We start from the raw sequence: 144,179 nt of genomic DNA, 5'->3' as shown, positions 1-144,179 counted from the left end.
GCTCATTCACTCTGGCTGGCTTATCTCCCTACACTGCAGAACAGTAGTTGGCAAGCTACCTACAGTCCACAGGCCAAACTGAGCCTGCTGTCCCCAAACTGAACTTGGGTTTGTTCACCCAGCCACACAGCAAAGCCAATCTACTGACACCGGGTTGTGGTGAAGGAGAGTACAGTGTTTATTTGCTGGGCACCAAGCAAGGAGAACTGGCAGCTAATGCTCAAAAGATTCAAACTCCCTGATGGCTTTAGGGAAAGGATTTTAAAAGGTCACATTAGGAGTGAAGGTCACAGGATGTGTAATCAGCTTGTAGACATACTTCTGATTGGTTGGTGGTGAGGTAACAGGGTGATATTTTGGGAATCCCAATCATTAGTCTTCTGGTTCCAACCAGTCTGGGGTCTACGTGCTTGTGGTCAGCAGTTTCCATTCAGTAGGGGTCCTGGTTTCAGAAAAACTACTCAAAGATTCTCATCAGATTTTTATCTGTATTCATTGAAGAGGAACTAGGAGTTCTGTGCCTCTGTTTTATTGCTGAACTATTATTCAATCTATTATTACTTTTCTTGCTTGGCTGCTTTTCCTTTATTCCTCTAGTCATTAACTGCTTGAGTCTGCTGTTTGGAACTCGGGGAAGGCCAAGGAGACTAAAGCTTCTTCTACAAATAAGAAGCAGGCACACGGAGGGGCTCGTACCTGGGAGGGCCCCATAGGGTCCTACTCAATTTTACTACTGCCTCTTTTTCTATACCCTGTGAACTAGAAATGGTTTTCATATTTTTTAAGTTGTGGTAAAAATCTGCATAACATAAAATTTATTATTTTAATCATTTTCAAGTATACACCTCGGTGGCATTAACTACATTCACATATTGTACATCATTCATCTTCATAAATCTTTTCATCTTACAAAACTGAAACTCTATACCTATTAAACAATAACTCTCCATTTCCACTTTCCCCCAACTCCTGGCAACCACCATTCTATTTTCTGTCTCTACGAATTTGACTACTCTAGGTACCTAAAGTGGTCTGATCCCCTAATTCCTGGCTTTCCCATACACATCCAAGCAATTCTCAGGCATCAGCTCAGTGTCCTGAAATTCAACTCAATTCTGACACTGTCTACCTGGAGACAGCATCAGATCCCACAAATTAAAGTTCAGTTGTACATGTCTGCCAACCTCCTTCAGACACTAGGCAGAAGCTCAGGTCGACACCTGTTATGCTTCTGACTGACCAGATATAGATGGGAGGTTCCAAAGACCCCTCCTTGGGTTCGATTAATTTGCCAAAGTGCCTCACAGAACTCAGAGAAGCACTTTATTTAGTAGAATACTGGTTTATTTTGAAAGAATATATAACTCAGGAAGAGCTAATAGAAGAGATGCATAAGGCAAGGTATGGAGAAAGGTAGGAGTTTCCATGCTTCTCAGAGTGCGCCAGTCTCCCTGAATCTCCATGTGTTCACTGATCAGGAAGCTCTCCAAACCCAGTTCTTCTGCGTTTTTACAAAGGCTTCATTGCATAGGCTCATTGATTACATCATTGGTTACTGGTAATTGATTCGACCTCCAGCACGTCTCCCTTCCCCAGAGGTGGGACTAAAAGTTCCAACCCTCTAATTACATGGTTCTCCTGGCAGCCAGCACCCCCTCCTAAGGAGTGTTCCAAAATTAGCCTCATTAATGTAACAAAAGACACCTTGACCATTCTCATTTAAGAAATTCCAAGGGTTTTAGGAGCCCTATGCCAGAAACAGAGATGAAGAACAGATACATATTTCTTATTACAACTGACAATAGTACAATATTGCATATAAGTGGAATCATACAGTTTTTATTCCTTGTGACTAACTTTATTAGAATAAAGTCCTCGAGGTCCATCCATGTTGTTGCATTTCTCAGAATTTCCTTCCTTTTTAAGGCTGAATAATATTCCATTGTATGTGTATACCACATTTTGCTTATCCATTCATCTGTCAATGAATACTTGGTTTGCCCCCACCTTTTGGCTATTGTAACTAATACTCTATAGATATGGATGTGCAAATATCTGTTTGAATCCTTGCTTTCAATTCTTTTGAGTATATACCCAGAAATAGGATTGCTAGATCATATATTAATTTTATTTTTAATTTTTTGAGGAACTGCCATACCATTTCCCATAGCAGCTGCATTGTTTTCCTTTCCTAGCAGTGCACAAGATTCTAATTTCTCCATATTCTCACCAATATTTGTTATTTTCTGGGTTTTGTTGGGTTTTTTGTTTGTCTGTTTGTTTGTTTTATACTAGCCATTTTGTTTCTTTTACTAGGTTTGAGGTGATATCTCATTGTGGTTTTGATTTGCATTTCCTTAATGGCTAGTGATGTTGAGCATCTTTTCATGTCCTTATTGGCTATTTATATATTTTCTTTGGAGACATGTCTATTCACATCTTTTGTCCATTTATGAACTGGATTGTTTGGTTTTTTGTTGTTGAATTTTAGGAATTATTTATATATCCTGGATATTAATTTCTTATGAGATCTGTGATTTGTAAATGTTTTCTACTATTCTGTGGGTTGCCCTTTTACTCTATGCAGTGTCCTTTTCCACAAAAATTCTTAATTTTGATGAAGTCCAATTCATATATTTTAACTTTTGTTGCTTGTGTTTCTGGTGTCATGTCCAATAAATCATTGCCAAGTCCAATGCATAAAGACTTTCCCTTATGATTTCTTCTAAGAGGTGTATAGTTTTAGCTCTTACATATACAATTTTTATTCATTTTGAGTTAATTTTTATATATGATGTAAGTTAAGGGTCCAAATTCATTCCTTTGCATGTGGATGTCTTTTTTCCCAGCACCATTTGTTGAAAAGACTATCCCTTCCCCACCAAATGGTCTTGGTACCCTTATTGAAAATCAAGTGATCATATATGTGAGGGTTTATTTCTAGGCTCTTCACATTTTTAAATGGTTGGAAAAAATCAAAAGAAAAATATTTTGTGACATGTGAAATTTTCATGAGATTCAAATTTCAGTGCCCACAAAAAATGTTTTATTGCGACACATCCTGGCTCATTTGTTTCTGTATCATCTATGGCTGCTTTTGCATTATAGCAGCAGAGTTGAATAATTGTGACAGAGACCGTATTCTTGAAAATCCTCAAATATTTACTATTTGGTCCTTTAAAGAAAATGTTTGCAAACCTCTGTTATAGATAGGGGATAAAAGGCTATAAAATGCCTTTCTCAGACTCTCACAGCTAGGAGGTAGGCAAAGGACCCAGTTTTCACAATCAGATTTATGCACACAAAGTTGACGTGAAAATGACTCCCTAGGAGCAGCCACAGTCAGGGAGATAAAATTTTCTGTTAAGTAAAGTAGTGGGGCATCCAGTTCTTCCAGTGAGGTTGTTGGAGGGTTCTGGCCCCTGGTTCTTTATATCATGAGTGATGAATGGCTGAAGATGGTACAGTGGTGTCCCATTAGAAATGTTCTGTGGTATGTTGAGGCATTTTTCTGACTATGCTTTTCCTGGTCTCTTTATTCCTGACTGCATAGCATCAAATCCTAGTTCTCTGTCCAATTTGGAGAATTGTGAGCTTCCTAATGTTGCTTTAATAAATCTCCACCTGATTCAACAGCTAGAGTGACCTCTGTTGTCTGCAGAAAAGAACCCTGACTGATGTATTCAGTGAAGACAATCATATTAGACTCAGTAGTATTTCCTCAAAAGGTACAGTAGTGTTTTGTGAGAAACTCTTAATTCTAATTATGACTTTTCTACCAATTTTTCTTGTCCATAACCTTCCAGTATCTGTAAAACTGGTTTAATGGAATTTATAAGTCACAAAGGGGATATAATGGAGATTATCCAAGGAACAGACACAAAATTTAGAAATCAGACTCTGAGTGAGAAACCATAATTGAAATAGCACATTTAATTGTAGGAACTTCACTCCCCAGACACTTTCATTTCACTACAACTGAAAAAAAAAAAGAGATATGTTTCTGAGAAGAAAGCAAATTGTTTCAGAACTCTAACTTAGTAGAGCAGAGATCCTAAGAGTATCTCAAAAAAAGGAAGATTGTTTATCATTGAAATGAACACACCTTGGAGGTGATGGAGTTGACTGATAGGGTAGGAGGGGATACTCTAGACCCAGGGGTAATAATTCAGAATTCTAATCTCAGTTACTCCACTTAGATACTGAGTAAATCTCCTCATTCAGAGCTGCTCCCATTTCTCCCAGCTGATGATCACATTCTTGAAAAAGCAAAATGCTCAAATTAGAATGCTTGTTTTATTGTTATTTATGCCTGTTCTCTGTTTTCCCACACAGTCGTGTGGGTGAGTAATAGTGACATCACCACAAACACAGAACTTCTTACATGAACTCTGCTTCAGGAATGCACATGGTTTTCAGACCCCTGCTTTTACCCCTATATGATTTATCTCTATTATTAGAGATTTTTCCTTTTTCTTTCTAATTAGAATATACTGGTCCTAATGAGACAGTGATAGTTCTCTCCCATGTTCACCTCTCCCATAAAAAAGAAAATTTTCCAATTCTACTCCATGTGAGAAAAGTCAAGAGAAACAAAGAAAGCAGTTTAAAATGGAATAAAGTAAAAAAAACACATACACATCCTAAAAGTTGGCAAGATGATTCTTGAAGAAATCAGAACAGATGAAGAAGCAAGACATAGAAAGTAGGTAAGCTAGTACCACATGAAAGGTTGATAGGGAAAACAAAAGATCTCTTCAGAGAAAAGCACGCTCAGGCAGAAATAAGAAGGGGATCTTGAAGGCCATGCTCAGTGGACGATGTCACTAGGCTCTCACCTTTTATGGGCAAAGAGCAGCCGAGACAATAGCTAGCGACCAGCAGCATCAGACATCTGGGAAATAATGAACTGCTTGCCCTTCATTTTCAGCCTACAATTAGACAATTGTGGGTGCAATTATTTGTGTGTGCAATTTTGTAACAACAGATAATTGTGGCTAAAGTTACCTGTGTTGTGAAAAGGAGATATAATTGGGGCCCCCTTTTAATAAGTCCGTGGTTTACATCTAAGCAAGTGTATAATTTGACTAGTGGAAAGACACCCATGACTTTTTTCTGATTACATCTTTATGTTTTCACAAGTGCTTTCTCTGGCCCATTGTGGGCCTCAATGCAGCATCATTGGCATAGAGCAATCATTAAATTACAAGGAAGAAAATGCCACATCACAGATGGGCCAGCCATTGATACTATCCAGACCACATAGGTATTCTATAGTTAACAGTAAAGGTACAAATAAAAGACCCAAAAGCTGAAGCCAGTAATTTGCATCATGCCTGAAATATAAAGAAATAGACCAAAGCATATCCAGCTCTGCGCAACACGTGGAAGTCACCCAGCGAGGATTTCCTGAATTGACGCTGTTAAAACTCCCCACCCTTTGTGTCCCACAGCATTTAAAACATGCCTCTACTTTGGCCCTTACGGTTTTGTATTTTTTTGTATGTCTATCTCTCCCCACATCTTGCAGGCTATTGCAAGAAAGTGTTTGTGTCTTTTTCATCTTTTATTTTTCTAAGCCTATTTCTGTCTCTGGTGGCAGAAAACAAACTTAAAAGTCAAGCAAAACAGAACAAAATGACTGGCCAACAGAGGTAGGCTCTCAGAAGGGTTCTCTTTCTTTCTTTCATCTCATGAGTTGGCCTCTTTTAATAAAGCGGCCTCATTCTCTCTACTGTGGGTAGGGAACCTTCATGTGGGAGGCAGGATAAGCTGATGGCTCTTCAGTAAGACTGCCAAGCTTTGGATACAGCGCCACCACTTACCTAAAAAAAGTTATTTAAACTGCTTTGAGCCATGGCTTCCATATCTGTAAAATGAGAGAAATAGTAACACCTACCTTATTAAGTTGTTGTAAAGATTAAACGAGATAACATATGTCTGACACATAGAGTGTACTCAATAAATGTAAGCTTTATTAGTCAGTTTTTGTTTTTAATGGAGGAAGCAGGGCGATAGATATGATTATAGACAATTCTAGGCTTATAATATCCTAACTTAGCAGCCCTAAAAGAAAGAGGGAACATTTATATCTCCGCATCTGTAACAATTTCTCAGCACACACAATTTCGGGGAAGGATTCTGATTAGCTAAGATTTACTGAGGGTTTACGATATGCCAGGCACTATAGTAAATGTTTGCATGCATCATCTCAATTAATTTTCACCACAACTCTATGATGTAAGTGCCATTTTTATCCTCATTTTACAGACAAGCAAACCAGGGCTTAGAAAAGTTTACGACAGAGGGCACACAGGTTGGCAAGCTTTTTTTTTTTTTTTTTGATAGAGAATCAGATGGTAAATATTTTAGGCTCTGCAGGCCACATAATCTTTGTCACAACTACTCAGCTGTGTATTGTAGCTGGGTTAAAAAACAAAATTCAACTGAGCAAATTTTAAAGATCAAATCAGCTTTATTGAACAATTCGTGAATTGGAAGCATCCCAGCTAGCAAGTAGAAGGGAACTCCGAAGGGCTACTGAAAGGCAGGACAAGGAAGTCATTAGTAAAAAGGATTATTTCAGATTAGGTCATTTCCCTTTGGGGAAAAAAGGGTCTTCTTAGGTGAGTTACCTCATCTTCCTTTGGAGGATGGAGAGGGCCCAAGTGACAGATTACCTCATTGGTGCTGATGAGAAAATTCCTGACTGACTGATTAAAACTGCATTTCTGGGGAAGAGTGAAGCTTCATAAAGTAGGTATTGAACCCTGATTTGGTGGCATGGTCTAGCAAAAGTGACTCCATTTTGGGCCTAGGATTTTTTTTTTTTAAAACAATGCCCTTCTCAGCTTAACTGAGAAATGTCATCAAAATTCAAGCTGTTAGGGCCATTCTCAGCCACCTCTCTGAAATTCACCCAGTTTTCGTTGTTGCTTCGTATGGTGTCCATAGATTATGATGCTTTTGCTTAATCCCTGCAACATTCACAGGTCACAGCTTCAGGCTCACAATCTTTAAGCTAGTCATCTTCATTTCTTTTCTGACAGCCCAGTTTTAGGGAGATCATTTGCTTAGTGGTTAAGTGGCTGCAGACTAGCATTTAAAGCTTTTGAGAAAAATACAGTGTACCAGGGAAACTATTATGATTATAACAAGCAGGATAATCCCCAGTGTCTGGAGACCCAAACTGATCAAAATCAAATAAGTCAAAGAAAAAGCCCATTGGAGGACTCACCTTTTTAAGCCAAATGGCTTGCTCACTAATCCTCTGCAATTGAGTTTCAACTTCCCCAGAAGCATAGCAGGTAGTGTTGACCACAGCACAGAATCCTTCTTGCTCAGCTAAAAGTTAATCAAGGGCCATTCTACTATGGAGAACAATTTTGGCCAGAGAGTATAAGGATCTTTTTTGGGCAGCTCTTGTCTCAGCAATGGAATCTGCAATATCTTCAAGAGTTAAGGAGGAAGGGAGATATAATTCAGTGGTAGAGCATGTGCTTAGCATGCATGAGGTCCTGGGTTCAATCCCCAGTATCTCCATTAAAATATAGATAGATAGAAAGATAGATAGAAAGATAGATAGATAGATAGATAGATAGATAGATAGATAGATAGATAGATAGACAGACAGACAGATAGACAGACAGATAGACAGACAGACAGACAAACCTAATTACCTCCCCCACAACAATAACAACAAAAAGAGTTAAGGAGTTACTCCTAACCAGGGAAGTATGGTTCTGCCAAAGGAGAAAGATCCTTAAGTGCCTCTCAGTAGGTTGTTTCTAACTCAATGATGTAAATCCAAGGGGATCAACCAATAAGTTGTCTTAGTTTGCTTGTGAAAAATTGGGAGCACTGTTGGATAACCCATTGCCCAGCTGTGAGCCAACCATCCAGGCATCCTTGGCTGAAGAAGAATGATAACCACCACAGATAACAGGGACACAAACCATTTCTGTTAAGGAGGTACTGTTAATGGATTCATTCCCAGGGATTGAGATCTCTTAGTGGGTGGGCAAATCTGATCCAGATAATCATGGGAATGTAGGGGTACAAATGTGCTAAGATTTATGTAGGTTACTGTGTCTAACTGAGTAAGATCAGAGAAAGAAAAAACAAAGCACAGTTTCTGGCCATAAAAGTTGAACTCGTTAAGAGGCTTCAGATGGAAGGGAGAGTTGATTGTAGTTTGCGCTGACATTGGGAATAGAAGAGAAATTGGTCACAGCGAACATCAGGGAATCTCTGGCATCATGGATAGATCGGAATCTTTGCAGTCTGAAATTTCAGATTGCAAATCCAGCAATCTGAAAGATTAACCCCCCTTAGCAATGAATAGACTTAGAGATGCAAATGAAGATGTTACATTTCCAGGCTAATATCAAAGTAAAGTGAAGAAAAAGAAGGAGGAGAATTTCATGTTTAGTTCAAGTATGAAGTCTCAATCCATCATCTTAGGTGGAAGAAATCTTTTCGAAGTTATCTACTTCTCTTCTTTTTCAGTTTGATTTGGAGTCTCCAGACTGTGACCAACAGAATCCTTTGTTTAGAGTTTTGTTTTTTTTTTTAATTAAGGGAGGTACTAGGGATTGAGCCCAGGACCTCATGCATGCTAAGCTGCCACTCAACCACTGAGCTATATCCCACCCAGCAAGAGCCTTTGAATTGGGACTAGGAAAGCTTCTTTAACCTGTTGATGATAGGTTTTAACATAAGACATTAAACACATACAGAGGCTGGTCATACTAGCATGAGACAGCAAGGGATCAGCAGAAAGTTGAATACTAATCGACAGTGGTCTACCAATAACTATCTCAGGTGGAGATATGAGTTTATGTCCTCCAAAGGGAATACTGCCTACAGTCAGCAAAGCCAGAGGCATTACCAAGGGAGTCTGGTGGTTTTCTCTTGACCTTGCCTGATGTTTAAGGGTGATAGAGACAGTGTAATCCCAAGAAATTTGCAGGGTTTTCATTAAGACTCATATGATTTGTCCTGTGAACTGGGTCCTCAGTCACTGGAGATAGTGGAAGGCATACCTCAGATGGACATTTTCTAACAGTTTCTCTGCACTGTGAGGGCATCAGCCTTGCGGCAGGGGAAGGCTTCAACCCATCTGAGAAACATACATACAATAACAACATATCAGTAACCCATGCTAAGTGGCAGTTGAATAAAGCCCAGCTGCAGGTCTCAAAAGGTCCAGAGGGAGGAGGTCTGAGGCCCAAATAGTTTTTTAAGATTATGGCTCTGACAGGTCAGATACTGCTATTTTTGCAATTTTATCAAAGTCTCCCCACCAATGTCTGTTTATAGTTTGAGTCATCTTAAATGCAGTATGATAGGTGAAGGAATGCGAAAGCTGAAAAATGGCGTCTGCCAGGAAACTGGGAAGAACCGGAGCCATCTTGGGTTTCCCATAGCCCTGACTTTTTACTACCACTGTTTGCCCATCTTAATTTCTCTGATTCAGGCAGACTGTTGCCATGTTACAAGGACATTAGGACGACAAAACTCTGGCAGTGAGGGGTGATTCTGCAGAAGTAGAATGGACTTCATCCACATGAGCCATAATATTTATAGACTTTGTTGCTGCTGTCCTCACAGGAAAGTCAGCTACTACAGTCCCTTGATACTGACTCGGCTTTAGTCCTTTAAGTGTGAGTCTCAATTGTGATGACAGCAATTTCAGAAGGTCAGAAAACAGCAGTAAGAAAGTTGTCTACTTGTTGCCCATTCGTTGATTGGGGTCCCAGAGGATGTAAGAAAACCTTTTTGTTTCCATAACATCCCCAAGTCACAGATGACCCCAAAGGCATACCAGCTGTCAGTATTAATATTAACAGTTTGTCCTCAGATAACTGCTGTGCTCTGGTAAGGGCATCTGATTATTGAGCTGATTTAGCTTATGGGAGGTTTTCTCTTTCAAGTAGTTCATGTTGGGTAGTAATAGCATAACCAGCTTGGAAATTTCTGTTGTCATTTCTACAGTATAAACCATCAACAAACAGGATTAACTCAGATTGGTTAAAGGGGTGTCTCGTAAATCAGGAAACATCTCACAGTCATGGGGCTCACCTTCATCAGGTAAAGGAAGTAATGTAGCAGGATTAAGAACGTTGCAATATTTAAGGTATAGAGGTGAAAGCAGAAGAATCTCATAGGAGGTTAGCCTGCTAGCAGAGAAATGTGGTCTCAATTCAGAGTTAAGCCAACTCTGGACTGCGTAAGGACTTTGTACATAAACATTATTTCCTGGAGTTAGGTCTGCTGAGGCTTCCACTAACTTCCACTAACATGCAGGAGCAATTGAATCAAGTTGCATGCCACAATAGGCAGCTGGTCTGTGTTTATTACCATGTCCTTGAATGAGCACTCCCAGAGCCTGGTTCTCTCTCCTGTACAAATAAGGTGAAACGTTTTGAATAGTCGGGTAGCCCTAGGGCAGTGGTTCTTGCAGAGCTTGTTTTAGTGTTATAAAAGCCTGCTCATGTTTATCCTCCCAAAGAAGGGATTAAGGGACTGAAAGTTTAGTAAGTTCCTAAAGTGGGAAAACTAAAAGAGGAAAATTAGGAACCCACAATCAGCAATAACCAGCCAAGCCTATAAATCCAGAAAGCTCTCATTTGTCATAGGTCTAGGAAATTATTGAATTAGCTTAATCCTTTTTTGAGATAGCTGGATTTCTCCAGTGCTTAGGTTATGAGCTAGGTAATGAACAGTATCTAAGGATAACTGTAATTTTTCCTTAGCAACTTTACGTCCCTCTTCAGCTCATCTTTTATGAAATGCCTCTTTGGTAACTGAACACAGTAAAAGGTCATCTACATATTGTAAAAGGATTGATTTCCAGGAACTGGAGGGAGCTTTCATCTTGGGGGAGTACTTGGAAGAAATAAGAAGGGGCCTCAGTGAACCCTTGAGGCACAACTGTCCAGGTAGATCACTGATTGTGAAACTGAGTCCCCCTAACACCGAGTTCCTCTGCTGAGTTTTTGATTAACCTCGCTGTCTTAAACTTTATTCCCTTTCTTGTCCTGCTCTGTTCCCCTCAGAATTGAGAAATACCAAAGAAAAGGGTGGGTTGAAATCAAACAGGACCCTCCAGGGCCCTCCAGTTACAAAAGCCCCTCTGTGTTGCCCTGTTTCTTATTTGTAGAAAAAGGCTTTCGTCTCTCAGGCCTTCCCTGAATTCCAAAGAGCAGACCCAAGCAGTTACTAATTAAGGAAGTGAGGGAATATGCAGAAACAAAGGGAAAGCAGTCAAGTGAGAAAAAAAGCAGTCAAGTCAAGCTTAGACAAGAGTTCAGTGATAAAACAGAGTCCTAGTTCCTTCTCAAGGGATATATATACCAGTCAGATGTATACCTTTGAGTTGTTTTGCAGAAACTAGTATTCCTTCCCAGGTGGAGGATGGTGACTCATACTGACCACAAGCACATAGACCCCAGATTTGTTGAAATCAGTAGGTTGATAATTAAGATTCCCAACACATCACCCTATTACTTCACCACCAACCAATCAGAAGAAACTCCATGAGCTGCAACCTTCATCACAAATGCTGCCTTTAAAAACACTTCCCTGAAAGCCATCAGGAAGTTAAGACTTTTGAACATGAGCTGCCCATTCTCCCTGCTTGGTGCCCTGCAGTAAAGGCTGAACTTTCCTTCACCACAACCTGGTGTCAGTAGGTTGGCTTTGCAGCTCATGAGTGAGTGGACTTGTCAGTAACAATTGTACCAAGTAAAGGCAAATAGACTTTGGCTGTTGGGGTCTAGGAATGCTGAAAAAGGCTGAACAAAGGTCTACAACAGTGAACCATGTTGAGTCTGGTGGGACTTGAGATAAAAGGATGTTTGGGTTTGAAACAACTGGGAAACTGGGAAAAACTGTCTTGTTAATATCTCTTAAACCCTAGACAAGTCACCATCCCCATCCATTAGGTTTCCTGACTGGCAGGATCTGCGTGTTGCTGGGGCTGGTGCAGGGAACGATCAGTCTCTGGGTGATAAGTTCTTCTGAGATGAGTGAGAAACCTTGTATGGCCTCAGGATTCAGTGGGTATTGAGACAATTTAGGAAGAGGTTTAGTAATATCTACCTAAATCTTTATAGACTCTGCACTTTTTATTCTCCCAAAGTCAGTACTAGAAATAACCCAGAGATTTTGGGGCATCTCGATTAATTTAAAGGACTTTTGTTGTAATTCTTCCTCTGCTGTATCAAGGGCTGAGTGCATGAGCATTCAAGGTCAGGTTCAGGTTAGGTAGGAAATTCTAAAGTGAGGTCTTCATTGAAGTAAAACATGTTAGCCCTTTTGAGTTAGAAAGGATTTCTACCTAATAGATTGACTAAAGCTGTGTCAAATAGAAAAAAAAAAAATCCTTTTCAGTGAAAGATCCCGGAGTTATTTGTACTGGCTGAGACAGAAATCCCTCTCTGAACTTTATTAGATGCTCCCACTATGGAAACTTCTTTTTTCACTCTGAGGTATTTGGTGGCCTATGAGAGTGGGTTTTAAAGTAGCAAGTGAAGCTTCTGTATCAACTAGAATTTGGCAAGGTTCCCCATTAATTTTAATTTCAGTTCCCCTTTGGCCATTTTAGGGAATTACTGGTAATGGTTTACTGGAGAATCCCTCAGAGTCCTGTCAGCTCTGGGAGAAAATCATATGGGAGTCCTCCCTTGGGAATAGATATGGGGGGCACTCAAGTTGAATACTGTGCATGGGTCCTTTGAGGACAATTTTTTTCCAGTGTCTCAGTTGATTACAAATGAGACAAAGGTCCTTGGGCCAGCATTTTGATGATGGACCCCTAGAAGGTTGTAATACAAGAGGCCGGGGTATTATTTTAAGTCTCTGGCCTTGGAGCTGTTATAGATGTAAGGCCAACAGCTTGGCAGATGTTTTTTGTGGTCTTATTCTAAGGCCTTTTCAAAATGCTCAGCTATGGTCATGAACTCAGTCAGACTAGTGGTCCCTCATCCTACTTTCTGTCTTTTTATCAATCCACTAATCTCAGGAGACAATCATTTATAAATAGAGCCGCTAGTGAGGTTGGGTGACCCTACTTATTATATGGAACGTGTAATGCCATAGGAAGAGGGCTTCTACATGGGCCTTAAAATCTGCCACAGATTCATCTTTCTTTTGTTCACATGACTGAATAATAGACCACTCAGTGAGGGCAGGGAAAATTCTAGGAATGGCTTATAAAAGGTCAGGTGCTATTTTGCAGGCTTTTTCTGGTCAAGGATCTAGAATATCATCTTCAGGTTTTTGCCATTTGCTTCCTGCATCCATTTTGGGGCTTCACCAGGACCTACGAACATGTGCACAAGCTGATAAAGGTCTGGAATCCTGGGAGCATAGGCCCCAAATAATGACTCTAAATTCTTCAAAAAAAAAAACTTTGGGGGATCCTCTGTAGGTTTAGGAAAATTCTTAACTATGACCAAGGGGTGAAAGTTACCTGAGGAGGTTTGTCTGCAACAGCTTGTATTTTTATTTTGAAAAGTAATGGTTTAACAGTCTCTTCAGAGTGGAAGGGCAGTTGAAACAGAGAATCCGTCAAACATGAGGTAAAGAAGGACGGAGAGGAGCAGTGTCATGTCTGTCCTATTGTCTTTTGTTTTAGGTACTTCTTGTGTTTTCAATTTTTTATTTAGCCTTTTATAACAAGTCTTCTAATGAAGCTATTTTGGAATCTTGATGCCTTTTGGAGGTTTCCACATACCCATTAAAGTAGGTATCCCATTCTGTTTAATTCAGGAGACCTTACCTTCAAATGCACTTCCAAAATGAATGATTTTTTTCTACTCGGAACATCCCTCATAATGGTCATTGTAATTCTAGGTTGTTTTAGTAATATTTTGCCATTTGTGTAGAATAGTCACAGCTTCCAGGATTATAGTTCTTGTACATAAAATAATCTTTAGAAATTAAAGATTCAATTTCTTTTAGCTAGCCTTTCTCTACACAAAATAAGACAAATAAATACATGTATCTTAATGCAGAAGTAGTCACCTCCTTGGACTTATCTAGAATTTTCAGATTCCTTTTTTGGCTTTTATCAGTGGGTTTAAAAGTGTGGTCCCTGGACCAGCAGCTTTGGCATTACCTGGAAACTTCTTCGAAATGCAAATTCTCAAGCCCACCACTATCCTACTGAATCAGAAACTCTAGGGGTGGACCCCAGCAATCTGTTTTAACAACCCCTCCAGGTAACCCTACTTTAGGCTCAAATTTGAGAATCAGTGGCCTACAGCATCTTCAGTAAGGGGTAATGAGGTCTAATTCTGCTCCTTGTACACACCTGAGCTGGTGTCTTGGGCCTCTGGTCACAGTGGTGATTGTGTGGTTGCTTGTCAGAAACCAATTATTGTCCTAAAACAATGAGACAGCCAGTTGTTTCAACAGCAAACTGCGTTTATTTGGGACACAGCAAAGAATTGCAATTTGGGACATACATTCTATGGTGAACCACAGGCAAGTCCAGAGAACAGAGTGTTACTGGGCCCTTTCCAGATTCTTGGACAGCAATGCCATAGAAATGAATATTGCTTCCACAAAAGCCTTAGGCAAGCAAAGCTCTTTATTAGAAGAGATAATTTGTGTATAAGGAAGAAGATGGAGGAAAATGCCAGCTCCCCAAGTAGAAGAGGCCATTGCTCTTCTAACAAAAGGGAAAGTTTGTCTCATGATTACTGATCATTTCCAGAAACTGTCAAACTTCTTTGATCAGCCATAGATGGCTCCCTGGTGATATGAGGAATAGGTAGTGCTTCCATGGGAGGAAAGGAATGCAGAAGGATTTTCTGCAAGAAAGCATGGGAACAGATGAGGTTAAAATTTCTAGTTCAGCTTCTTGTGGCAACTAGGTGTACTCTTTAGTGTTAACAGAGATAAAGTTAATCTTTTAAGTCTGGTTTTTGGGGTTTTTTTGTTTTGTTTTTGGTTTTGGTTTTTGGTTTTGAGTTTTTTTGTCTTTGGGACTCAGGTCCCCAGGGCTTTTGTTCTCTAGCTTGCAAGGCCTGTTTTCACAAGGCCATTCCCCTAGTCCTTTCCAAAATGGCTGTACCCTTTTGTCTTCCTATCTCACAAGGAGAGGGCCATTCTTTTATAGAGGAGAAAGGGGAGTTGGATGGGGCTGTTATAAACAAAGATTCCATTGGCAGAAACTGGGAGATTGATGTATAGTGGCTTTTCATTGGCTGAACTGTTGCTGCGCAAGGAGAAATTCTTCCTTCCTCCTGCTGGGTAATGAAATTGTAAACTTTCTATTGGAGTTGCAAGGTATATTGCTTCCTGTTGGGTCTGCAATTGAGGTCAAGTGATAAGGCATGAGAACTCCCCTTTCTGGCCTTCTGACTCCATTTTAAATGAAGAGTCTGTTCATTAATTTTCACACTACCATCTGAAGCCTGTTAGTCTCTCCTCTCCTCTCCTCTTGGCTGGATTTTCCATTTTTTTCTGTTTATGAGCAGTGTTCTGACTGGACTGCCCTCCAAGTTCCTCTTTCTTGTCTAAGGATGATCTCAACACTGGTAGAAAGCGGAGATGATGCACACACCCTGAGCGGAAGGAAGTCCTTCCTGAGCAAGCCCTCCAGCTCTGCATATCCCAAGAGACATCCCAGCCCAACTGTGCTCTTGTGATATTGTGATATAATAAGAAATGTATATTTGGTCTTCCTCCCCAGTTCCTGGCACAGAGCTCCTAAAACCATTGTAATTTCCTAAGTGATAAGAGGTGAAAGGAAGATCTTTTTTCATAGGATTTAGTTTTTGTTCCCAATTCCTGAAATAGTTCTGGAGCAATAAATGTGGAAGGTCCGTATGTTGTTCTTTATAATAAGCCCCTTCCAACCAGAAATGAGTTTACATTAATGAAGTGACTTTTGAGAAGCCCCTAAGGAAGGGAGCTTTTTGCCAGGGGAACCAACCATGTGATCAGAGAGTTAGAACTTTCAGCCCTACCTCCCCACCTTGAGGGAGGGCAGAGAGGCTGGAGACTGAGCTAATCACAAATGGTCCCTGATTTAGCCAATCACACCTACATAGTGAAACTTCCATAACAATCCTAAGCAAAGAGGTTTGGAGAGCTTCCAGGCTGGTGAACATATCCACATGCTGGGAGGATGGCATAACTGGAGAAGGCTTGGAAGCTCTGAGCCCCTTCCTGCATACCTTGCCCTATGCATCTCTTCCATTTGGCTGTTCCTAAATTGTATCTTTTATAATAAACTGGTAAATGTATTTCCCTAAGTTCTATAAACTGTTTAAGCAAATTATTGAACCCGAGGAGAGAGTCACAGAAACCTCTGACTTGTAGCCAAGCAGGACAGAAGTTGTGGATAACCTGGGGACCTACTGCTTGGGATTGGCATCTAAAGTGGGGACAGTCTTGTGGGACAGATCCCTTCTCCTGTGGGGTCTGATGCTATCTCCAGGCAGATAATGTCAGAATTGAATTGAATTATAAAACACCCAGTTGGTATCTGCAGAGAATTGGAGAATAGCTCAGTGTGGAAAACCCACATGTTTGGTATCGTAAGTATGAGTAGAAAGAGAAATGAAGTTTTCTCTTTCATCCCTTCTTCCCTCCCTCAGTCCTACAAAATAGGACAGTGCTTCAGAACCGTCTTTTTGGAGTCACAGACAAAACAGGAATACTTTCTTATTATACATTTCTATGTTTTCTGGTCTCCTTACAACATGCATAGATTTTATTTATAGTTGGGGGGGAATGGTATTTTTATTAAAAAATCAAAATGAGACAGTGATCCCAGTTTTGTTAAAATATAAAAAAAAAGAAAAATGAAAAAAACAGTGTGTGCGTGTGTTTGTGTATATAAGAATGCTACCCAACACTGTGAGGCCAAACAAACTGAAATGTCGGAGTTTGGAGCAGAGAAAGGTTTATTGCAGGGCCAAACAAGGAGAATGGGTGGCTTGTGCTCAAAAACCCGCAAACTCCCGGAAGGGTTTCAGCTGAGCATTTTTAAAGGCAAGGTGAGAGAGGGGCATCCCAGGGCATGCTATCAGTTCATGCACAATTCTCTGATTAGTTGATGGTGATCAATCCTTAGGCACCAGAAGGTCTGGGGGCTATATGTTCATGATCATTAAGTAGTTAATTTCTTCCATTTAGTGGTGGTTTTAGCATCTGAAAAACTCAGGAAATATGCATTAGATGCTATTATCTAGGTACTTCAGAGAGGAGCTAAAGCAGAAGATTATGGGGGAAGAGTCTGTCTGGGGAAGGCCCCATAGTGTCCTGCTCGGTTACAAGAAGACACTGGCATTCATGGTGGTCACTGCCCTTGATAGGATTACAGGTGATTTTAATGGTTCACTTGTCTTTTCATCATTTTCCAATTTATTACAAAAATAATACAGATACATCATGCATAACATCCTCATATTTTTTATTTTTTCATGATGTGTCAATGATCCACCAGATTTTAAGGAAATCATGAATGAGAGGCATTCAAGTCAGATTGCCTTGTCCAGGAACAAGAAACACATCAAATAATCCTAAAAACATTTATCAGAGCTGCACAACTAAAGCTAAAGAATGAAGGATCTGGACTCAAATCTAGGCCATACAACTGTATTCCTAGTGCATTGAATAACACCTGACACACAGATGGTGCTGAGTAAATGAACAGGCACTCCAAGCAGCCTCAATTATGCAGAAGTTATCCTCTGTTACACTGTGTAGATTTTATTCTCTTTTTAGTCCAATTTAGTGGGCCTCTAGAGAAAGAAACTACCACTTCTCTTTCCTCTACCATGCAGGACTAAGCACACTAAAGCAAAAGCAAAACAAAAAGTTCTCATTCTTGAAAAGAATGGTGGAAACTGTATACACTTTATGGTCAGATAGACCTGGCCCCAAATCTCAGCCTCCCCCTTTCAACTATGCAACATGGGCATACATCTACATACTAACACATTAGGAATACAGGGGAGCTTACCATCCAGCCTTGAGGCTCTCAGGGGTACTTTTTTCTCCTCTGTCAAATGGTGCTGGTAATTACCATGTAGGGTTGCCTGAAGCATTAAATGAGACAGTGCTCAGAAAGCACCTAGATACTTGGCAAACATTAGCTGTTATTATTATACTTTTTGTTGCTGTTGAGTTGGATTTAAAGATAAATGACTATCCTATAATGTTTTCTAAAATCTATTTTAAATCAACAAACATCTTAGCCCTTATTGTATACCAGGCACTGCAACAGGTAGGAACTTCTAGGATTAGGAAGGTAGGTACAAATCTGTTACTATGCTCATAGAAATCATTATCCATATCTTTACAAAGGTGATCATGTTTTCCTTGACAACACCAGTCCTAGGCATAAAAATTTTCAAAGGTACAATCCTAGAGTTGTATTTCTTAGGTTCTGCCCTCCCTAACCAACCATAGGGACCCCAGCTCTTCTCAGCCACATGTAAATCAATGAGGTTAGAACACCCCCTCACACCATACACAAAAATAAACTCAAAATGGCTTAAAGACTTAAACATAAGACAGGACATGAACCTCCTAGAAAAGAACATAGGCAAAACATTCTCTGACATAAATTGTAGCAATGTGTTCCTAGGTCAGTCTACCAAGACAATAGAAATAAAAGCAAAAATAAACAAATGGGATCTAGTTAAACTTATAAACTTTTGTACAGGAAAGGAAACCATAAACAAAATGAAAAGACAACCTACAGGCTATGAGAAAATATTTGCAAATGATGTGACTGATAAAGGCTTAACTTTCAGAATATACAAACAGCCCATACAACTCAATAAAAACAATCAAACAACCCAATGAAAAAATGGGCAGAAGACCTAAACAGACATATCTCCACTGAAGAATACGAACAGCCAATAGGCACATGAAAAGATGCTCGACGTTGCTAATTATCAAAGAAATGCAAATCAAAACTACAATGAGGTATCACCTCACACCAGTCAGAATGACTATTAAAAAACTTCACAAATGATAAATGCTGGAGAGGGTGTGGGGAAAGGGGACCCTCCTACACTGTTGGCAAGAATGTAATTTGGTGCAGCCACTATGGAAAACAGTATGGAGATTCCTTTAAAAACTAAAAATAGACTTACCGTATGATCCACAATTCCACTCCTGGGCATATATCCAGAGAATACTCTAGTTTGAAAAGACAGTGCCCAATGTTCACAGCAGCAGTATATACAATAGTCAAGACATGGAAACAACCTAAATGTCCATCACAGATGACTGGATAAAGAGGTTTGGTATACACACACACACACACACACACAAAAACGCAATGGAATACTATTCAGCCATAAAAAAGAACAAAATAATGCTATTTGCAGCAATATGGATGGACCTAGAGATTATCATACTAAGTGAGTAAGTCAGAGAAAGACAAATATCATATGATATCACTTATATGTGGAATCTTAAAAAAAGGAGACAAATGAACTTATTTATAAAACAGAAAGAGACTTACAAGCATAGAAAACAAACTTATGGTTACCAAAGGGGGAAGGATGTAGGGAGGGATAAATCAGGAGTTTGGGATTAGCAGATACAAACCACTATAAATAAAATAGACAAAAAACAAGAGCCTACTGTATAGCACAGAGAACTATATACAATAGCTTGTAATAACCTATAATAAAAAATGCCAGAATGCCAGCAAAAGAGTAGTACATGCCAGGATGAGAGGCTACTTTGGTCAGCAAAGGACACACTGAATTTAGATGGAACTTTTTAACTGAAGTATAGTTGATTTACAATGTTGTGTTAGATTCTAGTGTACAGCAAAGTGATTCAGTGAGACACCCTTACAAATGGAGATGTCCCTTGCAAATGTAAGTGTTTCTTACAAAAGGGTAACTCCTACTAGATTTTAGAGCTCTTCCCGGGTCAACTGTTTCTCAGAAAATAACCAGCTTTAAACAATATGTCAAAAGAGACATATTTTAATCTGGCAAATTCTGCTCCCTTATAGCTCCAAGTTGGGAAACAAGAACATGCCCAACCTTCACACCACGAAGGCCATTCACTCTCTCAAATGACGAGGCTATGTGAAAGAAGAGTTTGCCTGAAGACGTTTCTACTGGTGCCTTACCAAGGAGGGTATCCAGTATCTCTGTGATTACCTCCACCTGCCCCCTGAGCTACAGCTGTCCTGAGACTGGCAGGTCAAGGCCCAAAGGTCTGGAGGGAGAGTGACCTGCAAGACTCACGTAAGGGGAAGCCTACAGAGACACCTACAGATGTCTGTGCCCCACAGTGTGGACAAGAAAGCCGAGGCTGGGGCAGGGTCAGCAACCAAATTTCAATTTAGAGGTGGATTTGGTCATGGACATGGGCAGCCACCCCAGTAAAGTTGAAGGAGATTGTTTTGTGTTGAATAAATCTGTAGCCAGAAAAGTGTGCGTGTATGTGTGTGTCTCTGTGTGTGTATAAAACAATCAGGACTCTACAGGACCCTCCTTGGTACAACAGCCATTCTGTGTTCCCTGTTTCTTATTTGTAGAAAAAGATTTTGGTCCCCTAGGCATTCCCTGAGTTCCAAAGAGCAGAGTCAAGCAGTTACTAATTAGGGAAGTGAGGGAATGCGGAAACAAAGGAAAAGCAGTCAAGAAACAATAGTTCAGCAATAAAAACAGTTTTAGTTCCACCTCAAGGGATATACATAACAATCTGACGCATCTCTTTGAGTTGTTATGCAGAAACTAAGACACCCCCCCCACCCTTGTGGAGGATGATGACTACATGCTGACCATAAGCATGTAGACTGAGACTGGCTGGAATCAGGAGGTTGATGATAAAGATTCCTGAAATATCATTCTGTTACCACCAACCAGTCAGAAGAAAGTCCACAAACTACAATCCTGACCCTAAATGTTGCCTTTCGAAACCCTTCCCTGAAAGCCTTCAGGAAGTTTGGGTCTTTTAAGCATGACTTGCCCATTCTTCTTGCATTTCTTGCATGGTGTTGTCGCCTGAAATAAATGCGCAGCCTTAAAATTGAGAGTTATGTTTTATTTAGCGGGAGGACTCAAGCAGGGATGATAGCCTCTCACATTGCTCTGAGGGACTACTCCAAAGAGGTAGGGGAGGAGCTAGGATATATAGGAGCTTTACAACAAAGACCAGATAGTTGGAACAATAAAAGATTACTTGTTATCTGAAGAAGCCAGGCATCTCAAATTAAAGAATGTAGTACTTTTCTAAGTACGGGAGGAAGCAAACTTTTGGGCTCATTGAATTCATTCCTTTGACAAGCATTTAGCTATCTAGGGCCATTATCTTGTCCTTTATTATTCTGAGTCCACTCAGAGTGCACCATTGTGAGTGGCTGCAGAGGCTGGGCTGCAGGCTTGTCTTCCCTGGGGGGTGGCGGCAGCCGCTGATGACTTGATGGCTTCAGCATTCTTTGTTTACTGATACGGTTTGCAGTATTTTTCATTCACAGTGCGCTGCAGTAAAAACTGTACTTTCCTTCACCACAGACCGGTGTCAGTAAATTGGCTTTGATGTGCAGTGGGCAAACAGAACCAAGTTCGGTTTAGTAACAATGTCAACCTCCAGTTGTCTATCAGATAAAATCCATCCACTTTTAGTACAGCACCGTAAACTCACATAATGAGATCAATTAGTTTGAGTGAATTCTCTCATGTAGGGGAATAGGATTTGCCACTCCAAAATATGTCTCTTTGGCATATTAATTATTCTAAGCTGGTTATTTTCTGAGAAACAACAGACATGGGGAAAACTCTGAAAACTAAGAGTCACCCTTTTGTAAGAAATATTTACATATGTATAAGGGAAATCTCTATTTGTAAGGATGTCTCCCTCACTGTACCAGGAAAAGGAGGATGACCAATACTCTAGAAACTCAGCAGTGGAGAAGGCAAAGACTAAAGTCTGCATCACAATCTTACCCCTGTTTACTGTGCTTTTCCTGGTAACCTTCCACAACTTACCCTCCCCATCCTCCACATCCTCTTGTCTTTAGACAAAAATGGTATTTGAGACCATTTCGGTGAGTTCCTCAGTTCTTCTGGATCTCTCCCATGTATATGTGTTATTAAACTTTGTTTGATTTTCTCCTGTTAATCTGTCTCACATCAATTTAATTCTTAGGCCAACCAAAAGAACCCAGAAGGGTAAAGGAAAATATCTTCTTCCCCGACACCCATACTTGAGAATCTCAGGGTCAAATCCAAACCATCTGCCCTGCAGTGGAGACCTGTGAAGTTATATTACTCAGGATTCCCCAGAGAAACAGAACCAACAGTATGTATAGAAAGAAAGATGTAATAGGAGATTTATTGTAAGACCTGGCTTATGAGGTGATGGAGGCTGGGAAGTCCCCTGACCTGCTGTCTGCAAGCTGGGGACCCAAGAAAATGGTGATATAATTCAATCTGAGTCCAGAGACCTAAGAATTAGGGTGTTAGTGGTGTGAGCCCTGATCTGAGTTCAAAAGCCCAAAAAGCAGCAGCACCAATGTCCCAGGGCCGAGAATAGATGTCTCAGCTCAAGCAGAGAGAACTGATTTATTCTTTCTCCACCTTTTGTGTTCTGTTTGGCTCCCTCAATGGATTGGACGATGCCCACTCTCTTTGGGGAGAGCAATCTGCTTTACTATGTCTACCTCTTCAAATGCTAATCTCTTCCAGAAACACCCCTGCAGACACACCAGCTATCTGGGCATCCTTTAGCCCAATCAAGTTGACACGTAAGATTCAGCATCACAGGAGTGATGGAGGAGAACCCTACAGGGCCTTCCCAGGACAGACCTCATGCCTCTTGATTTCTAATACCTTGTATAGTCCTCTCCAAATAAGTTTTATGTTATATCCTTCAATTTTTCTCATGTTCTAATTCATTTCTTTGATAACTTGGTACAAAGTTTCCCAGACTTTCTCCATTTGTGGCATTCTTAGTGTCTTGGTAATTTTTCTAGGGTCACTAAGCCAAAAGAATTACCTAACAGGTCCATTTATTAATTTGCTCAAATAGTAAATATTTGTGTATGAACAACTTAATAGCTGTTTGGAAAAAAATTATACATGTAAATTGAAAGAAAAAATATTATAACTTCATTCTTAAATAACCAAAATTACTTCTGAATGGATATGTAGCCTGTTGGGCACCAGAGAGCTTCACAAACCTTGGGATCAGACTTGTTAAAAATGATTAAAGGAGACAATTTAGGTGATACAAACAACCTTTATTTAACACCTCACTGCAAAATAGGGCAGATGGCAAGAAATTTTTATAGGATAAAGAATAAGGAACAAGGAAAAGGAAAATAGAAAAGGAACAAGGAAATAAGTATAGAGCCCAGGGTTGGTCTGTTGTCTGGGGACTGGCTGGACGGATATCCTGCAGTTCTGGTCAAGCAGAACATTTACAGGGACATGACAGTTTTCTCAGTTTTGGTTTGCTGATGTGGCACCCAGGGTAGGAGCAGCTCCACTTTGGGTCTAGAAATTTATTTCAACAACCATACACCACCGTCCTCATTCCCTGTTTCTCATTGCTTTGCACAATACTTCACAAGTGTATGCCATGGTGAGAGAGGCTGCACAATGTAAAGCTGATCCTGTGAACTACCTTGAGCTTACAGTTAGTGCAACATCTGGACAGATGTTGTGCTTCTCTGGAAGTTTTCAAATGTCCTGGGGCATCCCTGTGAGTTTGCTGCAGCACCCCAGGGCTCCCTGGAGCACAGCTTGAGAACCATAGCCTTGGTAGGTATTTTAGCCCTTTTATACAAATATCTCTGTGGATGGGGCATGTTGGCTGCCATTCCCGTAAACAAAGAATATTGCCCACCATCCAGTTCTACAAAGATCAAGCATTTAGCCACTGCAGCTACCCTCCGATGGTGCACCCTGAGAGGAATTCAGGATGGAGAAAACAAGAAGCCTTCTGTGCTTTGGATACTGGCCCTCAATAGTTAAGATGCAAATCTAAGGAAAAAGTTCAAGGAACCCAGATTCTTGCATCTTCCCATACACAGAAAAGCACTAAAATTATTAACATGAAATGCCTGTTTTTTGTGATTAGCAGTAAACTTTTGATGTTCAACGACATGGTTTTTTTCCAGCCAAAAGAACTCCTATATATCCTGACTCCTCCATAACCTTTTCAGAGCAGAGCTTCAGAGCCACCTGAGAGGCTGTCTCCTGGCTATACTTCTCAGTAAGGTCCCCAAGTAAAACAACTTACAACCTTTAGGTTGTGCATTTTACCTCAGTTGACAACTCTGTTTCACTTACAAAAAATTGTTTTTCTCCATTTTCTTATCTGAAGTCTTATTGGCCTGAGTCATTCAACTACTGGCATACACTGAGTGTGAAGAGCACAAAAAGAATATTTTGGCTATCAGAAGAAAATGTTAATGAAAATGATGAAAAATGGGGAAAAAAGGAAGTCTTAGAAAATGAGACAAGAAACCATGATCTTACTAAATCATCCAACACATGTCAAAGTGCATCATAAATCAGGGCCAACTTTGGTGTTCGGCTTTGGTTGAGGGATAGACTAGCACAGAAGGGAAACTAAATCCCACAGCAAAATGTAGGGTTTTTTTGTGTTTTTCCAATATTTAAAAGCCAAGTGTTAAAAAGAAATAATAAGCCCTGAATGGAGTCTTTTGCCCCTTACTGCCGCAAGCCAGGATTTAATTATGGTTTCAACACCTCCCTGAAATGTGACCTTTAAAAGTCCACCTGAAATTTCCTGAACAACACCAGTGAGGTGATCTGTATGATAAAGATCTCTCCCTATCCCACCCCCCTCCCCTCAGAAAGAAAAGAAGGTGTCCTGGCCCAAAATGACTCTTTTTCCTTTTTTTTTTGCTAATGACTTCTTTGCCTCACCCTCTTTCTAGAAGAGCATTCCATCTTGTACCCTCTTCTGAGCGCCCTTTCAGTTCATAGATGGGATGCGGCTCTTTCATGAATCACCAAATAAAGCCAATTAGATCTTCAAATTTACTTGGATGACTTTTGTTTTTTTAGCACAAGGAGAAGAGAAAGAAGCACAAGGAGAGGAAGGGAAGAGGAAATTGTCGCTCCCCTCACATAATTTTTTTAAATTACTCTTTCGGCAATCATCGATATTCCCTCGCCTAGAGGCAGTCACGTTTGCACCAAATGGGTTAATGCAAGATGTGAAAGAAACTATGCCTGGTCAGAGCTCGGGCCAGAAAGGACTAAAGAAACTCTGACCTTGCACAGTGCTTCCCGCTGGCCCATTCTGTCCCAGCCTCGGTGAGGCGGTCTTGTCCAGGCCTATTCAACTCTTTCTTTTGTTCCATTTTAGGTATCTTTGTATTCTAGTCTCTGGGTCCATCTGGACCAGAACAAAGTGAACCAAAGCCCCACAGCGGGAAGACTTTGGTTGTGCTCACAGTTGCTCAGATCTTGTGGAGCTGTTAAATTCCCAGTCCTTCCGGAAGTGGGGACTGTAGTTCTTGCCCCAGGAGGAACTGTAATTATCCAAGTGAGCAGGCCCACATGGGTGGTTCCTTAAAAACTGTGAGTCATATAGTCAAAAAATGGAAAAAACAGACCCTGAAATCCATGTATAACAGAGAGCTCTGTTTCAGAATCAGGGGTACATTTTTGCTTTTGCTTCCAGATTCCTGAACTTAGGTTTCGCTTTATAGAAATCTGAGCTGGTGGTAAAAGGAGCAAAAATGAATATGTTATGAGCCCCTTGGTTCATAATCGGAGTTTTCTTGTAGCCCAGCCTTAGAACAAGGAGGAGCAGATAGATTTTGTTCTCATCTCACAAAGCAGCTGCGCTGACACTTCAAGCAGCCAGCTGTAATGTCAGCAATCGACTTGACGTTGGTAATTTCACAAGCTAAATTAAACACTCCAGGCTGGTTCTTAAGCGCTGGCAATAAGGGAAGTCAGTGAAAAGAACCAGCCCCTCAGTCCCTGGAGGAAAAAGTTTCCCTTGTTATAAACTAAGAGGGAAAAAAGGCAAGGCATCATATTTTAAATTACTAATTAGCTATTTCAGGCTGCAGCCAAAGCACTTATCTGTTGGACTGAATATATCACTGTAATGGTTTTGCTTAATGCTGTTTGGAAAGTTAAAAGTCGACAATGTGAAATATTCAACTCATTTGCACCATCATTAAGAAATGAATGAAAGCCATGGCATTTAAGAGTTGAATGTGGTGCTGTTAACACTAACAAGAAGCATCCTTTGAGCCTTTTCCCAGAGCCCAGGCAGGCCTCCAGATTTCATGAACCAGGAATGACTAAATAAGTGGGATTACAGAAGATATGGAAATCAAAACATCTGCCCACAACTGTCTCCTTTGACTTCAGGAGCTGTCAATTTCCAAAGCCAAACTGAAGAATAAACATTTTAAAAAAAGGCACAGAAGACAAATCGCTTGCCCTTAACCATGTCATTACACAAGTCCACCAATGAGATTCTTGGAAGAATCACAACTACACCATTAGAGAAAGTGGGAAGGTAGACCTGAGGCTTCAGGTGGCGTCTAGTTTAGACTGTGTAAGAAAGTTAATTTAGGAACAGGGAAAATGGAAAAATACAGGTGCCAGGGCTATGAAATCCACCAAAGAAGAGAAATAAGAAAGGAAAGTATGGTGCAATTATTGTCTAAACCACAAAGAACTCTGAGAGTTTGTGGAGGAAGCCAGCAACCACAGGTGTTTCCACTAAGTCAAATGGACAATGACCCTGAGTGTTACCCAGACACAGATCGGGGAAGAAAGAATGAGTAGAAACCTCAGATTTGGGATCTCAGGTGCAGGTTCTGCTAACAACACAATAATGGCAGCACACAAATTCTTTCCTCCCTCATGGTCTTTGAACTTGCTCTTTCTTCTACTCCAGACATGCCCCCCATTTTCACATGGATGGTAGCTGATAGTCATTTACCCCTCTGTGAGCTTTCTCCAATCCCCAGTCACTCTCCACCATATCACTCTGCTTTAACGCCTTCATAGTGCTGACCATCACCCGAATTCATCTTATTTATTATCTGAGTGTTTGTTCAGTCTGTCTCCCTCATGGCCATAAATATTTAACAACCAGCTGTTGGGGAGGAGAAATGATAGTAAATACATGTAGCACACAACTTCCAGATAATAATAAAACATGCAGTACTCTTTATTGTAAATTCCATATCGTCAATTGATTCTCACAGGATGTCTTTGAGGACTTTTGCCACACGATTGTATCTGTAGCCAAACTGTGGTTACAGGTCAACCATGATTTGACAAATAGAGTTGCAGCCCAATCTTCTCACTCTTTTCCCAGTAGAAATATTGTCATTAAATCTGATATGTCATCAGCTGTTGAACCATTTCTCACCCTCATACAAATTATATTCACTAAATGGGCACCTCTTTCAGCTTCCACATGGTTGGTTGCAACAGTGCTAACCATGGCTTTAGATTTTTGTGCAGTTACAAGGATTGGAACATTGTTTAATATAGCTGGCAAAATTCCTGACAATGTAATGAGGCACTCTCATGAGTCAACCCAAGCTCTATGCTCTCCAGCCTAAGGTAGTAGTGGTACAAGAGGGTGAAGGACACCTGGAACATATCACATGTACACAGATACTTTCCTAATACAAAACATAGTACTATGGGGGATGAGAATAGCTCAGTGGTAGAACATATGCTTAGCATGCACAAGGTCCTGGGTTCAATCCCCAGTATCACCATTAAAAAAAAAAGAAAGAAAAGAAAAAAAATTTTTAAATACTAGTATGTTGGTTTTGACTATCTTAAAATCTTTCTATACTGGATTCTTAGTCTTCCTGGGATGGAAAGACTGGGAAGAGTGCTCCCATCCCAACTCCCGATGGCCAGCTATTAAGGATGATAATTACAACCCTAAGTATTAGAAGATTCTAATCAGAGATTTTGGTCAGACAGAGAACCTGGAACTGCAGACATTCAAAGCAGTTCTTCTCACTGTCAGACCATCTTTTTATAGATGTTGTGTCATGGGTTTCAAAATCTTTAAAGAGTTTTGGTCTCCTGACTCACACTGTTTAATTCTGCCTACTCACTGAGGTCTGCAACTTCCCCCTAGGCTGGTCATGTGAGTGGATTTGGCATTTCTCCAGCTCTTAGGCTATGGAGATGTATTTGTTTGCTAAGATGTCATAACAAAATACCACAAACTGGGTTGCTTAAACCACAGAAATTTACTATCTCAGATGTCTGTAGGCTAGAGGTCTGAAATCAAGGTGTTGGTAGGGTTGGTTCCTTCTGAGAGCTGTGAAGGAGAATCTGTTCCAGGTCTCTCCTTGATTTTCTGGCTGTCTTTGACCTTCCTTGGCTTGTGGACACATCATCTTGATTCCTGCCATCACCTTCACGTGCTATTCTGCCCGTGTGCCTATGTCCAAATTTCTCCTTTTTATAAGGACACCAGGCATATTAAAGTAGAAGCACCCTACTCCAGTTTGACCTCATCTTAATTATATCTGCAATGATCTTATTTCCAAGGTTACATTCTTAGGTACTAGGTTTAGGACTTCACATGAATTTGTAGTGGAGCACAGTTCAAGCCATAATAATAGGTGCTTTTCTGGGGAGTCTAACTCTACATACCTTTAAACTAGATAGGATTCTAGTTTAAGTGTATTTTCTCTCTAATTAAAACATTTTAAACTTTATGGGATCTTTCATTCTTTTGTGGCTTTAGGACCTTACAACTTTTAGAGATATTTAAAGATACATCACACAGCTCTGCCTGTCTTGGGATCAAGAACTCAAGAGGTCATTCTTCTGACAACTTGATTTGAGTCAACAGTGTTCAGTGCTGGATAACATGCTATGAACGTACATTATATCTTTGAAGTTCACTCTGAAATCTCTACTCTGTTACTCCCATAATCTGTCTAGAAATTCAACAAAACAGTTCAGTGAGTACTTGGCTACAAATCAGTTCTAAGATGAGCATTTCCCCCAACATTTTAATGTCTCTGAAATCAGAATTTGTGTATGATCTCTGGCATGTGATAGTTAAATTAGCAGTATTTTTTCTTTTTGATAGACATAAAATAATGATATGATCTTAATTGTGGTATCTTAACAAAGTACAGTATTGAATATGTTCTATTTGCAGAAACTGCTGAGTATTTAGAATCTAAAGAATAGTAGAAGAAAGAAGAGATAGCTGCCTTTACAGTCTCTTAGGAGAGACAAATAAACAACAAACTTCAGTGTAGTGATTTGAGGGGATAATTTTTTTTGTGGACTCCTGATTCTCACTTACCCACTGCCCTTTTCATTCATACTGCATTGTAATTATTGGTTTCCTTGCCTATCTTCTCCTCTAGCATCTTGAGGGCAAGTGCCCCATCTTAATCACCCTTATATCCTCATTGTCCAGCACTGAGCATGGCCCATAGTCAAAGCTAAATGATTAAATGAATGAATGAATGTATCTCTAAGCCAACATTGTGCTGGAAAGTCACTAAAGAAAACTCAGAATTTATCCTTAATTATGGAAACCAAGTCAAGTTTATTTGTTTACTCCAACAAGACTTTCAAGCAGGACTGCCCAGAATGCATATCATTAAGTGAGTTTTTGCCATGGTGGTTCTTGGTGTTGGAAAACTAGGGCAAAGTGTAAGAATTGTTCTGTGGTTTGTACTGATTTCACAGACATGTGTCAACTGGGCTGTAATATAATTCAGAAACATGGGGGTGTGGAGTGAGGTCTTCCCTCTTTTCCAGGGAGGAGTTCTGCCACCTTCAGGGTCCTATTTTGCTCTACCTTGTTCTCAAGTTCAGACAAAATTGAGCTTAGGTGAGCTTCAACTGGCATTTTGAAGAAGTAAATAGGTGCAGAATCAAGGAACAGAGCAAGATTAAGACTTAATGATGCAAGTGCAAAATAAGGCATGGGTGTCAGTTTTCTATTGCTGCGTAGAAAATTGTCATAAATTTATCAGCTTAGCACAATAACTTTTATTATCCCTCAAGTTCTGTGGGTCAAGAGTCTGGGCATGGCTAGCTGGGTCCTTTGCTTAGGGTCTCACAAGGCTACAAGCAAGGTGTTAGCCAAGCTGTGTTTTCATCTGGAGGCTCAACTGGAGAAGGATCTGCTCCCAAGCCCCTTCAGGTTGTTGGCAGAACTCAATTCCTTGTGGTTACACAACTGAGGTTCCTGTTTACTTGCTGGTTATGGCTGGTGGCTGCTCTCAGTTCTGAAGGCACCTGCAGCTCCCTGCCATATGCCCTTTCCATAGACTCTCTCACAACATGGCCCTATATTTTAAAGCCAGCAATGGAGAGAGAATCTCTGACTGAAGGGAGAGCCCAGTCCTCTGTTAAAGACACGTATCTGATTAAATCAGGTCCACCCGAGATACTCTCCCTTTTGATTAACTCAAAGTCAACTGATTTGGGACGTTAATTACAAATGCAAAATCCCTTCCTCTTTGCCATATTCTGTTGACTAGAAGCAAGTCACCAGTCCCATCCAAACTCAAGGGGAGGTGATTACATAGAGTGGGAACATTAGGGAGGAAATCAAAAGACCCATCTTAGAATTCTGCCTATCTCTGCATAGATAACCCCTCACTTCAGCGCAAAGCCATGTAAAAATCATAAGTAGGAAGTTAACTTCATGGAATTCCAGGATTGAAAAGGACCTCTAGAGTCTTTAGTTATAACTAGACCTGGAAAATGAATACTTACCCCTTTATAGATCTCCACGGAAAGTGAGTCTGTTTATAATCAGTCCTTGTGGATAATAAAAGTTAGTGCTTCCAGAAGGGAGATATGTGTCTTATCCCACACCAGGTCCAGTTCCTTAGTAGTGGCTTTCTAGCTTTCTGGGGCATGGAGTTGGGAAGGTTATGAAGCTAAGAGCTCAGTGGAAAAGAATTCTGGGATCATTTACTGATGTCTGTCTAGGAAAGGATAGTGGGAACAAAGATATGATGTAGTTGCCAATGTTGTAATGAGAGGAGGACCAGAACAGAAGATCCCTGTTCTAGTCCCAGCTCAAAACAAGCAGGTGACTTTGAGTAAATCATTTTACTTCTCAGCCCTTGTTTCTTCACCCATTTAAAAAAAAAGGAGGAAAAAGCTGCCTCCTAGAGTTTTCTTGACAATTAAATGACATAGCTCAGATGAAGTTGTTCTATAATTGTAAATCACTAAACAGCTATAAGATGTTATTGCCATCTAACTTCTTGAAAGAAATTATTCCTGTACATCTTCTGATGCAGCCTTAGTCCACAGCACCTTATTTCTGCTTTCTTCAAATCTCAGGTAGGAAATAGCTTTCTCACACTTGCACTTGGCTCCCTGGAATAGATGTCTGCCTTGTCAAACTGACAAACAGAATGACAAGACCATCATGGCCAGCAAGTCAACCCTAGTGTCTTTTAACTCCTTTGAGTTTGATATGTTAAGATCATGGTTCACCTAAACAAACTACCAATGTTACTTTAAAATCATGGGTAAACCTTCAGATTGTTGAAAGTTTGGACCATACAGGTACATGGAGCAATCTTGGGATCAGAAAAACAAGTATTTATAAAGTCAATGCAGTGCAACTGCCCTGAACTCTTTCTACATGTAGGAAATGTCAGTTCAGGAGCTCATACCTACGGGCCCAGCTTGTGTCCCTCTTCAGTAACTGGTTTTTCTGGTATCAAGAAGAGTGTGCAAGAGAGGAAACAGTTACCACCCATCAAATCCTAGCTCCATCAAAATGTGGTCTGGGGACCAGCAGCACTGGCATCACCTGAGAGCTTTTTAGAAATGCAGACTCTCAGGCTGCAACTCAGACCTGTCAAATCAGAATTCGCATTTTAATGAGCTTTCCAGGTCATTCACTTGCATGTTAAAATTTAAGAAGCCTGTACTAAACTTTCCAGACTAGTGTACCTCAGACCTCTCCAGACAGTTTGGGATATCCAGCCTCTATCGATTGGTCTTTATTTTGCAGGAATTACTATCATTTTACTTTATTTTAAAAATTTTTCATCAGTTACAATGTGTTGATTTCTGGTGTACAGCACAATGTCCCAGTTATGCATATACATACATATATTCATTTTCACATTCTTTTTCATTAAAGGTTAGTATAAGATATTGAATATAGTTCCCTGTGCTATACGGAAGAAAAATTTAAATCTATTTTTATATATAGTGGCTAGCATTTGCAAATCTCAAACTCCCAAATTTATCCCTTCCCACTTCCTTTCCCCTGGTAACCACAAGATTGTTTACTATGTCTGTGAGTCTGTTTCTGTTTTGTAGATGAGTTCATTAGTGTCCCCTTTTTTTCTTTTTTTTAGATTCCACATATGAGTGATATCGTATGATATTTTTCTTTCTCTTTCTGGCTTACCTCACTTAGAATGACGATCACTAGGTCCATCCATGTTGCTGCAAATGGCATTATTTTATTCTTTTTTAAGATTGAGTAGTATTCCATTGTATAAATATACCACAATTTGTTTATCCAGTCATCTGTCAATGGACATTTAGGTTGTTTCCATGTCTTGGCTATTGTAAATGGTATAAATATTGTAAATAGTGCTGCTATGCACATTGGGGTGCATGTATCTTTTCAAATTAGAGTTCCCTCTGGATATATGCCCAGAAATGAGACTGTTAAATCATATGGTAAGTCTATTTTTAGTTCTTTGAGGAATCTCCATACCGTTTTCCTTAATGACTGCACCAAACTACATGCCCACCAACAGTTGGGGAGGGTTCCCTTTTCTCCACACCCTCTCCAGTATTTATCGTTTGTGGACTTTTTAATGATGGCCATTCTGACTGGTGTGAGGTGATACCTCATTGTAGTTTTGATTTACATTTCTCTGATAATTAGCAATATTGAGCATTTTTTCATGTGCCAGTGGCCATATGTATGTCTTCACTGGAGAATTGTTTAAGTCTTCTGCCCATTTTTGGATTGGTGTCATTTTATTAGTATTTGTTATTGTTGTGATTCTATTTTTAAAATTTATTTATTTACTTATTTTCCAGCTTTATTGAGATATGATGGACCTAACACTGTGAAGTTTAAGGTGCACAACATAATGATTTGATATATGTTTATATTGCAAAATGATCACTACAGTAAGGTTAGTTGACATATCCATTACCTCACATACTAACGTACTGTGTGTTTGTGCGTGGCAAGAACGTCTAAAATTGCTTTCTTAGCCATGTTCTAATGTACGATACTTTATTGTTAACTATGGTCACTATGTTGTGCATTAGATCCCCAGAACTTACTCATCTTATAATGAAGTTTGTACCCTTTGAGCACCCTCACCCATTTCTCTTCCCCGCACCCCGGCATTTTAAACATGACCCGCAGTCTGTGCTCTAGCTGCTCTTCCACTTCACACATAGCAGTGGGCAATCTGATCTATTAGCAGTTTCTATGTAAGATGAGAGAGCACATTATTAGGATTTTGCCAACTTATTTTTTAAAGATTGCACTTGTGACCTGTTTGTTAGAAAACAGTTCAATTAGGAACTGATTTGGACACACTCTGTGACAGTCCAACACAAATTTGGTGGTGTTACAATGACTGAAATGTCAATATCCTTATAGATCTAGTTATACAGAAAAATAGACACACATCTGACTCTGACTCTGACTCTTTGCTTCATCCAAAGGATATATGAGACCCCAGTGAACTCCCAGGGAGCCTTATCATGTTCACATCTAGATCCTCTCTAGGGGCTTTTAAAGTTTTTGTAGCGGAAGCTGAAGTAGTAACGGCACATGCCTGAAAGACAAGGCTGTAGATGTAGAAGAGAAGGAAAATGGTGGGAAAAGAAGACAGGAAAAGAAGATCTGGATCTCATTAATCTGTAACCCAGGTGTCCTGGGTCCTTGTGAACTGTCTCTTCTCCAGCTTTGAAAACAGGGCTCAGTTTACACAGAGCTTCAGAGAACATTATCAGTCTTAGTAGAGATGCTGTAGAAGACAAAAAGAAGGCAAATATTGTATCTTAAGCTGCAAACACCCTAGTAAAACTCCTCAGTAGAACTTTCTGTTATCCATCAGCTGTGGGCTGCCATACAACATCTCTCTCAATACATTTTCCTCCCAGACCCCTAAATTTTCCATCTTCTTGCCCTGAATAGACATCCTTTCCAATGGAACAACATGGCCCTGTGTCAGATCTTCCCATTTTGTATAACTGCGCATTGCTTACTACTCTCTTTAAGAAGGATGATTCCACTTTGTACTCAGGAAACAAATGTTTCTCCAGTGATGGGGTGCTAACTTCCTTATGGGGCTGCTGGGGATTATGAATAACAATCAACCTGCAGTCTAATCTGCTGTGTCAGGGTTTGGGTTTTGGAGTCAAAATTCTGCTCATGTAAATTACTCAACCCCTCTAAGCCTCACCTTCTTAATAAGTAAAATGAAGTGTGGATCCTGAACATTGCAGGCTGTATTACAAACAATCAAAACAATGCCTACCTTATATGTTTGGGGAGGGTCGTGTCAGATATTATATGAAAAGTACTTCCCCAATCCCAGTGCCTGACATCAAATGATAAATGGGTTATAATAGTAATGATTAAATCACCCCAAACCTCCATCACTCCAAGTATATGAACGTCTACCAAATTAAACTCTAAATACTCATTTTAAAAAACTTTTTTAAAATTGAAGTATAGTCAGTTTACAATGTTGTGTCAATTTCTGGTGTACAGCACAATGCTTTAGTCGTATATGAATATACATATATTCGTTTTCATATTCTTTTTCACCGTAACTACTCATTCAATAAGCCTATTTAATGACCAGTGGATGCATAGTACTGCAAAAACAAAATAAGGAAAAAGGAAGTAGGGGATACATAACCAGCTACCGAGACCCAGCTATGTGTCAGGTAAATCATCTTATTTATTCCTCCAAGTAATGTAATGAGAGAGATTAGGGACCTCGTGTCCATGGATAAGGAGACAAGAGCTCTGAGAGGTGTTGAAGGATGAAGGGAATGAAAAGTGCCCACGGTACTAAGAAAGTATCCTGAGACTGAAAAACGAGGCAGGCAGCTCAATATAATCAATGGATGAATTTATTATAGGGTCACTTACTCACATGCTGTGATGGGGCAACAGCCATCTGGAAGCATTTGCAGCTGCACTCAGCACCACTGAGGGGCCATTGGGACAATTTACAGTTAGCCCAGGGTATGGGGGTTGGTTCTTGGAAACGGCATGCATTCCTGAGTCAGGATTTATGAATAGGCAACTAGTCTCGTGGGTGCCAGGAATACACCAGTGAAAGTTTTCATCACTATTTGGGGACTAACAGAGCATAGAGGCTACCTGGTCCTAAAGATTATTAAACATTATCTATTAACTACAAAGCCCTGGATGGCAGAGAGGTGATTTACTACACAGTACAGCCCTGGGTAGGGTCAGCAGGAGGACAGGAGAAACTGTAAGGGCCCAAGATGGCATCAGTTATGCTAACAGCCATACAAGAGGTTATATAACTTGCCCAAAAGGCACAAGTCTACATTTGCACCCAGGTATGTGAGGCTCAGGAGCCCTTTCTCTTCTATGAATTTCAGACCTCAAAAGTAGAATATGTGATCAAATCTTAAATTCTAAGGAAAAAAGGAGAAGAGCAGTGTTAGATACTAGGAGAGAAGAAACAGAAAGGTAGAAAGGGGAAGACAGGAAAGAGAATCAGCTGTTGAAGGAGGGATAAGAGGGCAGCAGAATAAGAATATAGAAATGAATATATGTATATTTATGTATGACTGAAGCATTGTGCTATACATTAGAAATTGACACAACATTATAAACTGAATTTAAAAAACTCGATAAAACTCAATTTAAAAAAAAAAGAGAGGGCAGCAAAAGGAAGTTGGAGGCTGACTCCTCTGGTCTGGTCTACGACAGTGGCTGGTGATGAGCCAGCGCCTGAGGCTCACTTTGTCACCTTCAGTGATGTGTGAACTAGCACCAAGAGGAACTGCATCACTTCTGTAGTTTACCAACAACTGCAGCCAACAAAAAACGACCTTGCTCTCTCTGTGGAGAGGCTCAGACAGAAGTATTTTTACCTTATATTATAACTTAATTCTCTGTCTTATAATTTATTTTTGTACTACCCAATAATTGTCCCATGTGGTTTCGTCTCATGCCCATAACAAGACTATAAAACATTCAGTGCATGTACCTTGACTTACCTTTCTGAAAGAAAGTAGTCACTGATGAGAACACATTCAATTAAAGTTTTTCAAGGAGAAACTGAAAAGCAGAGCTGGGCAGAGAGTCATTTTAAGAGTAAATAACAGAGAACAGAATAGAGAGTCCAGATACAAACCCATGCTTATATGCTATAGTAATTTTTGACAAGGGTGCCAAGAATACACAAGGGGAAAAGACAGTCTTCAATAAATGGTGCTGGGAAAACTGGATATCCACATACAAAAGAATAAAACCGGGACACCTATCTTACACCACTCACAAAAATTAACTCAAAATGGATCAAAGACTTAAATGTAAGACCTGAAACCTATAAAACTCTTAGAAGGAAATAGAGGGGAAAAGATCCTTGACATTGGTCTTGGCAATGATTTATTGGAGAAGACAACAAAAGCACAGACAACAAAAGAGAAAACAAGTGGGACTACATTAAACTAAGGAACTTCTGCACAGCAAAGGAAACAATCAATACATTGAAAAGGCAACCTACAGAATGGGCAAAAATATTCACAAACCATGTATCTGATAAGGAGTTAATATCCAAAACACATAAAAAACTCATACAACCCGATAGCAAAAAAGCAAATAATCCCATTAAAAATGAGCAAAGGACCTGAATGGACATTTTTTTCACAGAAGACATATAAATGGCCAATAGGTATATGAAAAGACACTCAACATCACTAATCATCAGGGAAGAGATAACAAACGTTGGCAAGGATGTGGAGGAAAGGGAACCCTTATACACTCTTGGTGGGAATGTAAAATGGTACAGCCATAATGGAAAGCTGTATGGAGGTTCCTCAAAATATTAAATATTGAATGACCCCATGATTCAACAATCCCACTCCTAGGTATGGCTGGATACCCAGCAATTGAATTGAAATCAGTATCTAAAAGTGAAAGTAGAGACAAAGCAATTGAAACCAGTATCTTAAACAGGTATCTGCACATCCATGTTCATTGTAGTCTTATTCACAATAGCCAAGATATGGAAACAATCTAAGTGTTCATTAGTAGATGAATGTATAAAGAAGATGTGGTGTATACATACACAATGGAATAGTATTCAGCCATGAAAAAGAAGGAATTCCTGCCATTTGCAACAACATGGGTGGATCTTGGAGGCATTATGCTAAATGGAATAAGTCAGACACAGAAAGACAAATATGGTAGGATCTCACTTATATGTGGAAACTAAAAAAGCCATAAAAACAGAGTACAATGGTGGTTGCCAGGAGCTAGGGGGTGGAAGTGTTGGGGAAATATTATTTAAGAACACAAACTGGCAACTAGGAGATCAGTAAGTTCAGGAGATCTAATACACAGTATAGTGATTATAGTCAATAATATTGCATAATAAAATTCAAAGATGCTAAGAGACTAGAACAATCTTAATTGTCCTCACCACAGAAAAAAATGGGATGGTAATTATGTGGTGTGAGAGGTGTGAGGTAAGGCTACCGTGGTCATCATACAACAATATAAAAATTTATCAAACTAATACGTTGTACACCTTAATCTTATAGTGTTGTATGTCAATTATATCTCAATTTCAAAGTTCCAGAATGACAAAGAGTAAGAAACGTAGATTTTGGAAATATACTTCCAGATGTTATAAACTTAACTTTTTGATCCCAGGGAAGTGAGGGTGTCCGGAAGGGAGAGACCACTCATCAGCTATCCTGGGAAGAGGTCGGTTTGAGAGGAGGGAACAGACTGGGGGAGGATCATGTATGGTAGGGGTAGCAGGGCAACAGGTGGCCCAGTCTCAGGTTATGGAATTGCCTGGAGGACTTCTGTTGATGAGGGGTGGCTGCCCCTCATCACTGGGATAACCCAGGAGGGCAGCAGGATTGGGCAGAGGAAAGAGCTCAGGTTGGGTCCTGACTGTGCAGTGTCTCTGAATCATTCACTGTGCCACCTGCCCCTGCATCATGCACACAGCCTGTTCTGCACTGGATCAGGGAGGGCCCACGCCCACGCCCAGGGCAGAGTGATGCAGGGAAATGCTGGGTCCCCTCCCTGGAGGCCAGAGGGCTCAGCCAATGCACTCCTCAAGGGTGTTACTTTGACGAAGACACTTAACCAAAGCGCTGTCTCAACTTCCCATGTGTAATAGGAAAAGAAAACAAGGTCTACCTCAGGGTTGTCATGAGGATTGAGAAAATATGTGCGGAGTGACTGAAATTTCTATATTCATTCTTTGTTTCTTCATCTCACCCCCTGTTCTTGTAATGACTAAACACCACCAGGCCATAGGGGTAGGCGGCAAGCAGACAGATCAAGTTCCTGTTCTCTTGACTTTAGATTCTAGTGAGGAAAGGAGACAGATCATCAGCAGACCTGAGGCTGAGATTTGGGTGCACATGATTTATTCAGGAAAAAGTCCATAAAGGCTGAGGGAACCAGGATGGAGATGGGGAGGAAACTGAGCAGGGGAGTGCTCAGGTCAAAGCCCACCTCGGTCTGATCACCAGGTGCCTGGCATGCATCCCCCCATCTGATCACTGCATCATCCAGTTTCACTCTGAGGCTCTGATGAAGCTTATCTAGCCCTGTCTCCATCAGTCCTTGGCCACCTCAGGTGAAAGGGCCCTGCAGTCAAAGATGAGTCGGCCGAGATGGTCACAGGTGTAGGCTGTCAGCTGCGCCGTTCACAGGAGGTGGGCTGCAGGCTCACCCACTGGTAAAGGGGCTCTGGACAGGGCATCTACACCTGCTATGTATATTCACAAGGGAAAGCATCAGATGGTGTAAGGGCCAGGAGAGAATGAACCTGCAGTGTCATAAGAGGAATCCGTGTGATTACTTTAGATCCAGAGGCCATGAAACAGGGGGTATGTTCAGATTATGTGGAACCTGAAACTGACAATGTAGGGGGACTCTTCTAAAGTAAAAGAATATAAAGTCATAAATATAAAACTAGTACAAACATGTAGATTTATTCAAAAGAAGAAATCACAACAAACTACAATAACAATTGCAACAAATAATGAAAGGTAATAAATACCTCAAACATGACAAAATCCAGGAAAAAATAACATGATATTTATATTAACTGCCTGACATACCTCTATAATACCTTTTCCTACATAATTTGACTGCATATTTTTGGATTACCTCCCCATGTGATAATATTTGGTAGTACCCTCTTTATTAAGAGCATAAAGGCATTTTGATCTTTCCCCTAAAATGATAAATCAAAAATAATTTTTTATTGATATTATGTTAAAGTTTCTTTCAGCTTCAGAACTTGTTATTTGGTAAAATCACAGGATTGAGGGTTATTGTCAAGTTGGGAAAGCCTGTATTAAGTTTCTTTCATAGATGAGCTCTAAGCTTTGGAAAGATGTACCGCAGACTGGCTTCCAACTCCACTCATTTCAAACTCACTCTCCTCCCATGCTCCCCATCTTCTGGTCACTGGGTGTTGTGGGCATAGTCATAATGAGATGCCTGCATATGGCAACAATAAGCAGTCCGCAGCAAGTGACAGGAGTATTCCAGGAAATCCCTACTGTGCGGAAGGACACCTAGCAATAACGTACCTACACAAGGAAATGATTGCAAATCACTTAGATATCTTCCCTAAACTCAAATGAAATGAATCCTGAAATCAACTTCCTCTTAGTCAGGTCCCCAAAATGCCCATACCCACTCCAATGCCACCTGACAAGAGGTAGCATGAGGGTAGGACAATTGAAGTGTAAGAGAGAGTAGCCTTCTGTTTTACTGACTGTGCATAAAAGATTTCACATTTGCAACATTTATAAAAACACATAAGCATGTGAATAGATGGCCAGAGTCCCTCCCAGCACTCAGAAAGGGCCCGTGTAAATGAGAAGCTCTGAAATGTTAAGTAAGCCTCTCTAGCATCAGCTTAAGTCTGCCTTTGTCAGTGAGGGCCTCTCGGAAGAGGTGACACAGAAGCCAAAAACACTTAGCTGACACTCAATAAATTATTATTAACTGGAGACGTGGAGTGAATTCACTGTGGTCTTTGAAGACAGGGATGCTTGGCTGTATCCTGAGCCTCAGACCAAATGACAAAATGACAGGAACTTCCTTTAGCACTTCAGTCCAATAGCACTTCCCCAGGAAGGCCTCTTTTAAAATAGAAGTGGCCTGCATTAGAAGTCCTCTCTAAATTATACCGTTTATGGTCTTTAGCCACCCAGACATACAGTCATTGAGTGGTGGCCGTCTAGATGTCTCTGCAGTGTTGGTTGGATTCAGTAAGGGTTTAAAAATCAGTGCATTATTTTGCTGTGATTTGCATCTTTCTTCCCTTGCTGGGTTTGAGTTTCTGAGAGGGATGGGGAGTGGAGTGGGGCCGTCCCTTGTGCCTGCCAGGTATTCCTGACTAGGGCATGAGTCTCCCCACCTTGGAATTATTTGTTACCTGCCTACCTCCCTTCCAAAACGGAGCTGTGCCAGGGCAGGGGCTGTGTCTTATTTTCTGTGTCCAGCCGACAGTCCAAAGACACTTGATCCATGTTGCGTAGTGAATACACTATTGCCCACTCAGGAATGTATGAAGGAGAATCATTCCATCAGTGTCTCTCTTTTATTTCAAATTCCTGAGGACAAGTAAGTTAATACTTTGTTCAGTTTGCTCAGTAATGTAATTCTTGACCCTGAGCGACCTAAGAATATTTCCGTTTCTCAGGTCATTTGCAGAAAGCATGAGGTAGTTTACATAAATAATTTTCACTGTTGGCTAGAACACATTCACAAAATAAAGGAGAAATAACACACAATATGCGGTTTTCATTCTGGTGACTCTGCACAGAAATACGGAACAGATTCTCTTTCTTATTTTTGAGAAGACAAGGGAGCTGCTTGTCTAGAATCACTGTTCTCTTTGTCAGTGAATAAAAGGTTCTTCTGTTTGCAAAGATTTCACATGATGTACTAAAAAAAAAAACGGCATGTAAAGTTTTCGATAGCAAGTGTGCTTACCAAATTTGCATGAACTACTTTAATTCCAGAGAATTCAGAGGGATAAACCACACTTCTGGGCAGTGCTAACAGAAAGGCTACGGGATGTGGGGGGTTTCCCATTTGGTTTCCCCTTTCTTCTCTAGCTTTCAAAGATCCAGAAACAACAAGAGTGGTAGCAACAACATCAACAAACCCACAAATTAGTTTTTAATGAAAGCTGAAATTTTGAAGCTTATTTCCAAGGGACCTAATGATATCTGACACCAGGCCAAATTAATAGCAGGAAAAAAAATTTTTTCCTGTACTTAAACTACTAACAGTGTTTAATAGAAGCAACTTCTATAAACTTTCTAGAGTTCTCAAATAAACCCTGGATTAAGATAAAAGCCTACTTAACTCCAAAGATTTCAAAGGAGTTAAATAATATAACTATTTTTATAGAAAATTAAAATCCAGGTGAATTCTGGAACTAGTAAATGAAGATTAACTCTGGGTATTTAGAAAAGATCTAGATCCATCAAATGTCTACATTTGTAAAGCAAGAAGAGCATTAGTTTCATTAATAAAGGAACAGACTGGTAAATGGAATTTTATTAAGTTAAAGTTAATTGATGGTTAAAAATTAATAATTTAATCTTTGTAGCTTCAGGTGGTAGCCCTGTAAACCAACTGCCCTATTTCTAAGGGTAATTGTGAATGATACTGAAAGTGTTTTGCCTAACTCCACACAACTATTTCTCTGTACACTGGTCAACTATGTATGTGACAATCTGGTATCAGCCTCATTATTGGGCTCTGCTGAAATAAGTTAGCTTTCTATCAATCATTAATATCTTAGTTTGTATTGGCATTTGAGCTAGCAAGGATGTGAAAGCAAGAACTCTGCGTAGGTAGGTGGGCTGCAGGCATCAGGAAAGATGAACACATAAAATGGTGTGAAAAAGAAGAAGAAGAAGAAGAACCAACTATCTCTAGGAGAAGATACCCCTCCTTGGGTGGAACCTGTAGAATGAGATCACACCCGGACTGTTGTCAGCTCACCCAAATCATGCTGTCCTCCGAGGCTTTTCAGGAGATGGCAGCTCACCTTCTCCTACATTCTCTACCCTCTCCATGTGGCATAGTGTAGAGGTCAAGCCCACAGGCTCTGCAGCCAGACTTACAATTCAGCTGCATGACCTTGGACAAGGTAATTTTGTTTATACATGTCTGCCCCATTAAAATGTAACTTTCCTGAAGGTGAGAACTCTCATTTGTTCATGGCCATAGAAGGAAGCCTAGTGCATAGTAGGTGCTCAATACTTTTTTTTTTTGCAGCTTAATTGCTCTATGCCTTTATTAGTTAATACTAATGCAGCAAAGAAGGGACAAAAGCTCTCAATACTTCACATTTTCACAAGATGCATTGCAGGGAAAAAAGGGACTAGGAAGGACTAGTAGTATCCTAGGGTCTCGGTCGATGCATCCTGGGGGAGGTGGACTTCTAAATCCTGGTAGAGTGGGTCTTATTCCAGTGGTGGGGGGCATATCTACTGGGGAAGCCCAATGGGTGGGTGATGGGTGGTCTCATACCAGGTGGAGGAGCCGTAATGTCACATAAGCCATTCCCAACTCGAAAGAGTCCATAGCCTTTCATAAAAAACCAGTATCCAAAAGTGGGAAACATATTCCAAGTGTCTACTTAGAGATTTAGACTGAGTCTTAATTCAGGATATTCTCTGTGAGAACTATTTTAGTCATCACTTTCTCAAAATAAGAGTCTCTTCACAGACCAATATTTAATATTTGAAGGAGTGGATGAAGTGAAGTGGATGAAGTTTTCTCACTTGTAAAATGAGGGTAATAGTACAATATGACATACACACACATGTAACAACCTTCACAAAACACAGGAGCAGAGTTGACCCGACTGAGGGGTCTTTTCTGCTTTTCCTGTTCGGAGAGAACACAGTTTCAGGATGTGCAGCTGCTGACAAAGGGGGACAGATAAAGCCACTGCAGGTGGGTCCTGTTATGCATTGTTAAATCATGTTTACTTGGAAATCCATTCTGCTCTTTGAAGAAAGAGATGTGGTCGTACAGATGTCCTTATGCTGCTGTTTTTGGTTTCATGGCACTTATATTTAATGAAATGAAAGTGACTCAGGTAAAATGTGATTGGGGAAGGAAGAAGGATGGGAGCAAAACTTTTCAGTTACATTTCATAACCCTCATTCTCACTGGAGTTTCAAATGGGTGGGAAAATATTTTTAGAATTCAGTATGCTCAGTTACAAAATACATGTATAAACATTGGAATCTTTCCTACAGATGGCTGTGTTTCATTGGAAAAAAATAGTGGAAATATTTTTACAATCACAAAACTAAATATTAAACACCAATGGATAAACTTTAGAAATATGAAGGCCTGTATGAAGAGTCCTCTACAGCTTGACTTAGAGGCATAAAAGAAGACAATTATTGTGAAAAGACACACTTTAATTAGGAAGGAGAAGATTCATTATTAAAAGGCAACAATTCCCAAATTCATTTATACATTTAATGTGAACTTTCCACAATATTTTTCTTGGACCTATTCAAAATAAGTTTAAGCATCAGCTTTTTAGACTAAACTTGTAAGACTAATCAATGTAATTTAGAAAAACAAGAGTATGGTTAAGGAAGGACTTGTTCTAACAATTATTTAACATAACATATTATAAAGGTGTAATATTTAAAGTATAATAATGACCCCCTACATTTATTTCATGGCCTACTAAGGATCATGAACTGCAGTTTGAAAAACATTGGTTTATGGGTATCAAAAATGGGCAATTTGGTTAAATACATCACAGCATAGTCATATGCAGAATATATGTAGCTATTAAGAATGTGGTAGAACTATGTTTATTGGCATGGAAAGGTGTTGACAATATATTGGTAACTAAAAAATCTCCTAGAATTATCCAATTTTGAAAGAATAAGAAATTATATATGCATATATGCATGGAAAAAAACGTATGGACAGATAAATGCCAATATTTTAACAAAGGTTATACCCATTTGTCTTTAGCTTAAACCTTTTTTCCAGTATTTTTGGTATTATCAATAGTAATATGATTACTAACTTTAAGGGAAAAACCATTTTCTAAATTTCAAATGATGCTCTTGGGATAGGTTTCTGGAAATAAAATGATCATAATACACATTTTTAAGGCCATATTGCAAAATTGTTTTCTGAAAAGGTTGTAGCAGTTTTCATTCCTTTCAGCAATGTATAGACAACCATGTGCTTGTCCTCTTACTCATACTAGGCATCTCAATAAAAAATTAATGGATGCAAAATTTAAAATACATTTTTTGTTATTTTGATAGGCTAAGAATTTTTCACTCTGTTTAGTTTGTATTTCTTTTATTTCCAGTGAAGTTAAACACTTTTCCATACATTAGTCATTTGTATTTCCTCTTTGTGTATTGTTGCAAATGCTTTCTGCCTGGGCTGTTTCCTTTTGAGTAAGACTGAACATTCACACCATGATGATTACCATGACACAACTTTTTTCATTTCTGGAGAATATATTATTACTATAATCCCATATCAAAACTCAGGGTCTAAAATTTTCTCCCATCTAAAGGCCTACCTCATCATAAGATGAAGAAAAGTTTTACAATATCTAGGGACCTATATGTCCTATAATTTTTTGTAATCATTCATTATCAAAGATATTTTTCATCTATGCTTGATACTTCAAACATAATGACTTCTAAATTTCCCTTTTTCCCCTCTAAATGGGCCCCCAAAAGTAATTTTAACTAATATGTTGGTCCATTACTTCAGCATATTTTATTTACACAACATAAAATACCCTTAATGAACAACATTGAATGAATAAAATTGTTTAGAAGAAATTGTATTGTGTCCAACAGACCTAAACATATTAAAAAGCTTACTGAGCTGGAACTAATTCTTGGTCTCTTTTCAGCAATTAACAGAGCTGTGGTGGAAGTTTCAGGACATACTTGTAGGGCCATAGTGAAGACATTATTTTGTTTTCATGAGTTAGGTATCAAGTAAAAGCATTTTAGAGCAGAGTTTTTCAAACTGTGAGTGGGTCATGAAATCAGTTAAGTGGGTCAGATGAGCTTTTTTAAAAAAATAAAATTGAACGAAAGGGAAAAGAAAGGGGAAAACAAGAAAAGAGCATCACATTGTAATAAAGCGGTACTTCATATGATGTGCCTGGTTGGTATATCAAATGTATCCCTACTATGGGTTGTGGTCGGATAGGTTTAAAAGCAAAAGACTTCAGATAATAGCCAGGGTTCTTCTCATTAAAAAAAAAAAAAAGGCTTTAATCAACTATATCCTTACTCTGAAAATTACTCTCCATTAACATAGCCCTTAATAACTTAAATTTGTTTTAAAGAGGGTTCATTTGCTGCTACAATATGCTAGACATTGTTCTAGGCACTGAGGATGCAGTGGTGATAAACTGTGATCGGTACTCTTCTAGATCTCCCATAGACCTGGAAGGCAGATGAGAGGTATAGCATCAGGTGGTTCCATAAGCAGCATGAAAAGAAGGCACTTAAAGGAGTGCAAGTGACTTGCAGTTTTAGAGAGGATGGTCAGGGAAGGCATCGCTGAGAAGGCAACATCTGAACAGGGTTCAATATTTAATTTTTTTAATGGTGTATTTTAAATGTTATTTTAAATCTAAATGAACATCTTAATAAAAGCGGGCAATTGCCAAGATTAAAAATATATAAACTATTTAATGCCCTATTATGATGTCTATCTTTTCGTTCACTTGTATAATTAGAAATATATAAACTGAGAAAAAGATAAACTTTGTTCCTGCTCTCAAAAGTGTCCAATCTACTGGGGTGTTCAAGCAAAGGCAACAGGCAAAGGCAATCAGAATGTAACACGTATATAAGGGGAGGGGGAGTACAGGTTTCACTGCCTTTCTTGGAGGATCAGGGAAGGCTTCCAGGAGTGATGACCATACTGAGTTATAAAAGGTGAAATAAAATTGCAAGTTCCAATTGTTTTGACTGATCCTCGTTTAAAGTCGTAGTTGTGATTACAGTCACTTCAATAGTGCTTAATGAGAAACTTTGAGTTGTGACAAGGACTTTTAACTTCACATAGCACTGGATTAGTCATTACTTTCTTTAAAAAGTTACAGAGGAGGTTAGAGAATGTTTACACACTTGTTGCCATTGAATTTAAGTTAAATCTATAATGATTCTCTGTCTTGTAATCGTAAAGTTAGATTTCCCTCTTTCTGTTTACTAAGAAGGGCAAAGTGTGTTCCTTTAATATTCAGAGGCAGGTTTTTTGTTTGGAAGGACTGTTGATTCATCCCCTGGGGACTATGAATGTTTATGCTGCAGAACTATATTCTACATGTTAGAATGTTGTTGCAGAGAATCGTGTTTCTTTACTTGAGGTTGTAACAACGTATCCGTCATGGGAGGTTAAACCAGCTCACTAACCTTGTGGTAATTAACCAGTAAGATCTCAATGATGCTGTTATAATGAACTCAACCAGTATAAAAGACTGGGTTTTCTTGGTGGAAAATACCTGAAGCTTCTTCCTTGTGCAGACTATGCAAATAAAAATAAGTAGGTGAAGCTAAACCAATTAATTTTAAGCACAACCCCAAATCTCATTCTTCCGCAGAAATTAGCATGCAAGGTAGGGCGGAGGAGCCAGTGTTCCAGATCCAGGGAACTGAATACAGTGAAGCCTGGGCACCAGCACAGGCAAATTTGTTTCAGGAACTGAAAGTCGTTCATACGTAAAGCTTCTGGGTGAAGATGGTGGCTTAAATAGATGTGTGTGATTTCCCTCCCCAAGCCTAACTGAATCTACTCTTGCAATATCCTCCAGAAATGGCATTTCACAACCACCAAAATGTGGTTTTCATCCAAACCATTTACTGCTGTCTAAAATGCTACATGTTTTACCCATTTATTTTCTGTGCCCGTCTCTTCCCCATTAGAATGTAAAATCATAGAGAACAGTACTTTAATCTGTTTTGCTTAGTAATGCTCCTAGTTAAGAATAGGAGACTAAAAACTGATTAGAAGTTCAAAAATGAGGCTTCGATCTTCACTCTAGGTGCAGGGTGATATGGGTGGATTATCTGCTGACTCTCCTCCTCCTTACCCTCTACTCTACATGTTAGTATTTTAAAGTATTTCCCTTGGGCTGGTCAGAAATTTCCACGAGAAGAATATTCCTGTCTCCTACCTGGAGGGTGAAGTCTGGCAAATTATTAGATTCTGGAAGCTGTGTGGGAGAGAGGTCTGGGAGTTTCTGTATTAAGTGTATTTTTAATCAACTTTTCCACATTGGTTTGTATTCTCATGGGAGCAAATCTGAGTCCCAGTTAGCTCAGCTCAAGAAATAGAAGCAAAAAGCTGATTATGTGTCCTATGTCTTCTCATTCTATGCCTTCAACATCTGCCAATTCCCTTTGGCAATCTCTCTTTGGTCCAGTTTATCAACTTAAATATGAAGCTATGCCTGCTCAGTTATCTTAAGTCTTTAACCTGCTCCATGTGATCTTTGATCTGAGGCTTCCTCACTCATTCTTCCCAGTCCTTCTACCCTCGATGAGCCCTCGCCTTCTCTTCTGATTTAGGACAGGACCTGTTCTATATAGAAGAGGTCTTATTTATTTCCTTTATACAAGGCAAGCAGAAGTCTCAGACAAGACTCAAACTGCATGTATCTCTAATCAGAGGATGAGATGGAGGGAAACGGAAGCAGGGGAACTGACTGGAAAGCTGAGAGCACCCTAACACAGCATATTTGGATGTTTATGGAAAGTTCATGGATTTCCTTAACTCTACCACATGTATATAAAGGTTCCAGCTGAGTTTACATGAACCTGATGAACTTCATTTCTTCGTGAAGTCATATTGGCAAGAAAAATGGTCTTTAAAATCAAGTCCTTCTTTGCTGAACTGTCTGTTAATTCTTCTGGTTCTACTGCATGTAAATGAGCTGCAAAGATGAGTCGGGATCACTATTTAGCCAACATTTACCAATGGGGACCCTGGAACTTTTAGACAGATGATGTTACCTTTCTGGATATCTTAACAAAAGATTGTTTGACTTGCTTTTTTTTTTTTAAACCTGGCAGCCAAAACACAAATTTGCTGTTAGTAATAATGGAGAAATTTTGTTCAATAGGATTCTTTTGGGGGAGAACAGTGCACTTATTTTGAAGGATGTCTTGATATGGCCTTTGGGGAATACAAAACAAAAGACTAACAAACCAAGTGTTCATCAACGGATGAATGGATAAATAAATGTGGTATATACATATGACGGAATACAGCCTTAAAAAGGAAGGACATTTAGACACATGCTATAACACGAATAAACCTTGAGGGCATTGTGCTAAGTTAACTAAGCCAGTCACAAAAGAAGACAGATACTGTACAATTCTACTTGTATAAGATATCTAGAGTAATCAAATTCAGAAACAGAAAGTAGAAAGGTGGTTGTCAGGGGCTGAGGAGGGAAAAATGAGCTGTTTAATGGGTATAGATTTCAGTTTTGCAAGATGAATAGTTCTGGAAATTGGTTACACAACAATGTGACTATACTTAACACTATTGAACTATAGACTTAAAAATGGTTATGATGGTAAATTTTTTGTTATGTATATCTCACCACAATTAAAAAATTTAAAAACCTACTGAAAAAAAGACCACGAAACACAATATATAAAATAATCTAACACTTCAAAACTTTGCTGATTTAAGCATACTTATGACGGCTTTCCAGATTATATTGTTGTTCTTAAAAATAAAAAATGTATACTACAATTTTTTTTAAAGACTGTATGTATTTGTATAATTTTTCTCATGACTCTGTCCTTCTGACACTTTCGTGTCAGAAGCTTTTTCCTCCTGATGACTGTCTCTGAACATTCTATTTGGAAATGACGGTATCAACCCAGTAAGTTGAAATTAACAAACTTTCTTCATTGTTACTGAGGATGACAGTTCCTAGTACTGAGTTGTACAGTCTCCCAAGTAGCCTTTCACCTGCCTGACTGGATGTAGTTAAAAAGTCAAGATAAGTAGGTCAAAAAGCACGATTTATTTATTTATTTATTTATTTTCTATCTATCTGCTTTCTCACAGGGATCCTAGGCCCAGGAGATTCTGATTGTATGGGTCTGCAGTGAGAATCTGGATTTTTTTTTTAAAGGTTCCCCAAGTATTTACAATAATCAGCCAGGCCTGGCAACCACCAGATGAGAGGCAAAGTATTAGAATAATTACGGGGTGGTAAATAATTGGGACTAATATTCTGAAGTGATTTTGAAGCTCTTCCTGAAAGAGTTCCAAGTTTAAATTAGAAGACCCTTGTCAGCAGAAACCCTGACACTAGAAAATGGTTTTAAAATTTTATTTTCTCTTTAAGATCACAATTACGTAAGCCACTTGATTTCCTCCCTCAGATGTTACAAGTAATCAGTATGCTTAATTGAAAGTGTATTCTTCTTACCTATTCTGCAATTAGGGAAAGATAGGTTCAAAATGGCAAGTTCACTTGAACAGGTCATTCATACTCAGAGAATCTGAAATAAAAACTTAGGCAGGGCCTGGGCTCAAGACCTATGTGGCCACATATGGCCTCATGCTTAGAAGAGCCCCATGTTGGGTTTAATGCTCTGCTCTGCCATCTTGAAATTCTTAATAATTTTTTTAACACAGGCCCCACATTTTTATTTTGTAGTGGGGCCCACGGGTTATCTAGCTGATCCAGGACTTAGGTCACTGATTCCAAAATGTGATGCTCCACTGGAGGAGGGTCATATGAATAAAGAATCAAAATTGTCCCTTTTGTTCAAGATTCAGTGTAGCCATTTTATACAAAATTTTCATACACTGGTTTTGCCATGTAGCATTTCAATACTAATACTAGAATCCACAATTTAAAGAGAGGCCAGAGCACATAATATTTACAGCCAAGATTCAAACAGAAATCCTCACGAAGATGGATATAATTTTCTCATAAATATTTACAAGTTTCAAATTGATGGACATTAGTCACTCCATTTATCTTGCTGTTTCCTTGTGAATGAAGTCCATCCAGTATCTCCATCTTATTGAGAAAAATCTGTGAAGCTAATGCAGGAAGAAGAATTCAAGAATGCCAAAAATAAATGTTTCCATCCTAAGCTAAGAATGAATCACTTGTGCATTCATATGTTAGAGAAAATGTGACTTCTTTTTTCTAGTTTTACAAGGCCAACACCTATCAGAAGCACAAATTCTGACATTTACTGATTCACACTAGTCCCCAAAGCCATAAAAAGGTCATTCATGGAAATGAACAAGGAAGCTATTTGTATCTTTATTTGATAATTATTGCCAGAATCCATTCCAAGATAGCAGAGTAACGTTTATGTTTACATTTGTGTGTTTTAGTGAATTGTATAGACCCTGAATCTGACTTTTGCTTGTAGAAATATTAACTGATGCTGGGAGAGAAGACCAGGGATGTGGCAGAATGAAATGTTTGTGCATTATATATTAAACTTGAGCATCCTTCTCACCAGAAATCACCATAGAGTCAGCTTTCCCAGAAGGCACTGAGATCCAAAGTCAGTGTTTCACTTCTTCATTATCCCTCAGGCATCTGACACAGTGCTCGCACAGGGAAAGTGCTCAGGGAATCTTCTCACCCTCTCCAATTTTGGACTCTAGGGGATTAACTTCCTGCCTCCTGCTAATTTTTCACCCTTACCTGTCCTGATTAGGTAGCGCCCCCATGGGGCCAACTCTTTGTGTACTCTCTTTCCTGCTTCCATTAGAATTTCTTTGTCTTTGGTCCCATTCCCTCTGATTCTCAAAGTGAAAATAATCTGATTCCTAACTCAGGCTCATGTTTCAATGAATGAGTGTATTAGCAAGGTAGCATGAACTTCTCTTCTCCTTTAGTAAATATTTTTTACAATTACACTGATATTTCAAGACAGTTGCCAATTGAGTGACTCTAAAGACTAAAATTTCTGGCTAGGCAATTAGGATTTTGAAACACCTCTGAGCCTCCTGGTTTATTGGACGGCAGTTTATGAACAGGACTGGCTCTTTTTAAAAGATGTTTATTCATTTCTTTATTTGATCTCTAAACAAGTACTGAGGACTTACATAGCCTGTGCCAGGGAATACAAAATGGAAGAGGGTGACCAGGTCCCTATTCCCATGGAGCTTACATTCTAGGCATGTGGGAAAGGGATCTATAGACAAATAAGAAAATATTTAGTAATAATAAGTGCTATATGTTCAAAATAAGACATGGTGATCTGAAAAGAAATGACTACTAGGGTGCGGGTTGGAACCAAAGAAGGCCACTCTGGGGAGATAACATTGATGTTGAGACCCTAATGATAAGAAAGAATGGGATGGTCTTGAAAAAGGATATATCTGGCACATTGGGAAAAACTAGTGTAAAAGCCCTAAGATGAGAGGCAGCTCTGTGTGTTCAAGGGTACGGTGGCTGGAATATAGGATGACCAAGGGAGATGAGGGGAAGAGAAGTAGGCAGGGGCTAGTTCATGTGGGGTCTTAGAGGCCAGAAAGAGGCTTTAAGTTTGATCCTAAGTGTGACTAGAAGCCAGTGGAGCGTTTTAAGCAGGGGAATGCTATGTTCTGCTTATGTTTTAAAACAACCCTCTGGCATTGGAGTTGTGACTAGACTGTAGATGTCAGAGAGGAAGCAGGGAGGGCAATTAGGACAGAAATGATGGTGGCTTGGACCACAGTGGCATCAGTGGAGGTGTCAGCAGCAAAGTCAGGATTTATCTTGGAGACAGAGTCAAGAGATCTTAATGATGTATTGCATATGGCAAGGAAGAAAGGAAAGGGAGGACTAAGAATGAGTCCTGGGTTCTTGGTTTTCATAATTTAATGTATGATGCTGTCATTTCCTGAGATGGAAAACCTGGGTGGATGCGGGGAGTTTGGTGGAAGAGTTTCTGCGGGGGGAGGGGGGCTGTGGAATCAAGAGTTAACGTTTTTAGAAAATGTTGAGTTTGCAATGCCTATTAAACATCTAAGTAGAATTGTCAAGTTAGCATTTGGATATATAGATCCGGAGCACAGAGGGGAGGTCAGGGATTAAATTTTAAATTTGGGAGTCACTGGCATATAGATGGACGTTAAAGCCCCAGGGTAGGATGAGATTATCTCAGGAGAGAGGCAAAATGAAGAAGATGAGGAGTCAAGAATGCCGCCACTTAAAGCAATACAACAAACAGGCAAATACAACAAAAAGGAAGCAGACTCATAGATCTAGAGAACAAACCAGTGGTTACCCATGGGGAGAGGGAAGAAGAGAGGGGCAAGATGAGGGTAGGGGATTAAGAGGTACAAACTATTACATATAAAATAAGCTACAAGGATATATTGTACAACACGGGGAATATAGCCAATATTTTATAATAATTATACATGAAGTATAACCTTTACAAATTGTGAATCACTATATTATACATCTGTAACATATACATCAACTATACCTCAATTAAACACACACACACATACACAAACACGAACTCCACCACTTAGATAAGCAGAGAAGTTAGCAAAGGAGCCATTGAGAAGGATAAAAATCTGGACTGTGTGTGTCTTGGAAGCCAAGAGAGGGTAATGTTTCAGGAAGAGGGAGTGTAAGCTTTGCTGGAAGGTGATGAGAGGGGCTGCATAAAATGCAGACAGATGTGTGCTCATCGGAGGTCTTTGCAACCTTGATAAGGCAGATTCAGGGCAACGGGGACGGAGGGAGGGGAACTGATGAAACACCTACTGTCTTCTCCCAGCTTGGGCAACACCCCTAGAGCTGTGGTGGTCTAGGAATAACGATGCCTTCCTAAACTTTTTCTTAAATTTTTCTAAACTACATAGCACACAGAAAATACACAACAATACAGTGCTGTGAAGTTTTTATTGCCACCTACATAGCTCATAAATCTTGAAATGCCATGAAGGAAACTCCAAAATAACCAGCATTAATAATTTTATGGGGTAGCTCTCCAAGACATCATGAAGGAATAACTAATAAAAGCAACTGTAAAAACACTAACAAAAATAGAAAAGCTGACTGTGGATCACTCATGCCTGACGAATTTCTGTGTTGTAATGCTAACAGAGCTACCATAAACACATGATGCTGACCTCTGTGGTTAAGGCAGTCAGATTATAACAATTTCCACAACTAGCAAAACATTTATCTGAAATTGTGATAGACCTTTATTATACTTGTCACAAAGTGCTACTGAAACCATATCATACTCCATTTGATTCAACAAATATTTTTATTGAGCAGGTAGTGAAGGGAAGGGACTGCATTGCTGGGGAGGAGACATGAAGATGAGTCATAAGCAGTCCTTGCCTTCAGAAAGCCAACAAGCATGATGGCTCCCCACCCACTGGCCGCCACTCCCACAAGGGCAGGGATGGAGTCTCTCTGGATTACTGCAGTCACCCAACAGCTAGATGTAGAAAGAACTTGTCTTAGTCTGTATGGGCTGCTATAACAAAATACCATGGACTGAGTGGCTTATAAACAACAGAAATTTATTTTTCACAGTTCAGGAGGCTGGGAAGTTCAGCATTATGGTGCTGATTTTGTGTTTAGCAAGGGCTTCCTGGTAAATAGACAACCATCTTCTGGCTGTGTCCTCACAGACAAAGGGCCTGGGGAGCTCTGTGGGGTCTCTTTCATAAAAGCATTAGTGCCATGCATGAGGGCTCCACCCTCATGACCTAAGTACCTCCCAAAGACTCTACCTCTTAATATCATCACTTTGGATGTTAGGTTTTCAACATACAAATTTGGGAAGGACTCAAACATTCAGACCAGAGCAGTACCCAAGCCAATATTTGTGAATCAATGAATGAATTTAAAATAAAGATGAGTATATCTGGTGCATAGTAGGTGTTCAATAAATATTTATTGAACAAACACCTTAGGATACATTACAAAGTAAGTAGGAAAAACACAAACAAAGGAATATAGGACTAGAACTGTCAAAAAAGAGTCTTGAAATGATGGTGGCTTCTAAATAGGTCTTGAAGGCTAGATAGAATTCAAACAGGTAGAGTTAGAAGGAAGGATATTCCAGACATGGAAATACGGAAGAACTATTTCTGTTAGATTTTTAAACCATGAAAGAGGATTCTTTAAGCAGAAAAGGAAAGGAAAAGGATAGACAGGCTGGAAAAGGCTTTTCACTCTTCATTGAAGGGTACTGCTTTGAGTTCATTATCTAATATCAAGCCAAATATTCTGTAGAGGCAATTTGTATTGATGCCCTGGGCTGGGTCCCACAATGATAACTTATACAGAAAGCTATTTTCCATAAACTGGCACCTACCTTTCCAGGCTACCATATCTTCTTGAGAAATAGCAGTTTGGGTTAGGTCACCTGTAAATTTTGGAAGAAGATAATGAGCCAGCCAGTGTCAGCCAGGACACAACACAGGTATCAGCGCTCAAGCCTCAGGTTCTTCTGACCCCCTGGTAAGCACAGAGGAGGTGTATAGGGTCAGCCACAAGTGGGTTTCCTCCCTTCCTGCTTTCAAGGGGGAAACAGGCAGACAACAGGACACCTGCAGAATTCATGGACAAGATGGAACTTCCGTGGAATCTTGCCTGATCTGTCCTCCTCCCAGCAATCGGGAGAAGGCAAATCCCCTCAGAGTGTGAAAAAGACTATAAACAGGGCAGACTAGGGAAGGTCTCTCTTCTCTCTCTTCAGCTGGTGCTCTGCCTCAGAAATGTCCTAGACGTGTGTTTGGAAGAGGGGAGAGGAGCAGGCAGGGCCAGCTTCGTGGGTGTGAGACCTGCAGTCTCTCAGGGACGTGGTTTAATGTCATGGTTTCTCTGTCTTGAAATTCTTAATAATTTGAACATGGAACCTCACATCTTCATGTTGCCTTGGGCCCTACAAATTGTGTAGCCAGTCCTGGAGGTGGGAACTGGCAAGAACTAGCCTTCAGAGAAAAGCAAGCTCAGGCCTGCTGCTCACCTGGGCCTTAAACTGATGCTTCTTGACCAGTTTCTCATCAAATTCTTTCTCCTCCCAAATATTCCCAATGTCAGAACAGAGAGAGGGGCCTTGGACTCATTAGCCTGAATCTGAGGGAAGAGCAGGAAACAGCTCTCCTCAACTGTGACATTTCTTTGAAGGTTCATTTTCGTTCTAAAAAAGAAAAAAAAAGTGGTATTTGCATTGTCAAGTAATGTATCTGTTGGATACATTTTCAAATAGGCTTTCCCCTGACAAAACAATCTTTAAGTAAGACTTTCAAGAAGATACACCCTCTTGATCACCTTGATATGAAGGCCTTCCCCCACCCCCGCCCCATCACCTCCCAGGCTGCAGCAACAGGGGCACACGGGTCTAGGGGAGGCTAGTTGAAGGTCCAGTTCAGCAAACACCCACTCACGGATTCCAACTTCCTCTCTCTCCCCACGTGGTGCCCCCGTGACCTTTGCCTTATGTAACTCTTGGTGTCTGGCTCTTTTTTTCTGCCCTTCTTCCTTTTCCTCTTCTTGTAAAGAAAGTCACATTTGCAACAACACGGATAGATCTGGAGGGTATCTGGCCAAGTGAACTAAGTCAGACAGAGAAAGACAAATACCACATGATCTCACTTATAGGTGGAATCTTAAAAAAACAAAGAAACAAACGAACAAAACACAATGAAAACAGACTCATAGATACAGTGGACAAGTGATGATTGCTAGAAGGGAGTGGGTAGGGAAGGTGGAAAAACCACATGAAGGGGGTTAACAAACCTCCGGTTATATAAGAAGTAAGTCCCAGGGATGTAATACACAGCATAAGGAACGTGGTCAGTGGTATTGTAATAACTTTGTATGGGGGCAGATGGTTATTAGACTTATCATGGTAATCATTTCATAATGTATATAGATGTCAAATCATTGTGTAATATCCCTGAAACTAATATAATACTGCACATTAAGACTACATTTAAATTTTTTTAAATTTAATTTTAAAAAAATCACATATACTTGCTAGAACACAGCCCTAAAATTGCTTTATATTTCTGCTCCCAGTCTAGAGATGTGCTCCCAGCCAGACGGATTGGCTTCTGAGTAGGCCTCCTGGTTCCTGGTGGGGCTCTGCTCTCCTGGGCTCTACCCACCTCCCAATCTCCATCTCTCATCTCTGCTCTGGACACAAGACCCACTGGTGGTGGGCGCTGGAGGGCCAACATTCCACACATACAGTGTAAATTCTGACAATGATACAATCATCAGGCTCTCCCTTACCGCTCAGGTTGGCTCACACAGTGCCCTCTTCTTAGAAGGCTCAAGGGCTTCTGACTGCCTTCACATTCAGTTTAGGTGCCATTTCCTCTGGGAATCCTTCCTGGACATACCCCATCCCACCCTGCTCACCACCAAGACTAAGCTGGTCCTCCTATCCTCCTCTTTCCTCCCCTTATGGCAATATGTTTTACACCGTACTTGTCAATTCTTGTCAGTTCACACTGTCTTTGTCAATTTGTCAATTCCCACATAACCTCACACATGATCAGAATAGGGACCAGTATGCCTGCTCTCCATTGTATTCCCAAACCCTGGGAGCCTCCCCCTGCCACCACCATACACACAAAAATTGTTGAATGTTGTTGAAGGCTAGTCACTTAAGTGATTTTCATTTATCCCATGAAAATCTTAGAAGAAGGGGATTAATGTTCCCATTTAACAGATGGGGAAAGTAGGCACAGATTAACTTGCCCAAGTGCAAGTGGCACCATCAGATTGTTGGACATTTTTTCTTTTTTTAATTGAAGTACAGTTGATTTACAATGTTGTGTTAGTTTCTGGTGTACAGCATAGTGTTTCAGTCATTTATATATGTATTCTTTTTCATATTCATTTTCATTATAGGTTCTTACAAGATATAGTTCCTTGCACTATACCACAGGACCTTGTTATTTATCTATTCTTTATATAGTAGTTTGTATCTTCTAATCGATCCCAAACTCCTAATTTATCCCTCCCCCTTACCCTCTGATAACCATAAATTTGTTTTCTATGTCTGCGAGTCTCTTTCTGTTTTATAAAAAGTTCATTTGTCTCCTTTTTTTTAGATCTCACATATAAGTGATATTATGTGATATTTGTCCTTCTTTGTCTGACTTACTTCACTTAGTATGATAATCTCTAGGTCCGTCCATGTTGTTGAAAATGGCATTATTTCATTCTCTCTTATGGCTGAGTAGTATTCCATTGTGTATATATACCACAACTTCTTTATCTAGTCATGTGTCAATGGACATTTAGGTTGCTTTCATGTCTTAGCTATTATATTAAATGATGCTGCTATGAACATTGGGGTGTATGTATCTTTTTGAATTAGAGTTTCCTCTGGGTATACACCCAGGAATGGAATTGCTGAGTCAGATGGTAAGCCTATTTTTAGTTCTTTGAGGAATCTCCATACTGTTTTCCTTAGTGGTTGCACCAAATTACATTCCCACCAATAGTGTGGGAGGGTTCCCTGTTCTCCACACCCTCTCCAGCATTTATTGTTTGTGGACTTTTGAATGATGGCCATTCTGACTGGTGTGAGGGGCTACCTTATTGTAGTTTTGATTTGTATTTCTCTGATAATTAGCAATATTGAGCTTTTCATGTGCCTATGATCCATCAATATGTGTTCATTGGAGAAATGTCTGTTTAGGTCCTCTGCCCATTTTTTCATTAGGTTTTTGTTGTTATTGTTGTTATTGAGTTGTATGAGCTGTTTGTATATTCTGGAAGTTAAGCCCTTGTCAGTCGCATCATTTGCAAATATTTTTTTCCTAGTCTGTAGGTTCTTTTCATTTTGTTTCTCTTCCTTTGCTGTGCAAAAGTTTATAAGTGTAACTAGGTCCCATTTGTTTATTTTTACTTTTATTTCTATTGCACTGGGAGACTGACCTAAGAAAACATTGGTACAATTTATGTCAGAGAATGTTTTGCCTATGTTCTCTTTTTAGGAATTTTATGGTGTCCTGTCTTATGTTTAAGTCTTTAAGCCATTTTGAGTTTATTTTTCTGTGTAGTGTGAGAGAGTGTTCTAACTTCATTGATTTACAAGTGGCTGTCTAGCTTTCCTAACACCACTTGCTGAAGAGACTCTCTTTTCTCCATTGTACATTCTTGACTTCTTTATCGATGCCTAATTGACCATAGATCTGTGGGATTATTTCTGGGCTCTCTATTCTGTTCCATTGATCCATATGTCTGTTTTTGTGACAGTACCACACTGTTGAGTACTGTAGCTCTGTAGTATTGTCTGAAGTCTGGGAGGATTATTTCTCCAGCCTTGTTCTTTTTCTTCAGTAATGCTTTGGCAATTCTGGATCTTTCAGATTGCCAGATTTTAATGTCTATATCTTTAACTCCTAGTCGGAGTTAAATGAGAGAAATAGAACCACTAAGAATGACATAGAGTGAGGGATTTGTTTTAAGGATTGGATCTGGAATGAGCGACTTTTGGAGCTCATTAAATGCTCTACCTAACTAGGGCTATTGGGGCTGCATCTGGTGCTGGGGCTTGCAGTCTGCAGGGCAGGTAGTCAGGGAGGAAAGATGACCACGTAGTGGGAGAGAGCAGTGACAGACTGGAGCCTGTGGGGACCAGCAGGAATCCTCCAGGACAAACTGGAACCCACACTTGTACCCCCCTCCCTCCAAGCCTCCCACTTCCATGCAAGAATGACTTCCAGTAGCAGTAGGTATCTTTGTCAGGGGTAGACAAGCACCTGGCCCAGGGGTCACAGAAGCTGAAGGAGGAGATCTGGGCGGATCTGGAGGAGCTGTGGGCCCAGGTGCTACACCAGCCAGATGAGCCAGCAGAGAAGCCTGAGCTGCAACAGCTCTGCTGCCCTGATCTTCTGAGCACAGAAAGGCTAGATGCTTCATTCCCACCTTCCAAGTCTTGAGCAAAGCATCCCTTGTGGCCAAAGCGATCCAGAACTACGTAGGGAAAGGAATTCTGGAAAGCACAGCTCCAGCTTAACTTAGGCACAACATAAATCTACTTCACGCCCTTCCTCCTTGCTTTACTGTTACAAGTTACAAAAGAAGGTTTCCATTTCTGGAAATCCAATTTTTGTAACATTAATATACTACACAACATTATGCAGTATATCAATGCCCTCAGTAATTATTTTCATGCCAATTGCTTCTCATAATTCTGAAGCAGGGAATGGGCTTGCCTAGGTCAGCTATCTGATCTCACGTTGAATTTTTCTGGGAACTCCCTCAAAAAAAAAAAAAAAAGCTGTACTTGCAGTGGCTGTCCTGGCTGAAGGGGCTCTCCCAAAGCGGTTCTATATGTTCTCCAGAATGGAATGTGCTAATTCTTGATTTACTCAAAGAGGAACATGTGCTCACAGCACTGCAGTCAGGAATTTAGAATTGTTACAATCTAGATGGTTGTAACAGGCACTTGTCTTTTCTATGCACTAGTTATTCACTTTATTCAAATATATGCACCTCTTTTTCCCTTTGAGGAACCAGCCCCTCCTCTACTCTTTTAGCCCATCAGGTTTAGGAGCAGGTGTCTCCACCTTCACTCCGGAAGTGAGCAGGTAAACAAGACCATTCATCACCCCTCGTCCATCTTCCCCAGAGAATGATCACCTAAGATCATAAAACTGGTAGTTTCACACTTTCAATGAAACTCCAGAAAATAAATTGTTAGCAGTATTTATCTGATACCCATATTCTAGCTATCTAGCTAGATAATAAAATCTGGACTATTTAGGGGCACAGATCAAGGAAACAATTATAAAACTTAAGTTTCAATATTTCTGTTGATTCTGGAAAGGGGAAACTGAAATAACTCTTCCACAGTCTGAAAATTATTCCTAATAGGAGTCAAATAAAGGCCTAGCCCAGCAAAAGCTCAGAACTCTTAAAGGTTTGAGTCCTATTTGTTTGTTTGTTAGATTGTATTTTGGGCCTTGAGAGTTTGCTTTCAATGTTCTGATATTGTGATTTATAATAATAAATATATATTTGGTCTTCATTAAGTTTTTGGCACAGAGCTCCTAAAACCCTTGGAATTTGCTAAGTGATCAGAGCATAATGATGTCTCTTATATAAAAAGAAGATGACTTTTGCACCTAAGGATAGGGACTGGTTGACATGAGAACCAACCATCTGATTAGAAAGTTGGATCAAGGGAAGGGAGAGAGGCTGGGGGTTGAATCAGTTGCCAATGGCCAGTGATTTAATCAATCATGCCTATGTAGTGACTTCCATAAAAACCCCAAATGAGGGGGTTTACAGGGCTGCTGGGTTGGTGGAGATTTGGGAAGAGAGGCTCATCTGGAGAGCAGGGCAGCTCATAGATGTTCCCACATACCTTGCTCTCTGCATCTCTTCCATCTGGCTGTTCCTGAGTTATAATCTTTTATAATAAACTGGTAAGGCTGTTCCTGAGTTATAATCTTTTATAATAAACTGGTAAGTAAAATATTTCTCTGAGTTCTGTGAGCCATTCCAGCAAATTAACTGAACCCAAGGAGGGGGCTCTGGAAAACTTTAATCTATAGCCGGTTAGTCAGAAGCTCAGGATTTGCTATTACCAGCTGAAGGTGGGTGGGAGGATAGCAGGACCAGGGGCCAGGCTTGTAGGACTGAACACTTAACCTCATAATCTAACACTACCCTGGGTAGATAGTGTTGGCTTAAAACAGTAATACAGCTGGTTATTTTACCAGCAAAATGGGTTTATTCAAGAAACAGCAATTCACAACATGCAATCTATGGAGAAATAAGGCAAGTCCAGAGAACAAAGGAGACAACGATTCCTTTATAGAGGAGAAGGGGGAGTTGGGAGGAGCTGTTATAAGCAAAGAGTCCATTGGTGGAAATTGGGAGTTTGAAGTGTAGTGGCTTTTTATTGGCTGAGTTGTGATAGTCTCTGGGCAGTGCCCCAGCAAGGAAAAATTCTTCCTTCCTTCTGCTGGGTTGTAAAACAGTAGCCTTCTTCCTGTTGGACATAAAAGGTATGTCTCTTGCTCTTAGTAATGCAGTTGGAGCTGAGTATCAATATATTATACATGATGAGCAATATAGTAAATTGCTAAAATCTAAGTCCATGGAGCCAGATTGCCCAAATTTAAAGTCTGGTTCTGTCACTTACTGTTTATCTTTGAGCATGTTACTTAACCTCTCTGTTTTCACGTCTTTATCTGTAAAGTGAATTAATCATGGTACCAAACATAGATTTGTAGGTATCTTATAGAGTTGCTTATATTAAATGAGAGTTACTATGTGCAAAGAGCTTATAACAAAACAGTGTCTGGCATATTGTTCTTTGGGGAAGTCACAGAGATAAACAACCACTCAGTGACCATTTTGGCGTGTATTATAAGAAGGAAATTGCCGACTATTATGAGACAGACCAACAGAAGGTGCTAATCAGGTTGGGGTGGGCATGAGTGGAGGTCAGAGAAGGCTTCTTCAAGATATGTCTGTTTAAGCTAAAACCTAAAGGATGGAGAAATGGAGGGCCCAGACAGAATAGTATGTTTTATTTTATATACTGATACCACTTTTATTACATTTGTTCACACACATTATAAATGTTGGGATATACTTTTACACATTATATACTGTTGTATTTTCTATCCATTTCCAGCATCCCCACTCTCCAAACAACTCTAATAACTGTTCCCCATCTAAAGGGGTTCTGAGCACCTAATTTTCAATGTGGGGTTTCTCCCCCTGCGACAAGCAATTCACTGGACACAAACTGGGTGTCTTACATAGAACATAAACTCTGTCAAAGTGAAGGCTATGTTTCTCTTTTCCACCATGGTATTCACAGTGCTTAGCATATTATTAGATGGTCAATAAATTATTATTGACAGACTGAATGAATCAATTAGTCAATCATTAGGAGACAAGAGGATTTATTTTGGGTGTCATCTGAGTATATTCATAATTTGATTTTGTGGAGGTCATTGTTGAATGGATATGATTTAGGCTGATTTAGACTGTTCTCAATATCCTTCCTAGAGTAACAATTATAAATTGGCAAGTGTGTACTGAGCACTGACCTAGATGCCGTGGGGGACACAACTCACTCTAGTTGGGGTATCTTCCTGGACTAAATTAAATACCACACTTGTACAGATTTTTCCTGACGGTGGTCCTCAACTGGTATGTTAGGACACACTGAGCTTTGATCCGATTAAACTTTCATTTTGCTCTGCTGTCACTAGACAGATAAAATGTTGAGCCAATAAGGTTGTGCTACGCAGTGTGGAATGTGGTCCAAACCACTGCAGATAAGATATAAGAAGTAGAAAATAATGTCAAGCCAGCTCCCAAGAAAGACCACACGTTTCTTAGAATACATGTGATTCTTCAGAGGAGAACTCTGACTCTTCTAGAATGTAAGCTACATAATGGTAGGGATTTGGCCTGTTTTGTTCACAGTTGTATTTCCTAGGAGATATCACAGTGCCTGGCCCAGGGTCCACAATAAATAACTGATAAAGAAAAGAATAAATGAATTAAAGAGAGGAAGGAAGGAAGGAAGGAAGGAAGGAAGGAAGGAAGGAAGGAAGGAAGGAAGGAAGGAAGGGAGGAAGGGAGAGGACAGGGCAGAGCAGCAAGCAGGTTTACCCCCACAGTGACGCAGTACTGAAGAGGGACCACGGGAACAGAGATAATGGTGGTTGCTTCTGCAGTTATGGCTCTAGATTGTTATACTACTTTTCCAAGAGCTATGTTGTGCTTTTTGATGACTTACATAGTATTTTTCATTCCTTTCTTTCTGTGTGCCATTAAAAATTCTAGAATTCAGAAGTTTATCCCAAACACAAACCCTTTCTAAATCTCCCAAAGGAATATTAATCTATTTACAGTCATACATCTGAGATAAAAGAACTGTTCTGCTTAGCTTTTGATAAACAGCTTGCATAACAAATAGAAAACACAATCACCATCCCTAGAGAAATGCTTATTAAAAAGCTGTACGGTTCTAAAAAATAAAAGAACCAAACCAAAAAAAAATGTACAGTACAGACTACAGAGTTCTTGTTTTAGAGTGCTTGAGTTGAGCTGTATTCTTTAAACTTCTGGGTCCCATTGTTTAGATATCACTCTGTGGTTGTCTAGGAGAAGGACAGAATCTTGGACCTTAATGGAAACCATCTAGCTTTTCACTGACAACTTTCATATCCCTGACTAAAAATAGTAATCTTTTGATTCTACAACATGTAAAGTCACTTCCTTCTATTATTTTTATCAAGAACTAACAAATCCAGTTTTGGTGGAGGTGGAGATCTGATTTGGGGGAGCTAGTTTGCATGAGGTAGGTGAAGGGCTGAGGGAGGAGAGCCATGCTTGGTAAATACCCAGCCCCTCTCAGATATAAGGAAGCAGCAGGCAGTGGAAAGAATCACTGAGTGCCATTAGCCTGAGACATCATATTCTACACGTGAAGTTTCAAGAAAACTTGTCTTTCTTTTGAAGACAATTTTTTAAGAGCAGTTGTAGGTTTACAATAAAATTGAGAAGAAAGAGGTACAGAGATTTCCCATATAATCACTGCCCCTATAGGGGAGAGCCTCCCCATTATCAGCATCATTCACCAGAACAGTAAATTTTCCACCAAGGATGAACCTACATTGACATATTATAAATACCTAATCACTCATCGTTTACCTAAGGGTTCACTTTTGGTATTGTACATTCTGTGGGTTCGAACAAATGTGTAATGACATATATCCATCATTATAATATCATACAGAGTCTTTTCACTGCCCTAAAACCCTGTATGCTCTGCCTATTCGTCCCCTGCCCCTCCAACCCCACCCTGGCAACTACTGGTCTTTTTATTGTCTCCATAATTTTGCCTTTTCCAGAGTGTCAAATAGTTGCAATCATATACTATGTAGCCTTTTCAGATTGGCTTCTTTCTCTTACTAATATGCGTTTAAGTTTCATCCATGTCTTTACAGCTAGCTAGCTCATTTCTTTTTAGCACTGGATAGCATTCCACTGTTTGGATGCACTACAGTCTCTCCATTCACTTACTGAAGGACATGTTGGTTGCTTCCAAGCTTTGGCAATTATAAATAAAGCTGGTATGAACATCTTTGTGCAGTTTTTTGTGTGTGGCCATAATTTTCAACTCATTTGGGTAAATACCAAGGAGCAAGATTGCTGAATTATATGGTAAGAATATGTTTAGTTTTGTAAGAAAACACCAGACTGTCATCCAAGTGTCTGTACTATTTTGCTTTCCCACCAGCAATGTTATGAGAGTTCCACATCCTCATCAGTATCTGGTGTTACCAGTGTTCCTGATTTTGGCCACTCTGATAGGTGTGTAGTGGTATCTCATTGTTTTAATTTGCATTTCCCTGATGACTTACAATGTGCAGCATCTTTTAATATGCTTATTTGCCATCTAAAGTTCTTCTTTTGTGAAGAGTCTGTTACGATCTTTGGCCCATTTTAAAATCAGGTTGTTTGCTTTCTTATTGTTGACTTTTAACAGTTCTTTGTATATTTACTATAACAGTCCTATATCAGATTGTCTTTTGCAACTAGTTTTTCCCCAGCCTGTGGTTTGTCATCTAATTCTCTCAATATTGCCTTTTTGCTGAGCAGAAGTTTTTCATTTTAATGAAGTCCAGCTCATCAAATTTTTTTTCATGATTTATATCTTTGGTGGTGTTGTCGAGGTGGAAGAAATTTCCCTCTACCCTTCTAGCTTCTTCTGGCTGGTCTAAGAATTAAATTGACATGAGACAGATTAATGGGAGAAAATCAAACTAAAGTTTAGTAATGTGTATATGTGGGAGAGACAGACAAACTAAGTAACTTGCCAAAATGGCTTAAGCCTTGACCTCAAATACCATCCTCAGCTAAAGACAAAAGGATGTTGAGGGTGGGGAGAGTGAGTTACGGGAGATTACTAACATTGATCTGTTTGTTTACTCTTTTACCAATACCTCACTGTCTTGACTGCTGTAGCTTTATAGTAAGTCTTGAAGTTGGATAGTGTCAGTCTTTGTTCTTCTTTAACTAATTGTGTTGGCTATTCTGGGTTTTTTGCCTCTCCAAATAAACTTTATAATCAGTTTATTGATATCTGTAAAATAACTTGCTGGGATTTTAATTGGGATTGAGTCTACGGATCAAGTTGGGAAGAACTGACATCCTGACAATACTGAGTCTTCCTATACATGAACACAGAGTATCTCTCCATTTATTTAGTTCCTCTTTGATTTTGGGCACCAGAGTTTTATAGTTTTCCTCATATAGATCTTATACATATTTTGTTAGATTTACACCTAAGTATTTCTTTTTTGGGGACTGCTGATATAAATGGTGCTGTGTTTTTAATTTTAGATTTCACCTCTTAGTATATAGGAAAGCATTTGCTTTTTTTGTTTGTTTGTTTTGGCAATTCTTTCAGATTTTCTACATAGATGATCATGTCATCTGTGAACAGAGACAGTTTTATATCTTCCTTCCCAATTGTGTTTATTTTCTTTCTTTCTTTTTTCTTCCCTTATTCTATTCCAAGGACATCAAATATGATGTTGAAAGGAATAGTAAGAGGAGATAGCCTTGCTTTGTTCCTATGCTTGGTAGGAAAGCTTCAAGTCTCTCACCATTCAGTATGGTGTTAGCTGTAGGTTTTTTCTAGATAGCCTGTCAATTTGAGAAAGTTCTCTTCTGTTTCTAGTTAACTGAGAGTTTTTATCAAGTATGAGTGTTGGATTTTCTCAAATGCATTTTCTGCATCTATTGCTATGATCGCGTGGTATTTCTTTTTCTAGTCTGTTGATGTGAATGGATTACATTCTTTGATTTTCAAATATTGAATCAGCCTTGTATAAAGTCATAAAGCTTGGGATGAATCCAACTTGGTCATGATATGTAATTTTTTTTATACTTTTTTGGATTCAATCTGCTAATATTTTGTTGAGGATTTTTGCATCTATGTCCATGAGAGATACTGATCTGTAGTTTTCTTTTCTTGTATTTGTCTGATTTTAGTATAAGAGTAATTCTGGCCTCATAGAATGAGTTAGGATGTATTCCCTCTGCCTCTGTCCTCTGAAGGAGATTGTGGAGAATTAGTAAAATTTCTTCCTTAAACTTTAAATTCAACAGTGAACCCATCTGGGTCTGGCACTTTCTGTTTTTAGAAGGTTATTAATTATTAATCAATTTCTTTAATAGATACAGGCCAAACCTTGTCTTTTAAAAAAAGAAATTTAAATGTTAATTTGTAGAAAATTGGTAAGATGCTAATATTGTTGTCTAATAAAGATACAAATAATTTTTGTCCCATACAGATGAAAATGACTTCTGCTTTTAGAGAAGATAGCACCAAAGGTTATAGTTTATTGCTCTGTAGGACATTAATCAGATTTATAGGTAATTTGGCAATAATTTAGAATGATTTCAGTATTCTTTTTTTCCTACATTGATATATATATAAAACATTATTTACCATATCTTTCTTTGAACCAGCTTTGTTTCCTGCTGACTTCCCCAATAATGAGTTAAAATAAAAACTTTACCTGTTTACTCTCTATTTGTATGAGAATTTTTGTTAACATTTTGAAGTTATACCTTCAACATTTTATAGGAATACAGCTTGACCAAATGTTTTAAATTGCATGTGTAAGAACTGTTCCTAAGGAGATAAGGATATGCTCAAAAGATTTAGCTCTAAGACCATTTACTGTGTATAATAGTGAAATATCAGAAACAAATGTACAACATTAGGAGACAGATTAATACCTAAATTTGTTTTAAGAATGACTGTTTCTGAGTAAGTAGAGTGAGGCTTGTTCATATTTTCTTGTTCATATTTTCTTTCTTTCTTTTGGAAGAAGGAAAAAGCAAACTTGCAGGTCATAAAGTCTAGTTACACTGGTCTTCCTGTTCTTGTTGACATCTATTGAGGTATTTAGTCCCTGACCATAGTCTTCCCTTCTGCTCCAATACCTGCCACTATCTCAGGGAATTTCAGAGTCCTTGGACAGAATCACATATCACCCTAGCTTTTTAAATTCCTTAATATCCCTTTTCCAGTGACCTTCTTCACTTCTGTAATTCACTCCAAAGAAATTTTAGATCCTTTCTTCATTCAGAACTGTTTATCCCTGACATTTCTGTGCTTTTTGCTCTGTTTTGCTTTTAGATGAAAATGCCTTCATTGTCTTTCTGATTAAAAGAGGTAACACATGTTTACTGCAAATTTTTTTCAGAAAATATAGAAAGATTTAAAAAAGAAAAAACCTTGCAACTCAGAACTTACCACTCAGCATTTTGTAACCCTTTAAACTTTTTGCTAGGAATAGTTTTTTTGTTTGTTTGCTTTCCAAAATGGAAATTTACAATTCATTTTACTTTTATAATCTGCTTTTTGCCATTCAATGACTTATCTTTCCAAGCCAACAAATACAGATCTACATCATCATTACTATGGCTGAAAAATAATTTATTATATGGCTATAATATTCTTTACTTAACCCAGGATGTCTCAGCCTCAGCACCTGAATCTGGGGCTGGATAATTCTTTGTTGTGGGAGCTGTGTTGTCATTGTGGGATGTTTAGCGGCATTTGTGCCCTCTACCCACTATGAGCCAGTGGTTCCACCCTCCCCAGTCATGGCAATCAAAAATATTTCCACCTATTGCCGGATGTCTCCTGTTGGCAATATTAACCTCCACCAATTGAGAACCAGTTGAGAACCACTGATATAATTAACCTGCGTTGTTTGTTTATCTGCTTTGTCACAATTAGAAAGTGTTGCTTATAAAGATCCTAAAGTATATAAACTCAGCACTTCTCCAAATTACTTCTATAGCTTAAATTTTTAGCAAGGAAAAGTGTATTTTAAATTTTGATGTCTATTCCCAGATTTCTTCCAGAAAAACTGTATCAATTTATAATTCCATTAAAATAGCAGAAATGTCATTTCCTCAGAACTTGTCCATTTCTAGGTATTATCAATCTTTTTAATCTTTCTTGGTGATAAGTAAAACAAAATATTACTTTACCCTTTTAATTTGTAATTCTTTGATTGCTAACCAGGTTGGTAAATTTTACTATGTTTATTGGCCATTTGTATTATTGCTTTTATGAACTGCCTATTAATGTCCTTGTCCATTCTTGGTTTTGTAAGAGCTATTAATTCTTTCGGTATATAATTCTTCTGGTAACCTTTATGCTGAGTTTTCCTATATAGAAGGTATACATTTTTATGATGTTATTTTTCTTTCTGTCTTTTATTATGGTTAGAAAATCACCTCTAAAGTCTTAGACTTTAGTGTTTTAGTCTATTAGGCCACTCTGTTATTCCTCCGTGTTTCACACTCTAACACTAAACCTTTCTGACATCTACTTAGGACTCATCTGGAAATCTTATTAAAATGCATGTTCTGCTTTGGTAGGTTTAGGGGGAGACAAGGGACTCTGCAATCCAAACAAGCTCCCAGGTGATGTCATTGCTGTTCCTGGACCACACTTTAAGTGGCTCAGTTCTGGATCTTCAGCCCTCAAACTCCTGCACTCCCCACCTCCATTCTCTGATTGGCTCTCTCCTGAATTTGCTTCCCTTCCTACCTAGTGTGAATCCCATGGGCAGTAATTTCAATTATACCTTAGCCCTTTGTTTATCTGGAATAAGAACCCTGGCAATCTCCATCCCTGTATTGACACTGCCAATACTTTCTCCAGTCTCCAGTCACAGAACCACTGAAAGAAATTATGTAACTACCACCCTGTGACAAATGTATGATTTCCAAAATCAGATCAGAAATCTGTCACTTTGTTCCTCATTAGTTCCCTTTCCCATTCCTTATAGGAACTTTGCCTAAATTTAATCTCCTCAACCCCATTCCCCCTCTTTTCAGGCCTCGTAGTCAAGGAACTACAATGAAAGAACCTCAAGCCATCTATTAGAAATCACATTTAGCAAAGTACAGCTGCATACATTTTTTTAAATCCACTCAACAACCCAGGTGTCATATTAAGATTTTCCAACTCTTAGAAAATTCTGCTTAAAGACTTATGAATTAAAGTAGACCATTTATTTAATAAACACCTCCCAGAGTTCTCACAATATGCCTGCCAACTGTATTTAGGTAGGTACAATTACCATATCCATTTTACAGACTAGGAAACTAAGGCACAATGAGTTGACACAACCAGTGAGTGTCAGAGTAAGGACCCGGACCCAGATCATGTGACAGTATAATCCTAGATCTTAAACCTCTTTACTCTCTACTTGGAGATCACAGGGAGCCTCGGGTTCCTAAAAGCTGAATCCCACAATAGTATGTGTATTAGAAACAAATAAGAGGCAGGTAATCATTAGAGGTTCTCAACTCTTGAAGGTACATTTCATTCACTCAAGGCTATTTTTTTTTTTTAATATCCTTTTCCTGAGCCACATGGCGAGAAATTTTGTTCCATCAGTCTGGGGTGGGGCCCTGGCACTACTATTTTTAATTAATTAAAAAGAAATGTTACGCCCAAATCAGTGCTTTTCAAACTTTTCATATTCACTGGACCCTTCGCACAAGTCTCCCATTATTCTGATAGGTAATGTGTGACAGGTGAGTGCGGTCTTGGTCCGTGCCATAAACCTCAGGTTTCGGTGAAGTCCTTGTTATCATTAGTGCAAACACAGACCACCTGGTCCTTTCACAAAGAAGCACTTTAGGAAGAGATCACTGAAATTGGCCTAGAGTACTGGTGGAGGGAGCGTTGACTTTCCAATAATGGCTCTGCTCCCTTTTTCCATGTGATTTCCACATTTCCAGCGTTAAATTTAACTCTGATTTAGTCACATCTCACACACTATATAAGTTTGTCGGAAATTTTCCTGGACTCCACACCTGATAGCCTTTAAAACTTCTACACACACGTTCTTAAACGCCAAGCGACTTCAGAGCAGGACTGGGGCGCCTGGCGCGGCTGGGAGCGCGGCCCTGGGGACTCCGGCCGGCACGAAAGAGCGTTAAGAACCCGCGCGGGACTCCGGGCGCATCGTGGGGCTCCTGGTGGGGCTCCAGGTGAGCCCGGGGCGCGCCCGCCCGCACCACCCAACGCGAGAAGCCGTCCGAGACTTTAACGTCTCCAAACTCGCAGCAGCGGGAGCCTCATGCCCCCTTGGCGGAGCCTCCTGAAACCCGTCAGCGGCCGGAGCCGTTGCCGAGATGAGGACACTTCCAACCTGGGGAGCCAGCAAAAACTAAGGCCACACAAGGCAACTCGGTTCCCGGACCTCTCCCCGGCGCCCCGGGAATCCAGCGCAGCGCGGGCACGGGTTCGCCCAGGTGCAAAGGAGGCAGCGGCGCCCGGGCGTCCTGGCTCGGCCCCGCCCAGGAGGGACCCGCGCGGCGCCTGAGTGGGCCGGCGGGACGTCAGTCAGGCGCCGAGGGCGAGACCCGGGCGCGCCCGCCCCCTGGCTGGACTATAATGTGGCCCCCGCCGGGCTGCAGCCGCCGGGCGGCGGTGGGCGCCTAGGCTGAGGTGAGGCTGGGGGCGTGTGGGGATAGGCGCAGCTGAGCAGCTGCCCGGTGGCAGAGGGTGGCGGAGACTCCGAGAAGAGAAGAGGGAGGAATAGAGGGCACCCGAGGCTCCCGTGCTCCGGTTGCGCTAACTCCCTAAGGTGTTGCTTCCAACTTTTACCTCCTTAGGAAGCCAGGGAGGGTTAGCGTCAGGAGACCTGAGACTAGAGAGCTGAGCCGGAACTAGTAACGTCCACATCCACCCTACCCCTTCCCTTATCTGCTCTCAGCTTTATTATTGTTTTTATTCACATCTAGAACATGGACTGCGCCCGCCTATGGCTAGGGCTGCTGCTGCCTGTGGTAGCTGCGCTGGACTTCATCTACCACCACCAGGGACAGATGGAAGCATTTCTGAAGAATGTTGCCCAAAACTACAGTTCTGTCACTCACTTGCACAGTATCGGGAAATCTGTGAAAGGTAGGATCCGCTCGTGTACGTTACCAAGCCCCTAGTCCTCGCTTTAAATTCATTTAAATTCATTAAATATGCCTTAGCTTCCAGTCTCCTCTCTGTGAAGCTACTGAGAGGGCTCCAAGCAGATCCGTCAGTGTCTAGCAGTGTTGGCTGATTTTGGCTTTTGTGTGTTGTGTTGTATTGTGTCAGGGGAGTAGTAGAAAACCTGAATTTCGCTCAACATCTCCGCTGTCATTCGGTGTCGTTGGGTGTTCTGCGTTAATGGCATTCTGTATTTTTGGATCTTGCAGATGTTGGTTTCCTGGGATGTATATTTTAGTTTTCAGTTGTATAGATAAACTTCTGCCAAAGAGTCTGTTTATCCGTCTCAGGTTTCCCTTTTTGTTGGCTTCTTTAAACATGATTTGGACTGTTAATAACCTTTCTTCAAGTTTCTTTTAAACTAAAATAGTGCAATTCTGTTGGTGAGATTTCGGTGTCACGTATAATTAGCCCTATGACTTAAAGTTATGCAAAAAAGTGGCTGGGGTGCTGATAAAAAGGCTAGTTCTTTCTACATTTTTACTTGTATTTCGGGGAGGTAATTAGGTTTGTTTAGTTGTTTAATGGAGGTACTGGGGATTGAACCCAAGGCCTTGTGCATGTTAAGCACCTGTTCTATCACTGAGCTATACCCTCCCCACAAGGCTGTTTTTAAAGTTACCTATTTAAATAAGGTAACTGCTGGGTAATAAGTGTATGATAGCAGTGAATGGTACTGCTCCTAGCACTTCCACTCTCATCATTTAATTGCTTATTGTTTTAACTTAGAAACAATATATTAAGTATAAATATATAACTATATATTACATCAAGTGTTCTCATTTTAATATATAGGGAAATTGAACCATAGAGAAATAAAGTATTTTGCCCAAGATCACCCAGATGGTGAGTTTTAAAACCAGGACTGGAACTCATATCACTCTACTTCAAGGGTTAGACATTTGGGGACAAGGCAAATAATTTCACCGGTTATTTTTACTTTCTTAATCTTTTATTATATTAGTAGTCTCCAAAGAGATTACCAGATACCTTAATGCTTAAATCATAAGTTTTGTCAAGTTTATGCCATTTGGATCTCAATTCTTTTAAGGTGTGTTCAAACCTCACCTGGATTTTGGCTCTAAGCTTGTCACACAATTGGGAGTCTCTTAATTATCATATTCTTAAGTAATTATTTTCCCTCCAAAATTTAAGGGTATTTTTTTATATTAAAGAAGTATTACATAAATTGACTTATGTGCAATGCAGCATAAAAATCCTGGTCTTATGTGTGTAATGGTATCTTTGTTTTCAAACATTGCCAAAGAGTTGGTGCCAGAATTACTCTATATTGCTGTATAATCCAAAATTACAGAGGCTGAATGTATGAGAAATCATATCTTGAATCAGTATATATATTCAACCTTTTGAAATCATTTCTCCCTAGGGCTAGAGAAGAGCAATTTAAAAAGATCTAAGAATACTAATTATATTAGTAAAGGAAATATAGAGCACAACTAGCTTGACTTATTGTTCAGTCATCATTTAAACCACAAGGTGATGCAAATGTTGTTCATTTTAAGGACTAAACGGTTTGGTTTTAAGTTTTTATTTTTTTTTCAAGCACAGAGTGCTTGTGAAAGAAAATTGGGGGCTGTCTTTCTTAATGTCAACCAGCTGTTTTGATCTCTCCTGCATGCTATCAGACCACAGTAATGGTCTGATAATAATGGAAGCCAGCAGGTGAATTTTTTTTAACCTTGTATGCACTCTTGTGGTTAAAGGATAGAGGAATTATCACGTAAAAAATAAAATCTGGCAATAGTGGTCAAATGTTTGTCTTGTGTGTGTTCTGAATAATTGACCTTGATAAAGAAAAATCCCAAATCTGCTATTAGAGTCCAAGTTGTTGGTTGAACTACACACTAGTAATTGGAAGTCAGGTGCCAATCTATCCCTGCCTGGTGGCTCAAGCATTGGAAGATGGTGCTCCCTTGTTGGCACTCTTTTCACTAGATAGTTTTCCCTGGCCGTCCTGCCCTCTGATGTTTGGCGAACAAGATTCACTGTATGTGTTATTTTTCTTTCTCTATCTCTCTTTCTCTCTCTCTCTCTTTCTCTCTTTCTTTGTCGTGTGAGCACAGGCAATCTACCTAGAAGGGAAAGTACTATTCCTACCTAACCAAATACCTTTTTAATTTTATAAATGCATATCACATTTATTTTCATTGCTGTAATCATGGATTCTATCCCACTTTCCCCCCCAGTTTACGTGATTTCATTATGTATTTCCATGAATTGAAAATTCTGCAGATAAGACTTGGTTGCTATGTAGCATTTTATCCTCTTGATCGTGTGAATTTCTTAGTCGTTCACCTATTTGAGGCATCTGCATAGTTTCTGATGGTTTCTGTTATAAACAGTGATGCTAAAAAGCCATTGAGACATGTCATGATAATGGCCTTCTATTTTAACTGGTGATTTGTTTCCAGTTTCTGATTTTCAAATGTTTGAAACCCACACAAAAGTTGAGCACATATATACCTTTCACCTAGATTCAGCCATAGTTGACTGACCATATTTCACTTGAGACTTTTGGAGGAAACCCCACCACCTAATGACAGAGTACAGAACATCTAAAGGCAATAGTAGCAACTCAAATAAGAACTGACAGCTGAGTTAAGAAATGTCAGAAAAGGTGCAATGTTCATTGATCCATTCCTCCTTCCCTCCATTTTTTTTTTCCTTTAACTCCTAAGTCCCTTTGTCTCACATGTTCCTGGGACATCCTCAGTAATTTATTTGTTTGTTTAATTGATTGGACATTTGCTGAGGGAAAGCCATGTGAAGCAAGCAAAAATGTGCCTCATTTATGCCCTGTCATCAAGTAGCTGCCTTTAAAATACAAGTGTATATATTGTAGATTTCCCCAGCTCTTCTCTCTATGTCCCCCAAAATAGTTTTAGGACTATTTTAAATGAGATTTCCCACATGTCTGTTTTAAGAATCTTGTCTTTCCTCCTAAATCTAACCTTTATCTGAATAAAGAAGTTTACAAAGGCCAAGGGATAGATAATAAAATCTCTGTTACAAACTGCTTTCCATGTATTGGGTATTTGATTACATTGTTTCAATCTCAACAACTCAAAGTAGGCAGTAGCCTCATTTACAGAGCAAGTCAAATGAAGCACAGAGAGGTTAATTAAATTGCTGGAGGTCGCACAGCTGATAAGTGTTGGATGGAGGATTCAAACCCAAATTCGCATCTCTCTCAAGCACATCTTTTCCTCATTAAAGAAGCAGCTTGGCACAGACATGGATGGCTACATGGAGACTGAGGTTAGTGGAGAGTTTCAGAGTCATGTTTTGGGCTCACTTGATCTGAAAGTATAGCTTCTACCAAGAGTCTATAGCTGTGCTGTTCAACACAGTAGTCAGTAGCCACTTGGCTATCAAGCAGTTGAAATTAAGCTGTGCTAAAAGTGACTTTGAAGATTTAATACAAAAAAGTAAAGCAGTCCATTAATATGTTTATATTGATTCCATGGTGAAATGGTAATATTTCAGATACACAAGCTAATTAAGAAATATTTTGGATATATATATAACTGAATCATGCTGTACACCTGAAACTAACACAACATTGTAAATCAACTATACTTTAAAAAAAATTTTTAAGAAATATTTTAAAATTCACCTGTTTCTTTTTACTTTTGTTAATGTGGTTGTGGTTACTAAAACATTTTAAATTATGTATATGATTTGCAGGTTGAGCTGTGCTGATCCAGACAGAAATTTATTAGCAGTATTTTTTCTGAGTACAAAGGAATGTAGAAAATTTGGAAGACACAACAAAGCACCAAGAAGAAAATTAAAATCTCACCATCCAAAGAAAAAATTAAGTAGACTTGAAAGACTGTATTACTGGGGGGAGGGTATATAGCTCAGTGGCACAGTGCACTGCTTGACATGCATGAGGTCCTAGGTTCAATCCCCAGCACCTCCATTTAAAAAATAAATAAATAAACCTAATTACCCCCCCAAACAAACAAAGACTATATACTGCTTTGTGTCTTTCCTCCCTCCCATTGAGCCAGATATCTTATTTGTCCATGCAAACATGTTATTTCTAACACTTGATATTTTTATGCCTGCTTTGTGTCCTATCAATGGATATACTATTGTTTATTTAACTTACACCCCACTGACTTTTAAGTTTTGTTTCTAAACTTTTCCTGTTACAAAAAATACCATAGTGAACATCTTTATAGCTAAAGCAGCAAACGTTGTCAGAGCATGGGCTTTGGAAGCAAGTGCTCAAGTTTAAATTCTAGATCCTCTGCTTTGTAGCAGAGTGACCCTGGGTTGTTAGAATCATTCCTGGCACATAGTAAGTACTACAGAAGGGCTTTTGTTAGGGGGTATGTTACCTGCTATTAGGGACACATTTCTAAAAAGGAAATTACTGTGTCTTAAGAAGCTTTACATATTTGATACATGTAACCAAATTGCCTTCCAAACAGAGTATATTGATTTATAATCTCGTAAGAAACATATGCTAAGAAAAAAACAATTCTTGTAAATCTTCTGCTAGTCATAGATCAGGCATAGACCAGTAATTTGAAAGATTACTTTAGTAATTGTCAAAGGGTACAAAGTTTTGATCATACAAGATGAATATGTCCTAGAAGTCTACTGTACAGCATAGTGCCTATAGTTAACAATATTGCTTACATTACAATTTGCTAAGAGAGTAGATCTGAAGTGTTATAATAATAATGAAAGATTACTGTAGCATTAGTTTTTCATTGTGTTTAAAGTACAAGGGAGAATATATTTCTTATGCATTTTCCCCAAGAACTCTCACCTTCACATAGTCATTCAACAGATACTGCCAGGAGTCTTCATAACATTTCAGATGCTCAAAAATCTCCCCACAATTGGCTTAGATTCCTGCCCCAAAGAGGCATATACTGTGTTCACATACACAGATCTCTCACTGTACTACCGTTGACTAGGTAGATTTTGCCTGGTGATTTGCACTCAGAAAAGAACAGTGTATATAAGATTTTACCACAACATTCGGTTTTCTGTCACCCTGTTTCTCAAGCATGATCATATAGCCAGTTTGCTTAAGATTCTGTATAAAATGCTTTTTGTGATATAAATATTGACCTATGGAGAACTAAACAGCAAGAAAACCGCTAAAATCTAGGAATTTCAGCTGTAATACATGTTTGTGATTTAAAGTCACATTAGGTTAGTGTAGGCCCCCGACTGTGGGAACAAAGGAACGAGCCTTGGGCCAGAATGGTAAACAAGTTATAAAAAGCTGCAGACTCAGAGGAGGTGAGAAGGCTGGTTAGCCAATGATGGGTAAGATCCCCAGACGGGGGCAACCTAAGACAGGCACAGCCACCTGAGTCCAGGAAGAATGTTGTGAAGCAGCCGTTTCTCATATGTTTCGCCCTGATAAGTTGTAAGGCTCGCTGGTGCCAACACGAACGTAATTTACCAAAACATAAAGGGTCTTCTGACCTTGAGCCAGACGCTGCCTGTTAACCATTTCCCTTGTCATTCTTCTTTGCTATATAAGACTGTGTAACTTAATAAAGCTTCAGAGTAGCCATCAGCTCTCTCCGCATACAGTGTGTATGTGTACATGATATCGCAACACCAACAGTTAGCAAGCACTTCCCCTCTTCTTTACCTTGAAATATAAAGTCCTTTTCTGAAATGTCTTACTGGTATCAGCCTTGTTTTGTAAACATCCACAGCTTCTTAAAGACACTGCCTTTTTTTTTTCTTACAAGGAGATGATTTAGATTTCCGCCATACTTGTAGTATATTTTAAAAGAAGAAATTGAGACAGGGAATATCCAAAAAGTAACACGGAATCTTACTTTGTTTCTTGTATATAGTAACCATTTTTGTCCCCAAATCTCAAATGTATCTAAACACCAATATTCTAGGGGCATTTGAAACTTAATGTTGGCTGTCGTTAGTATTTTTAAGTGAATTTTTCTATTGTCCTGACTCTTCACATATATACTACACTTTATCACTCTCACAGTGGTATGAAATGCCATTATTACCCTTAATTTACATGTGGAGAATTGAGATTGAATTAGCTAGTAAATGATGGAGGGGTGATTGGAACCAAAGTCTGTCTTGTGCCAAATAGTGAACTCTTAAACCTCTTTACAATAAAGAGAAGATTCTCCAAGTTACCTTTTATCTGATCTTGTCCCTTTTCCCTCCCCCACACACCCTGCCCTCCTCTTGCCCCGATGCCTGAAATTCTGAAAATTGACAAGCTTTCCTCTATCATCCAAGAAAAGGTCTGTAGTAAATGTCTTTTATATGCTGTGTGATCTACGGAATTTCTTAACCCCCACCCCCTTTCGGTATTTACAGTTTCATCCAAAGCAGTGTGAATTCCAAATTTTGGTGTAGATTTAATTTTTTTTTCCATATACCAAAACTGTTTGATTTTTGAGGCAAAAGGAGAAGGCTGAGATTCTGATTCAGACCCATACAGGACACCCACCCACCAAAATGCCATCTCCTGAGAACAGTGGTTCTCATTAAGAGCAGTACCGCCCCCTAGGGGGAATTTTGGAAATTGAGAGATTTAGGCCATATCTTAGAAATCTTTGGAGAGGGGACCTCACTGACACATCCTCATGATTTTGTTAGCAGTGCATGGCATAGTCATGCGTAGTGAAAAATCGTCCCCTATGTTGCCTCATGCCCTCTATAGATGACAGACCAGCCTACAGTGATCTGAGACTAAAACCAAATTCCATTTTATGTACAAACACAAAATACTTTTTCCCATAATTTTAATATGTACTGAACTTTCCAGGAATATAACTATAGGTAAATTGAGGGAAAATTCAATTTTGTTTCTCTCTGAACTTGGCTCAGAGAGATTTCACATTCATAAAATCTTGACACCAGTAATCACGCAGCTGAATCAGTCTGCGTTTGTAATAAATGCCTTCACCATCAATCTCAAGAAATGAGCATCTGACTTTATCACTACGTCTTTCAGTAGACAGTGCCCAAGATTTATGTACTGATGCAATATTTTAAGTTGCTTTCCTTTTATTTCTCCTTTATATAAAGTTCAAACCTTATGTCAGTCTTTTTGAACTTATGTGTGTAAATATGTTACTTTCTATGAATTTTATGCCTGTATGGTAAAGGATGAGTTGCAAAATACTGGACATGAAAAAACAGGTATCCACAGAGAGGGTTAGGAGCTATTCATCTAAAATCACAGATGTAGAGAGCTGATAAAGACTCAGTTCAAATTGATGTAGCCAGAATCCAAAAGGTGTTTGGTTTCTGTTCTTGATCAATAAACGTGTGTCTGGAGGCAACACCATGGTGACAGCAGGATCCAGACTGAAAGATAACAGTCATTTGCTCTGTTTCTTTCAGTTTGTGCATTTAGAACACCTCTTTCTCTAAGAGTACAAAATAAGAAAGTAAGATAAAAAGAATCTTAAAGTGAAAAAATTTCCAAGATTATGTCAAATACCAACATGCATTTGGATTGGGGGGGAGGAGATTAAATCAGAGCTTCCTATCTAGTGACTTAAAACGATTGGTGTTCTTCTGAACTCCATAGCAATTCAATGTAATAGAGGACAGTGGTTTGCTGAGGGATTAAGAAATCCTAACTTGAATTTGTATTCAAATAAAACAGACATAAGTTGCACATGAAAGATGTTTTCTCATCTGTTTTGCAAGGATTGCTGCATGTCAGATGTTTCAAAAGTGCAGACTTTCTGGTCTATGACCCTCCAAGTACATAGTGTCGCCAAGCCCAACTAGAGGTTTAGTCTCCAGGGCATCACAGAAATGCCACCAACTTCAAACAAGTTGCCTTCAAACTGGCTCCAAGGACTTATCCGGAACTTTCCCAGAGCTGAAGATAACAGCCTCAATGGTGGGGTGTAAAGGCATTAACAACAGGGGAAACCCTTCAAACACATAAGCACCGTCAGAGAGTTGAGGAGAAGAAAAGAAACCTTCTATTTGTATAAATAGAGAGCTCTCAGTTAGCTGCTTACTCAGTTTTTGACATTTCTCTGACAGGAATCTCTGAGGAAACTAGAACCATGCTTAAGGAGTACAACTGAAGTCAACTGACAGTTGGCCAAATACAGAACTCAGCCTTCTTTCCGACAAAGTGCACGGGTGTATTAAGAACACAGGTGAAGTTTAGCACAAGGTTACAGTTTTAGAGCAGGAATGGATGTCAGAGACTACTTGATCATGTAGTCAGTTAATTGAAGCTTAGTTCAAAATGTCACCTCCTCCTGGAAGCCTTTTTCCTGCTTGCCTGGGCAGAGTTAGTCTCCTTGTGCTCATCTTCCTGAGCATCTTCCGGGAGTTCTGTCTATGCTGCACCAAGAGGGCAGGGACCAGGCTTTGTTCATCTTTGTATCCTAAGCCCTAATCTGTGCTGATTAAGTGTGACAGGCACTTGGAGGGCACAGCCAAAGAGTTTTCCATGTGTAGTAAAGGAAACATTAATGTAAATTCGCTTTTATACAATATAGTATGTAGTAGTAGTATTATATAAGTATATAGGATGGATATTTTAATATACTTTTAATATACATTTATATAGTTATACCTACTATATGTAACTTTATATATGCAACTTTATATAGTTACATATATTGTGTATAGTAACTACTTGAGTCTCTCAGGAAAATGAAATCATTTTCTCTCAGTGTAAACTTTTTTGGCTTAAACTATTTTATGGTAAGTAATATGATACTGGGAGAGGTAGAATTGCAGGACCTCATTACAACACAGCTCACAGAAGTCACTGGAGTTATAGGAGGCAGCGACAGGGAAGGTAGTGTCCTTTTGCAGTAAAGGGCACAACTCAATTATTCACTGACAAACCTAAAGGGGTTCCGTTCCCCCTCCCCCCAGCCCTCCAAACACTAACCAAACCTGTATTAAGAGAAGAGAGTGTAAACAGAGGAGATACACACACACCCAGACCCTCTCCATTAAGAATTTTAAGTAAATATCCCTGGTTTTATTTGAACAGTGCAAAAATAATTCGGGTGTCTATTTAGAGAATGTAAAAAAGAGAAACGGATCATGGAAGAAGCCTTTCCACCACCTCCCCCCCCCCCAAAAAAAGGAAGCGTTAAGCAGATAATTGCAATCCCTCCATTTTAGGGTCTTTTTTCCCCTGCATGCTCAGGAATGCTTTGCAGATTTAAGATGCAGAGGTTTTGGAAATACATAGGCAGACTGTTGAAGATATCTTAACTTTGACTTTTAGTCTCTGTTCAATATTGATTTCTTTGCCTGTTGTTAGTAACTCAGTCGAGCCCATCCATTAAAATTCTTTTAAAGGGGGCTATTCACTCCTGTGAAAGTGCAGGCACCTGGAGACATGTGGGGAGCAGATTATTTTAACATGAAGCAATTCCACGGGCATTTTCCCATTATTTTAAAATTACATTTACTTATACCTTAGTAATACAACCAAATGCACATGGAGTTAAATTTCAGATGAAGGTTGCTCAGCTGAGGATCACGTTTCATTTTTTTCTGTTCCTCTTAGTGACTGAGATCTTACCACACTAGAGATAGCCTAGTGGGTTTATCATTTGTTACTGGTAGGTTCCTTTCTATTTCTGAAAAAACGAAGAAAGATAAATTGGAAAGTACCACATTCTAGCCTTAACAAACATTTAGTTGGGCTTGGTTACCCGAGTTTTAAGAACAAATTTTTTTTTAATTTTGAAAAATTATTTTTATGGTAAAATACACATCACACAATTTACCACATTTACCACTTTTAAGCATACAGTTCAGTGTTAAGTACATTCACATAACTGTGCCACCATCAATACCATCTATCTCCAAAACTCTTTTTACCTTGCAAAATTGAAACTCTATACTTACTAAATACTTCTAACTGTCCATTTCCCCTCCCTAGTTCGGTAATTTTTTAACAGCTGTATTGAAAGATAATTCACATGCCATACAGTTCTTCCATTTAACGTGTATAGTTCGGGGTCTTGAGTATGGTCAGAGTTGTACACCCATCACCACAGTCCATTTGAGAACAGATTCATCACCCCACAAAGAAACCCCATGCCATTCACAGTCACTCCCATTTCCTCCCCAAACCTCCCCAGCCCTAGGCAATCACTAATCCACTTTCTGTCTCTATATATTTGCCTCTTCTGGACATTTCATATAAATGGAGTCATACAGTACACGGTATTTCATGACGGGCTTCTTTCACTTAGCGTGATGTTTTCAGGCTTCGTCGGTGTTGTAGCACGGACCAGTACTTCTTTCCCCTTTTGGGCTGAATCATATTCTATTGTGTGAATATGCCACATTTTATTTTTACCCATGCATCAATTGATACTTGTTTTCCACTTTTGGGCTAGAAATGAATAATGCTGTGAACTTTGTGTGTAAGTTTTTCTGTCAACCTATTTTTAGTTCTCTGGGGTATATACCCAAGGATAGAATTACTGGGTCACACAGTAACTCTGTGTTTAGCATTCCAAGGAATCAACAAAATTTTCCAAAGTGGTTGCACTATTTTACCCTCCCACTCGCAATGAATGAGGAAGAACATGTACTTCTAAATGTACAAAACATGTCTTCAGACTCACACACCAGTTCGAAGTGTAGAGGTGGCCAGAGAGTGTAGAGGCCTTGGGGTGGAAGGGGTCCTGCTGTATTCCCAGAACAGAAACAAGGCTAGTGGAGCTGCCACATAGCGAGCAGGCAGAGTGGTACTGGGTGAAGCTGGGAAGGTGTGCAGGGGACAGTTCATAGAGTGCCTTGTACACTGATTCAAATATGGAGAATTTGAATTCTGTTCTGAGAATAATGGGAAACCAATGAAGGGTTTTGATCAGACTGATGTGATCTGATGTAGGTTTGAAAAATTATAACTTTGGCTGCTGAATGAAGAAGTAATTAGAAAGGGGCGAGTATAGAAGCTGGAAGGAAGATCCATTTGTAATAATCCAGGCACCTGTTAATGATGGCGATTTGGATTAAGATGCTGTGTTAGAAATGGAGAGAAGTGGAGGGATTAGAGATTTATTTCGGAGATAAAACCAACAATACTTGCTCAGGGATTGGAAGGGAAGTGAGCAGAGATCAGGGAAAAATAAAAAGCCCAGGATGACTTCAGGGTTTCAGCTTGGGCAGCTGAGTATATGAGGTATTATTTGCTAAGATAGAAAACAACTGGAAAAGGACAGGTTTGGGTTGGAATTAAGAGCTCTAGGAGAAGGAGGAGGAAGAGGAGGAGAAGGACTACGACAAGAAGGGGACCCGGGGGAGAGGGCAAGCGACTGAGCGCAGAGATGTGGGGTGAGGGTGGTGTAAAGGAATTCATTAAACATGGATGTGTTCACGGAAGGACTTTCAAAGGCCAAAGGAGTCGTGACTGCTGCTGAAAAAACCAAACAGGGTGTGGCAGAAGCAGCGGGAAAGACAAAAGAGGGTGTTCTCTATGTAGGCTCCAAAACCAGGGAAGGTGTGGTTCACGGTGTGACAACAGTGGCTGAGGAGACCAAAGAGCAAGTGACCAGTGTTGGAGAGGCAGTGGTGACAGGGGTGACAGCAGTAGCACAGAAGACAGTGGAAGGAGCAGGGAGCATTGTAGCCGCCACTGGCTTTGGCAAAAAGGATCAGTTGAGCAGGAGTGAAGGAGGAGCCCCCCAGGAAGGATTCTGGAAGACATGCCTGTGGAGCCTGACAGTGAGGCTTATGAAACACCTTCTGAGGAAGGGTATCAGGACTACAAACCCGAAGCCTAAGAACTATCTTTGCGCCCAGTTTCCTGAGATCTGCTGACATCCTGTACAAGTGCTCAGTTCCAACGTGCCCAGTCATGACGTTTTCTCAAAGTTTTCAGTGTATTTTGAAGTCTTCCATCAGCAGTGACTTGAGTATATGTATTTACCCCAACTCGGCATGTCCGTGCTTCCCTCTCACTGAATATATGGTAGCAGGGTTGCTGTGTGCTGTGGGTATTGTGGCTTCAAATCTAAAATGTTAAAGCAAATTAAAAACACCTAAGTGACTACCACTTATTTCTAAATCTTCACTATTTTTTTTGTTGCTGCTGTTGAAAAGTTGTCAGTGATTTACTATCATATTACATAAGATTTTAAGGTGTCTTTTAATGATTCTAAGAATAATGATGTATTCTGCAATTTGGTAATATATACAGTACTTAAACGTGTGAGCGTGAAAGTATACATCTATAAATATTAACTATAACATTTTTTAAAAAGCTCTAATTTAGACGATTTTTTTTGTAAGTTTGAAATCCTTAGTAGACATCCAGTAGGAATGGCCAGTAGACAGCTAGGTGTATAGGTGGAGTTTGGGGGAACATTTTGGCTGTAGAAAAAAACTTGAGAGTCATCCATATGGATGGTATTGAAATCCATGGGTCTAATAAAATAATCTAACAAGAGAAGGAAAATAAAAGAAGGTCAGAATAGAGCAATAGGATATTAGAACATTTAGAATCTGGTGGAGGTAGAAGCCAGCAAAGGAGATGGGGAAAAAAAATCAGCCATGAGGTAGGAGGAGGATGAAGAGCGGTGTCAGACATCAAGGAAGGGCAGCAGATCAAGAAGGAGGCTGCTTTGGGGGTCCCATGACCCCTCATTCATGAATAGCTGGAAAGACTCATGACTCAACAAAGTTATACTTGTAGCTAAGATTTACTAAGCAAAGGACACAGTGCAGGCACAGCAGAATAATGGCATGTAGGCAAAGATGAGAAGAGCATAGGCACTCTTTTCTTCCGTGAGGATCCTACAGATGCATGTTTTCCACCAGCTGTGAACTGTACCTCTACACATGGAAGCCCACTCAAGTACTGGAAGTCCAGAGCTCTTCAAGGGAGCTGGTCACATGACTCTCGTGACCAACAGGCACCTGGTGTGTTGTGGGTGCAGACCCACAACACACCAGGTGCCTGTTGTGAATCTCTTTGTTTACCTTAAACAATACTTTTGGCTTGGTACATACTGACCCACTGTATTGTGGTTACATAGTAGCCTCCTTAATTCGTGAACTTGGAAGGAGCTTAGTGTTCATTTTGGTGAAGGCTCATCACGATGAGCGCAGGTGTTCCCAGAGATAAGCAGGGAAGGGAAGTTAACCATGTCGGATGCAGCTATAAGTGAAGAGTGAGAGCTGTAAAGTCAAGTGTCCCAAAGTAGAGTCAGTTAAATCCTATTTTTCTCTAGACAAATTCATTCAATGTGTTTAGCAAACATGTATTACATGCCTAAAATAGTTGGTGGCGTGTGCTAGCATAAAAATACAAAGGAAAAGAAGTTAGACATGGTCCATTCTCTGATGGGGTTGATGATCTAAGGAGTGAGTGGGAGGGAAGAGACATCCAACAAATGCAGATGGGTTTCGCCCTGGGGGAGGAGGATATGGTGGGGCACCTGAAGGATGGAATCAGCCAGGTGAAAGGGGGAAGGCAAGGCAATAAATACCGTGTTCAAAGGGCCTGGTGGTGAAGGAGCAGATGGACCCTGAGGAGCACAAGAGGTTGAGTGTGGCTGGAGAGGAGAGCATGGAGGGGGAGAGGAGACAAGGTGGACAGGTCATAGAAGACCTTGCACATGTTGTGCTGGACCTCTTGCTTCATCCAAAGGGAGTCATAATCTTCCTATAGATTCTCGCCTGATGGGAAAATGACAAATTTGTTTTCTTGATTGGAAAATTCCTGATAATTTTGCAGCTGATTTTGCATTACAATAAAGACTCCCTTTAAGAAATAGGTGGGTCAGCCATTTCTGGAACAAGAAAATAGAAAATACAAACACACCAGGATGAGTAAACCAGAGCACTCACAAAATGTAGTATTAAATACGTAAAAATAACAGTTCCTAAAAACAATCAGTGAGAAGGGCTCTGATTTAAATACCATAATTGGATCAGATTGTTCACTTAAACATTGAAGATTGTTAATTTTTACCCCACAGCTTACTAGAAACATTTCAATGGTACTTGGCACTTAGTGTCTTTTCTTGTTGCCCTCACAGAGCACAGATAACACAAAAAGAAATGATTTTTTTTAATCAGCCATTTTGGAGACAAATTCTGGTTATGCCAGACTTATACAGAAACTGATAAATATTAATTAAATCCGGAATTCATAGAGAAATGTCAGAGCACCTAGGAACAATACTTAGTTTTTTTCCAACTGTATTGAGACATAACTGGCAACAACAATGTGTAACGTTTAAAGTGCATGACATGAGTTGATACACATGCATTGTAAAGTGATTACCACGTAAGGTTAGTTAACACAGCCTTCTCACATAATTGGTATTTTGTTGTGGTGGTGGTAAGAATATTTGTCTACTCTTTCAGCAACTTTGTATAATAGAGTATTGTTAATACTATATAATATAGTCATCACACTATATATTATAGTCATCACACTGTGTATTAATCCTCAGATCTTCTAACTGAAAGTTTGTACCCTTGATCAACATCTCCCTATTTCCTCCAATCTCCAGCCCCTGGGAACTGCCAATCCACTCTGTTTTCTATGAGTTGAGTTCTTTTAGTTTCCACATATCAGTGAGATCATAGCCCTATCTTAGTTCAGCTAGCATAATGTCCTCATTTCATCCATGCTGTCACAAATGGCAGAATTTCCTTCTTTTTTAGAGCTGAATAATAATTCCATTATATTTACATGTCACATTTTCTCTATCCATTCATCCATCTGTGAACACTTAGGTTGTTTCTCTATTTTGGCTGTTGTAAATAATGCTGCAGTGAACATGGGGGTGGAAATCTCTCTTGGAGATACTGATTTCATTTCCTTTAGGTATATACCCAGCAGTGGGATTGCAGGATCATATAGTAGTTATAGCCAAGACATGGAAAAGCCTAAATGTCCATCAACAGATGACTGGATAAAGAAGATGTGGTATATTTATACAATGGAATACTATTCAGCCATGAAAAGCGACAACATAACACCATTTGCAGCAACATGGATGTTCCTGGAGAATGTCACTCTAAGTGAAGTAAGCCAGAAAGAGAAAGAAAAATACCATATGAGATCGCTCATATGCGGAATCTAGTTTTAATTTTTTTTGAGGACCCTCCGTACTGTTTTTAATAGTGGCTGTTCCAATTAACATCCCTGCCGACAGTGCACAAGATAGGAACAGATACTTTCTATTTTTAAATAATATTGGAATATTGTTGTTATGAATACAGTTGACCCTTGAACAACAACAGTGGACTTTTTCTGTAGTAAACACTACAGTGCTAAATGATTGGCAGTTGGCTGAATCCTCTGATGTGGAACCACAGATATGGAGGAACTGCAGGAGGAAGGGGACCAACTAAATTTGATTGCCTGGAGGGTTAACACCCCTGACCGCCCCCCCACCCCCGATTGTTTAAGGGCCAACTGTACAAGCAGTTGAATTTTTCAGGTAGTTTGTAGCAGCACTGAGAGGGGGCTTCATCTTGGTCTCATTTTCTAGGTAAGCTATTGAATGGGAGCAGCAAGTGTGGGAAAATGAAAGAAGTGTAGCTGCTGTTTACCAAGTGCCGGTTATGTGCCCGGCATCCTGCTTTATGGCCCTTGACACATTTTCCTCATTTAAGCTATAGAAAAACTCTGATAGGTCATTTACTTTCCCATTTTAGAGGTGAGAACAAATAGATTTCCTAGCTGAAGAAACTGATGATCCAAAATTATATCTTGGTAACTGAAAGACTGGGATTACCAACCCAAATGCATCTTCCAGGAATTCATTTTTGTATTCATTCAACAGCTATTTCTTAACACTCCTGTTAGCTACCAGAACCTAGGCAGGAGGATATGAAGAACAAGACCTGGACCTTTCCTTTAGGAACAAGGGCTGGGGCTTTACACCCAGTCACCTTAATGGGAAAAGCACTGTAATATGGCTATGAATGTTCAAAGGCCTGGCCTCCAGGGTTCTTGGGAAAGTCGAGAAAGTCTTATCGGGGAAGCTGATGATTGAACAAAGCTTTGACTGTTGGCAGGCAGGCAGGTGAGGGGTAGGAATTCCCAGTAACGTGAGTGGGGAAACAGACGGGAGCATAAGGGGCAAAGGGTGAGGTTGCTGCCGGCAGCAGCTGGGGCACTGAGTGCTGAGGAGCGGGGACTGCCTTGTACACCGCCAAGAATAAAGAGTTGATGGTGATTTCGAATGTTTCTTAGCATCTAGGGTATCTTAGTGTGTGCTTCCTGGAAAATAAAAAAGTTTCAGAAGGATTTTGTCATGATAGTTTTTGGTTTTTGGGGACAGGAACAGATTGTTCAAAGGACAGTGACAAATAGGGAAAATATTTTGACTCACGTAACTCTTCACTAAAATTGCACTATTTGTAGCCCCCAGGGAACTATGATTCCATAGGACATTCTGTCCTCTTTCCTTGGGAAAGCATGTTTCAAAAGGAATAAAAAGGGGTGTTTGAGCATTAGTAATAAAGTTGTACACTTTATTGAATGCTGACTATACACTGGGCATTATTTTAAAGCCTGACAGCAATCTGGGAATTTGGTGGTGTTATCTCTGTTTTACGGATGGGGAACTGAGGCTTGGGGAAAAGGTGACTTGCCTGAGGCATCTTAGCTGGTAAGGGGCAGAGCTGGGAACTCAAACCCAGAAGTCAAAGTTATGGTTCTTCCGCTTTCCAAATGGTCTTGAAAACCTAGAAGCTTCTGTCACAGTGACTTGGGAGATCTCAGTGGGTAAGGAGACAGACAACAGCTTGGGTTCCCTTCCTGATACCAGAGGAGCTCCACTTTGATTTCTTACCATTGGATTTTCACATACAATTTTGTTGGAATAAAAGTTCCATGTCCCTGGGGTGGGTATTGATTATGGAACCTTTGCAAATATAGACTGAGGAAGCGCCAGAAGCAAGGCAGTTTGCCAGACAATCTGGTGGGTGCCAAAGGGTATCAGTTCCTCCCCTTCAGAATGTTGTGTTCTCATGGGACATATATATGTGATGGTTTACAAAGGCTGATCAAAGCAACATTGTATCTATTAGGAAATATTGACTATATTCTGTATATCAAGCCAATAAATTGATCAAATGCTAGGAGCTTGTGTGTATAAGAATGTCTTAGCTGATGGACCTATGTGTTGGGTCAGGCAAAAGATTTCACTCTAGAGCCTTCACACACTCACATCCTTGCTGTACTCTGGGCAGACATAGTCTCTCTAAATACCTCAAAATGCTTAACCACTTCTACTGATTTGCCTGGGCCCAGGAGTACATCCGGGGATTTAGACTTACTCAGACTCCATTGATAGACTAGGTGAAAGAAGGCAGAATCTGGCCATCAGGAGCTTTGGATTTTTCCTGTGTGCACAGACTGAGGCACCTTAGATGCTAAGGCTGTAGGACCCCTGGGGGAAGACTGTGCATAAGACATCAAGTCCCCGAGGCAGGACAGAGTCCACTCAGCATCAGGAGGAGAAGATGCTGGTGTGGCATAGGGATGCTTAAAATGCCCCAACCAGCCTCAGCTCCTCCCGTGCATCCTAGGAACCAGATGATTGGGTCAGACAAGTAATTGTATCATTCCTCACCACTGGGGTCCCACTTGCTAGAGGAGGAAAGCTGTTCCTTGTGTGCTAGAGATGGAGATAGGAGGGAATTAAGGAAGGAAAACAAAAATAACCTTTTCTGTTGGGTAAATTAACAGAAGCTCTGGCTGCCAAACAAGGAGGCTTGCTCCATGAGCAGTTCAAACAGTATTTCCTCTAAGGGACATATATAAGTTGGTGTTAAAGGTACCTGTGGTCTAGTGAGAAACTGTTCCCAATTTTGAAACTCCAGGGAAACAGTAAGCTAATGGAGTAGAGTATGCCCCGTATGAGACACCTCATTTCCAAGCATTTGAGCTCCAAAACGTCTTAGCCTCATAGGAATCATAGTGTGATCTTAGAGGTCATCAGTGACCAATGAGAAGTTTAACACTGTCCTCTCCTGCACTCACTCCTTTTATAGCTGCCTTTAAAGCAAGTTCTCACTTGGCAGTCATTTTTTAAAAACAGGCTTTTAAATTAGGTGGTAGGGTGACATTTGAGTGTTCTATCAAAGTAATCTTAATTTTTTAAATCTTGGTAAGAAAAGGATGTCGGTATCAGATATTGAAAGTGGGGAGTATCAGAATAGGGGGAAATTCCATATTTATATCCACACCTATAAATACACAGATATTTGTAAATAAGAAGACAGGTTAATAGTGGTTAAGAACACAGACCCTGTAGAATACAGGTGTCCTGGGTTCAAATCCTGGTTATGCTCTTCAGTAATTGTGACCTTGAACAAGTCTTTCTTACCCTCTGCATATTTATTCTTTTGTAGAATGGAAATAATACTATCTACCTCATGGGTTGTTGAGAGGGCGAATAAGTTAATAGATATTAAGTGCTCAGAATGTGATTGGCACATAATAGATACTATAGAAGTAGATGCTGCCATTGCTGTTGTATTAACTGGCAACTTGGAATCATGGCATTGACCCATGCTTGGGTGTTTAAAACACTTGATGCTACCTCTACCATGTACTGAGGGCATCTTTGGTGTCAAGCACTAGAGAAGGAGGTGTTTGTGCCTTAATCTCATTGAATCTTCACAACAGCCTAGAAGATAAATGTCAGTTGCCAGCTTTAGAGACTGAACTTGCCAGCGGTTAAGTAACTTGCCCAGGGCCACAAAACAAGTGGCTGGCACATTCAGACCAGAGCTCCCAGCTTGTAGAGCTTGGCTCTGGGCACACCTGCAGGTTTAGGCTGACCTCATTCCTGCCAGCACACCTTGTGACCTGGGCCATACAAGTTATAGCCTCTGGACTGGACCCTCCATTTTACAGAAGGGGAATATGAGACCACTGGGTTAAGTGAATTGCCAAAAATCACCCTCTAATTAGACTGTGAATTTCAGGTTGGGAAAGCAGGTCTAATACTAAGTCCGTGTCTCTACGTAGGGTCCAATTGCTTGTGGTATGTTTGACAAAAAAAGACTCAGGGTAAGTTGTCAGATACCAGGTGACTGATTCTGTTGGAATCGAGCATATGCAGGCTCAGATGCTGGATGACAGATCATTCTTGCTTTGATTGGCTTGTATTTATGTATTTGAGTGAACATAGGAAAACGAGGAGTTTTCCTTTTTCCACTTTTGCATTTGCTTTGGAAAAATCTCGTATCTCTTTAAGAGGTTTAAAATCATGTTTAATAATAATGTAGTAATCTTAGAAAAGACCCATCCAGATTTCTCCTTATCACCCTTTATCACTGGCCTTCAGCAGATGAGAGCTTTCTATCCTATAGAGAAACACATTTGCACAAAGTGTTTATGAGGGTGTAGATTGACGGCATTTATTTATAATAGCAAAACCCAAAAATGATAGTCATCTAATTAATGCCGTTGAATTGTATACTTAAAATGGTTAAAATGACAGATTTTATATTGTATGTTTTATCACAATCTTTAAAAATGAATAATGTAATATACCAAAACCATTGAATTATACACTTTAAGTGGGTGAATTGTGTAGTATGTGAGTTATAGCTCAATAAAGCTGTTCAGGATGAACCATACATGTATCAACAGGGAATTGATTCAGTTGTGCTATACCCAGTCAATGGAACATTGTACAACCTTTGTAAAAGAATGAGGTAGATTTTTGTTTTGACATAGGAAGATTCCAGAATATACGTGAAGGGAAAAATTCATATCCAGACTTCTTTCTATGCGTTTATATAGGGAACACGTGCACACGTCTATAGTATTGCTTTCTAAGTATTGTTGTGCCACTTGGCTTTTTCCATTTGTGTGTGTTGGGGGTTGGTACCTGTGGGCCTACTTCATTTTTTTTTTTTTAGATTTTTTTTAATGCTATTTTTCTTTGTCTCTTTTTAAATTTTTTGGGGGAGGAGTGATTCAGTTTATTTATTTATGTATTTAATGGAGGTCCTGGGGATTGAACCTTGGACCTTCTGCATGTGCTCTACCCTGATCTATACCCTCCCTCTATACCTCATTGTTTTAAACTGCTCCATACTAGTCCTGGTTTGATTGTACTATAGTTGATTTAATCATTTCTATATTAGTGAGTATTTCGGTCTCTATAACTTTCAGTTATTTCAGACAGTGCTGTGTGGTACCCTTGAACGCACACATGGGCTCAGTAATGTCCCAAGGTAGGCACTGCTAAGTCAAAAGTTACGTGTATTCTTGTACTTGGTAAATACTCGCAAATTGCCCTTCAAGAAGATGTAATATTATACTTCCAGCACCACACATATATGTACATCTCCCCACATCCTAACCAATACTTTAAGTTTCTTCCAATCCAATGGATAAGATGTGTCTCCATTCAAAATTGCCTTTTCATGATTGAAAATTAGAATGAGCATGTTTTCACATTTACTTCACATTAAATAAACATCGAGGTTCTGCTCTAGATACTGGACAGCAGTGAGCAAACACGAATTGCTGCCCCCGTGGAATTTGTGTTCGACGTTTACTGGCCATTTTTATTTCCTCATGCTTTTAGCCTGTTTCTGCTTATGTGTAGGCCTTCTTAGATATTCTGGATAGTCTTTTTTATATAGGTAGCAAATATTTTCACCCATTTCTGTGGCTTGTCTTTAAACATTGTTTTCAACATCTTTTACCTTACAGAAGTTTTAAATTTTTATGAGGCCATTCATCAATCTTTTCCTTGATGCTTTTATGTTTTATGTCTCATTTTAAAAAGCCTTCTTTACCCCCAAGGTCATAAACGTATTGTATACTTTTTCAGTATTTTTATAGTTTCATTTTTTACATTTAGCACCTGAATCCATCTGGAATCTATTTTGCTGAGCAGGGTGGTATGTGGATGGATTTCACATCCTACAGTATATATTTCGGGGGTGTTCAAATTTTTATTTAAGTATGTATGATTTTTGTCAGCAGAAAGAGTCATGAGGATTTTGAAAGGATACTTAGGGAGTGAGTGTCCAGAGGAGAAAAAGTGAAGTGATGGGAAAAGAAGGCTGTGGCCTGTGGAGTAAATTTGAGTCATCGTGGATCTAGATGGGGACAGGGACAGAAAGAGAATCCCTGGTTGACCCTGTGTCCTGGGAGCTACAGCAACTCAGGAAATACATGAAACATCTCAAACAAAATGTCAACTTCAGAATACAAGAACAAGAAAAAAGCCAGAGTGAATCAGAGGTTAGATTCTTTGGTATTTCTAGTAGTAATGTAGTAGAATTTGGTAATTCATCATTTGGGACAAAAATGAGTTTGGGATAATACCCTATTTAAAGATAATCCAACCCTGAATTAGTGATTGAGTTTGTTCCCATTAGTTCTGGCTACCTGGGGTTAATGAAAGTGGCATGTTGATTAGCACTTTTTTAGATTCAAGAAAGAGAATGTTGTGTAGCAGAAATACGGGTAACAAAGGAATGAACCATTGGTAGGTAATTCTTTCAAGGGGGCAGAGTGGGAACTAGGCGGAGCTCACCCACTCAAAACCACCCCAGTACCCTTCTTCCTTTGCCAGTGGACCCATATGAGCCTTTAGTGTCTCTGCTACACTGATGAGTTTAAAAATACCAATCCAGGGCAGGGGAGGGTATAGCTCAGTGGTAGAGTGTGTGCTTAGCATGCATGAGGTCGTGGGCTTAATTCTCCAGTACCTCCATTTAAAAAGAAACAAAAACCAATACGTCTATCAAATGCGTGTGTTTGTTTGCTATGTACCAGGCCCTGTTGTAGTGCATTTCGAATGCTAGATCGTTTACTCCTCATAACAAACCCAGAAGGTACAGACAGAAGCCTTATTTCACACATGAGGAAACTGAGGCTCCAGCGTTAAACAGGGGCTCAGCCTCACACAAGAAGCAGCGGAATCACAAGCTGGAGCTAGGTGTCAGGTTCCAGGTAGGCATAACCACTATGCTGATGCTGCCTCCACACTGGCTGTTTCAGCAGACTCCGTGGTCAGGAAACAGTTGCTATTCTCTGAGCCCCCATGAGGCAGAACTGAAAAACCAGTGTCAGGAAAAGATACTTGTAATGCCTCTGTGTTTATCAGATCACCCTGGAAGGAGCCTCTTTAAAGTAAAAAAACAGCTGGCCCATCTGCACTGCAGAGCAACCCTCTGACTGCAGTTGCAACGTGAGTTCCGTAGTTCCTGCAAAGTTTAGCCTGATGGTAAAACTAAGAAGCGTACCTTGAGATACCAACGTGGCATTATCCACGCAGGGATGGTATGGTGCATTCTGGGAGGAAGTGGTCCTCAGTCTGGCTCGCGTCACAGGATGGAATACAACTCAGCCCTGAGAATGAGTTACGTTCACATACAACAATATGAATGAATCCACAGTAGGGCATGGACAGTGCCTGGGAGTAGGGTGCGTCTAGGTGGTGGCCGAACATCTGTGTGTTCAGTTTATAAAATCCACGGTGAGCTGTACAATGTTTTGTATATGTATATTGTGTTTCCCTGAATTTTTTTTTTTGAGTGTATATTATAGCGAGCTGAAGTACTGTAAAAATGTAAACGCCTGAACTCACATCTAGAGACTCCCATCCTGGGAGGGACCCATGCGTTTGCAGTTTTGACAAACACCCCCGATAGTTCTGCTGCAGGTGGTCCAGAGAACTGCTTGTAAGAAGCACGTGATGCTGCCGACCTAGTCTGCTGTTGCCCTGCTCAACTCTGGCCATCAACAGGATGAACTGAGCAAAGAATGATTGGAGAATGACTGAAGTCACACTGTAGCACATTGGGCACCTACAGGTCTAGCCTGTGTGATTTCAAAACTTCACGAAAATGCAGAAACAACTGTATGAAATGCCTGCAACCCGATTTCTCTGAATCCTCTTCATGCATGCATGAGAAGTGTTTAAGACTTTCTGCATTTTAATGGAAAGTGAAGAAATTCCAGGCCTGGCTCTAGTCTACTAAAGTGTATCTCCACTGGATTGAAATCCTCCACACATGACTGTCACCATCCACACCCTTCACTATCTCTTCTTCCCCTTCCACCCAAATACAAATGCCATGGTTAGTACTGCTTCCTGCCCGTCCCGCTTTGCCAGCGGGCCTTTCTCATACCATTTCATGCCCACGTACATGTGTGTTAAGTGGAGAGGACAGGTTAAACAGCACTTTACCACTGGCCTCTAAGAGCACACCTAATTCTGAGGGATGGTTGGGATCGTCTCAAGATGTTGCCTATGAGTGATTCTGTGGCTGAGCGCTGCTGGCTTGTTGAGCAATGAAAAACCCTGGCCAGTCTTGTCACCCATCCTCTCATAAGCATCTGCCCCATCTATACCGCCCAACCATTTGGTGAAGCACGGTAAAGGGAAATAGGTGACAGGTTGAACAAGGTCCCTTTCTACAAACTTCTTACTCTTAGACGTAAGCAGAGGCACAGTGTCAGAAAGGATAAAGGCTGGCCACCGTGTGCTGCACATGATATGTGCAGAGCTGTGACTGTTCCCCAGATGTGAGATGAACCAGAGCTGCGATGACCCATTGTAGAAAGTGTCTATTACAGTCAAGAAGTCTCTGCAATGGCTCCTTATAACTATTTGGAATTTTCACTGAGGCTCTTGTGCCATGGCCCATGGAAAAGTAGGTACCTTTCAAGAAGCCTGACTTGCCTCAGAAATTTATGTCCATGAAATTGATTCTAGGCCTTTGGCCATGGCACCCAGCCCACTCTTGAGAACAGTTTACCAGTGAGCCGTGTGCTACGTGATCAAGCGGCCTCGTATCCTTGTGAGATTGGCCCGGCATAAATTGTTAATTAAATATATATAAACAACAAAGTTCAAGATAAGATGTGCTTTAGTGGGTGAGTAAGCTCAGGTGGCTCATTAACAGCTGCCCTTCCTCATGCTCCTTTAGAAATGGGCATTTCCCAACCAACATTTTAAGGTAGGAGTTGATCTGAGATGCAAGCTAGTTATGCAATTTGAAGCTGAAAAGTCGGGTCTGGATTTTCTAACCCTGAATGTTCAGTGGTGGTGGCCCATGCAATGCTCTGACAGAGAGTTCAGAGCCTGAACATTCAGCATTGCTCCCTTAGACGTCCTGGGCCTCAGCTGCGGTCATGAGTACAAGACGGCACTGCTCAAACTATTATCTTCCGCTTAGGAAGGACTTATGACCAGTCACTTGTACACACACAGCCAGCAAAACAGTTGGGAAACAGCGACTTCCAGAATAAATGCTAGTTTCTTTGTGTGTGCATCGATCTACTTTGTAGATAATGCTGACTGAACAGTAAGGAGTTAGCGTCTCAAAACTCTTCTAGACACAAAAGAAAAGCACGGGACATTCCCAAACCTTCTTCTCATTGATGAGTCTAATGCCGCTATTGGAGAAGTGACTTACTAAGAGTTGCTTTTTTTTTTTCCTTTTTTTTTAAATGAAGTATAGTCAGTTTACAATGTTGTGTCAATTTCTGATGTACAGCATAATGTTTCAGTCATACGTGTACATACATATAGTCCTTTTCAGTTGCTTTTTCAGTATTGGTTACTATAAGATATTGAATATAACTCCCTGTGCTATACAGTAGAAACTTACTGTTTACCTGTTTCATATATAGTAGTATCAGCAAATCTCAAACTCCCAATTTGTTGGGTAGGGAGAGGGGTGGGGAGATGAAGTTCTTGCTTTGTTTTGGGAGTTGAACGCCTCAAGTTCTTTGTCCTCAGAAAGATAAACTTCTGTTGCCTCTAAGATGGTAACAGAGGAAGTTCCATTAAGGAGCATAATGTGGAACAAACATTAATCTTAGAGTAAAACAAAAAACCAGTTCAAACCCCAGACTGTCAGAGCCTATTTCCTCATCTGTAAAATGAGGATAAGATACTTAACTTATCTATCTCATGGGGTTTCTGTTGGATTAAATGATGAGAGGGAGTGTGTGAAAGCACTTTGGAAATTATGTAAAATATCAATATTTAAGGCAAATATGATTTCCTGAAATCTTTGAGTTCTTCCTCAGGTTCCATGATTATGACCTCATTTAAATAGGAGCTACCCTCTCTGTAATCCTAATAATCATATTCTCAGTGCAACATTGGGAAAAACCCCAAATCAGTAGAAATTCCTACTAAAGCAGCTCACCCTATTAGGCCCCTCATTGAGTGACAGTAATGAGTCTACCGAAAGCATCATTACTGATTGTTTTGTAAGCTTGAGAAATCTGTTGATGATTTCTGAAGGTTGGGTGTTGCAATGATGTGGATGCCGGAGCACTGACTCTTGTACTGGTTTTCTTTTTTTCTTAAGTAAATATTTATATTTGTATTGACTTTACAATGAAGTTGACATGTTACTTTGTTGCAGAAATTAATTAGCACCAACTCATGGTTTAAATGCTCTAGAACTATAGTGTTAGCTATGCTCATAATTGTCTTGACTATATTAAAAATAAACAGAGCCAGAAACGTAAAGGAATCTCACATTCACCACTCCTTTGAAAGAGGTTGAAAGATATTATCACGTAGCTTAAGTTTGCTGACAACAGATATGTGCTGTGATTGTGTTAAAGGATAAATTGAAAGGATCCTTGGAAGCCACAAACTTTCTGAGTCGGTGTGCACAGGCTGGATGACACTCAGGCCTTCTCTCATCCTTTCCTTCTCAGCAGCCATGCCCTGTCCCTGCCTCACCCCTTCCTCTCTGTAATCTCTTCTGCCCAAAGCCCAGGCGAGAGGACTGACCACACTGAGGCAGAGAGAACAATTCAACCACTTACATTTCTTTTTGCCCTCATCCAAATCCCAATCTTGAGGAAGACATCAAAGTCAAGATTAAAACTGCCCAACACCCAAGCTTAACTGATTTCTTATTTTTTTTTCCTAGTGGAGGCACTGGGGATTGAACCCAGGACCTCGTGCATGCTAAGCATGCATACTCTACCATGAGCTATACGCTGACCCCCTGATTCCTTGTTTTCATCCTATGTTAATCACTTGGCCTTTGCTAAATTAATGACTCAGTGACCAGAAAGCTCAATGATCACATGAATCATATGATTTTAAAATATGTCTGTAGTTTTTTTTTCTGATTGTAGTAGAGGTTTAAAAATGTCCTTTACTGAACATTCACATTTGCGTCAAGATGATTTTTCTTTCTCATATATATGTCGATGTAATAGCTAATGTTTGGTTTTGCATAATTGACATAGTAACTTCTTAACCCCTTTTCCAGTGTAGTTCTGTGTTTTCATCAGAAAGAGGCAGCCTGTGAATTTCTCACCCTGGAGCTTCCTTTACCCTCTTCCCTCTGGCTTCACTTTTCAAGTGAACAACTCTGACCTCTCTTGACCCTTTTCAAACTGCAGAAGTCAGTGGATCAGACCATGATTTTTTTACCTTTTTAAAAACTCCCCCTCGCCCCACAGTTTATTTTGAAAATTTTGAAGTCTAGAGAAAATTGCAAAAATAGTAAAATAAATACTCACAGTCTTCATTTATTTATCCACTAGTTATTCATATTTTGCCACATTTGCTTTATCTCCCTCATGAGCTTTATTTATAGGTTTTGCTAAACTATAGAAATAATAAACAGCATGCTTATTTACAAAAACTTAAGCTTGCACCACCTAGAAATGACTTCTTGCTAACCACACACACCATTAAATTAAGAAAATCATAATTACTCAGTGAACAATATACTTCATTTTTCACACTCTCTAATGGTTTCAAGAATGCCTTTTATAACTTTTTCTTTCGCTCAGAGTCCAATCAAGGATTGAAAACACATTGCATACAGTGTTCTATCTCTTTAGTCTCGTAGCCTGAGACAGTCCCCCACTACCTTTTGTTGACATTGACCGACTCCTCTTGAACCAATTTCATGTCATTGACTGTTTCCTAATGAACCAGTTCCTTATTGACAAGCTGTCGGCTTGCCCTCCTACAGTGATGAGTTAGTCTCTCCACAGCAGGGCCAGACTGGAGGTCTTAACATGATTTCCAGCCTCACTCGCCTGGAGAGAGTTAAAGTTTGTACGATGGCTTCAATCACTTTGGCCACAGGCCCCGTGAGAACTCCTGCGCTGTGAAAGCCGTGTTTATGGTTCGGCACAGACAGCCCAGGTGACCGGCTTCCTGCCCTCCCTCGGCTCAGTGCCATCCCTAGTTGTTTTGCTCTGGGAGTTTTGAATGAGAGTCAGTCCTTGGACTTAAATTCACATGATGTCTGGTGGCTTGAATGTCCATGACAGTTTCTATGCTGTCAAAATCGATTCTGAAGGACATGTTCTCTCCAGGTAGCCCATTCCGCTCTATGAATCCACACTTCAATTTTTTTAAAGCTTCAGTCGGTTTTAGTTTATCTCAACTGATCTACAGATCTTCTGAAAGGTACATTTCTGCTGATGGTTGGCATGAATTTCTACCCAGATGTTAGGGACACTGTTTACCTTTGAAATTTTTCTTTCATCATCCTGCTGCTGGGCCTGTAGAGCCCAGATTGTCATTAGCCAGTTCTGTGCACTCAGGGCCCTCAAACAAACATGTGTGTGCCATGTTCCTGGCACTGTTGATAAGCTCGTGAGCATTAAACGAGCTGGAAACCCCATGAGGTGTGGGTACCATTAATCCTATGACAGATGAGAAAACGGATTCACTCAGAGAGAGTAAGCAATTTACCCAGTACCACATAGCTAGTGAGTGGCAGACCTGGAGTTTAAGCTCTGGCAATTTGATTGTAAAATCTGCACACGTCATGACATAAGGGGCCACTAAAGGGACACTGCATCTTTCAAGAACGCTCAGATGCTAAGGTTTTTTAAAACTTTTTAAATATTCTATTTTAATTTTTTTCAAGCTTCTTTTTTTGGGGGGGAGGGTAATTGGTTTATTCGTTTCTTTGTTTTAATGGAGGTACTGGGGATTGAACCCAGGACCTAGTGCATACCAATCATGCACTCTACCACTAAGCTACCACTGAGCTATACCCTCCCCACTCTGAGATACTGTTCTGAGGCATGTGTGATGCTGTAGAAATCTCAGTTTAGATGTCCTTACCAAACTGTTGATCCATTTGTGAGACTTAAATCTCATACTAATAACTCTAGTGAGAAGTCCACCATTGTTAAGCCCACAAATGCATCAAATGTCCTAGTTTTAAGTCAAGTTTAGACCTTGAAGGAACCTCATTTTGGCAACTTCAGGGCTTCTCCCAACTGTCCAGAGTTCGGCATCCTTCTTTCTGGAACCTGGCTTGCTTCACTTTCAAATGAAAGCCTTTTAGGTACAAACTCAGCAAGTAGGATGACTGAAAGAAAAGAGTCTTTATTTTCCAAAGTAGCTTATGAGGTGAGGAAACTAGTGAACTAATTGCCATTATCTCCTGCCACTAAAAGATGAGTTCTTAGGGTAGCAATAAATAGGCAGTGAGAACAAGCAGGCCTCCAACAAACTGGGGGTTGTTGTGGGGAGGTGGGGGGGTGCAAATGGATCTGAATTGACCCCATCATAAAACACAGCTCTGTGACACCTACAGAAACTTATAAGAAATAAAAACGGCAACTGGGGAGAAAGAACCAAAACACCAACACTGAACCAAGATGCCCCTGGCAAACCATAAATGAGAACCCACCAACGGTCAAGAAACAGATAGTGATAGCTGTCATTATTGATTTTTTAAAGTAATAGTTTTTTAAAAATCTCAAGTACTTGTTTGTACTTTATGATGATACTCAACTTGGCTGTTACTACTGAACTTGGTTACTGTTGCTTCAAAAAGACGACCTGATTTTGTTTGACCTCTCTTCCAAGGGCCCCAAAACGGAAGTTCTCAGCTTTTTATAGAATGAGACCTCAAGAGATTTTCACTTTGGGGATTTAAAAACAAATTTCTTGTCTCTGTATGAAAAAAAGACTAGAAGGGAACAGAGAAATTATGGTGGTTGGGACATAAGAATTATGGCTACTTTTAAAAACTCAATTTAAAAAAAAACTTCTCTTATAGCTTAAAATTTTTTAACATTTGAGGAAGTAGAAGAGATTTCTCAGCTTCTGACCTGGGAAAAGAGTGGGAGGAGTAGAGAAGGTAGGGTTGGAAGAGGAGGAAGGCAAAGAATTTCCTGCCATTTTCTTGTTTTGGTTGATGGTTGGTGATTAATGAGACTCTGCTTCTCTGGGAGTTGTGACTAGTCTTGGAATCAAAAAAGAAGAAGAAAAGAAAATGTCTTACAATTCAGTGCATCTTCATATTTTTCCTTTTCTTTTTTCAATTGAAAAAGCTAATACTAGATGTAAAATAGATAAACAGCAAGGTCCTACTATATAGCCCTGGGAACTATATTCAGTATCTTGTAATAGCCTATAATGAAAAAAAATATGAAAAGGAATATATATATATATGTATAACTGAATCACTGTGCTGCATACCGGGAATTAACACAACACTGTAAACCAGCTATACTTAAATAAAAAAAGAAAAGAAAAAGAAAAAGTTAATATCCCCAAGAAATCAGAAGAATCCCTGATATAGAAATTGAAACCCCCAAACCTCCCCACTGACCTGTTCAGGAAGCAAAGAGATAGAACCTAACATCTACATTTCTCAGTTATTATTTCAGAACATTAGTCCCATGGGGACAAGTGTGTAAGCAAATGAAATCCCATCTCCCCACGATGATGGAAGAGTCTAACTGGAACTCAGGTATTTTGTTTGGATCTCAGCACTCTCTTGTATGGAAATACCCCTAAGAAGGTCTAAATATCCTGGAACTGATCTAGAAACTTGGATCTTTTTCAGAGCCCACCTTGGATAGCTTTAGCTGCAGATCTTCCTTCCTAGTCCTGGACTAGGGTGACCTTGGCTCCAACTAGACTTCCTTCCTTGGTCATTTACCCAACCATCCATTCATTCAGCAATCACTTATCTGTCATCTACGAGGTACGTGCCAAGCACTACACTAGATGCTGCAAACACAGGCATACACAGTCCCTTGTCTGCAGGAAAACCTGTGATTTTAGTAAGTGTTAGGAGAGGGCTTGCAGAAATACTATAGGAGAAGTTCAAAAAGTAGAGCAACTCAGGCTCTCAGTAAAATACAGGATCAAGAGAGAAAGGTAAGAAAGGTGATGGATAGGGGCAGGTCAGCTTGTGGTTGAGCCTTGAAAGGCAAGAGGAAGTGAGCCACTTTGATGAGATAGATAAGACTGTCCATGGGAGAGAAAGAGCATGCACATATAAGTACTGAAGCAGGTGTTGGCTCCTTTTGGAATTACAGCTAATTGAGAATGCCTAGAGCCCAGTGTGTGATTGTGGCTGGAGGCTGGAGGCAGCCAGGGGGACAGTCCATGAGAGGTCAGGGTGCCATTCTGAGGGGCTTAGGTTCTACCTGGATGTCATGGGAGAGAAAGGGACCCATCCATCACAGAATAAGCAGTGGAGCCATGCAGTCTGATTGACATTTGATGAACCCCCCCCCGCCAAATAACGGAAAGTTTACCAAACATTGTTTTTCTTTTGGCCTTGGCTTTTTCAAATGGTGAAAGTGGTGTCAGAAATAAAAAGCTGGTGTTTTGGGGGGCAATCTAATCAGTTAGTGTTATACATTTGTTTCAGCTGACCTAATGTGAGGCTCAGGATAGGCATTCAGGATCTATTTGTTGAATGAATAAATGAGAAAGTGAAGAGTTGAGCCGTTGTACAGGATGGTAGCTAACACAGTGAAGATGTACCTGATTTTAAGCTCCTATAAGGATTTGCAAACAGGTCTGGTCACCGTGGGAAGCTGCATGCAAGCCACCAGGGCTGCAGCTGCAGGACACAATGCTGGTGGCTGCTCTCAGCTTGGTCTCAGAGCTGAGGTTTGGCCAAAACCTTTGCTGTCTGGTTGCTGGTTCCTGTTATCAAGCAGGCTTGTGTTCCAGCAGGTCCTGGCCTACCGTTTTGTCCACGGCTGTATTTCATAGCATCCTGAGAGGGCCTCTGGTCACCTTGCTTGAGACTGCCCCTCTTTACTTAGCACATGGCAAGTATGTAGGCCCTTTTTTCTCTACTCATGCCCACCTTTGCACTACTAGAATTCAAGGCATTATCTCAGCTCTGGAGTCACCTCTACCCACCTACAGCTACTGTTCGATGATGCATGCAGATATAATGAGACAACCCACGAAAGAATGCCAAGAAATCAGCTTTGCCAGTGATGTCTTGCTACCCCATTCCTTTTTAATACAATATTTTCAGTGCATTTTAATACTGATGTGTTGGCTGTCTACCCCCAATCAGTAGATACTGAGTGTGCGTATCAGCTTCTGGTGCTATAGAAACAAAACTGTACAACATGTTTCACAGTTGATAATTTGGATTGAGAAGATAGTTAAACAATGCTCCTATGTGAATGAGGCTTATGTATAATTTGTGCCAGATCAGTAGTTTGTTGTTGTTTTTTATTGAAATATAGTTGATTTAGTGTTGTGTTAGTGTACAGCATAGTGATTCAGTAATACATACATGTAGATATATTCTTTCTCAGATTCTTTTCCACTGTGGTTTATTATAAGATATTGAGTAAAGTTCCCTGTGCTGTACAATAGGAGCTTATTGTATCTATTTTATACATAGCTTGGATCGGCTAATCCCAAAGTCCATTTTATCACTCCCCACACTTTCCCCTTTGGTAACCATAAGTTTTCTATGTCTGTGAGTCTGTTTATGTTTTGTAAACAAATTCATCTGTGTCTTTTTTATTTCTAACTTTTTGTTGACGTGTAGTTGATTTACAATGTTATTTTCAGGTGTACAGCAAAATGATTCACTTACACATATGTACACGTTTTTTTCTTTTCAGATTCTTTCTACTATATGTTGTTCTAAGAAATTGAATATAGTTCCCTGTGCTATTCAGTAGGCCCTTGTTGTTTATCTGTTTTATGTATAGTTATGTGTATCTGTTAATCTCCAATCCCTAATTTGCCCCTCCCCTTCCGTTCCCCTTTGGTAACCATAGTTTGTTTTCTATGTCTGTGAATCTGTGTTTGGTTTGTAAATAGAATTTGTATCATTTCTTTTTAGATTCCACATGTAAGTGATAGCATATGATAATTTGTCTTTGTCTAACTTACTTCACTTAGTATGATAATCTCTAGATCCACCCATGTTGCTGCAAATGGCATTATTGCATTCTTTTTTATGGCTGAGTGGTATTCCATTTTATGTATATATGACAACTTCTTTATCTGGTCATTTGTTGATGGACATTTAGGTTGCCCAGATGAGTAGTTCTAAAGCAGAGGTTCTAAACTTCCCTCACCTCTGAGTCACCTCCACACAATCTTAGTGTTCTGGGAACTTCTGTCTCAACAAACACCAGTGTCAGTAATATGAACAATGAGCATTCACTGAGGGGGAAGATAATTTGGGTTTGGGCTGGTTACAGAGGGCACATGAGACAGCACAGACTAGACTAGACTGCAGAAATGAAAGACCTCCAAATCTCACTGGTTTATAACAGCAAAAGAGAAGCTTCTATTTACTCACATTATCTGTCCATTGTTGTTGGTGGCTCTGTTCCCTGGCATCTTTCCTCCAGGACCCATGCTGACAGAGCAGCTCTATCAAAACATTGCCTGAGCTGTGACGGGGAAAATGAGATGGCAAACCATGTGTTGGCTCCTAAAGTTTCTTCCTAGAGATGACATCTGTCATTTCTACCCACATTTTATTGGCCAGAACAAGTCATGTGACCACACCTGACTTCAACAGGGTACTGAATGATGCACCACCCGTGATACAGAGGCTTTTGCTAAGAAGGTGACCTAAACCCTGGTGGATGGCCCAGTTTATAAGGCAGATCCAGTTGGGGAGAAGGCCGTGACGGCTCAGGCAATGCTGACAACATTGCTGAGGAAACAGGACTCTTCCACGTGAAACCCTTGGAAAACGGGCTGAAAGGCAGGCTGTTGGTTGGTTGGCTGGTTGTTTCATTGAGATGTAACTGACCAGGATGTTTCTGAATGGCAATGCTTGTGGTGTCATTTTATAGAAATATTCTAAAAAAGGAGAAATCAGGAGAGTCAGAGTAGCTTGGAGAAACTTTTTATAGTTAAACACATAGGATTTGAAAAGGCAGAAACACTGGTTAGGTGGTAATCAAAAGCTGAGGTTGACAGTTATGTCTCTGGTTAACATAAAATGGGTAATGAAATAATTACAACCTATAAATGGAGCCAGTTTACAAGCAGTGGCCTTCCAAACATAGGTTTAGTTTGGTTTGTTTATTTTAGTGGGAGTAGTTAATGATCAAAGGGGTCCCAGATGATGGTGTGATTGGGGACCGCTGACCTATACAAGTGATCTGGTCCCACAAGGTCCATACAATCTGCCAAAGGACTTCTACACAGTTTCCTACTGGGAGACACGGCAAAGAGCTGAAATGTTATTATTAAACCCATGGGCGCCTGATTCATTGTCATCTGACAGGAAATTGTGATATTAAACAAATACATTCCCACTGGTGAGGGCGGTGAGGGGTCCTTTCATTTTGGTTTGGTTTTGGTTTGTTTTTACCCAAATACGCTTAATCTCCCTAATGTTCCATCCAACCTCAATACACCTGCACTTCTCTTGAGAAACAAACAAACAAAAAAGGCAGAAAATCCACTGATGCATTTTAGGCTGAGGACACCACCAGTCAAGATGAGGCTGAGTCAATGGTGCAGAGAGGAGCCTGGCGCCAGTCAGAGCACTTGTGTTAGCAGATAGTGGGTGATGCAGGTGGAGGTCAGGTGGTGGTGGGACCCTGAACATGGAGGGAGGAATCTGGGTCAGATGTGCCAGTGGTTACCAAGAAAAAGTAATCCTAGAGATGCACCAATTACTTTTGGAAATACCACAGTAGGTATTTATCCAACACCTACTATGCACCAGGCACTGTTAGGTGCTGAGAATATAACAGTGAACAAAACAGGCAAATGGATCAAGATGGTAAACACATAGGCAGTGCTCTTTTGTGTTACGTTCTGGTTGAGATAGATGTCACACAAGTAAATGATTAAACCTGAAATCTCAAAGAGTGAAAAATGTGTAAAGAAAAGTTACACAGAATTAGAACTTGAGCAGGGGATAGATGATGGCAGTGGTGCAGCCATGGGGTGGGGCGGGGAAGACAACAGGTCACTGGTGAAGACTGATGACAGTGACGTGGTCCCGGGAAACAGCCAGCCCTTCCCCCGACAGTGGCAGGATTGGCACCCTCAGCTGATTGAAGCTCCCTTGTCCAGGCCTGGCCCATCAGTATAAGAAGCCAGGAATGCTGGCTCTAAGGTAGGTGGCCATTGGGATCTACTGCTGGTGGACCAGTTGGAAAAGTGCAGACGGACATATTTCCCAGATCCAGAGCACACAGGCTTGACACCCACGCAGAAGCTCTGGTGACCACTGAGTCCTACAGCCTTCTCTGGGGCCAGACTCACCCTCAACCAGCAGGCGGCCCCACTTTGGACCCCACAGCAAGATCTCTGTGCAGTGGGAAATTCCCTTGCAGCTGATTTTGGCGTTGAGCACCTTTCTCTCAGTCCTGGGATGCCTCCTGGGTCCCCGTTATCCCTGGATCAAACTGAGCTACAAAACTCAGGACCCTGGGCTGAAGTTGGAATTGCCTGAAGCAAAAGAAACAGCCCAGGCCCAAGGTTGCTTCCAGCAGAATAGGGCACTTGCTCTTTCCACAGTAGCAACAGGACCCCTAGGATGTCTGATTCCTTCCTCTACCCCTGAACCCCTTGTTGACAGGCTCCTCTGTTCACAAACAAGGTCAGGAATTTGGTCAGGTAGCTGACGTGGGGGCGGGAATCGCGTCTGTCCAAGCATGGGTTCTCAGCTTAACAAGAGCAGAAACGGACAGACTAGATGTGCATGTTGGCTGGCCAGACCCCCAATTTAGTGGAGGAGCCATAGTGAATGCTGGACCGTTAGCTGTGAAGGGAGGGTGTGTGTGTGAATTTTATGTCCCAGAGACAGGGTATGTGCAGAACAGATGGGTTTTGTCCAGTCTCTCCTAATGTTGCTCCTCCACCCACTCTACTTTTTTTAGCCTAGTCTTTGTTGACTAGTAGACAAACTTATTGCAGTTAAAACACCTGGCAGACAGATCTCTGAAGTACGGCCAGTTCCAGATTTCCCAACTTTGGGACAAAGTCACCAAGGCTTGGCTGTAGTCTTTGAATAGAGAGCAGCCTGGGGACAAACCAGTCCACCAGTTTGCAAACCAATTTCAGATTTGCTTCCAGAGGGAGGAAATAACAGCTGTAACTCCTCAAACCATCCTTATGGTGTCCTTTCAGCCTCCTCCTTCCATTTCCAGTTCCCCCAAGGGGGGGAAGCAAAAATCCCAACACCAGAAATGGCACATGGCAAGCTTGGGGCCCGGGCTCATGTTTCCTTGGTATTCTCCATCCCTTAGGGGCCTGGAGCAGTGCAGCATATGGTTAAGGATGAAGCAGACACTGGATAGACCACCTTTGTTACTGTGGTGCTTAAACTTTAGTGTGCAGGAGAACCCCTGGAGAGCTTAAGACACAGACTGCTGGTCCTCACCCCCCCGAGTCTCTGACTCAGTGGAGCCTGAGAGCCTGCATTTCTAACAAGTTCCCAGGTGACCCTGATGGGGCCACACTTTGAGAACCACTGTGTTGTGAGCTCACCTGAGCTTGTGTCCCCCTGTGTGAAAGGATAACACTTGTACCCACCGCTGACGGTCGTCAGGGTGGTGAGTATACGTAACTGTGAGTGCTGCTACTGTGCAGGCGTGGCCAGTCTGGGAACTTTGGCCCCGTTTTGTTTGTTGTTGCTTGTGTCGGTTTTGTTTTTGTCACGGGCCACTTATCAGGGACCTGTTCCTCCACTCCCGAGCCCGGGAATATGCGACTTGGGAGGCTGAGTGTTTAACCTGACTGAAGTAATGTGCTGTTTTCAACTCTCCAGGGGACAGGACTTGACGTAGGGCTTTGTGTGCTGTGTGGTAAGCTCTGTGTGCGTGTGGGTAACGAGGGAGACTGAAGGTTGGGTGTCAGACCTTTGGATTATTCTTCGGGAAAGCGGGAGGAGCTCGCCAGCCTTACGGCTGCCTTGCCAGTAGCGCTGTTCTTCCCATATCTGTGTGAGGACATGAACTCAGTGCATCGAGCAAGCTCTCCCAAGCTTTGACTTAGGTCAAAAGGGAATTGTAAGGACACACAGAGAAATACACAAGTCTGGGAAACAGCTGATGCATCACTCTGGAGACCAGAGCCTCGTGGGTGGGACATGCATGTGACATGCCTCATCGTCACTGCAGCTCTGCTCCTGGGACCGGGCCACCCACGCAGTGTCTGCTTCTCTCTGGGCTTGTCCTGCTGGAACTCTGGGAGTAGAGAGAGGCTGATGGGTTGTTACTTCAGCACCCAATACAGAATGTCTTCAGTTTTAAGGCTTCAATTTTGAAAAGTCACATTCTAGAAGTTAAATATTTGTGCTAAATTGCAAGGGTCTTGGCTGGCAGTAAACTAAAAGAACGGAGGTGTTGGTCCCGTGAACTGAGGTTGTCCTGAAACGTTTCTCAGTTGGGAGAAGCATGTCATTTTTTCACTATCCTCACGCTCCCAGAGTTCACTTGTCATTTTAAAAGACAACTCATTTCTCTATTTTTCTTCCCGGTAAAGGCAGAAACCTGTGGGTTCTTGTTGTGGGACGCTCTCCAAAGGAACACAGAATTGGGATTCCGGAATTCAAATACGTGGCAAATATGCACGGAGATGAGGTATGTACATGGCTTGAACATCTGACGTGTCACCAGAGACACGTCCCCTCTGGTGTCTTGCGGTCTGTGTAAATGCTAAGGAAGCGGCACATTGTAGCAAAGAATCTAGAAAGGTCTTCCAGTGAGGCCGTCTGAGGGAATGGAAGGACCATCACAGCTATTTGGTTGTTTCCCTGTGCGGGTAACCTGAGCTCGTTTTGTTGGGGGGCTTGAGGAACAAGGGCGCCCCAGCTCTGAACCTCCAGCCAAATCCCTGAAGTCCTGCCTGGGTTAGTTCTTCCCACCTCCTGGTCAGCACCGAGGTGACCCAGCAAAGGAGCAGTATTAAACTTGACCCCCAGATAATCAGAGGATTCCAACCAGCTCTCCAAACTCTTAATACCTGGCTTTTTGGATACTTTGGTCACTTTCTTTTAATCTAATACTCAATGTTTTCAATGCTTTCAATTTAGACAGTCAAGCTTAGAGTTCTGTCATACCCACCATTCAACACAGTCTTAAATTCCATCGTAACGTCTTGTCTCTTTTCCATCTAATCGGGGATAAACTCTATTTTTGTTTTGTTTACAGTATTTTTTATTTTGCAAAATACCCTTTTACCACTTCTGCCTGCCCAGCCCTTCCTGCCGGGTGTTTGAAGATGCTCGCCTCTGTTTCTCACTTCACTTCCTCAGAGTATTGTAAGAACGTGACAGCGGCAGTTTTTTCTGTTCGCTGGGACTCCGTACATCTGGACAACCAGTGGGGGCGGGGAGGAGGTAGTCCCCTGTCTTCACAGTGAAAAATATTGACAGAAGAAGATGTAACACCTTATAAAACACACTTAACTTTAAGGAGTGCCAGCGTGAATGCCTATTCCAATAAGTATAACCCGCTGACTTGTGAAAACACTTCTGAGTGTGCAAGTGTGGGTGGCGGGCACTACTCAGACGCTGAGCCTGTCCTGCCTTCACCGTCCCCAAACCCAGGCTCTGCAGGAGCAGGAGCCACCCCGTGTGACACACATTCTGCCCTTCCCAGGCACGCTGCTCAACCTGTCCTGCTGAGAGGGGGCGCTTCTTGCCGCTGGAGCACAGGTGCCAACACTTGCCTCCAAGAGAGTGGTTGGTCTTTGAACCTGATTTCTGGGTGGATGGAAGTTCAATCCTCCTGTTACACTTTTTTTTTAACATAAAAGCCTCTGATCTGAAAGACTTAATATTGCTGGGAATCTGACCAAAGTTGTTTTTAATAAAACAACTGTTCATTACAGACAGCAGCCTCGGCTTCCTTTCCCTTTAGCTTATCTAGTCAGTTGATCAAGGTCCCAAGGAATCCATTTTTACTGAATTCCTGGCGTTTTGGAGGTAGCAACCTGCTGCTCAGAAATTAATCCTCTGAGCGGAAACTTCCAAAGATAAAGAAGAGCCCTTCACCTCACTCACCCCTGAGTTTGCTCGCACTTTCCCAAATTTTTGACATCTTGCCCTCCAGGTAGTTACTGTATCCCATCAAATCAGGGCTCTCTGGTTCACTTTGATTCTTTGAGGATGGCTAAGGACTGAGATTATGGAGGGGGAGAAGGTCCCAGTGAGTCTGGGGAGTGAGGACCTGAAGTCCTGTTGCCCTCTGTATGTTCCAGCTGGTAGCAGCGTCTGGTGGCTCTGGGGGCCACTGAGAAACTTACTGTCCTGACTGTGAGATCTCGTATATTCTGCCCTCCTGGTGCCACCAGCAGCCGGGGAAAGTGATGGCTTGATGGCCTTATAAGGGTCACTTGGATTAGAGGGTCTAACCGCCTTCCTCATCCTTCTCCCAGATCTTCTGGAACTGAAAGAGCATTTTCAATAACCCAGTATTAAAAAGCAACAGAGGTAACATTTGGGGCAGTGGTTCTTAACCTTCTTCGGTTAGATTCTGGCACAGACTTTAAATACTGATCTCAGGGCCCATGGATCTTCTAGGAGTTTGTGGACCTTGTGCAGAGAATCCCCCAGGGGTTATATGTGTACTGAATAGCGTGGTGGACAGAACTGACCCCAAGTATTTTTACAATGTTTCTGCTTTTCCCGGGACCCCACCTCAGAGAGAGAGAGGGAGTGTGTGTGTGTGTCCCACATGTGGCCCCGTGGCTAAATGACAGTGAGCACCAGCACCACCAGGAAGCCCCCACTCTGTTGATCACACACACCACTTCCCTCCCCAGATTCTCACCTTCCTTCATTATGCCTTCTTTTAGAATCAGATCTTTGTTAAATTAAAAATAACCTGTTATCGTTACAAAATCAACATATGTACATCTTAGAAGAAATACAGATAAATAAAAAAAGAGAACATCGCACACTGACCTATAAATTAGGACTATTAATTCCTCATCATTGATCCTTCCTGACATTTGCCTGTGCGTGTGTTTGTGTGCACTTTCACCAAATGAGCTATGCCGATTTGCCACTTGTCGCACTTGTTCAGGTAATACTCTTACATGTCAGTAAATGTTTACCTATCTTTATCTTACATCCCACGTTCTGCTTTCTCCAGTCGTCCTCAAAATGTCCCCCGCATTATCCAGTCAGGATCCCTCCAAGATCGCGCATCGTACGTAGTTGGTATGTCCCTTGTATCACTTTCAATCTTGCCATTAAGAACCTTTTCATGACGCTAGGCTTAATGAAGAGAACTTGATCCATTGTGTGTCCTGCAGAATGTCCCACAATCTGGATTTTTTTGTTTCCTTCCTTATAATATCATCAAATTTGTGCCTCTAGTCCCTCTGTTTACTTCAAACTGGAAGTTAGATCTAAAGGTTGATGGGATTCAGGCCACAGTGCATGTCTGGAACAGTGAAGTTGAGTGGACGTGGCTGCTGCTGAGGGTTCAGGCTCATTAGCATGGCTGCACTCAGGAATGCATAGAGCACACCACGCGTAGCCAGATCAACTTCAAACAGCCCATTTGCAGGTGAGAATTGTTACAAAGGAAGTGAATTCAAACCTCTTGTTTTGTATGACACTCTTCTTGTCATCAGTTGCTTTGCAGGGCGTGGGCTCACGTCCTCAGGATGCCACGTTGATCGGGCATCTCGGTTCCCTTGTTACAGTGCTTGACAAGAAGGGAGTAACAGTAACCAACATTCAGTGAGCGTGGACTATGCTGAGTGCTTTGTGGGCATCACTTGTTTTGCTCACTTCTGCAGAAGGCATGTTTGTTAGTGCATTTACCAAGAAGGGAACCCAGGTTTTCATTTGGTCCTTGGGGCCTGAGCTCTGAGCTTTGCCCAGCTTTGGCTCTGCCACCTTGACGCCCTCCACTGCCTTTGGAAAGTTCTGTTTTTCAGTGTTTTCCTTCTTATATATAGGCCTATGATCTATCTCAAATTAATTCTGGTTTGGATGGATACCCATCTGCTCCAGCCCCTTGTGATGAGGCTCATTCAGCATGTGAAGGAGTAGCGACTCTTAGAGTAAGACTAGGGTGAATGTCTCCACCTCCCCGACCTGTCCCTTTCTCGTGCCTGCTGCCCGCCTCCCCTCCTTGATTGCTGGGAAATCACACTGGGCAGCTGACAGACGGCGACCTGCCACCTTTGATAAGCCTTTGTCACCTGCTGTTCATGCTTTTTCAGAACGAGGGAGACGTATTTCTGAGGTTCTAATCTTTCTCATTTTAGTAAGACCCACAGGTGGTGTTCTTGTTTGTACACACATCAGCATGTCAGATCGTGGAAGCCCCGGCTGTAGGTTTGTTTTCCACAGGCTTCTCATTGGTGGTGCTGGCACACCTGAGTCTAATCATTGCTCTTCTTCTGCAGGGATGGGCGGGGCTCTCTTCCCAGCCCTTACGCCACAAACATCCACGTTGTTTGCGAGAAGGGTTTGTGTCCGCCTCGCCCTCTGCCCCCACCTCATTCTGCTACTGGCTGGCTTTGTAGTAAACTGTAACCCGTCATCTAAAATCAGCCCTGCCGAACTCTGGGACCACATCCTGAACCTGGACACAGCTAATACCCTCAGCCTAAACATGGGTACAGGAGAGAAACCTGGAAAATTACTCCTTGCTCCTTCCTCAAGCCCTCCTGTTCTTTGGTGTCCATCTACTGTCCTGTGTTTTCAAAATTTTTGGAGGGAAAAAAATTCTTACACTCAGGCAATCTCTAGATTGTTAAAACATCTATAATCCCTCTCTGATGGGAATACTGAAGTGAGGCATGACTGTGAGCTTGGAAATTTGGGTGCCTAGAGTTTTAAGCTAATCCAGTAACAGGCAAAGTGCAGGTCTGGATGTCGGGTGCACAAAATTCCCTTGACCGCAGGGCCTGTGGTCTCTAAGAGGTATGGGAGTAGGTACTCAGTATGTGTCTGTTAAGCTTAACTGAATTGCCAATTCTGATTCCTTTTTTTTTCCTAGAGATTTTTTTTAAGCTTCTGTTTCTTAAATAGCAATGAATTATTTTTACTCTGAGGGTTTATTTGGGTATAGAGTTTTGAAATACCCATATCACACTTAGAATTTCATACTTGGTGGCATTAATTTATAGTTTATTGGATTCCAGATACATAATTGAAAAGCACTGTAAGAATTTGGATAATAGTGATCATATTTTTCAACCTAAAAATAAAAGATAAAAGGTTTTAATACACCTTCTAGGTATAAGAGGCAGTTTTTGGGATGTAGGTTGTATGCCTAAATGTCTGTACTTAGATGGTAATTTAATAATTTAACATGACCAAGAGGATATAACATCCAAAATTAGGGCCTGTCCTGGAAAATCTTGGGATGTATAGTCAACATGCAATAGAGGTTCCAGACTCACTAAGACAAGACCAAAAATTAAAGCTTGCCACTTCCTGAGCCCTTTTTTCCACCACTGTCCCAGATGCTGACAAAATGTTCTCAGTTATACAACATGGCTTTGGATAATTAATTCTTTCCTTTGGGATCTAGACAGAACTAATCTTTATTCCAGAAGTATTTAATTCCTTTTACTCATGGATTAAATTCCTCATACAACTATCCTTTTTCTATCTCCCCCTCCCCCCCTTTTTTTTTTTTGGTGAGACTGGGCCAGGGTGTCTAGATCCCGAGTCCTTGGCATGATCAGAATTGCTGGTCCCCACCCCTGTAAAAATGTGTTCAATATTGAAAATCCTTCCAATGAAGTAACGATCGTTTGTAGATCTCCCCTCGCTAAGAACCTTAAGTCCTCATGTGTTCAGGAAGTGCCTCAGAATAGTCGGAACTTTGTAACGGATTTGGCAACAGTAATCACCAATCATTTATTGAGTACATGCTGTACCAGGAGCCGGCAAGGTACCGGGGCTACAGGGAAAGCGGATACAAAGAATCTCTGCCATCAAAACTTAGACGGTGGAGTTTGGAGGGGGGAAGGGGTGGTCCTTCGGGGTCTGTCAGGCCGCCATAATGTATGTGAGCAGTATTAGGGTCGCACAGGTGAGGAAAGTTAAAGGGCCACATAGGCAGGTCACGGAACCCAGACTTTGGGAGGCCACGGAAAAGTGAGCTAGGTAATGTAATATCTAGGCTAATATTTGAAGACAAAGGTTTTAGCCAGGCAATCAGACAAATGAATCAAATCTGTAACACACTATGTGGACCCCCAGAACTGCCAGGCTTATTCCGCCCCCACCCCCCGCCCAAGAAGTTGCACCCCAGTGTGGCATTTAAAAAAGACTCCGCCATTAGGAGAGCTGAGGGTTTTGTGCCACCCTCTACCTCACTCTCACACAGTACACTACCAAGTCATGGACTGTTAACTCAAAAGTTTTTTCTAATTGTTTACAAACGTTCTTAGAAGAGCTAGAACACCCATTTTTATCTGGCAAATTCCAACTTGACTGAATTGAAGTAAAACTGGTAATTTATTTTCTGCTTTCTGGGTTACTGCCATTTTACCAGATGCACGATAGTGAGACTCCAGAAGCTGGTGCTCACCCAGCCATCCAGTCTCTTCTCTAGGGCTTCTTGCATTAAGTCTACAGTCTCACAAAAGGAAGTGTCACATGACAGGCTGGTTAAGCCAATGGAAACTGTTTTGACCACATTCTTTCTTAAAGTTTTAGTCTCTCTAAGGTTTCATATTCAAAGACTTAATTTTAAATGAAGGGAGGTCCATACATAAAACATGAATATTTGAGACATTTATATTAAGGTTGGGAAGAATTAATCTGAATAATATGTGCATAAATACACCATTACACAGACAGGAAAATATGATCCAAGAAAAAAGGACTTAAATCGAGAAATTTCACAGGGAGTTAATCTCACCATTTTTTAAATTATCTGACTCGAAATTGATTCTTTATCATACTTTCAAGAGTTTTATTTCACCCTCTGCAGTTAAGAACTTGTGGTTTGTCAGTGTACGGGGGTTCCATTTTCTTCACATCCTTGACAACATTTGTTATTTGTGTTCTTTTGATGATGGCCATTCTGGCAGGTGTGAGATGGTGTCTCATTGTGGTTTTGATTTGCATTTCCCCTGACATTAGTGATGTTGAGCAGCTCTTCATGTTCCTGTTGGCCATCTGCATTTTCTCTTTTGGAAAGATGTCTGTTTAGTTCTTCTGCCCATATTTTAAATGGGTTGTTTGTTTGCTTTTTAATTGAAGTACAGTTGATTTAAAATGTTGTATTCGTTTCTGGTGTACAGCATGGATGGACTTGGGGAGGGCACTGTTCTGAGTGAAATAAGTCGGACAGTGAAAGACAATACTATGGGATTATCGCTTGCATGTGGAATCTTAAAAAAAAAAATACAACAGACTAGTAAATGTAGCAGAAGGGGAGATGGACTCGCAGATGTGGGGAGGGAGGTGGGGGGGTGCAGGGTGGAGGTGGAGGATTGTGGGGTACGAACTATCAGGTGTAAAGCGGGCTGCAGGGGTGTGCAGCACGGGGACTATAGCCAGTGTTTTGTAATAGCTGTAAGTAGAGTGCAACCTTTGAAGTTGTGAATCACTGTACTGTGTACCTGTAGCATATGGTATTGTATATCAACTATACTTCAATTTTAAAAACATGATATTGTAAAAATAAATACATAAAGTTAAAAAAATTTTTTGTATTCAATTCCAGGAAGTTCAGAGTCTCCCAGAAGCCCTCCTATAAACTCTCTGGATTCTTTATGCCTTCAAAATACAGGGTTTGTCACAGGGAGAGCAATCAGGAGCCAGGAAGGCATGGCAGGAGCACAGCATGGAAGTCTTAGGGATGGGAGTGCCTTTTGGTAAGAGCAGGCTTTCCCAAAACTGTCCGACAGAACATGAAAAATCTTAAAAAACAGAATGTATTAAGTGTAGTTGCTGTATAATATAATATGTGCTGGTGTACAGAGTGGTGAATCACAATTTTTAAGGGTTATACTCCATTTATAGTTGTTATAAAGTGTTGCTGTAACCCCTGTGTTGTGCAGTAAATCCCTGTAGCTTGTTTTGTGCCAACAGTTTGTACCACTTACTCCCCTACCCTTCTACTGCCCCTTCCCTCTTCCCTCTCCCCACTGGTGACCCCCGGTTTGTTCTCTGTATCTGTGGGTCTGCATATTTTTTGTGATGTTCACTAGTTGGTTAGACTTTTTAGATTCCACACGTGGGTGATGTCATGCAGTATTTGTCTTTGTCTGACTTAATTCACTTAGCATGGTTCCCTCAAGTCCATCCATCTTGCTGCAGCATTCTTAAATATAAATGAAAAACTGAACATATTTGTATAGTTTTTTATATCATGTGGCAATGTGCCTTAAAGAAACAGTGTATCATACCTGATATATTGCACACCAGATACCATGACATATAGATGCGTGGTATTAAAATGTACCTTATTGGCAACATTTACTGAAAAACAAACCAAAAAAAACCTTGTGATTTGTTTTGGAATATGGAGACAAACAAAATACCTTGATCACACCTTTGTTTCCTTGAAAGAATCATGATTTTATTGTTTTTATAAAAACAACATAGGTTGTCTTTTAAAAAGTGACACTAGAAAGATAAGAGGAAATAAAAATCATTCAGAAATTATCACTCAGAAACCACTATTAGTAATATTTGCTAGACACCATTCTGGACATCTGTGTATTTCTGTAGTAAGAGAATGAAGGGAATCAAAAGGATATAAAATAAAATGTGTCATATTATATGTTATCTATAAAAGTATGAGATTTACTTTTACTTGAATTTAATGGAATAAAACTGAAGTGAAACGGAAGTAATGAACTTGGTAAGTATTTTCTCAAAAAAAATTAGTTATCAGAAGAGTCTTCTAAAGTCAAGAAAAAATTAGGAAAAAACTTTGAAATTATGATGATTTTAAATATTTTTAAACTTTGTATGTCTCATGCCCTGTTGCTATGAAAAGTGAAATTAGCACTTTGAAGTCTTCTCTCCTTTTCTATCCTCCTTTGCCCACCCTGTTAAGTATAAACCTTAACTTTTACCTTCTTGTACCCACACCACCCCAGTTGCTTAATCTGGTTAATTCTATAGCTTTATCACAGCGTCTTACTCTTCTTTGTTTTCATTTGCTAGTGGGTGGATGAATTTTATTGCCAGCTCATGTCTTGAGTTCCGGCACACTGAGCATGTTGGCTTCAGACAGTTAAGGGGAAATTCACATTTAGAACCATGTGGGGACTGTGATGTGGTTCCCTCGGTATTTGACTTAGGATTTGGATGGGCCTCAGGTTTTTTTCTGGTACATCCCTCTAACAGAACCATTCTTCAGTCTCCAGCCAGCATTTAGAGATCTCGCTTCCTCCTCCCTTCCCTTGACCTTTTTCTCTTCCCCAACCCCTTGCCAGAAGAGTTCCTTCAATCACGCTGTCCACATTTAAAGCCACCTTTCACAGTGTAAGAGTCACAGCCTCCCACTTACACTGGTTTCAAGGGGAGCCGGTAAGTAGCTTCCAAATGTGTTTGAGCTTCCAAAACACTGAGCTGGAAACCCAGCATGTGACTTACTTATTTTGATTATTAGTTTATAAGGACCTTTTTCAAGTGATAATTTTGAGTGTAAAAACAAAAATCAGTGGTGGAAGGTAGACGTGAGTAGGAAAAACTGAACTCAGAACTGAACTCAGTTCTACTCTGAATTTTATGGGGACCTGTAAATATGTGTAATTTATGTAAATACGTAATTCATCTATTTAAAATTTTCTCAGTTGGATTTTCAGTTAGTCTGTGTTCATTAGGATAACAAATTCATACAATGTGATCTTGCTTGCTGAGGAGAGGCATAAAGCATGGAACTGCTCATCTTCTGTCACAACAATGAGCTCCTACAGTGGACTCATAACTGAACGTGCTCTTCCTGCCCACTGCCTGCATTTAATGCGTCAGCAGCCCCATCCAGATTTAATCACCCGCTGCCCCAATTTCCCATTTACTAACCCCTCAGCAGCATCTGATCATATGTAGGAGGTAAATATTCCTTATTTAGAGTCTTTGAACTCAGGATTATGCTGGAAAATTAATAGAGCCTAATCAAAAATTTCCAGAAGGCTAAAATGTGAATTCCTTTAAAAAAATAAATAAGAAAAATAATAAATCTCTCCCTTGGGGATTATAAAGCAAGATCTTTCACAGGCTTTCAGTTTCCCAGCCACTATTGGTACATAAGGTAATTTTAGGTGAATGTGACCATGTTTGTTTTCAGTCAGGCTTTTATTTTATTGTACAATTAGAAACATATGTAGCAAAAGGGTAATTATACAAAGTTTTTCATTTTTAATGTAAGTAAGAAGTAAGCCACTTTAAAGAAAATACAAACTAAATGATACTGTAGATAATATGCAGATATGGCAAAAATGGTGAGGGTGATGTGCAAATGAAATGTGAGAATGCAGAAATCAAAAATACAGAGATACGGTCAAAATTGCACAAATGTGCAAGAGGGGAATTTGGAAATAGAACTTGGAAATAGGGGAATATGGAAGTCAGAAACCTATTTAAATTGCCTGTTACACACTTGGAGTCTCCTCTATTAAAAGCTGCATGTCTACTGCAGGGGCCTTCCGTCTCTCATACCCCGGGTCATGCACGGTGGGTTCTCACCGAGGTGCACGACTCCCCTGCCTAATTTCTAGCTCCCCACCCTCTCTCCACAGCACCAGGAGGTACTTGGAAGACAAGCAAATAGGAAATATAATAATAAGAATAACATTAACTCCACTCTAATTCTTTTTTTAAAGTAAGTTATTTACAGATGGGTACTTTGTTCAAAAATTAACTTCAAAAAACAAACAAACCCTTTTACAAATATTTTGCAGCACACTGGTGATTGACCGCCACGGGTCGGCGTATCAGGATATTAAGAAATGGTGGTCTGACAACTGGTTTTGGTCTCAGATGTCATGTGCAGAGTTTCTTGTTGGGAAGTTTGTGCTCTGGGAACTGTTTTCCTTGGACCTGACAATATCCTTTTCTCTTTAATACTCACAGTCGGTAGGGCGGGAACTGCTGCTCCATTTAATTGAGTATCTCGTAACCAGTGATGGAAAAGACCCTGAAATCACAAATCTAATCAACAGTACGAGGATACACATCATGCCTTCAATGAACCCAGATGGATTCGAAGCTGTCCAAAAGCCTGACTGTTTTTACAATAAGGGAAGGTAAGGATGAGCTAGTCTATCTCTATTTAAAAAAAAAAAAAAAACACAAAAAAGCCCCCATCAGATAGGACACCATCAAAGAGTTCCTGAAACATCTCATAGCCTGTGTCAGGTCATTACTGGGCTGAAAAGTCTTCGGGGTGCCCTGCTACTTTGACAGCCAGAAGTAAAATCCTGAATAAGGCTGCTTAATTTCTGTGCCCGTCTTACTGAGTCCAGCTTCACTGCCTCTCCCCCATCTCACCTGCTGCAGCCGCTCAGACCCTCCTTCACCTCCTGCAACCACCCGATTCCTTCTCACCTCAGGCATTTCCCACTCATCCCCCCTACTGCTTACACAGCATTTCCTCAAAGCTTCCTGTCATACATGAGGTCCCCAGTTATACTCATATCATCTGGAACTTTACCTTCACAGCACAACTTTAAATGCCTCATTTCTTGTTTATGTCCAGCTGTAAGCCACCTGAGGGCAGGGTCCCTGCTCCTCCCTGTTAAATCCCAGGGCCTAGCGTGGACCCTTGCCCCTCAGTAAGTATCCAGTGATTTATTACGCCAGCCCAAGAACTACCCACAAAGAGTGAATTTTATAGTATTTCTGACTTAAAATTTATTGTGTTTCAAGCTGCCTCAAGAAGTTTAGAATTTCTCAAATGTCTGAGTTACATTTATATTTGTGCACTTAAAAGTTTGTGTTTACCAAAAAGAATCACCACTTGATTCCCTTCCACTTCCAAGTTTTTTTAGCATATTTAAACATGGCCAGTCCACATTTCAGAAATACATTTGTATAAAACAGCATGTTCCTGTTTCTGTTATCAATCGCCATGGACCAAACCGCCCCAAAACTGAGGGACCTAAAACAACCACCTTTTTAATTTGGGCAGGGCAGAGCAGGGATGGCTAATCACTGTGCGTGATGTCTGGGGCTTCAGCTGGGGTCTGGCTGGGATGGTATGTCTGGAGTCTTAGTCTTGGCTGTCACCTGGGTCCCTCACTTCCCCCTGTGAACCCTCCATGTGGCTAGCATCAGGGTCTCAAGGTTCCACGTGGGAGTGTTCCAAGAGGAAAAGCCCCAAATGCAAACACTTTTCAAACCTCTGCTTCTATCCCAGTCACGGCTGTCCCCTTTGCAAGAACAAGTCACACACAGAAGGGGCCAACATATGGTGAATGCCAGGTGTGGTTCCTTGGAAGCTGCCAAGGCAACCATCCACCACTCTGTATTCATATTTTTCCAAATATGATAGCAAATAAATACCTGGAGCCCAAACCAAAGGTCTACACACTACATGAATCTGTTCCTTCACACACCTAAAACCTAAATTTTTTCTTTTAAAGGCATAATAGTAACTACTATGACCTGAATAGAAATTTCCCCGATGCTTTCGAATTTAATAATGTATCAAGGCAGCCTGAAACTGTGGCAGTCATGAAGTGGCTGAATACAGAGACGTTTGTCCTCTCTGCAAACCTCCACGGTGGTGCCCTGGTGGCCAGTTACCCGTTTGATAACGGTGTTCCAGGTAAGTGAACGTGGGCCCAGCTCTGGCCTTCTAAGTCCAGAGTGAAGCTGCAAACTCTCTGCCTCTGAAGGGGGATAAACTCTTCCTCTCCCCACTTAACTTCTCTGGGAGGGGTAGAAGCAGCCCCTTCCCTCGACCCTGAGCTGTCCTTCCTACAGTTTATAAATGGTGGATGGCAAGGTGGCTAAACTGACAACCAGCAGTGGAATTACTTGACATTCATCAGTGAAATAGTACAACTGGGATTTAGATTATCCCACAAGAGGCAACATGGCTAAAAGAAAATAAAGTGAATCATGTGAGTAATAATTGCTGATTCCTCTTAAAGCTGTGGGTTGAGGTACATACCAAGGACTTAAAATATTTGAGCGGCTCCCTTTAACCCCTCCAGTACCTAAGGAAAGTTTACTGACCTCCAGAAATCAGCAGAAGTAACTAAAAGGGTATTTAACTTTTAAGCTGACTGAGGCGGCGTTTGGACATGAATATGGTTTTGTGTGCTATCACCTTGTCTATGTCCATTAAACACTAGGAAGGAGAGTAGAGGGAGCATTCGTGGAAGTGGGTAGAGGACTTCTCTCTAGGAACTTGGAGCCTGTGCGTGGGACGTGGTGATGTACTTGCTAATACGGTGTGTGCTTCCTCTGACTCTCACATCATCAACTAAAAGGTCTTGGTTTATCTTTCGTGTATAGCGACTGGGACATTATACTCCCGGAGCTTAACCCCTGATGACGATGTTTTTCAATATCTTGCACATACCTACGCTTCAAGAAATCCCACCATGAAGGAAAGAAATCCGTGTAAAGCCAAATTAGAGTCTCAGAGTGGAATTATAAATGGATACTTCTGGTATCCACTCAGAGGTGAGTTTCTCCGTTCTACTGTTCTCCTTGTAACTTCACCCAGCTGGCTTTTGTTGACCCTGCAATAGGCAGAAGTTGGCCAGGCACAGGACAGTCCTCTCACTCGTGTCTCTGTCAGCTAATATCACAGAATAGTGGGGGTACGGATCGTTGGAGAGGTGCTCCAACATGTTCCCACTGCCAAGGCCTCCTTAGTTTGGACGCTTGTTCAGCATTTACCTGGGAGCCAGGAACTGTGTCAAGAAAGATGAGCAGGACACAGATCTTAAGTCCTAGTTTAATAGGGAGGAGCAATATGCAAATAAACCATTGTGATGGCAATGTAATTAGAATGAAAATAGAGGTTTAGAAAAGGCACAGTGTACCACACAGCTGTGAAGCCAAAACACAGTAAGGAGTAGCGAAGACTATGGAGTACGATGCTTCTGTCTGATCTACTGGGATCCAGTTCACTGTGGCCATGCCACAGTGGGGGCCCCCAGTTGCCAGGCCTTCCAGTTTGTGAAGTAAGCCGAATGTGTACATGAAGTCTCCTGATTTTAAAGCTACTCTGCAGACTAAACAAAAAAGCCCTCTAATTTTCCCTCCTTGGAACAGGATAGCCAGGGGAGGGAGGAACTTGCCATGTAGGGAACGTGGGAGGGGGGATGGTGTTGTCAGAAGGAATAATATAAGCAGAAGCCCAGGGTGTCAGAGTCCTAGTCTGGAAATTGTGAGAGATGGGGAGGGACCTAGCACAGAAGGGCGAGAGGGCCGACAGTGGGCTGGAACCGGGTTTCCACTGCCTCAGTGAAAAGGGCCCCGCTTCCAGACTGGTTAGGCTGATCCTACCAAGAGCAAGCTGCAGCCTGCATCTGCACACAGGCCACTTCCCTACTTGTCACTTTGGATGCACAGGCTATCAAGCAGTCTTGCACAAGCTGATACCTTTGTGTCTGGGCAGGCGTCTGCCAGCTTTCCAGGTAATATAAATAAGCACAGACCACAACCGATAGGCACCAGGGCCAGCCAGATACCACAACATCCCAAACATTTCTCTGATGTACAAGATACAGCCTCCGGACTCCCACCTTCGGGCTGCAGCCTAGTCCCCACTCACTGCTCTCCACAGGGAGGAAAGGGCCCCTTCTGCCCCGCAGCACAGCTGTCCTTCCTGTGCACTGTCTAACTTTCACGACACATCCAGATGTGTGGGAGATTAACTAGGAACCTAACTTGGAATTGTCCCCTGCCTGTGCCTGTGTAAGCTGTGTATCTTTCTGAGAAAAAAAGGCAGGCAGAGCCAGCTTAGGACAAAGTATTCTGGCTCAGCCTGGAGGTTTTGTTGGCCAGGCCCCCGGCCTTACCCAGGGCTGCACGCTCTCCACACTTTGCATTCCCCATCCTGTGTGCTTTGCACACCTGTTTTGCCATTTAACTTCTTTCTACCTGAGACACAGCCATCCAGCCAAGGGCTTTCGTTTTATTTTGTTTCTCTCTTCTACTTCTTGGTGAAACCGAGGTCCAAGAAAAATACAAAATTTCTAAGTAAAGGAAAATAAAGGACAGAGAAATTCTTCCTGGTTGGATGTTACTCTATATTTACATAATATTTTTACCATTTTCTGAGCATAAAAATCTTTTTACTTCTTTACTTCCCAAATACCCTGATGGAATTGAGAATACATATTGTATTGGGAAGATATCAAGTGCAGCTAATTAAAATCTGGCAGAGACTACTTCCTTCAAAGTTACTAGATTTCATCAAATTCAAAATGCCACTGATTGTAAAGTACAAGTCTCAGCAAGCAAGAAAGAAATTACCAGCCTAATAACACCAGGATGTTTTTCATTCATCCACTTTAAGATACACCTGAAGTCAGAGCTTTTAAACTATGAAAAGTTTTGCATCTTAGGAAATAAGATTATAACCCTTTGACAATAGGGTGTCAAGAGGTAAGAACTGGGACGCAAGCATGGGCAGGGGTAGCCCTAGGAGCAGCAGAGGCCTGGGTCTCCCCTCCCAACGGTCAGCAGTGCCCCCTCCTCTTACCCTCGACACAGTGCAGAGCAGTGGGTGCGAGCCCCAGGGCTGGAGGAAGATGGCCCGCGCGTCGGTCTCTGCCATTCACTGGCAAGAATCCTGGGCGTGTTACCTACTGTTTCTGATTAAGTTTCCTCCTCTGTAAAATATGGGTGATAATCGTCATGAGGATTAAATGAGTTGATAACAAAGCTGCTCAAACAGCACTAAGCAAGAGCGAACTCTCAGTAAACATTAGCTGTTATTATTCCTCCAAATTAGTATACTGAGCTTTATAGAATAAGTGTGTTTACGAATGACATCTCACTCTAGTTTGTATCTGTTTAAGATTTAATTTAGGAAAGAAATGTAATTCAAAGAATCCTTTTTTTAATGTATGATTGTAGAAAAAAAGGGCCCTTCCCCTGCTTCTCACTTCATTTTGATGCAGACCTGAATGTCAGTTAGCTCTGATTCAGCTGCCTATATGGGAATAGCTAGGCTGCTTGGTCATGCCTGGATAGTAAAACGTCAAGCCCTAATTGTACACGCTAATATGTCAAATTCATCTTTTCCTGTTCACATGTACTTTCACTGCAACTGTCTGATTCACCTGTCCCCAAGGTACGTGATACTTGGCTTCACTCCAGTTTTAGACCTTAACAAAAATGAAATATGCTTGTGTTTAGGTGGAATGCAAGATTACAACTACATCTGGGCCCAGTGTTTTGAAATTACATTGGAGCTGTCATGCTGTAAATATCCTCGCACGGAGATGCTTCCAAGCTTCTGGAACAACAACAAGGACTCGTTGATTGAATATATAAAACAAGTGCACATAGGTTTGTAAGATTTTCTTACTAATTCCTGTTAATTCAAAATAGAGCATCTGGCAAAATCTTTGGGTTGAGAAAGTGCAAGCCCCTATTTGTTTTCTAGGTTCAGCCTCATTTTCAGTACCAGAACTAATGGTTCAGAATTCTCTCTGCAGCATGTGAGAAACACAGCACCCATCAGTTCATATAAGAGAAATCATGGTATGTGTTACTTTAATATGGGGGTGTTAAATCCAGGGTACTTCTGATTTGACGTATTGAACGACCTGGAAATCTGGCAAAAGATGAGGAAAACAGGCTGATACTGTTTCATCATCACCCGTTCAGGGAAAAAAAAATTTTGCTTGCCACTTGCCATACAATATCACAAACCCAGAGAACACTGAACATGCCATTTTGCATTTTTTTCTAGAACTGGGTGGTGACCTAGCACCGTCAGCTTCAATCCCTCCCTCAACTCTGCCAAAAGACCTGGCTCTAGGAGTCTCCACAGCCATTTTTTGATGGCTGTCTGGCCTTTATCACAGCTGGACAGACTAAATGTGACAAGAGTGGTCATTCTCAAACGTGTGCAGCAGACTTACCTGGAGGGTTTGTTAAAACAGATTGCCAGGGCCCATCCTCAGAGCTCTGTAAATTAAATAACATACAAATTATAGTATTACTATTTGTTATTAATTTGAAGGGCTTACAGGTCCATTTACAAGGTTTTATAAAGAATATTCCTCTATCCGCCTGTCCCTATAATTAGATGAGCACAGCTTCTTTGAGAGAAAAAAATGTATATATAAACACATCAACCCTGCCCCCTTGTGGTTTAAAACAAGCATTTTTTTTTCTAGTTTAGTAATGAAATCCTATGTCAAAACCCTGATACAGTGTGCTTACGTTACTTGACAGAGGTTCTCTCCACGTTGGTGCCCTAGTAGGAAGCCAAAGAATATCTCTGATTGTGGATAGTGGAAGCAAACATCTCTTTACCGCTATTGCTCTGGTTTAAGGAAATTACTGATGTTTTTGTCAAGCTGCATCACATTCACTGGTTCAGTTTCGTCACCTGCTAAGATGGTCTGTGAGATTTCCAGATGGGTCAGAGTCCCTGGCCTACCTTGTGTGGGAAGGAGAGGCCTCCTGCTCTAAGGGAAGGGCCTGGCCAAGAGGGCAGGAGCCTGGGTGAGGCCCAAGCCGTTCTGTCATCTGCCCTGTGTGAAACCTTGCAAGCATCTGCCCTGTCTCACCCCTGCTTGTTCTAAGGCTCTGATGGGGTCGTTTTTTTCAATTAAATCTCACTGCCAGCTAACCTCAGGCCCTTTGGTCCTGCGTAGTCATGCTTAGAGGGTCGACGAAGCTTGGGCTGGGATGAGGGTGAGGCAGACATGAAGGCGAGTCTGAATTCTAGGCACCTGTAACGTCCTGCTTGTCCCCTCTCCGGGAAGAAGCAAAGATGAGCAAGGTAGGCTGTTACCTGCTGCTGTTCTGTCCCCTGAACTCCTCAGAGCAGATCTGAACCCGGAGGTTTGGGGAGCGGCCCATGGCGCCCAGAAACAAGGCTCTGGTAGGTGCTGAGTTCTAGAAGCCTGTGAGACACAGGTGCACCTGTCATCAGGTCCAGGAAAAAAAAAAAATTAGGGAAAAGTAAAAGGCAACTCGGGCTTTAGGAGTTTACTTAACGTTCGAGATAAAAGTTTTGTTGGTAAATGTCAGAACTTTTACATTTCATTTTAACCTTTTCTGAATGAAACTAATGTGTGCCTTATATTTTTCTGTCCTGGTAAATAATAGTAACTAAGTATAACTGGGATAGTTCAGGGTCCTTTTTTCATCATGGCCTCTCTCGTTTATGTCATTAAGGTAACATGACTTTTCACTGAAGTGAGCAAACTGGTCTGGGAAAATTGGATTTAAAAAGAGGAGTTTTTCATTAACTGTATTCCTGAAATTGAGGTGAGGGGTATGATGTAGTGTGGGCTCTGGACACTAGTGTATTTAGAGCCAGGCTGTGCTGTTTAGTTGGTTATGTGAGCTTGAGGAGGGTATTTAATAATCCAAAACCTTAGTTTCCTCATCAGTAAAATTGTGGTAACATTGCCTACCTCATAGAGTGGATGTGAAGATTCAATGAGAAAATTTACAGTGAGCACTTCGCATAGAGCCTGTAAATGTTTGCACCTGCCAGTAGAAATAAAACTCCCTCAATCTAGTCCACGCCTCCAGGCAACCCTGCGAGTATAATACTGTTTCCCATGCAGTGTGCCTGACCATGAGACAACTCTGTTGAGTCCCTTGCATAGATAGGTGTCTTACTGTAAATTAATACATTGGCATTTCTGAGCTTCGTTCAGGATTTTATGGAACCCACCTAAGCAGGCAGTGTGCAGTACAGCTTGGTGACTGAGTGAACAACTTGCAAATGATAGGAATAGATTTAGATTATCAACTGTGTTCTCCAGTTTTGGTAATATGTGCTATAAATGGAATAGTCAACGACAAACAAATTTAACTGATAAATCAGATTGGTAGCTTGATTGTGTTGTATATTATATCAGAAATAAGTTTACTGAATTCTGACTCAAGATGGTGACATAGGAGGATCCTGACCTCACCACCTCCCACAGACACACCAAATCTACAACTGCACATGGAAGAACAACTGTCTCTGAAAGAAACCAAAAAACTACCTGAGCAACTCCTACACATGGGATAAACAAGAAAAAACCCACATCCAAACGGCTGGGAGAGGCTGAGACAAAATCCTGCCATAAACCCCATCTCTGGCACAGCAACCCACAGTCAGGAACTTACAACTCCAAGCTTCTCCCTGAGAAGCGAATGAACCCCACACTTGGCACCCCAACTTTTAAGACCTGAATCAAGAGACAAGCCTGCAAAACATCTAGCTTTGAAAGCGAGAGCTCACATCAACAAGGCTATAGTGAACTGAGAAACGGTTCTTCCGGGACTCAGACTTACCCGGCTATGCCCAGGCCCAGTGCTGGGGCAGCTGACTGAAAAGTGCCCAGTCTTTCGGTGAAAGAGGCCGGTTTCCTTGTCTGAAAGCTTCGGCCTAAAGAGCAGTCAGCTAGTTTAACACGCTCTAGGGGCGGACTGAAAGACTTCCCAAAGATGGAGGCCAGTGGCTGCCATCTTTGCCCTGTCCCTCCGCCTCCCTCCAGGATGCTGGTGTCTCCTGGAAAAGGACTTTGTGCTCTGTTGATGGGAATATAAATTGGTGCAGCAATAGGGAAAATAGTATGGAGATTCTACAAAAAATAGAACTACTCTATGATCCAGTAATTCTACTTTGGATAAATATCCAGAAGGAAATGAAAACACTAACTTGCAAAGATATCTGCACCCCCATGTTCACTGCAGCATTCATGAAAGCAACCTAACTGGATAGATGAACAGATAAAGAAAATGTGATATATTTATATATTCTGCCATAAAAAAGGAAGTCTTGCCATTTATGACAATATGGACAGGCATTGAGGGCATTATGCTAAGTGAAATAAATCAGAAAGACTGATACCTTGTAATCTCACTTACCTGTGAAATCTTTAAAAAAACAAACTCATAGATTGGTAATTGCCAGAGGAAGGGGGTCGGGCAAAATAGGTGAAAGTGGTCAAAAAGCACAAACTTCCAATTATAAAATCAGTCAGTCCTGGGGATGTAACGTACAGCATGACAACTATAGTTAATACTGTGCTGTATAACTGAAATTTGCTAATAGTAAATCTTAAAAGTGATCACAAGAAAAAATTGTAACCACGTTAATTGGGCCTATTGCAGTGACTGTTTCACCATATATACGTATATTAAATCATGTTGTATACTTACAACTGTCATTTCAATTATATCTCAGTTTTTAAGTTTACCATCCATTCTCACTTTAACTCAAAACAGCAAAATATTGTGCATATTTTTAAGATTTTTTTCTGTAAATGTACATCTACCTCATTAAAATGATCTAATCCTCATACTACTTTTGACCATGTCAATTATATTTGCTCATGTACAACTAGATCATGTAAAAGTTAATTCCAAGAAAAAACATTTTTCTAGAAAAATAAATTTTCATATAGTAAAAAAATTTTTTTCATATGCCATAAAATGTGGTATTAACATTTAATTCTTTTTGTCTTGTAGGTGTAAAGGGTCAAGTGTTTGATCACAATGGGACTCCATTACCCAATGTAATTGTAGAAGTCCAAGACAGAAAACATATCTGCCCCTATAGAACCAACAAATTCGGAGAGTATTACCTCCTTCTCTTGCCCGGGTCCTATGTAATAGAGGTGAGTATACAATGCTAGTTATTGTTATTAAAATATTATAAAACTCATAGTACTTACCTGGAAGGGATCTAAAACAAGTCCGGAAGGCCCCAAAGTAGATACATCAGGGCAGAAGAAAAGGCCGATGTCATGTTTGCATTTGGCAGGGAGTGGGTGAGGTGGCAGAAATAGGAACAAACCCCCCAAGTCATGTTTTTTTCCAACTGGCAATTATTTTTTTAATAGAAGCAAAATTCCATTTCTGGTGATACATTTTAGGATTAAAAATGGAACAAAACCTTATTAATAATAAGAATTAAAAAAACCAGTGTAGCCAAAGTACTTCCAAGTTTCATGGAATACTACTTTAACGCCCTTTGCATGAAACATAATTTTAACAATTAAACAGATTGTGACTGTCATTACAAATAAAATTTGATCCACAAAGTTTACCCCTATATTGAGCGATAGACATATTTTGCAGCCTTCCTCATAAGCAAATGATGGTGAGTTTTCCAATCAATGCAAGTAAAATTCCAGGTTTTAGTTCTATTTAGAAGCATGTTTGAGTCATTTCTTCCTCTAAGGAGGCATGGACTAGTTTGAGCCTAAATGCGTGTATGTGAATGAACTAAATGAATAAGTATATGATTTCTTTGGCCTCTTCCTCTTTGATGTGACTTTTTCTAAGAATGTCAAGATTCTTCTAGTTTGCTTAGTGGGTCTGATGCCAGCCCAGCCCTGGTAGTCATTCTATACAGAGCTACTCTGAGAGAAGGTTATCTATTCTGTAGTGAAAATTGGCTTAGCAGTTCATTATTTCATCTTTAGGAGTTAATAAAAGGCATGGTTTTCCATTTATAAAACTCTGTAGGATTAAAAAAAAAGAAAAGAAAAGAAACCTGCTCCACAGATTATCCCCAAAGTGCCCAGCACTTTGAGTGAGAGGCTCATCGATGGCTAACTCTTCTCTTGAGCACCTCTTCCTGCTGAGATGAATAGAGCTGGAAAGACCTCAACTTACTATGAATCTTTACCTTTAAAAAAAAAAAAAAACACCCTGTTTTCCTGTTATTTACTGTGGCATGTTGTATTCTGTGAAAAAAAGAGGATTTTCCTTGTAGTGAATCTAAATTATTTTTATGCAATCCCATAAATAAGCCACATCTTTACAAAATAAAGTTATAAATTGTTCATTTTCAGTTAGATTAACACAGCGTATGTTGGTTTTAGTTACTAGTTCTAGGGCAAGAGAGGAAGGTAAGACTCTGGAAGCTGAAATGAGTGGCTAAAATATGTGCCAATTAGTGGTTACGTAAGTGTTACTCCCTGTCCTTTTTCCCTCTCTACCATGTATAATAAAAGCATTTCTCAGTGGATATGGTCTATAGTTAGCTTAGCATTTGTCTTTTTCCTGATCATTTCCTCCACCAAAAATATAAATCTAGCTGAAGACTCAGACTCATATGGACAAATCCAGGTAAAAATCAAAGCTTTTCAAGGAAGCAATAAACTTATACACTCAGATCAGCTGCAAGGAAAATGGAATAAATTGAGAAAAGAATTTCACTTATAAATAATCTTGATACCGAATCAGGGTATTGAGCACAGACTTGGGACAAAGAGAAACAGTCAACCCTTTACCTTTGCTCTCCATGAAAACAGTGGAGGCAGAAATCAGTCTATTGCTTCGGACTTCTGACTTGCATCTTCAGATAAAGGAACTGTCTTTATTGCAGTCTGTAATTCTCAGCAATAGCATTAACAACTGTGGTCCCGTCAATAGGCATTGGATAACTCAGCACTGAAGCTGGCTCTCACTAGCCTGGGAGACCTGGCAGATGTTATGTGTTTTATAAAGGCTGCGTTTTAGTGATGGATATCTGTGTTTTTAGTGTTGGCAGCACAAAACATCTGAAGTCACTCAGATAACTGTTTGTTTCCTCTCAGGTTATAGTTCCTGGACACGATCCACATCTCACAAAGGTGACTATTCCCTCAAAATCCCAGAACTTCAGTGCTCTTAAAAAGGATATTTTACTTCCATTCAGAGAGCAGTTGGATCATATCCCAGAATCACATCTTTCATGTCCCATGATTCCTCTTTATAAAGATTTGCAAGGCCACTCAGCTGCAACAAAGCCCAGTCTGTTCTTATTTTTAGTGACTCTTTTTCACATCTTGTTCAAATAAAGCAAAATGTGAAACTCAACCCCCATCACCACCTGGAATCAGGGATTACTCATGCCAGGTTACTGCAACTCTAACTCCCTCTGTGGGACCCTGACTGGATAAATGCCACGGTCCTTCCCTGAAAAGAGGTTCCAGATCCTGCAACAAGCAATGAATGGTAATAATGAAAGGAATGATTTAGTCTTAATGATGGAAGACACCTAGCCATCGAGTACTGCCCACTTACGCTTAATCTTGAAGTAGTCTTAGAAATTTCTAAGAAGTTAAACTTGAGAAGAAAAAAGTTCCTGCAAGAAAAATAGGAGCTAATTTTGTATACAGAGCCAAATGAATATAAGCAATGAAGATGAACATTTGTTGACTACCTACTATATACATGATCTTGCCACGTGTGCTGTATGTGAAGAGAGTGCCATATGTATAATTTTCAGCACAAGAAGAAATGATGACAGGACTGAGAATATTAAGTTTTGCCAATGTTCTAAGAAAATACAAGAAAAAATAGGCAACCATGTCTTGGTGGCCCAAGAAATATGGGATGACAAATTTGTCTACAGAGCCCCCAAATAATAGTTCAGTTAAGTAAGGGCCCCTGCCTTTCTGCAGCCGGATGCCACAGTCCTTTGTTATGCTGAAGATCCCTAAATGCCTGAGCTTCAGACTCAGGTCTGATTGCCCACTGGATGCATCTACCTGGATCTGACTTACAGATACCTCCACCTCATCATGTTGAATATTGAACATACTGTTCTCCCCAGAGCTGCTCTTCCTCCTGCATTCTCTGAGTTGCTGACAGCACCAAACTAGAAACCTGGGAGTCACCCGTGACACTTCCTCTTCCTCCTCCATCCCATATATTCAATCAGTCACTAAAGATTGTTATCTGTGTCAACTGATTCTACCCTTTCTTCATGGCTGCTAACAACTGCCAGGTTTAGGCTGTCATAGCTTACCTGCAACCATGGCAACAGCTTTCTTGGTCTCTTGCTCCCAGCCTTCCCCTCTTCAGATCCATCCTCCTCACAGCACTGGAGAAAGGAGTCTATTTAAAACAAAAATCAACTATCAACTGCTTGTAATTCCTACACACATAACAGGCTGTGTGTGTCTGGAATGCCATTCTGACCAACTACCTTTTCTTTCCCACTCCTTTGAAACTTGGTTAAGGTATCAACTCCTCTGGGAGACCTTTGCTGACCATTGTCCCATTCCACCCAGTTTCATCTCCTCCTGTCAATCTGGGGGCCCCACCTCTTTGCTTCCCCAATTAAACAGGTTACCTCTATTATGGGATTTACAACACTGTATTATGATCTTCTACTTCCATGTGTGATTTTTTCTCTAGTAGAGTGTGAGGTCTTTGAGGCCAGGGTCTGTTTAATTTGTTTGAAAAACTTACTTTTTTTAATCCTCAGATCCTAGCACATGGTGGGACCTGAATGAATGAACAAAGGTTTCTAGCAACTTGCTACTGTTAAAACATTGTAAGAATTGGGGGGGGGGGCATTAAACAAAAAAATAGCAACTGGGGTAAGTAGATTTCTGAATGCTGTGTACTGCTCATAGAAAGTGAGTTGCTTTGGCTCTTATTTTAAATTGAAAGTTCTATGGGATCTGGAAACAAAAACTATACTGGGCTTGGTACATGCTTGGGAACCACATCTGAAAAAGAGATACATGGGCATTTAGGAGCTATTCCTGTGCCAGGTTTATTCTACATGCATAAAATCACACATGTTAATACAAGCAAAATTTGTTAACTTCTTTTAAATCTGGTAATAACCTGAATATCTTGATCATTTTTATTTAAATAAGCAGTAGTTTATTATACACTGGAAAGTATACATTAATATAATATTGCAGAAAACTATTTTGGTATATTACATGTAAAAGTACCTAAAACTCAACTTGATATACCATCAAGTCCTAAACAATTTTCTATCCAGTATTCTAACTTTTCCTTTTCTAAGACAGCAATTTTTGAAGGGAAATGAACCAAAATCTGATTTGGTTCATGAGCCTTAATGTAAATTTCTTAAGAGAATGTTTTTAAAGTCAGAAATTTTTATCAGAATCAAACTTAAAACCATTTAGAGGTAAGCAGAACAATTTAGAGTAATTTCCAAACCAAATATAAACCAAATCTGAATTTAGTTCAGAGCAGGTTTGGGGTACCTATTTTGCAGCAACAGCTCTGTGCTTGGAAATGAAGTCTGTTACAAGGATTTAGTGCGGTAGAATCCCAGCTACACCCTCCACTAATCAAGTGAAGTGCTCAAGAGGAGAAACCATCATGGAATGCTCACTACAGTGAGACTAGATCCCCACATCTCCCTGCATAACACCTTTCCTCCTGTTCTCCACCCCCTTGAGCTGGTGGTTATGCTCCTCGGGTTCTAAGTTCAGGTATAGTTCCTTTTATAAAGAAACCAACGTGGTAAATGTTTTCAAGATAGGAGAAAAGAAGGTAGCATATGTAATAAAATGATAATTAGAAGGCAGGAGGAGCCTTGTGATCAAACACACCCCACATTCAGTTACCTTACCTATAAAATGAAGGCCTCTGCTTGGCTAACTCTGTGACTGTCAGAAGCAGTGGTGTAAGATGCCACACACTGGTGCCAGGTTTGGTGCTTGCCCAGGTGGAGCAAGAATAACACTGAAGGGGCATAAATATTTTGAAGGCAGTATAATATAACTTACTAGAGACCAATAAACAGAATTGGCCTAAAAACTGAAAACACTGGCTAGCTAAAATGACCATTTAATAACATTTAAGGAAACATTGATGAAGTAACACAGCTTTTTCTCTTGTACCTCCTCAAATTATAATAAATGTTAACATGAATGAATTTAAATGGTGGGGAGTATTTTAGAGAAATGTTGAGTCCCTGCAGATAAATGTCAATGTCAATTTTGGTGCTTAATTTATCGCTGACTTGAGCTGTTGGATGTTATCAGAAATGTTATAAAGCCTCTTCTCAGTATTTCTACAAGTCTAAGAAATCAACATTTCCATTCCAGAAGCAAATTTGCATTTGTAATGTTTCTTAAAATGGTAGGAGAGGTTAACTCTACCTTTAGAAGGTAAAAATATCTGGCACGATTAGAAATATCTTTTCCCAGGGAATTCAGAAAAATGAGCATAGCATATTGTCTCACCACAACAGGGTAAGTTTCTGATTGAAAAATTTGGTTCTTATTCCACATGGTGACAACAGTTGATGCCTGTTTTATGACAGATTTAGAATGAGGTTAGGGGAACAATGATGACGGTTAAAGAGGGGGAAAAAAAGTTGACAGCACGTAAAGTAGAAGTTTGAAGAGAAGAGTCTAACTTCGTTATAGTATGTACCACTGATAAAGCAAATATTGTACTGTATTGCTCACAAACCATTTTACCATATTGTAGCATGTGAACTACTCCACAGCCTGATAGATGTTGCATAAGCTGATTTTACAAGTTTTCTCAGTGACTCTTGTACTATAATTAAGAACTTAAAATGCACGAATTGTCTAAGACTATAAAGTTTTATTGGGTAGGGGCCATGACTACCTCTGAATTCAGTAAAGTGAGAATATTTCTGATTCTCAATAAAGAATATTCATATGAACAATGAATGTTGTTTCTTTCCATTACATTACCTTGAAAACAAATACTTATGCCAGTATACAAAGTTCACATACCAGAGAGAGCTGATAAGCAAATAAAGCCTGGGAAAGACCGAATCTAATGACCTTTTATGAGGCAATAATATTGCAATAACTCTTCAAAGCTCAAGTAGTCCTTCCAGAACAGTTTATATGATATACTATATACCCATTCAAATTAACTTGTGTCACTGGGCAGATGATAGGTGAAAAGTGTGCCTACTGGTGCAAAAAAAAAAAAATACACACACACACACAATCACGCAACCCCTCCCCACACAAAACCTTTGGAAAATTCCCAGGGCACAGTGATGTAGTAAAGGATATCTGAAAAATAATGCAGGAAAGAAGTGGATTTCCCAAACAGACTTAGCCATGGAATCATTTTCTTAAATACTTAAGCCTTGTACCATCGCTCTGAACTTACGTATCTAGATTTCTAAACACATTTTGGGAAATGCTGATATATAGAGGGTCTTTTGTCCTGAATGTTTTACTGATTTCAACGTGCTTTTGAAGGACAGAACAAAAAAGGATTTGCCTCCTCTAGGAACTGGAAAACTAACAGTCTTTCCTAGCCCTCATCACTGCAACCTCTGTTAATACTGAACATCTAGTCGTAGGACAGAGAGGCTGGGCTAATTAATGTATGGCTGCCCCGAAACACGCTAAATACTTCAAATGAGACAAGACTGAGTAGGAAATGACTAATTTACAGGTACCGATTTCTAAAAAGTGACAAATATTTCAGTTAAGAAAATAAATTGGGGAGAGTTTTTCTATTTTCAGAAGAGAATTCATTATATAGGAACACTTTTAGCAAGAGTTTCTGGTATATTTTAGCTAGACTTTGATACTTAAATTTGCAGCTCCTTATAGCATTCATTGCTCCCCACCCTGCCCTCCAAAGCAAGGTACAATTTTTAAATGAACTAACATTTAAAATATTAGACATAGTGAAAAAAAGAAAAATTGTAAGAGAGATTAGTTCATTTTGGGGATGGTAAGATGTTTTTGTTTTTCCTACTTCATTTTTGAAATTTTCTATTTACTACTTTTATAATGAAAGAACTGATTTAAAGAATGGAACCTCAGATTTTAGAAGCACCAGTTTACACAATTGCTATACTTTCTTACATATTCATTAAAATTTCCAGAGCTTATACTAAAATAACAGCTGATTAACAGTCAGTTAATTAAAACATTTTTTCCCTGATTCTGGACAGATTCTTAAACACTAAAGCACAGTATTCGTCTCATGAAGCTCTGAAGGGTGAATGTGAAGCTCGTGTTTCCTTTAACAATTGAAATAGAACTCCTGTTATTTGCTTTCTAGTCTAACCATCCATCTTCTGGGAGTAGTCTGTACATACTGTTATGAGTCTACCTACCGTTAGTGGATGCCTTCAGAGGACTCCCAATGTGGTGCTTCCACCTGGTGGTTAAAGAAGTGCTTAACTACAGAGATTTGGTCTTCTCAACATGCCTCTTAAAAAAACAAAATAAATGATTGTGAGAAAAGGTTAAAAAAAGTATTTTTTATACAGAGGGATGTTCTGTTTTTTTTTAAGAAAAGCTTTCCCAATTCTGTTACAGTTTTGAAACCGTACCAACTTTTAAAGACCACTGTTTCCTTAGAATGTTTCTCGTTTGCCATTTAAGTAATTTATTGTATGGACAGTATTTTTTCAGGATGATCCTTACAACTGTCTTTTCCTCTTGTAAGTTAGAACTGCACAGCTGATTTCCTTGCCAATCAGCATCCTTTATTGTATGCCTACTGTGCACACAATGTATAGTATGAGGCACCTGGGGGAAGAAGGCAACACAAAAGGATGTTACAATCTTCTGTGAAGATACAAAGCAGCATGGCAGTGAATGTAAGTGTGAACAGAGCACTCAGAGTTGAGACAATACAGGAAAGAAAAAAAAAAAGGAGGGGGTGGTGAATTTAAGTCTAGCTAAGCTGGGTTTTGGAAGTGGTTATGGTCATGAATGGATGGGAGAAGGGTATTATTAAACAACTGCCATTTAATAGAAATCCTTCCCATCCACCAGACTCCATCCCAGGCTCTATTCATTTATTGTTTCTAATTCTAAGGTGACTAAGAAAGGAGTACCAGATCTGCTATTTGAATTTAGCGTGTCCTACTCTACTAGGATAAAAATAAAAAGAAGTCATGGGAGAATCAGGAGACAAATGACCTTTGTTGCAGCAAAAAGGATGAGAGCAGAGAGCGGTGAAAAGAAAGCCTATATTTGATAGCTCTAAAAGTCTAAAGTGATCAGGCAGAACATGTGAGATAATGTCTAAAAGCGATAAAATTACTGAAGCTTTTTTCCAATATTTAAATCAGGGAAGTGACATGAAGATACCTATAAGCTATCTATAAATGTACCCCCCCCAATAAAGGTAATGAAGTCAATTTAGGCAGATGTTACTGTGATCTTGGAGGAAGGCCTAGTACAGGGTGTAGCCTGGAAAGGTGTGAACCAAAAATAAACACATAAAAATACTAAAATTTAACTGCGAAACAAATGAAATTAACCTAACATGACAGTAACCTAAATAAATAAATAAAAGTTGAAAAAGCTGCAATTTAAAAATTGTAATGTAAAAGGTATTTTGATAAGTTGACTAAGTTGTTGGCTGAACATATAAATAGTAGTATTCTCAAAGCAGAGCCATGGGACTGAAACAAGGATGAGTGGAAAATGTCTATCAATTTTTCAAAAATAGGAATCTTTAAAGGAGAGCTTTAAAAGTAATAAGCATTCAAGTATGTTTTTGGATCACCACTCTTCTAAAAACAATTATGATTCTCTTATCCAAAATATTATTCTAACATTTTAATACATAATTTCAAATGCGTTAAACCTACTAATAACTTACTGAACACATGGGGAGTCTCCCATCTGCTTGTCACTTCATGCTGCCCCCATTCCACTTTCTGTTGCTTTTTTGCTAGTTCCTGTTAACAGTTTATTTTACAATTTGTCATTGTATTCAACACTTCTGAGCACCTTCTAAATGTGCTGGTGATTTCAGGTATTTCTTTTTTAAGCAGTATTTGTAAATATCAAACACACACACACACACACAAACCCCCAAACAATTCCCTATCGTATATAATTGAAAGCTGGCTGTATGAGAGACAATATGGCCACAAACTTTTAAACAACTGGTACTTTTTTCAGCTTCTGAAGAAATAATTTTCTTTGTAAATACTAAATCAAAATCCAATTTAGAATCCAAACCACCAGAAAACGCCAACTATAAACTTTTCACAATACAATGCATGACAACTTGTAGTTACTGTCATGAGCCTATAGACCTATACACTAATCAGTACCTTTAAAACATTAATTAAAAATAAAAACCTAAACTAAATGATGCTGTGACTCATTCAAAAAATTCTTACTGAGCACCTATATATATATATTACAATCAAGAAGAGGTTCTTGGCCTCATGGAATTTAGTTTCATAGATGACACAGAAGTTACAGGCAATTAAAACAGGGCTTTTCATGCTGACAAGTGGCAGGGTGGCTAACCCTAGTCCCTTCCATGCCCCAGTTATGTCCCTTCCAGACCGTTCAGAACCATCACTTGTTGAGAAACCACTTAAGCCAGCCTGATGTATGGTAATACAAGTGAACAGAACAGGGAGACAACAGCATTTTTGTGGCTCTACTAAATTGTAACATCATTCTCTCAAGTAAGTCTTAAGCCTTGAAGTCTCCCAACTGCATCAAGCTGCTCATATATGTGAACTTCTTAAGTAAGCAGGCATGGCCATTCCAAAAAAAGAAGCATACTCAGACTAGTGCCTTTGATTGCCCAAATAAATGATACTCAAATATAATTTTTGTTTTAACAAAACTCATTCCAGTAGGGGAGAGGCGTAGCCAAGACAGCAGAGCACACCTTCTTCCACAGGCACACCAAAATTACAACCATTTACAGGGAAGCTATGGATGAGAAAAATGAAGACTAACAGGAAATATCTATAACTAAATATATAAAGAAGGAACACAACAAGACAGGTAGGAGGTATGGAATCTCGGTATAGTCAAAACCCATACCCCCGGGTGCATGACCCACAAATCAGGGGACAATTATGATTGCAGAAGTGAGTGGTCGGAGCCTGGGGAGTCCTGTACCAAGTGGATGAACCCCTAGAATGTTGGGCTTTGAAGGCCAACAGGGCTCACTTTTGGGAGAGCCAGAGGGCTGTGGGAAATAAGAGACTCCACTCCTAAAAGGCACACACAAACTCTCACACACTCCAAGACCCAGGGCAGAAGCAGTAATTTGAAAGAAGCTTGAGTCAGACTCACCATCTGATCTTGGAGTCTCCTGCAGAGGCAGAAGGCAACTGTAGCTCACTCTGGGGACAGACACTGGTGGTAACCATCTTTGGGAGCTTGTTCTACCACACTGACACTGGTGCTGGCAAGTGCCATTTTGGAGTCCTCTCTAGCTTTGGGGTCCAGCCCCACCCACCAAGCTGTTGGCACCAGTACTAGGATGTCTCAGGCCAAGCAACCAGCTAGGTAGAGACAGCCCCACACACCAGCAGGCCTGATGCCTTAAGAGCCCAGTCAACCCAGGACCCGGCTCTGTCTACCAGATGGCTCAGACCCTGCTCCTGCCCACCAGTGAGCTGGCACTAGCCCTGGGACCACCTTGCCCACTGCTGGGTAGACAGACACCAGCCCCAGGACCCAAAGGGCACCAGCCCTACTGCCAATAGGCCAAAACACCAGCTCTGGGACTCTCAGGACCCTGCAGCTAAAGGACCTCAGGACCTGGATCTGCCTACCGATGAAACAGCAATAGCCCCAGGACACCCTGGACCTTGGCTCCACTCACTAGCAGGTGGACATCAGCCTGAGGACCACTGCAGTCCTGCACCTGCCATATCAGGACCCACCACTCCCACCAGCATGCCTGCACCAGCTGTAGGACCCCTTGGCTCCTGGCCCTACCCACCAGCAGGCCAGCACCAGCTCTGAGACATTTTGGATTCCCTCAGATAGCCAGTCCAGGATCTGGCACCACCTACCAGCAGGACACCAGCTCTAAGACCCTCAAAGCCCCACAGCCAGAGACCTGGGAACCCAGTTCTGCCTACCAGTGAGTTGGCATTAGCTCTAGCACTGTCTACCTGGAGGCAAACACCAGCCCCAGGAAACCCCAGGCCCTGATCCCACCCACCAGCAGGCAGACACCAGCTCCGGACACCTTGGACCCCTTAGTCAGCTGCCCCAGGATCCAGCCCCATTCACCAGTGGGCCAACACCAGCTTTGAGACAGATCATATCCAGCAGTCAGCTGTGTCAGGAATTAGCCCTGCCTACCAGCTAGCTGGCGAACACTAGATCTAGGACACAGACACCCACCCCTACCCCCACCCCCTGCAACTACCAACTCCAGAACCCAGCTCTGCACACCAAGGGACTAGTAGGAGCCAGCAGCCTTGTGATCCAGCTCCACCTACCAGCAGATGGCAGTCTCCAGACAAGGCAGGGCCTGGAAACCAACCAGACTGGGGCCAACCATGCCCATCAGACAGCTCACAGTAGTCTGCCCACACAACAGAAGGACCCAAGCAGCCCAAACAGGGTGGCCCGCTAGAGCATATGATATAGCCCTAGTCACCAGGTAATGATCATAAAGATGATCAAAGAACTTTAGATGAAATTCTGTGGATGAATAGAGCAAAAAGCTGAACAGTTACAAAGAGTTAGAAAATATAAAGAAGTACCAAATAGAGATAAATACAACACCTGAAAAATTCAGGGGGGAGGGTATGGCTCAAGTGGTAGAGAGCATGCTTACCTCTCTACAAGCTAAAACAAGGTCCTGGGTTTAATCCCCAGTACCTCCTCCAAAAATAAATAGAATAAGCAAACATAACTACCTCCCTCCCCCCAAAAATAAAGTTAAAAAAAAAAAGAGAAAAATACACTAGAAGGAATCAATAGTAGATTAGATGACACGCAGGAATGGATCCACAAGCCAGAAGACAGAGTATTGGTAATCAGTGGAGCTGAACAGAAAAAATGAGCAAACAAAAAAAAAGAAATTAGGACAACCCCAATGTTCACAGCAGCATTATTTACAACAGCTAAGATATAGGAGCAACCTAAGTGTCCGTCAACAGAAAAATGGATAAATATGTGGTGTGTGTATGTATTTATAAATATATATATATAATAGAATACTACTCAGCCATAAAAAAGAATCAAAATTTTATCATTTGCAACAATATGGATGGACTTAAAAGGTGTTATGTTTAGTTAAATAAGTTAGAGAAAGCCAGATAAGGTAATAATATCACTTACATGTGGAATCTAAAAAAAAAACTAGTGAATATAACAAAAAAGAAACAGACTCACATACAGAAAATGAACTAATGGTTACCAGTGGGGAGAAGGAAGGGAGGAGGGGCAAGATAGGGGTATACCCAGAGATTAAGAGGTACAAACTACTATGTATAAAGCAAATAAGCTACAAGGATATATTGAACAGCATAGGGAATACAGCCAATAATTTGCAACTATAAATGGAGTATAACTGAAAATTGTGAATCACTATGTTGTACACCTGAAACATGTAATATTGTACATCAAGTACACCTCAATTTTATAAAACGAATTTAAAAGTCCCCTGGGACAAAATCTAGTATACCAATGTTCACATTATAGGGGTCTCATAAGGATGAGAGAGGGAGGGGCAGAGAACATATTTGACAACATAATAGCTGTAAACTTCTCTAACCTAGGAAAGGAAACAGACATCCAGTTCCAGGAAGCACAGAGTCCCAAACAAGATCAACCCCAAGAGGACCATACCAAGACACACTGTAATCAAAATGGCAAAAATTAAAGACAAAGAGAGAATATTAAAGGCAGCAAGGGAAAAGAAAGTATAAAAGAATTCCCAAAAGGTGATAAGCAGACTTTTCAGCAGAAACTCCGCAGGCCAAAAGCGACTGGCACAATATACTTAAAAGAATAAAAGGGAGATACCGCCAACAAAAAATACTCTACCTGGCAAGGCTTTCATTCAAATTTGATGGAGAAATCAGAAGTTTTACAGACAAGCAAAAGCTAAGCGTTCAGCACCACCAAACCAGCTTTACAAGAACTGTTAAAGGGACTTCCTAAGTGGGGGAAAAAAAAGACCGTAACTAGAAAAGTGAAAATTATAAAAGGAAAAATCTCACTAGTAAAGGCAAATATAGTAAAGGTAGTCAATCAACCATGTATAAAGCTAGTAAGGTTAAAAGACAAAAGCAGTAAAACTTGTCAATATCTGCAATAACTAGTTAGGAGATGCACAAAACAAAGAAGATATAAAATATGATGTCCATGAGGCTAGGAGGTAGTAAAAATGCAGGATTGTTAAAATGCATTTGAACTTAAGAGATCAGCAACTTAAAACAATCACAGACAGATAGAAACTTTATGGTAACCTGACACCAAAAATCTGTAACAGATACACAGAAAAAAGAAAGGAATTCAAACACAACACTAAAGATAGTCTTCAAATCACAAGAAAAGGACCAAAAACAACTATAAAAGCAACCCCAAAACAATTAACAAAACAGCAATAAGTACATACATATCAATAATCACACTAAATGTACGTGTGAGGCCAAACAATATGCTACTAAACAACCAATGGATCACTGAAGAAATCAAAAAAGAAGTATCTGGAAACAAATGAAAACAAAAATACAGTAATCCAAAACCTATGGGATGCAGCATAAACAGTTCTAGGAGGAACATTTACAGTGGTACAAGCCAATCTCAGGAAAGAAAAACCTCAAATAAACAACATAGTCTTACAGTTAAAGGAACTAGAAAAAGAACACATAAAACCCAAAGTCAGTAGAAGGAAAGAAAACAAAGATTAGAGCAGAAATTAAAAAAAAAAAGACAAAATAAGCAATAGAAAAGATTAATGAAACTAAGAGCTTGTTCTCTGAAAAGATTAACAAAATTCATAAATCACTCAACAAGAAAAAGAGCCCAAATCAGTAAAATCAGAAATGAAAAGAAGTTGTAATAGATACCACAGAATTACAGAGCACTGTAAGAGATTACTACAATTACACACCAATAAAGTAGACAACTTCGAAGAAATGGACAAATTCCTAGAAATGTACAAACTCCCCAGACTGAACCAGGAAGAAACAGAAAATACGAACAGATCAATTACCAGTAATAAAACTGAATCAGTAATAAAACAACTCCCAAATAAACAGAAGTCCAGGACCAGATGACTTCACAAGTGAATTCTACCACTTAGAGAAGAGTTAACACCTATCCTCAAACTATTTCAAAAAACCGCAGAGAAAGGAACACTTTCAAACTCATTCTACAAGGCTAGTATCATCCTGATACCAAACCAGACAAAGAAACTTACAGGCCAGTATCACTGATGAATACAGATGCAAAAATCCTCAACAAAATATTAGTAAACTGAATTCAACAATTCATTAAAATGATCATACACCAGGATCAACTGGGATTTATCCCAGGGATGAAAGGATAGATCAATATACACCAATCAATCAGTGTGACACACCACATTAACCAAGTGAAGAATAAAAATCATATGATCATCTCAATAGATGTAGAAAAACTTTTGACAAAATTCAACATTTATGATTAAATAAAAAACTCTTAACAAAATGGGTACAGAAGGAACATACTTCAAAATAACAAAGGACATCTATGACAAGCTAACATCATACTCAGTGGTGAAAAGGCAAAAAGTATTTCCTCTAAGATCAGGAACAAGACAATGATATCCATTCTTGCCACTTTTATTCAATATAGTATTGGAAGTCCTAGCTACAGCCATCAGGTTAAGAAAAAGAAATAAAAGGAACCCAAATTGCAAAGGAAGACATATAACTCACTGTTTGCAGATGACATGACTTTACCACACATAGAAAATCCTCATGATGCCACCAAAAAACTACTGGAGCTCAATGAATTCGGCAAAGTTGCAGGAGACAAAATTAATATACAGAAACCTGTTGCATTTCTATACATGAACAATAAACTATCAGAAAGAGAAATTAAGAAAACAATCTCATTTATAACTGCATCAAAATGAATAAAACACCTAAGAATAAATATAACTAAGGAGGTAAAACACCTGTACTCAAGAAACTAAAACACTGATGAAAGAAACTGAAGATGACATAGACAGATGGAAATATATACTGTGTTTATGGATTGTTAGAATGAATACTGTTAAGATAACCACACCACCCATCTACACATCAAAGCAATCTTTAATCAAAATACCGGTGGCATTTTTCACAGAACTACTAGAACTAATTCTAAAATTTGTATGGAAACATTAAAAAGAACACTGAATAGCCAAAACAATCTTGAGAAAAAGAACAAAGCTGGAGGTCTCTCGTGCCCTAGGTCAAGCTACACTACAAAGCTACAGTCATCAAAACAGTATGGTACTGGCACAAAAACAGACGCAATGGAACACAAGAGCCCAGAAATAAATTCACAAACTTATGGTCAATTAATCTATGGCAAAGGAGGCAAGAACATACAATGGGAAGACAGCATCTTAAATAAGTCATGTTGGGAAATGGACAACTGCACGCAAAAGAATCAAACTGGACTACTCTCTCACACCATGCACAAAAATAAATTCTAAATAGATTAAAGTCTTAAATTTAAGACCTTAAGCCATAAAACCTCTGGAAGGAAACATAAATAGTATGCTCTTTGACATCGGTCTTAGTGATTTTTTTTTTTTTGGCTGTCTCCTCAGGAAAGGGAAACAGAAGCAAAAATAAATGTGACTAAATCAACTAAAAAGCGTTTGCACAGTGAAGGAAACAAATCGAAAAGCCATGGGAGAAAATATTTGCAAATGATATATTTGATAAGGGAGGGGTTAATACCTAAACTAAACAAAGAAGTCATGCAACTGATTATCAAAAAAACAAACAATCCCATTAAAAAATGGGCAGAGGATCTAAAGACTTCTCTCCAAAGAAGACATATAGATGGCCAACATGCACATGAAAAGATGCTCAGCATCACTAATCAT

The 144,179-nt window shown here is 40.3% G+C and overlaps 1 protein-coding gene and 1 long non-coding RNA gene across 3 annotated transcripts in view; both read left to right on the top strand.

Moving 5' to 3' along the window:
* LOC140700447 (uncharacterized) overlaps nt 1–20,433 on the top strand; it is a 32,012-nt gene extending 11,579 nt beyond the window's left edge. Inside the window, exon 2 of the long non-coding RNA XR_012078839.1 lies at nt 20,006–20,433. This is a non-coding gene — a long non-coding RNA (uncharacterized lncRNA). The remainder of the gene's footprint in view (nt 1–20,005) is intronic.
* Nucleotides 20,434–70,669: 50,236 nt separating this feature from the next.
* On the top strand, nt 70,670–131,979 carry CPM (carboxypeptidase M). 2 transcript variants are annotated; one of them, XM_006205852.4, is made up of 9 exons: nt 70,670–70,781; nt 71,078–71,240; nt 108,023–108,120; nt 118,554–118,726; nt 120,065–120,249; nt 120,945–121,115; nt 123,807–123,959; nt 128,103–128,251; nt 130,181–131,979. In XM_006205852.4, the coding sequence occupies exons 2-9, from the start codon at nt 71,081–71,083 to the stop codon at nt 130,421–130,423; spliced, it is 1,332 nt and encodes a 443-aa protein (XP_006205914.2). In that variant the 5' UTR covers nt 70,670–70,781; nt 71,078–71,080; the 3' UTR covers nt 130,424–131,979. The 2 variants fall into 2 exon arrangements, with proteins under 2 accessions (XP_006205914.2, XP_072829149.1); XM_072973048.1 differs by lacking the exon at nt 70,670–70,781 and adding an exon at nt 70,815–70,920.
* Nucleotides 131,980–144,179: the final 12,200 nt, after the last annotated feature.

Source organism: Vicugna pacos, chromosome 12 (genome assembly GCF_048564905.1).
Source record: "Vicugna pacos chromosome 12, VicPac4, whole genome shotgun sequence".
NCBI classification, from domain to species: Eukaryota; Metazoa; Chordata; class Mammalia; order Artiodactyla; family Camelidae; genus Vicugna; species Vicugna pacos.
The sequence above is the reverse complement of the archived record's forward strand: the minus strand, read 5'-3'. Positions and strand labels throughout refer to the sequence as shown.

What these genes read in the sequence shown, in the direction of transcription:
- CPM (XM_006205852.4), top strand. Translation starts at nt 71,081, where the DNA reads ATGGACTGCGCCCGCCTATGGCTAGGGCTGCTGCTGCCTGTGGTAGCT. An exon ending in TGTTTTTACAATAAGGGAAG is followed by an intron (nt 118,727 to 120,064) that starts GTAAGGATGAGC and finishes TTTCTTTTAAAG; the next exon opens with GCATAATAGTAACTACTATG. An exon ending in CTTCTGGTATCCACTCAGAG is followed by an intron (nt 121,116 to 123,806) that starts GTGAGTTTCTCC and finishes GCTTGTGTTTAG; the next exon opens with GTGGAATGCAAGATTACAAC.